At 39.9% G+C, this 121,896-nt stretch overlaps 2 protein-coding genes and 1 pseudogene across 3 annotated transcripts; 1 reads left to right on the forward strand and 2 right to left on the reverse strand.

The window, feature by feature from the left end:
- Positions 1-8,710: 8,710 nt before the first annotated feature.
- Positions 8,711-13,308, forward strand: LOC132434774 (putative speedy protein-like protein 3). Its single transcript, XM_060026354.2, has 5 exons — positions 8,711-9,155; positions 10,661-10,719; positions 11,075-11,160; positions 11,512-11,686; positions 13,102-13,308. The coding sequence occupies exons 1-5, from the start codon at positions 9,056-9,058 to the stop codon at positions 13,306-13,308; spliced, it is 627 nt and encodes a 208-aa protein (XP_059882337.2). The 5' UTR covers positions 8,711-9,055.
- Positions 13,309-19,542: 6,234 nt separating this feature from the next.
- On the reverse strand, positions 19,543-121,526 carry ANAPC1 (anaphase promoting complex subunit 1). 2 transcript variants are annotated; one of them, XM_060027358.1, is made up of 48 exons: positions 121,291-121,526; positions 118,580-118,816; positions 117,419-117,580; positions 115,517-115,568; positions 114,844-114,944; positions 114,181-114,263; positions 113,015-113,088; positions 111,132-111,277; positions 110,694-110,914; positions 109,769-109,978; positions 107,237-107,332; positions 98,882-98,972; positions 98,715-98,780; positions 95,189-95,323; positions 93,713-93,853; positions 93,085-93,145; positions 90,943-91,130; positions 80,239-80,313; positions 77,956-78,224; positions 76,555-76,646; positions 75,598-75,746; positions 72,571-72,649; positions 72,137-72,173; positions 71,985-72,055; positions 69,915-70,093; positions 67,242-67,456; positions 65,701-65,819; positions 63,077-63,348; positions 60,526-60,760; positions 58,296-58,387; positions 56,818-56,952; positions 56,565-56,647; positions 55,601-55,679; positions 54,816-54,890; positions 48,437-48,513; positions 47,799-47,889; positions 47,651-47,704; positions 46,581-46,774; positions 42,441-42,527; positions 39,027-39,144; positions 38,031-38,108; positions 37,601-37,668; positions 36,449-36,587; positions 34,372-34,458; positions 33,035-33,130; positions 31,216-31,414; positions 25,667-25,801; positions 19,543-20,181 (listed from the first exon to the last, which is right to left on the reverse strand). In XM_060027358.1, the coding sequence occupies exons 2-48, from the start codon at positions 118,790-118,792 to the stop codon at positions 20,066-20,068; spliced, it is 5,835 nt and encodes a 1,944-aa protein (XP_059883341.1). In that variant the 5' UTR covers positions 118,793-118,816; positions 121,291-121,526; the 3' UTR covers positions 19,543-20,065. The 2 variants fall into 2 exon arrangements, 1 of the variants encoding a protein (XP_059883341.1); XR_009521505.1 differs by lacking the exons at positions 19,543-20,181; positions 25,667-25,801; positions 31,216-31,414 and having other exon boundaries at positions 36,439-36,587.
- On the reverse strand, positions 40,366-41,984 carry LOC132435345 (proline-rich protein 14 pseudogene; annotated as a pseudogene).
- Positions 121,527-121,896: the final 370 nt, after the last annotated feature.

The following is a 121,896-nucleotide window of genomic DNA, read 5'->3' on the forward strand; positions in this document are numbered from 1 at the left end:
AAGGAAACAAAAAATGGCAGACTTAGCCCTAACATATAAATACTGACATTAAATGTAAATAGTCTAAATACACCTCCTAGGGACTTCCCTGGCGGTCCAGTGGTTAAGGCTCTGTGCTTCCACTGCAGGGGGCACGGGTTCGATCCCCGGTCAGGGAACTAAGATCCTGCATGCCACACAGTGTGGCCAATAAATGAATAAATAAATACACCTATTAAAAGGCAGAGATTGGCAGAGTGCATTGGAAAACTTGACCCAACCATATACCGTCTATGTGAAATTCACTTCAAATATAACAATAGTGGCTTCCCTGGTGGCGCAGTGGTTGAGAGTCCGCCTGACGATGAAGGGAACATGGGTTCGTGCCCCGGTCCGGGAAGATCCCACATGCCGCGGAGTGGCTGGGCCCGTGAGCCATGGCCGCTGAGTCTGTGCGTCCGGAGCCTGTGCTCCGCAATGGGAGAGGCCACAACAGTGAGAGGCCCGCGTACCGCAAAAAAAAAAAAAAAGAGAGAGAACTTACAAATATAACAATAGAGGTAGGTTGAACATAAAAGAATGGAAAAAGATATGCTATGTAAACATGAGTCAAAAGAAAACAGAGTGGCTACATTCATATCAAATAAAGTAAACTTCAGAGCAAAGAAAACTTCTCAGAAGATGTAATAGGAAATGTTATCTAAATGTTCCCAAAATACGCAGAACAATTCCAAGCTCTTTCTCAAAGCCAAATCCATGACACCTCTACTTGGGAACTCTGTGAGTATTTCCTCTAGCTGCCCAGCTGAGAAGATAGTAACTAAGCTACTCCTCTCCCCACAATGGAAGAAGGTGAGCACCCAGTGTACAAAAGGGGCTCTTTGAGAAAAAGGCTCAGAGCAGATTTGCCTCATCAAGAACTCCAGCTAGACCCCAGCTAAGTGAAGAAGCGAGACAAGAGATGCACAGGCCAAAAAGGATTGCTCCACTTGGCTTCCACCCACACTCTGGGGGTCATACATTAACAGCCGTTAGTCCCAGATGCACCAGGAGAGTGGGGACGGGAGAGAGGAGGGGTGATTCAAGATTCTTGAGAAGAAACAGAGGTTTCCCCCAAACCTTTCACAATCCAGGTCAACGCTGCAAGCGCTTCCGTAAGCTCTGGTCATCTGAGGGCAGTGCTCAGGGAGTGCCCGGCACAGCGAGGAGACTGCCAGCTGCGGGGTTTGGGATCATCGTCTGTGGAGTTCTCCTCCTTGACTTCAGTACCATCCGGTGGATCCAACATATCTCCTTTCACAATTTAAAACAGTCTCCAAATCTTGTCAAAGCATCCGGGTTACACCATCCACCCGCTGCAAGAGAGGAATTTACAGTATTGTACTGGGTCCCCGGGCGCATTCCAGAGTGAGCTGTGGTTACTCAGCTCTAAGGCTGAGGACCAGCAATTACCCTCCTAGTCTAAACTGCGGCTTCTATACTTGTTCTACATCTTTGTTCAAAGTCATTAAGTCATTAGTCCCTACTGGGAGAATGGTACATGTACATGCATGGTTGCTGTGTAGTTCACAAAGGTATGTCCATGGTTATTATATTACTGTGCCCTCAGAATCACAGGCATACCTAACTCGTCCAGAGTGACTCAGATTGAATCTAGGACACCTGCCTCTCAGTGTGGGGGCGGCACCAGACCCACACTGGGGAAAACAGCAAGTCCCACGGGATATGTTTCCATTCATCCTCTGCTGTACCTATCTGAGTTCATGGTTTTTCCTCTGCTGCTGACGGTGTAACCCTAACAAAGGCCTCCTCTAATTTCAGTAATCGAATATGACCTGGTCAGCCGAGAGCATGGGGGGGATGCCCTCATAATCCCTAATAGTGCGTCTCAGCAAAGTTGGTTGCCTTCTCAACGTGCAGCTACAGCAGCGACCTCTATCAAACATGAATGTTGGCGTCCGTTCCACAAAAAAACTGTAAAGTCTCTACTGTGTTCTTCAAAAGGCCATGCAAGAATCATCCTCCTGACCCCCTCCTGGACGCACAGTGGCAAACCCGCAGTGGAAAGAACAGCCAACATCCTACCACCAACACCAACACCCACAGAGAAAGCCAGGTGGGTTCACAGCTCACACCCTATCAAGGAAGAGGGAGTGGAGGAAACCCACAGACATCTTCCCAGCATCAGCAGCCAGAGACAGAGCCCAGCTGCACTTCGCTGCTAGCAGTCTCATAAAGACGAGAATACAGAGGCTGGTACCACAAGCATCACCGCCATTACCACCACACGGGAAAAGAAACGAGCTTTGCAGAGCTTCTCATCACAGGAGGGGTGGAAACAGAGGTGAACACTTAACTGGAAGACCAAGATAGCCTCCTCCCCCTCCCCCCTCAAGTTCGGAGAGCTGACACCACCAGGAAGGGAGGCAGGGAGGACACACCTCTCCTCCCCTTGCCTCCAGAATGATCCCAGGAAGCTCCACGGCCATCAGCACCCTACTTAACACCCAAGTCATAGGCAAGTTGAAAGAGGGAATGTTTTAAAGGAAAAGCATAGGGACTTCCCTGGTGGCTCAGTGGTTAAGAGTCCGCCTGCCAGTGCAGGGGACACAGGTTCGAGCCCTGGTCCAGGAAGATCCCACATGCCGTGGAGCAACTGAGCCACAACTACTGAGCCTGCGCTCTAGAGCCCGTGCTCTGCAACAAGAGAAGGCACCGGAATAAGAAGCCCACGCACCGCAACGAAGAGCAGCCCCCGCTTGCCGCAACCAGAGAAAAGCCCGCGCGCAGCAACGAAGACCCAGCGTAGCCAAAAATAAATTAATAATAAACGAAAAGCGTGACCCCTTCGATTTAGTCCTGCATAGACATGGCCTGAGGAAATGAAAGAAGAGAGAGAATACTCTCTGTCAAGCCCCCTATCCCCCCACCCACCCTGGGATCCCCTGCTAGCGGTTCTCAGAGCTAAATCCTGAAGAGCAGAGCCCCTGGCCAGGCTCAGAAGCTGATGCGTCCTTGTGTGCCCTCCACATGGCATTCAAATTTTTTTAATTTGTTGCCATTGCTTAAAATTTGGAAGATTTCACATTAAAAAAATCTAATTTCTGGCTTCTTTTGAAACATCGTAAGACCCAGACTCCCGCGAGTTAAGAGTCCCCTGCCTAAGCCCACATGTGGAACTGGGGTGCGTGACAGCCACTCCCCATGACTGATGCCCTCTGGCACCCTCTAGGCCTCCAGCTCTGGGCTGCCTTCACCGTGGTGCTGCTGACTGGTTCCAGAAGACATCTGTGGTGGAGTCGACGCTAGTGACAATGCCAAACTTGCCTCCCCCCACCCCATGTATGCTGGAGATTTCTAGAACATAAAAATTTCCAGAATACAGAGACTCCATAAAGAAGCTCCTGTTCCCTTTCCCTTCACCACACTCCCCGCTCCCTGCAAAAAAAAAAAAAGAAGAAGAAAAAAAAAATTGCCCTCCAAGAGTCACATCTCATTAGGAGGAAACTTATCTGGTGTGAAATCTGAAGAATGGAGGAAGCAGGAATCTAGCCACCAAGCTGAAGGGCAGCCCTGGCTTCAAGGATAACCCCTCAATGAGCTGGAATTAGGGGTGGAGACCACAGACCCAACCAGAGTCAGGAATAGTGTCTCGGAGGGAGAAGATGCCGCCCCCGTCTCCCTCAGCTCTGGAACCCACAGGGCACTTCTCATGCGGCACCAATCAGAGGGAACCACAGCAGAACCTGCGGTCACTCCACCCCGAAGCTGGGCACCCAGGTTCCCAGTGGGAAGAATGCTCTTCAAGGGATCTGGCCTCTGCCATGTAGTGCTTATGTATGGTCTTGGGCTAGACCCTGGTGCTTTCAGGGCCACTGTTTTCTCATTTGTCAATAAAGAGCTTAAAATGAGTAAATTTCAAACGGCTTTTAGCAATGAAATATTTTTTTCAAACTGATTTCTCTACCAATCCCCAGTAAAAAAAAAAAAAAAAAAAGAACAGACATGCAGTAGTGGTTGCCTAGAGCTGGAGGTGAGAATGGGGAGTGACTGCAAGGAGGGAGGGATCTTTTTGGGGGATGGACATGTTCCAAAATTAGATTGTGGTGAAGATTGTTGAACTCTGTGTAAATACACTAAAATTCATTGAATTGTATGTTTAAAATGAGTGAATATTATGTAACATACATCAATAAAGCAGTTTAAAACAACCCAATCAAAAAATGGGCTGAAGACCTAAATAGAATTTTCTCCAAAGAAGATATACAGATGGCCAATAGGCACACGAAAAGGTGTTCAACATTGCTAATTATCAGAGAAATGCAAATCAAAACTACAATGAGGTATCACCTCACACCAGTCAGAATGGCCATCATTAAAAGGTCTACAAATAGGAATTCCCTGGTGGTCCAGTGGTTAGGACTCAGTGCTTCCACTGCAGAGGGCACTGATCAGGTTTGATCCCTGATCAGGGAACTAAGATCCCAGGTGCCATGCGGCACAGCCCAAAAAACAAAAACAAACAAACAAAGTCTACAAATAACAAATGCTGGAGAGGATGTGGAGAAAAGGGAACCCTCCTGCACTGATGGTGGGAATGTAAACTGATGCAGCCACTATGGAAAACAGTATGGAGTTTCCTCAAAAAACTGAAAATAGAGTTACCATATGATTCAGCAATCCCACTATCCCACTCCTGGGCGTATATCCGAATAACACTGTAATTCAAAAAGATACATGCACCCCTATGTTCACAGCAGCACTATTCACAATAGCTAAGACATGGAAGCAACCTAAATGTCCATCAACAGTTGAATGGATGTGGTACACATATACAATGGAATATTACTCAGCCACAAAAAAGAATGAAATAATGCCGTCTACAGCAACATGGATGGACCTAGAGATTATCATACTAAGCAAAGTATGTCAGAAAGAGACAAATACCATATGATATCACTTATATGTGGAATCTAAAATATGACACAAATGAACTTATCTACGAAACAGAAACAGACTCACAGACGTAGAGAACAGACTTGTGGTTGCCAAGGGGGAAGCGGGGTAGGGAACGGATGGATTGGGAGGTTGAGATTAGCAGATGCAAACTACTATATATAGGATGGATAAACAACAAGGTCCTACTGTATAGTACAGGGAACTATATTCAATGTCCTATGATATACCATAATGGAAAAGAATATGAAAAAGAATATGTATGTATATATATATGTATGTATAATGGAATCACTTTGCTGTACAGAAGTTAACACAACATTGTAAATCAACTATATTTCAATAAAGTTTTAAAAAAACTGATAGAAACAAAGAACAGACGGATGGTTACCAGAGGCAGGGACTGGGGGGCGGGGGGGCGGGTGAAATGGTTGCAGGTGGTCGAAAGGTGTAAACTTCCAATTATAAAAGAAATAAGTCCTGAGGATGTGACGTACAGCATGGTGACTATATAATTAACACTGCTGTATGGTGTACTTGAGAGGTGCTAAGAAAGTAAATCCTAAAAGTTCTTATTACAGGGAAAAAATTTTTCTGTAACTATATGAGGTAATAAATGTTAACTAAACTTACTGTGGTGACCATTTTGCAATATACACATATGTCAAGTAGTTATACTGTACACCTTAAACTTATACAGTGTTGTACCTCAATTACATTTCAATAAAACCAGAAGAAAAAAAATGGTTAAAAAAAAGAGGATGTTAAAAAATACGCTATAGACTGGGAGAAAATATTTGCAAACCATGTATCTTACAAAGGACTTGTATCTGGGATATACATAAAAAGCTCTCAAAACTCAACAGCAAAGAAGTAGTTCAATTAGAAAAAAACATGAACAGAGATTTCACCAAAGAGGATATACAGATGGCAAATAAACACATGGAATCAATATCATTATGGAACATCATTAGGGAAGTGCCAATTAAAACCACAACGAGATGTGGTTAAAATAAAAAGTGATAACCCAAATGCTGACAGTGATGTGGGGAAAGTGGATCACTGATACATTCCTGGTGGGGATGTAAAATGATAGGGCCACTCTAGAAGAGTATGGCAGATTCTTACAAAACTAAATATGCACTTGACCATAGAACCATGGATTCCTACTAAGCAATAAAAAGGGATAAACTATTGATTTATGCAACAAATTAAACAGTTCTCAAGGGAATTATGCAAATTAAAAATAAAAGCCAGATCAGAAGATTATACACTATCTGTTTCCGTTTATGTATTTTTGAAATAACAAAATTATATAGATGAAGAAGAGAATAGTGGTTGCCAGGGGTTGTGGATGGAGATACTATAAAAAAGTAGCATGAAGGATCCTTATAACAGAACTGTTCTGTACCTTGGTGGTGGTGTACATGAGTGTACACATGTGATAAAATTGCATAGAACTAAATACACACATAAGTGATTGCATATAAAACTGGGGAAATCTGAATAAGGTCAATGGGTTGTACCAATGCCAATTTCCTATTGTGATACTGTGCTACAGATATTCAACTTTGTACCACTGAAGGAAATTTGGGGAAAGGTATACAGGATGTGTCATTACTTACAACTGCATTTATAAATCTACAATTATCTCAAAACGAAAAAGTTAATTTTTTAAATCTCAATATAATCATAGTTAAACACAAATCAGAAGGGAGTAAAAATAAACTACATTGGGAAGGAGACGCAAGAGGAAGGAGATATGGGGATATATGTATATGTATAGCTGATTCACTTTGTTATAAAGCAGAAACTAACACAGCATTGTAAAGCAATTATACTCCAATAAAGATGTTTAATAAATAAATATCAAATAAATAAACATTAATAACTTTCCTATGAATATTAACTTTTAATTTTCTCGATTTTTTGATATGTGGATGAATCACTTTCATTTGGAATCATTAATTGGTTAGATGAAACACAAGATGAGATTCAGAGGTAATACTGGGGTAAGAGGAAGTGATCCCAGTGTTCAGGCTGGGACACTAACTCCTTCCTCCTTGAGGCCCACAGTCTTTTCCTTGAGAGGCTTTTATAAACCAAAGAGCAGGTTCTGGTGGAATGGTGTGATGTCATCAGTGACTCATAGTAAGGGCCAGAATCTCGGAAGCCATTTGATCCCGAACACTTGGCTACAGTCAGTGCTCTTCTCACGCCGTTGTGAGCCTGCGTTCTGGGTAACAGTGAGGGCCTAGATCTTGAGGGAGCCTCCAGGTGCTTACTTGGGGTGGGCGTCACTCTTTTCTGTACTAAGGTGAGTCTTGGATCCTGAACTATGTTCCTCCAAGCTGTCGCAGGGGATGTGGAAGGCATCACCTGTGAACCTCCAGATGAGTGACTGGGATGCAGTAGGAATACAAATAGGTCTCAAGTTTGGGGAGAAAAGAGAACAGGAGGGGATGTGGGCAAAAGGAGCACAAAATGAATATGGGGGAAGGAGGAGAGACAGTAAAGCGACTCTACAGAGAACTCGACCTTGAGAGCCCCGGGAGCGTGTGGACACTTTGTCACCCAGGAGGAACACTGTCCTCAGAGGCGGCAGGTGGCACTGGCCTTCTTGAGGTGGAACTGCCTCAGTCAGCTTCCAGGGCCATTTCGGACAGGCCTGGGCTACTCTGGTCAGATTTTTGCCAGGTTGGATTGCTGTAACTTTATAGTGGTTCACAGAGATATTTAGGCAGAGCTGATGACATAAGCGTGTAAGGAGGCCCAGCTCAACCCTAATGGAAATGTGACTGAGGCTCAACTGTGGCTGCCACCAGCCTTCTTCCCCTGAGCACCGCTCAGACACGAGTTCTAATCCCAAGTCCAAAGAGCTCTAGCCACGGTCAAGGAGCAAATCCTAGACAAATTAGGTCAGCACTTCCTCATCTGTAAACAGGCAAATTATACACCTTACCTCACACCTCCTTGTAAGGATTGAATGAGGTAATCCCAATGCACTAATCAATATCTGAAGTTTACTAAGCAATTACTGTTAGCTAATGTCATTGCCATTTTAATTATTATTAGGTCTCAGAAGAAGCAGGTTAAGCGGAAAGAAATGGCCTGGTCAGAATCAAGTTGGTTTCTTTCCATTTTTTTGTACCCAGAAAAGATAGACTATGCCTCTGAGCTCCACATCGGCTGCCTCAGAGACGGCTGCAAGCCCACAGGACCCAGCAAGAAAGGCAGAGGAAAAGCAGCGCGTGGAAGGGAAACCAGGTGTGTGTGGTCATTCACTTATCCCCGCTCTCTGAATGAATGAAGGTGATAGATCATCATGGCTCCAGCAACACTTCTTCTTCCCTGGACTCTCATGGGTGTGGGTCTGCAGGGCAGGGGAAAGGGTGTCCAGGGTGAGACAGGAGGTCACTATCTTGTTCACCTTTGTAGTTATTAAAGACATCGATGACCAGAGAGTTTCACATGTCTCCATAGAGGTGCCCCCCACACAGAAAGATCCATGGAAAGAGGCACAGGAGAGCAGTTTTCCGCTGGCAAAAGAAGGTAAATATTAATTCAGTTCCTACCCTCCTTTATAGACAAAGTGCAAAGGGGGTGATGGTCATTCTTATCACTTCAGATGTCACATGCAACATATTCAAGGTGAGTGAGAAGGGAAGAGCACAGTGTTTCCCAGGTGGGTCCCTCCCCCGATCACACAGGGTCCTTCCTCTCTCCTGGCAGCTGCTCAGGGTGGGAGCCCTCTGGCCTCCAGTTCTGCCCCCCCCCAGAGGCTGTCTCTGAGCAGAGAACCAGGAGGATGCGAGGCCAGAAGAGGAAGAGACTGATGTATGTCAAGGGAGGTGTGGTGTCCTCAGCTTCCTCGCCCCTGAACAGAACATCAGTTACTGCTGAGTAACCACTTGTTGTCTTGTCCTCAGGAGGCAGGGTTCAACCTTCAGGGTGAGCTGCAAGGGAAGACCCAGGACCTCCCAGGTGGGTCAGGTCTGTGCTCACACAGAGCCTTGTTCCTGCAGCCACCCAGGAGAGCAGCCCCCTGGCCTCCAACCCCACCCTCTCGGAAGTGGTCTCCGAGCTGACGTCCTGGAAGAAGAGCAGTCAGAGGAGGAGCATGTGGACTGTCAATCATGTTGAGGGGACGAAACTCAGGATGAGCAAGAGAAGATCCAGTTATCGTCCAGAAGACCAAGAGGCCTTCTACCGGCTTCTGGGTCTGTGCTCTGAGCCAGTGGAGTGTCAGGTCCCCTTTACACCGAGGATTCCAGAGGCTGCGGGGTCATAGCCAAAGCTCCCCCTGGGGCTCAGAGCTGTGAGGTGTCCAGGTGGCACAGAAGCAGATCACTCTGTTTCCACAGTTCTGCTGCGGTGCTGATGGGTTTTCATCTGAGACAAGTTCTTGGAGGGAGAAGGGAAAAAAGGACTCACGGTTGACTGTTCAATTATCAAGACATTTTAGGACAAATCAAGGGAGGAATCCCCTGCCCATATTTATTCCCTCCAGTTAAGATTTTAGAGATCAGTGATGAAAGGACAAACTAGATCTCGCTGCCATTATGCTCAGAGTGGGAGGAGACCAAAAAAAATGACAGAAGTAAGTTGCTCTCAGCCAGTGACAAACACAGAGAAGGAAAAGGCAATGACACCTAGAGATGGGCTGTGAGCAAGAGTCGGAGAGCTTTGTGACAGATACTCAGGGAAGGTCTGCAGAGAAGGTGATGCCAGGACCAGAGGCAGGACCGAGTGTGGCAGGTTGGGGGATGACACGGAGCTGACACTGTCCAATGCAGCACCCACTAGCCACATGCAGTTATTCAAATTTAACTCTACGTGAGTTAAAATAAACTTCTGAAATTCAGTTCCTGGTTCTCACCAGCCACATTTCATAAGCTCAGTAGCCACACATGGCTAATGGCTACCGTACTGGACAGCAAGCTACAGAATATTTTCATCATCACAGAAAGCAATGCCCTTCCGGGAGCCAGGCCGCCTGGACAAGGCTCAGGGAGGGCGAAATGATCCATGACCCCTCCATCCTCCGGTCTGGGTAAATGCCATTGTCCGAGGCAAGGTGTGAAAGACAAGGAGGACCTGGCGTTCTCAGGCCATCGCTGGAAAATGGCACCTCCAAGGACAACTCTACTCCCAGATGAGCCTGCTGGGGCCAGGGGAGGCCAGGTCATTATCAGCAGGAAGTGAAGGGGGTCCAGGAGAAGGACGGTAGAATGCCCAGTGCCCCCCACCCCCGCCCAGGAGGGTATGAACTCTCCACTGCTCACATAGGATGCTCAGTTATCAGGTGGGGCAGGAAAGCGTTGCCCAGTCACAGTATGATGAAGTGACAGGGATGTAGTGCCCAGAGGCCCAAGGCCACACCCAAGCTTTGGCTCGAGGAAAGTTATGTTAAACTTTGAGAACCAGGTCATATCTCTTTATGAAACACACATACCCACCCATGTGTTGAAGATTAAATAACAATAGCAAAATTCCTGCCCCACAGTTGAGACTCGCTCTCCCTGGGTCCATGGAAGGAAGAGCTTTGTCACTGCTAAGGCTCTGAGCCTTCCTGGGGAAAGAGAGCTGCCTCTACTTCCTGAAACAGAGGAACTGGGAGAAGTTTCCAGTTCTCCTCCTCCCTGTGAAATGTCCCACAGCCCCAGGCTCGCTGCTCCTGGAAGGGCTGCTCCGAGGCCCGCATCACGTCTCCCTTCCTTTACAGAGGACCCTGTTATCCAGAGCTTCCTGGAAGCTGATATTTTCCTGAAAGTGTCCGACAAGGTACCCACAGCACTAAAACTATGAGGTACCAAGGGGTCTGCAGTGTCACCACCCCCTGGGGGTGGGGACGGAGGACAAGGTGTCTGCCTGAGCAGAGGCCCTGGAGAGACCCACCCTTGGCGCCAGAAAGGAAGGAAGGACACACTGTCGGTGCCCCGGCCCTTGGGCATCTCCTCCCTGGCCTCCCATCAGCTCATCTCCACATGTCAAAGGGCCATGAGTCCCTTAGCAAGGCCCACCCTGGGTGGTTTTCCCACCTGGCCTCTGGATGGGGGTGGGGCGCATGGCCCGCTCAGGACACTGGCCCTGCCATCGACCCCTGGCCGCCCCTCCCCCGCCCTCTGTCTCCACGCAGTACCTGCTCTCCATGGTGGTGGAGTACTTCGGCCGTGTCGGGCTGCCTGGTCACCTCTACAACAGGATCCACTTCTTCCTGGCCCTGTGAGCAATGCCTGAGGGCCCCCAGTGGTGGTTCAAGGCCCTCAAGGGGTCACATGGTCAGAGCAGGGGAAGGCAAGGAGGAAGGTCCTGGGATAACGAACGTAGCCAGGAAATACCATTTGCTGCCCAGAGACTGAGGGACCCGAGGTAGAAAGTCCCAGGGAAATGGTGACAGCCAGAATCTTGACCTGGGCTGGGCACACCATGGGCCCAGCAGCCTTGGTGCTGAGGACGGTCCTGCCCTCTGTGGACCCGGGTGCTCCTCCAGGGTGACCTCAGCAGCCTCTCTCCACTGTCTCGCCTGAGTCCTTGTGGGGGCCGGGACCAGCTAGCCCTCTTTTCTGATGGCAGCTACATCGCCTCCGACATGGAGGAGGACAACCCCACATCCAAGCGGAGCATCTTCCAGTTCCTGCTGGGCAGGGAGCACTGGCCAGACCTCTACAAGGAGTTCCTCAAGCTGAAGGTGGAATTCTTCCATGCGATGGAGCACCGAGCCTGGGTCACCCCAGATTTGTGTGAGGAGGTCTGTCGGGGATGAGGGCCGGGGAGCGCACCCCCAGAGGTGGAGGGGCTGGGCCCCTCCTCCAGGAGCTCACCCTGCTGTGCTTCCCTTTCAGATCCAGGCCCAGAACCCACATCACTGGGTCTGGAGTCGGGTGCGCCAGGGCGTCCCCTAGGTTCCCAAGGAGTGGAGCAGGGGCTGCAGGTGGTCCAGGTGAGTACTGGGCCTCCTGGTGGGGACAACCCCACCCCGTGCCCTGCAGTCACCTCCAGGGCTGGTGGTCACTTGGAAGTGCCACTGCATCCCTTAACGCACTGTTAGCCTAGTAAGGGCCCTGCGAACTCCCATGGTACAGAAAGTAATTACTGTGTTTATACAAAAACTCTCCAAATGGATTCAACTATGGAATCATTTACCATGCTATACAAGGTCCCAATTTGCATATCAATTTCTTTTTTTTCTTCTTTTTTTTTTTTTAGGAAAACTCTTGGAAATGCTGATCTAAGTAGTGAATGAAAACCTCTGCAGGGTTTTGATCTGAGTTGATTTTTAAATATAAATACATGAAAAACACTGAGGTCATCCTTTCTGGAAAAGGAGCCATTACCATGGTGGCTCTTGGGAAAAAAAAACAATTAACTCCAACATGTCATCAAAGGTTTTGTGTGCTCTGCTCCCACTTGACGCAAGCTGCCCTGAGCTGGGTCCCTGTAGTATGTGTCAGGGTCTAGCCTCACGTGGACGGAAGGAGCTCCTAGGGCTCTCTAGTCTCTGAACAAATAAGCTCGCTGGATAATAAAGGAAACAAGAACACATGCAGAGCTGTGAGGAAGCCCGTGACAAACGACACATGCACAGACCGATCACCTGACGAGCATCACATGCTTTAGCATTTGTTTTCCTTGGCTGAAATTTCGTTTTTATGTGTGGATTTACTTGAAGTGGAGGGAGACCTTCTGTGAAGTGCATAAGGAACCCCCTGCTTGGGCAGACGGCTGTACTAGGACAGTCCTGTGAGCTGAGCCCTCCGCCCTTTGCCTCATTGCAGGGGCCCATTCTGACCCCAGGAGAAAGAAAAGGAGAGAGACAAGCAGGGCAAGTGTGTTCTGAGATAAACCGAATTGGGTATGAAGTTTCATCCATCCCCTAGGTTTTTATTTGAGGACCAAGAATATGTCAGGACTACATATTCCTACTGTATATATCAGGAGTCTCAAAATTCGAAAGAAAATAGTGTTTTTACTACAAGAAGGAAAAGAAAGAAAGAAAAATATCCGCGGCCCCTCTTGGATCTGGTCACGCATAAGAGCAACGAGGGTGACAGCTGATTCTCCCGGACCCCCTGTCCTACACGCACCTTGTGCTGTGGTGCCGACAGCTTCCTCGCTGGGGGGTCTGCCTTCCACTCTGATCTCACTTTCTCTCTCTGCTTGTAGCTCCTGCCCCCTCTCCCTCCCCCACCACAGGGCCTCCAGGCAGCTGTAGAGGGACAGCACTGGGCCTCCAGCTCTCCTCAGGCCCGCAGACCATGGCAGCCTGAACCTGGGGTGTCGAAACCAGCCAGTGGCACGATGGCCCCCCAGCCTTCCAGTGGGTGTCAGCTGACAAAGGCCCTGACCCCTGAGTACTCTGAAAGGGTCTAGCAGTAACATGGAGGGGGGCACCCAAGGGAGACAAGAGACCAGAGCAGGAGCCTCCACAGAGACTGAGGATGGGCAAAGGGAGAAGGGACAGAAAGTCAGGAAGAGGCCTGGACCACCAAGGAGGAGGAACCTGAGAAGAGCCCAAAGAAACAACTAGAAGGTAGTGAGGAAAAGAGGCAGAGACAGGAAGGAGAGAAACACCTGAGGAGAGAGAAGGAAGTCCGCATCTAACCTGCTGGAGAGCAGCCTTACCCAATGGAGAGATGGGAACTGTCAGCCGGAGGACTGAGGGAAGGCATGGAGAACATCAGTGGGCCGACCTAAGACTCACACACAGTGGGAACAGAAGGGGGGAATCGTATGCTATCGTTCACTCTGACATTACAGAAATAACCCAACCTTCACACTCAGAGAAGGGAGAGAGCAGGGGAGGGGCTCATGAATGCTGCCTGGGGGAGAGGTGGGGAGGTGCCAGGGTGCTATCAAAGCTGGAAACGAGAACCGTGGAAGTCGGGTAAGGAAAAGAGGGATTCGAGGAATCCTACGAAGGCATTAGCGCTAAATGCAGTCACAAAAACATGAGCCATCCTAACTGCCGAAGTCACGAATACAGCAAATTTTGAGAGCAGAGAAAACAGACCAAAGATACACAGTAAATGTAAGAAGTGCGGTATAAATACAGAAATATAAAAACTAGACACACCTTATTATTAGTAAATCTGAACTCAACACCAAAAGAAAAAGATCTTCAGACTGAATCACAAAGCAAAACCCAGCTGTGTGGTTTGTAAGAGCTTGTCCTTAAATCATCAGAGGTGCGAGGGCTACACCAACAGACATGCTCAACTGAGAGTAGGAATTGGGATTTTTACACCAGGGGAAGGAAAATTAAGGCTCAAAACCCTTCAGAGAGACCAAGAAGGTCTTTGGGGTCGGGGTGGGGGGCCCCGGGGGCACCTGTCCAGCATTAAAGGCCATCCCAGGGCCTGGGCTGGTCCACTGCAGCTTGATTTGCTCAGGGATGTTCAGGTTTACAGCTCTCTATACGTATAGCCCCCTTTAGGTAGGAAGTTTTATTACTGGGCAGCTGCTACACAGTATTACTGGGTAATCACTGCAATTGCCAGACAGAAACTATCTAGCTCTTCGTCTCTTTTTTTTCCCCTGGAAATGTCTAATTTTGCCAAGAAATTTCTGGTAAGGTTCCCAGGAACCTCACAGTCAAGTCTTGTAAAAAGCCGACTCCTTTCAGGAAGCAATACAGTTGTTCAACGCTCTCTATCCCATGAAGGTTTAGCATTTTCCTCGAGTCCTCAAAACCTCCATCAGCAAACGACCACGGTACTTTTCAGTCTGTGACACCCAGTCTGTGCTGCCCCAGAAGGCCAAGGTGGAAGCAGCTGGGCTAAGGGTTGGTTCTCTCCTCAAGGTGGCCGCTGAGGGGCAAACCCAGAACCAACAGGACTGGGCAATGGGCCACACTATGTCTCCATCCACACACCTGTGACTCCGTCCCAGGAAGCCTGACACAAATGGGGCCAACCCCAAGGCGTTCCAGTTACTCAGCTAAAAGGTCGCCCATTCTTCCTTTAGTCAGAGAGTCCCCTCAGTATGTTAGGGGAAACCCAAGGCCACTCTGGGGGCCACTGCTGCTGCAGCACTGAGGCTGGTGCCATTCGGGGGAGCTGGTGCAAGGATTACACAACTGCAGAGACAGTTGGGGCTTTCAGAGAACAGCTGAGTGTCTGATAATGGAAAAGGCAAGTGAACAGTACTGGGAGCTCAGGGGAGACAACCAAGGGCCTGGAAACTCCATAAGCAAAGCCCAGGGGAGAACAAGCGGTGGGGACTCGGGACGGGCTGTGTTCACATCTGGGTCATTACATCCCACACAGCATCACAGCGTCTGCTCAGGAACTCAAGCAGAAAGGGTGTTGATAAAGGGAAGCAGATGGAGGGGTTTTTGGAGCAGAGGATGAAGAAGCCCCAACAAACCTCCAGAAACTCCAGGGCGGGGCCCCCGGGCAGAGCTGGTATTAACGCCCTGCTGCCAGGTATGCACCATCTGCCCTCGTGTCCGCCTATAACGGCTTCGCCTCCTCTCCCACCTCCCGGCCTTGCCTGGGCATCTCTCGCTGGCATCTCCCAACGGCACACTCTTACCTGGTCCCATACGGGAAACACAGGTGGAGGCTAAGGAGAGAGGAGGAGGTGGTGAAGACGCCGAGTTGACATCCAGGCCCCTCACAGGGCACAGGGGATGACCTACAGGTGAACCAGTGCGACAGAGGGGGTGTGGAGGGAGGTGACCAGACAGCACCTGCGCCCTCCTCTGGGGACCCGCAGAGATTTCATCGCCTGAGGGCTGGGGCTCCTCTCATCTAGATCTTACGGGGCAGGAGACTGCAGCCAGGGATGCTAATTACAGTGGATTTGCTAAGGATTCTTCCCTCAACTCCAGAGTTACACACATTTGCCCAAAATATCTTCTTAATCTCTGAAATGGCACAGTAAGCAGAATTAAAATACTCTTGATAAGTGAAAGATATGCACACAAATAAACACAAATGAAAGAAAAACAAGTGGCACCAACTAGCTTCCAACCACCGTCCCTGTGATGAGTCCCCCAGTAAGGTGACTCCACAGATCAGCACCTGGCATGTCTGGGCTCTGAAAGCACACGGTCCACAGTGTCCCAAGGCCCTGCACCTGCGCATAAGACTCAGGATGGCGCCACTGACTACAGAGGCAAGGCGAGACACTTCACACCTGAGTACTGGAGTAAAAGCAGCGGAAATTAAGAACATGTGCTTATTTACAGATTTTCATTGCTTTTATTGAGCTTAGTATGAAATTAATTCTTTTCCTAAATTTCCTACTTCATGTTTTAATGTACCATGGAAGAAATACTTTCAGCTAAAAGAGAAAATTTTTAATTAAGATAGTTGTTGTAATGACCAAGAAAGCAACACAGGCTAATTCAATTAATCTAATTCCAAGAAACTACACAAAGGCCTTTGTTTTTCCAAAGATGCACAGAGAAAGGAAGAGTCGGTGTGTCTGCTTTTTAAAGGTGTTCATAAACTCTGCCTGGTGCAACGTCCTTGTAACTTACATTTAACCGGCCTCTTCCTGAGGGTCTACTGGACCAGGAAGAAAGGCAGTAATGGACCAGGTTCTCGGGTAGAAACAGCGTGGTCTGGGCGCCCAGGCTGGTCTGGGCTGCGATGGGGAGCGGTGCGGACTTGGGCCAGCCACCCCTCCCTGAGCCTCCGGGTCTCAGCTGTAGAACGAGGGGCAGGACGAGATGCCACCTGAGGGAGCTTCTGGTGCAGCTGCCTGATAGATGGGTTCCCCTCGTCTGGGGCCTGAAAGTCCTGCCCTCTGAGCAGCCCCCACTTTCCATCCTAGCCTCACTTTCACTCAAGAACATAAGATGGAGCAAAGCAAGAGGATGGAGAACAGGCAAGTCTTCCTTATCCACAGGCAAAATCAAGGATGTGGTTTTAGGGGCTCTTCTTTTATCGAAAAAGACTTTTCGGAAGCTTGTGACTGTAATGAGAAGCAACCAGTGTATTTTGGAGTAGGGGGAACCTGGCCTTGGAAGCAGGAAAAGTCACCTGGGAAGCTTCGGAACCAGCGTGGGTATCTGCCGGGCGCAGTAAGTGCTGACGGAGGCCTCCACGTGGAGGGGGTGCTTTTCCGACCTCACCTCTGCTTCCTTCCACTGCTGGTTAAAAATTGCAGACACAGGGGTACAGAGGTGACCAAATCCTGTCCCCTCCCCTATTGCTTAACTGGAGAGATCTTCATACAGTGAGGCATTTTTCCCCAAGATTTGGTCAGTATGAGGATGGGGAACCCAGAAGAGAGGCCCCCAACCCTGTATGAAGGAGGCGACAAAGTCTTCCTGCTTTGGTCTCAGATTGGTCCACGGCCTTCAGTTTCACCCAGTTCCCAACATCCTCTCCCGGCCTGGCCTACTCCGGTCGCTCAGACTGGGCTTTGGCATGTGCTTCCCTTGGAATTGTCACAAGTCCATTCCTCTGACAACTCCTGCCTCGGCTCCCACAGGCTCTGGCTTCCAGTCCAATGCTGGCTCCCATGCTCGGGCCTGTCTACAGCCCAGCAGGCTCACCGGCCTCCCACCAAGCGTGTTTGCACACTGACCACCAGGCTGAGAGATGCGAGCCCCCCTCCTTCCTGCCTCCTGTAGGATGTCAGGAGACCCCCTAAGCTGGGACATGCCCCTCTCCATATGCTGTGAAGTCAGCTGGTTTCTAGACAAAGGGTGAGAAAGTGGCCTTATTCAAGTAAGATTACGCAGCACCAAGGAGAAGTTCTGTGAGGCTTACACCAATGGTGTCCTGCGGCTAAGGCCTGGTGTCTATGCCTCAGAGCTTCCCACAAGTTCGTGCCTTCACTCCTTTGGAAGACACTCGAGCGAGGAGCACAGATGTCAGCATCCGTCGGGGAAACAGTAATAACCTGAGTGTGTGTGTGACTGTATACTGTTTCTTTAATCATGTCCATCTATGGAGGCAATGACATGCATTCCATCTGTGTAAGCAGAGAAGATGGATGGACAAGTGAGGAATCATACTGTGACAGACATTACCAGTACTCACCAGTGTCTAGTTCTCCCCTTTGTGAAAGAACACGTACAAGGTGGAGCAATTTATTTCACGCCAACAGGCTGTAGCCAGAAGTGACATAGGCCACTTCTGGGCCAGAACACTCAACGCTGGATGCGTTTCCCCAGCTCTTTCCTGCCAGGGCTGTGAGGAGGCTAAAACATTCCGGATGGTGAGAGCCATACTCCCAAGATTTTTTGAGAGCCCACAAAGAGCTGGCAGTGACTTCTGCGATGATCCTAACGTGTTTGCTCGGGAGCAGACTGTCCAGAACATCATCTGTGCTCCTCGGGAGGCCCCAAATATAAAGACAATGCTGTTTCCAGACCATCTGCAATCTTCCATCCTGCTCTCTCCCTTAGAAAGCCTGATATTTGCTTTTGTTGACAGCATTCCAATGACTGTTCTCCTTCGTACACGAGAGTTCATACGTGTGCAAATAACTCAAGTCATTCTTCAATCAGAGAAAAGCTTAGAAGTTATAAACAATGGAGAGTGCAGACAGCAACAGCTGCCCAGTGCTGAGTTCTCTATACCCTGATTCAAATGGAATTTCCATAACCTACCATTTTAATTTTTTTCTTTTCTTTTTAATTAGAAGAAAAAACTCTTTAAGTGTGAAAGAAGCACAGTTCACCCTCCCTATCAGCCACCTTGCCTATGCTTCACACACAGGGGCAAGTCCCGGGGCGGGCACACAGGTGGAACAGTGAAGGTCTGAAGAGAACCACTGATGCACGCCTTCCGGACGCAAGCCCCCTCTGCAGGAGCAAACACCACATGGGTTTTTGTCAAACTCTCAATGGAAACATTTCTGTTTGCTTTCATTTTTACTTTTAAAGCTAAACCCCACAATTCAGGGTGTGGAAACGTGAAATCACTGGATGGACCTTGCAGCTTCGACCAGTTTACGGTCCCACCGGCCATTTAGGAGGCAGAGGGCACATCAGTATCTGGACAGCAGGGAGCCGCCTTCTTCCTGGACTGGAAACCTGAAGCTGCAGACCACTTTATACAAATCCCCTTCCTCAGCATCTGGTCCAGAAACTTGATACAGACATATGTTCTCTAAATCCTGGGTGAAAATGAACTTTTTTTAAAAATAAATTTATTTATTTCATTTCATTTATTTTATTTTTGGCTGTGTTGGGTCTTCATTGCTGTGAGCGGGCTTTTCTCTACTTGCGGCGAGCATGGGCTACTCTTCGTCGTGGTGCACGGGCTTCTCATTGCCGTGGCTTCTCTTGTTGTGGAGCACGGGCTCTAGGCGCACGGGCTTCAGTAGTTGTGGCACACGGGCTCAGTAGTTGTAGTTCGCGGGCTCTAGAGCGCAGGCTCAGTAGTTGTGGCACACAGGCTTAGTCGCTCTGCGGCATGTGGGATCTTCCTGGACCAGGGCTCAAACCCGTGTCCCCTGCATTGGCAGGCGGATTCTTAACCACTGCGCCACCAGGGAAACCCCTGCACTTTTATTTTAAAATATAATTTCTGAAGACCTCTCTGTAGTGGAAATTTCTTATTTTTTCTATTTAGAGCAGGCTTCATGTTGGGTAATTCTTCATTAGGGTATAAATCTCCTCCTGTTTAAGATGATCGATCATACTATGAGGATGCCTGGCACTGTCACAGGATGTACGAACTTACTTTAGACAAGACTATGGTGACACCTTAGGAAATGCTAAAAGCCCTTCATTGCTGCAGAAAGTAAAACTATATGACAGAGCTTCTTTAAAAACTTTGCATTTCTGAGCATAAAGTCACTTCACCTGAATCACCTGAAATCTTTTTGAAAGATTTCGAAAACTAATATCCATCTCAGCCCCCACTGCTCTACTCTCTGAAACCCCAAACTAAAGTAATCATCAAGAGTTTTGAAAAGAAACCAAAAAATTTTATTTACAAAAGTAAATTTTCACTCATTTTTATATTCTCATAATGTTAATGCCAACAGCAACAGTCTCTGGGATATTTAAAACCCTTGATTTTAAAATGCATTGAGGTTTGTGCAGCTCATTTCCCCCCCAGTTATATTATAAAACTTATAAAGGTTTCTTTAGCTTTGTTGTTTGGGCACGCTTTTGTGCAGAAGTCACGTTTCAGGGTAGGCTTACCACCAGACATGATCACATAAGCATTGGCTGTGGATTTCCAAGAAGCAAAGGAGCCAATCTCAGCAAAGCTCGCACTGGCATCTTCAGCTGTTTAAATTTGAAGAGGAGTTCTGCGAAACTTGTGTTCCCTAAAGAAATACAATTGGAGGGAAGGGGTCACGTATCTAAATAAATTCAGCGACACATCCTCTTTCAAAGAAGCTTCAGACACATAACCACATTTCAAGCTGGCGTTCTTCCGTTTGAAAACAATTACTGAAAGATAATATTTAAACTATGAAATTCCCTAATGCACTATAGGGTATGATTTGATATAAAATTTTAATTTATCCATTCTGTACTTCAGAAATTGACCTGTAACCATATGTGAAACTATTAATACTGTTTAAATACATATATTACTTAAATATAATTAATAAATGTGCCCATCTATCCTCAATTACCATAATCCATGCACTTAATAATTTACCTAAAAAAAAAGACACAGGCTCAAAATGAGTAACAGAGGAGTTAATCTAAAGCCTCTTCCTCTAACAAGCAATGGTTCCCAACCTTGGTCCAACAGAGTCTGATGTAATTTATGTGGAGTACAGCCTGGGATCTGGAGCTCTGAAAGCTGCCCAGGTGATTCTGATGTGCAGCCAAGGTCAAGAACCACTGCTCTAAGGGGACGCAGTAAGTGTATGACCTGCAAATTCTATTAAGCATCATCTTCCTCTTTGCCTCCATCCTCACCACATGCCACTGTCCACAGTTCCCTTTCTTCAGCCCCAACATATACACATACATGATCCCGATGAGTCTCTAAGCCACAACAAGCATCCTAGTAGACATGCAGACAGCAGAGTGTACAGGTGGGTCATATGATCCCATGAAGATGGACAGAGAAGAGTCTCATGATATGAATCGAGTGGCTTTCTGATAAAAGCATAACTAACACAAGAAAGAGTTGTAATGCTGCACAAAATATGAAGAAAGCAACTATTTCTCTTTAGTATTTCCTTTTATCGACTCTGCCAGTAATCTGTGAATTAAATGTGTTTAATAAACCTCAACAGGAATTAAGAGAGATTTCCTATTTAATTGTTATCCACAGTGTTCCCAAGACCTTGCTAAAACTCAAAGACAGAGAACAAATACATATGAGCTATGGAAAACATCTCCAATGTTCTGATACACTGTGGACTCTAACAGACCATTTAGACTTTTTTTTTTTTGGCCACAGCACGCGGCATGAGGGATCTTAGTTCCCTGACCAAGGATTGAACCCTCACCCCCTGCAGTGGAAGCACAGAGTCCTAACCACTGGACCACCAGGGAAGTCCCCAGACCATTTAGACTTAATGTGACTATCACTATGGTTAGGTTTCAATGTATCATCTTGCCATTTGTTTTCTATTTTCTCTGTCTGTTCTCTGGTTCCCTTTTCCTCTTTTCCTCTCTCTTGGACTGAGTACTTTTTATGATTCCACTATAGCTCCTTTATTGCTTATTGGCTCTCACTCTGTTTTCTTATCTTAGTGGTTGCTTTATGATTCATAGTATCATCTCTATCACAGATTACCTTCAAGTAAGATTATACCTCTTCACAGGTAGTATAAGGGCCTTATGGCTGTAATTCCATTTCTCCCTGCCCAGCCTCTGAGCTATTATTGTCATACATTTTGCTTTTCAGATTTTATAAACCCCATAGTACATTTTTATTATTTTTATAAGTCAATTATCTTTAAAAAGTATTTTTAAAAGAAACAAACCTTATGTATATCTCCATGTAGTTACCATCTCCAATGCTCTTCATTCCTTTGTGTAGATCCATATTTCAATCTGACACTATTTTCCTTCTGCCTCAAGGACTTACTGTAACATTTCCAGTAGTGTGGGTCTGCTGTTGATGAATTGTCCCAGCTTTTGTGTGTCTGAAAAAGGCTTTATTTCATGGTCTTTTTTTTTTTGAAAGATATTTTTGCTGGGTATAAAATTCTAACTAGATAGTGGTTTTCCTTTGAGTCCTTTACAGATGTTACTCCACTAATTTATCACTTGCATTGTTTCCTATGAAAAATATGCTATCACTCTTATTTTTTTCTCTGTAACATGTCTTTTTCCTCTGGCTGCTTTGAAGACTTTTTATCATTAGTTTTAGGCAATTTGGTTATTATGTGCCTTGGTGCAACTTTCTTCATGTTTCTCAGGCTTGGGATTCATTGAACTTCTTGCAACTGTGGACCTCAGTTTTCATTAAACTTGTAAATTTTCCACCCATTATTTCTTCGAGTATTTTTTTCTGTCCCTCTCCCCCATTTTTCTCTTCTTCAGGGACTCCAATCTCATGTAAATTGGGTCCTTTAAGTCCCAGAGCTTACTCCATATTTAATGCTCTGTTGCTTTTTTTTAATTTTTTTCTTTTTGCATTTCATTTTGGATAGTTTCTAATGCTATGTCTTCAAACTCAGTATTTTTTTTTATTCTGCAATGTCTAATCTGCTATTAATCCCATTCAGTGTGTTTTTCTCAGAATTATAGTTTTCACCTCTAAAAGTTCAGTTAGATTCTTTTTATATTTCCATATCTCTTAATGTTCTGAAATATGGAATAATGTTATATGGAATTGAGTTATAATAACTGTCTTAATGTCCTTGTCTGCTAACATCCATGTCAATTCCAGGTCAGTTGTAATTGATTTCTCACCTCCTTCATTATAGGCTGTATTTTCCTGTTTCTTTGTATGCCAGACATCATGAATTTTACCATAGGTGCTGGATATTTTCGTATTTCTGTATTCTTGAGCTTTCAGGATATAGTTATATTAGTTGAAAAGCAGTTTGATCCTTTTGTGTCATGCCTTTAAGATTTTTAAAGTGGGCTAAAATATTTTAGTCTAAGGCTAAATATTTCTGTTTAATCTGTTTAGTCTAGGGCTAAATATTTCCCGTCATGGAGGCAAGACCACACTGAGTACATCCCCTTAAATTGTGAAATTGTGGGAACAGACACTGTTCCTGAACCTGTTCAAACTGGTTCTCTCTAATCCATTAGGACAGTTCTTCCCTCAGCCTTGGGAAACTTCTTCACATGCATGTGCTGATTAGTAAGGACTCTTCTGATATTTGAGGGGGACCCTCTGCAGACATCTGGCGTTCTCTGTGTGCAGCTCTCTCCTCTCTGGCACTCTATCATGTAAATTCTAGCTCCTTTGGCTCCCTGTACTCTCAGCTCCATCACCTCAACTGAAGGAGTCTTCCAGGCTCTTCCTGGGTTCCCTCTCCCTCCTTCACAGTCTGGAAACTCTCAAGGCTGTTAGCTTTTTAGGGCCAATCACAGGGCTTATGTCATTTGTTTCTCATCTCTCAGGGATCACTCTTCTTCATTACCTGATATACGTCTCAAAAGCCATTGTTTCATATGCAGCGTCCAGTTTTCTTTGTTGTTTTTTCAGCTTGTTTATTTTGTGTTGTTTTGTTTTCTTTTTTCAGGCAGGATAGTAAATCAGATCTCTGTTACTCCATCCTGGATGAAAAAGGAAGTCTATGCTTTCAATTTTTTTCTTCTTTTATTTTTAGTACCTTGACTTTTATGCAACTAGGTGTGGTTTTCTTTGTATTTATCTTGCTCAGGGGTCACTGTAGGTTGATGTTCATCATCCATTTTTCAAAATTCTTAGCCTCTGTCTCTTTAAATACGGCTTCTATCTCATGTTCTCTCTCCTCATATTCTGGGATCTCAACTACATGCATGTTTGACTTCTTCACCATGTTCCACATCTCTCTTTTCTGAATTTTCCATTCATTTTTCTCTCTGTGCTTCTATCTGTTTATTTTCTACACACTTGTCTTGCAGTTCATTTATCTGCTGTGTCTAATATGTTAATTAATCTACACACTGAATTCTTTTTTCTTTTTTTTCCTTTTTTTTTTTTTTTTTTTGCTGCACCCACACAGCTTACAGGATCTTAGTTTCCCGACCAGGAGTCAAACCTGGGCCCTGGGCAGTGAAAGCATGGAATCCTAAGAACTGAACTGCCAGGGAATTCCCTATATACTGATTTCTTAATTTTAGTTATATTTTTCAGTTTTAGAATTTCCAATTAACTCTCACTGATTCCAGATTTCTGGTGAAATTCTGTATCTTTTCCTCTATTTTCTTGGAAATATTAGTCAGTTATTAGTCATAGTAACTCCAGATACTGGAGTTATGGAAGTCTGATAACTCCAATATCTGGATCACATACAAGTCTCTTTCTTTTACCTTTTACTCCTATTATGTCTTTTAATTGTGATTCAACACTGATACTATGATTTAAAAACTGTAGAAGTTTAAGACATTTTCTTCTTCCTATACAGGTTAATTTTTCTTCTATCAGGGAGGTAGCATGCAGCAGATCTCCTCAATTCTGCTCTAGGCTAATTTTAGGTCTGCTGTGTTTCAGTGTTACCTTTCCTGCTAGGGCTTGGCCCTGCTACTGTTTCATGTGAATGTCTGGGATTGGCAGGCCTTGAGTACTGCCCTTTGTCTCCTTGGCACTATGCTGTTGTTGGAATCATTGCCCACATTGTTAGCCTCCTGGTTTCTGCTAGATTTCTTGAAGTTTTATCCTGCGCATGTGCAGGTTAAGATTTGGCAAATGCCTCAAGGGAAGAGTGTGTCCAGGTTTTTGAGTTATTATTCCTCTTGTCCCCTCCTATCTGGGACTTTGCTCCTCAAGTTCTAGCCCTGGGCAATCATTAATCCAACCTCTGGCTCCTCTGCCCAGTAGCACTGCTGCTTTTTGCTGGGACTCTACTTCTTGTAATGAATTGACAAATGCCTCTGGGAGAAAGTCAGAGTAAATATGGAGCTCCTCAAATGAGTCCCTTCTCTCAGGAATTCTTGTCTCTCAATCAAGTCTGGTCACTATGGTTGCCACCAATTCCTTTAAACTTTATGTAGTTTGTCCACTTTTATATTTGCTTTTGTAGGAGAGTCAGTCTAATGCGAGCAATTCCACTGTGGCCATAACTGCAACAGAAGTCTCTGAATAGTGCATTTTCATCTGAGGTTTTCAAAGCAGCTATAAATCAGTAATATCATTAAACTTTTAAGTTTAAATGATTAAATGGACAAATTTTGTATCTGATTACGTATTCTGAAAAATACAGTTAGATGCTAAGATTTTAAACTCTCTATTATGAAAACAATCAAATGTCAATACATACAAAATTAGGTACCTGATCATTTCAAAGCTTTATAATATTAGAAATTAATATTATGTGTTTTAAAAAAATCCAAACTGAAAACCCAAAAAATACAGAAAAATAACTTTAATAAAAATCAATTAACAGAGAAAAAGAATACGAACATTTAGTTTATTAGTATATACTTGGTATCTGGGGCCCTGTGAAGAATCCATCTTCTTCTGAATGTAAATAAAGGTTTATGCATGTGTAAAATTCGGATAGTTTGGGGTTTGTTTTTTTTTCCTTCCAGAAAAAATTCTGAAAAATAATACCCAAACATGAATGAAGCCAAAAACCTAACTGGAGAAAATAACTCAGTTTAGAAACACCTCCTAACAAGAAACTAAACCCATCAGCGGGTAATACAGGTACTGAAAAGAGGATGTAGATGTGCAATTACCTTCTAGTCCTATAGACGGCAGGTGCCGCGGGGCTGGCACTGAGTGGTAGACGAGGAAACAGGCCAGCATGCTCAGCTGTGACTCCTCGCAGGGCTGCCCGTTGAGGTAGGCGTGCACACACCCATCACCCCCAGCTGTGAGAGAAGCACACATGGAACAGAACCAATCGATTACAGAGCTGAGAGGCACAAGGAACGCCTTCTTTTTATTATTTTCTCATCAAGAGCTCATTGAGCACTTACCATATACCACACAGGTCCTGTACTGGGCATTAAGGCTACTGTGGTAAACCAGACAGAGTGCCCGTCACTGCGGAGTTTAGAGTGCTGCGGGGGACGGAGATACTACATACCTAACGATGCAAACAAATGCTAATCATAAACTGTGATGAGTGCCATGAGGGTGCAGTGGTCACCATGGTCGTCTCCCCAAACACCCATTCTACCACCCTTCCCTCCACTGTCACGTCTGAGGGGACTGACTGCAGCTCCAGGACTGGATCCTGATTTATCTTGGCCAGAGGTTCTCAAACTTTAACAGGCATCAGAATCACCTAGAGGACTGATTAAAACACAGATGGGTGGGTCCCCACAATTTCTTGGATGGGGCCAGAAAAACTATTTCTAACAGGTTCCCAAGTGATCCCACTGTTGCTGCTCCAGAGACCACACTGTGAGAACCACTTGTCTGGGACAATCACGGCAACCCCACTTCCCTGACACAGTGACTGGTTCAAGGACAGGCAGACCTAAGCCATTCAGAGAGACACTCTACCCCGGGGATTGATCGAGGAATGTGCACGAGTTCCAGTGCAAGCCAGAGACACAAGGAGATGCTTGAGAACATGTTTGCTAGAGGCTTCTGGGAAACAAATTCCTCATTCTTATGGCAAAGCTCCTGGAAGCAACTCTATTCTTCCTCTGAGTTGGAGGCAAGGAACTGTTACAGTCAGTTCATTGCCATCAGAAAGAAGTACTCTGAGGATAAAGTCATGGCACAGAGTGTCACTGATGGAGCCTCAGAGAAATGGAGCTGGAGCCACTGGAGCGACAGCCTGCCGTAACTGTGGACTTCCAATTATATAAGTTTATAGGTGTCCTATTGTTGGAGCCAGACTGAGTCAGGCCTTCTGTTACTTGCAGACAAAGGCATTTTGATACAGAGAAAAAGGTTAAGAGAGAGAAAGAGAGATATAAAGATGGCAGGAAAGCTGCCTGAGGCAGTGTGGTCTTGGAAGGCCTGTGTGGAAGGGGCATGTAAGTGGAGGCTGCAAGAATGAGTATGAATTGGGCAGGCAAAGAATGAGAGGAAAAAGGTTCTTGGGAGGGAAAGCAGCACATTCAACAGTCCCGTGGTGAGAAAGAACTCCATGCTTTCGGGGAACTGGAAGGGACCAGGGTGCCTGAGTGGAGTTTGTGAGGAGCAGGTGGTATAGAAAGAGGCTGTAGAGGGAGACAGAGGCCTTGCTGGTCATGCGGGGCCTGCTGGCCACATGGTACAGATTTTTTTCACAACTGAATCAGCAGCCTTTGCGAGGTTTTAAGCAGAAGTGTTGAATCTGTTTACTCTTTGAAAGACCATTGTCAGTTGACTAGAGACAGTGAGAGGGAGATGAGAATGAAAAACAGGAAGACTTGCAGGAGGCTACAGGTCCAGGCAAGAAATAATCACGGTTTGTTCTAGGATAGAAACAGCAAAATGTGGACAGAGTTAGGAGATATTTAAGAGTTAGGACTGAAAGGATGTGGTAATGGATTGGCTACCGCAGAAGACAGGAGAGGGAGGGAGAGGAAGGGGCAAGGGTGACTCCCAAAAAGGTAACGAAGGAATGACCATGAAACTAAGTGATGAAACTAAGAAAGAATGGTCGGAGGGTTTTTTTTTTAAAAAAAAGAATTGGGAAAGTGTGCCGTCACAAAGGTCAAGGGAGGTCTGTTTCCATAAGAATGAGAGGGAGCGACAGGAAGACTATCAGGGGTCCACTGAACCTGACATGAGGATGTTAGTCTGGTGGGAGTGGGAACATCTGGGGGTGGCAGCAGGAGGGGTGATAAAGGAGGCAAGAGGAGACCCTGCTGTGGCAGCCTGTCAAGAGAGGAAGGAGAGAGCGTGGTCGCTCACAGTTCCTCGTCAACGACTTTCTCAGGCCTACTGGCCTTTTTTTTTTGCGGTACGCGGGCCTCTCACTGTTGTGGCCTCTCCCGTTGCGGAGCAGAGGCTCCGGACGCGCAGGCTCAGCGGCCATGGCTCAAGGGCCCAGCCGCTCCGCGGCATGTGGGATCTTCCCGGACCGGGGCACAAATCCGTGTCCCCTGCATCGGCAGGCGGGCTCTCAGCCACTGCGCCACCAGGGAAGCCCTTGCCTACTGGCTTTTTGTTTCACCGATTTTCTCTACACTTTTTCTGCTTCCAATTTCACTGATTTCAGCTCTTATATCCTTGCTTTGGGTTTATTTTGCTTTTCTTTTTCTAATTTCTCAAAGAACTTAGATTAGTAATTTGAGACTTTCCTACTGTAAGCATTTAGCACTATAAATTTCCCACTTTAGCAGGAAGACTTACACTACAAAATTTCAAAATTTACTCTAAACCTACAGTAGTTAGGGAAGCGTAGTACTGGCATAAAGACAGACATACAGATCAATCGTACAGAATTGAGTCCAGAAACAGACTCACACTTACACAGTCCACTGATTTTTAACAAAGGCTCCAGAGCAATTCAATGAGAAGGAAAAGCCTTTTGCATAAGTGGTCCTGGAACAACTAGATATCCATATTTAAAGCTGAGAAAAAAGAAAACTCCCAGCTCACACCAGGCATAAAGTAGGAGAACATATCTGCAAAACATATCTGACAGAGCTTGCAGCCAGAATATGTTAAAAACCCCTACAACTCAACACTCAAGACAGCCAATTTTAAAAATGGGTAAAGGTTTGAAAAGACACTTTGCAAAGGGTATATGAATAACTAACACATGCAAAAATAATTAACATGATGAGTCATCACGGAAATGCAAATTAAAACTACAATGAGACACCACTACATATTCAGTAGACTGTCTAAAACTACAGACTAACAATGCCAAAATCTGCACTGCATCCCACTGCTGGCAGGAATGTAAAATGGTACAATTTGGAAAATAACTGAGCATGTCAATGGGTGAATGTACAGATGATATAAGAATGGCAGAATGTTGATACTGTTGAAGCTGGGTAATGGGATTTATTATACTATTATGTTTACTTTGCATTATGCTTTAAATTTTCCATAATATAATATAAAAGTAAATAAAACTTTTTAAGTTCTTCAACTTTAAACCCATTTTCTTTGTTCAATTAAAATCCATTTGAGGAGATAAATCACAAAACATGTACACAATATGATCAGTCTGCTCCATTTCCAGACTTCATGGCTATAGTTTGGGTTACTACTGAGCCACCTTAAAAGTCCATATATTCATCTGTGATTTCACTGAGACACAAATATGAATGACAGTTTCCAGTGCTGTCACACGGCCTCTGCATCGTCATTTAATTTATTGTTCTCCGCCCCAAAGCTAATAGTATCTGTGAGGGGAGACCACATACTTAAGAGGCTTTTTTTTTTTTTTTTTTTGCGGTACGCGGGCCTCTCACTGTTGTGGCCTCTCCCGTTGCGGAGCACAGGCTCTGGACGCGCAGGCTCAGCGGCCATGGCTCACGGGCGCAGCCGCTCCGCGGCATGTGGGATCTTCTCGGACCAGGGCACGAACCCGTGTCCCCTGCATCGGCAGGCAGACTCTCAACCACGGCGCCACCAGGGAAGTCCAAGAGTTTTTTTAAAGTGATAGTTCTTTTTAAATAAAAAAATAAATACACATTTTTGGCAATCAGAGTGGCAAGTCAAAGCTGGTGAAGGTTACTTACAACGCTGTAACCCACCACCACCAATGCCCTAAACAGCAGTGAGGAGAAAGCAATTCAGGGCACTGTTTTAGAGAACGCTCTAGTCACTGCCAAAGCTTCATCACATTATATGAAACATGCAAATCAGAGAATCTGCAAAGGTTTGAGGACTTATTTCTTATCAACAGCAAGGGTCTGCTATGGGTGATCAAACACTAAATTGAAGTAAAGAAGAACATCAACACCTATAAAATAACATGTATTTTTCTCCCAAACATGAGAACAAAACGATTATCATATTTTTAGAAATTGTGAAACTGCACGAGCTTTCAAATCCCAAGAAGAAATACCAGAGCACATGCAGGTGTTAAACATAAACACTGGGAGTTTGAAATTGCTGTTTTCCATATATATCACTCACAATCTGGTTTACAGTTAAATCTTTTTGGAATTATTTTTTAAAGAAACAAATAGCGTATTCATATCGGGGGAGAGATGGGTGCAGATGGGAAATAGGGAGGCAAGGGTCCCCCTCATGTTTGCCAAAAACCACTGCCCCACCCGCCTCCACCCTCACCTCCCTCCTCTGGGGAGGGGCCCTGGCAGGCTCCCCGCTTCTAGTGGGTCTCCCTCTTCCTCCTCCCCTGCACCTCCAGTGCCTGGGCAGAGCCCACCCCGGCTCTAAAGCCAGGTGAAGACAGGCTCAAACTAACGTTCTTCCCCCTTCCTCCACCTCCCCCTCACTCCCATCTCTTGTCTAACTAAAATACAGAAAAAGCAAGAGCAGCTGGGACCTGGGAGCATCAGTCACCCGGTGGCTGGGGCAGGGCAGGCAGCGGAGCCTCAGACAGGTGTAGTGGAACACGCAGATAGCTTTAAACATAATTATATTCGAATTCCTGGGTTCTACCAGTTACTAACAACTTTACAGAATTAGGAACTGTTCCTACTGATACCACTAGAGTTAGTATTTACTCAAAGCAAGTTGCTGTCAGATACATACTGGAAGCATTAGAACTGAAAAGAATAAAAAGATCAAGGGGTTAACTATTAAAAATCAATTTCAGGCATATATTACACATCAAACAGCTTTCCATATATCAAAAGGCCCCATCACTCGCCTCCCATGATTACTTCTACACAGTCAGGAGTAATTTCACAGTCTCCCTGCAATCACAAGGCAGTGCTTCCGCTGACAGAAAGCCAGTTACATATGCCCCAGGTCCTCACTGACTGACTCACAGAACTGGTAAAAGAAGCATTCACTCTAAGTCCACATCAAGTTTTCAGTGTACACAAGGTAAAGGCAGAAAAAAGGGCCTCAGGGAGGTGACAGGCCGCACCCCTAAGAAACAGAAGAGAGAGGCACTGGAAAGGAACACGATCTGATGTTAGAAAAAATAAAACAAGTTCCTAAGTGTCAAGTGGTATTTAAAATGCTGTATATATATTCTCCCCGTGGCTTATAAAGCAGAGTTAAATATATTTGTTAAAGAAGTTAAAGTAGATAATCAATGTAATTCATCTAACTGGAAACTACATCTATAGCCATTCGGGATTGTACTCAGACTTATCTTGCTTTCCAATGGAAAAAAAAGGTCAAAACAGAAACACCTGAGTCCCAGTGTAGCTTAAAAACACAAAGGGCGCAATGCTGTTATTACCTTGTAGCCACTGGTCCAGAGTATTATCAATAGTGCATTTGACAACAGGGAGGAATTCCGAGTTCATAAAGAGCCCTCGCTTAGGGTGGTTCTGCAGCCGCTCCTGATGGCTTCTGGAGCTGAAAAACTCTAACACCAACTTTATCTGCCAAAGTTCAGATGTCTCGGACATTTCTCTTCTTCCCAGTCTTCTTACAGCCTTGCAGAGAAAAGAGAAACAGCAATCTACTTAATGAAAGAGTAAAGATGCAACTGTCACTTCCTCAGAGTTGTATACCAGAGTATTTTTTAAATGTGCCTCATAAGATCAATAAAGGGCAGAGGGGAGCCCATTCTGGGTTTTGCTGCAGTCTGCCCCACAGAGGAGCCCCCTACTGGGTTTACATACATGGCCCACTCTCTTCAAAATGAACATGAACAGCTTTCAGGTGAAAAAACAGCAAAGGCAAATGAGCTCATTCTTGGCTCAATGGCTCTGAAAAATGAAGACCAATAGGTCTACAGCCAGTCACCTCTGGGAAACCCAGGTTGGGTACAATGACATGGCCAGGATCAGGCCAGGGATTCCAGGGGTCAGAAGGCAAAAGTATTATTGATAGTGCTGTTCTTGGGACCCATCTGCAAAGTCACCAAGGCTGCAACCAGAAGGGATGTTCTTCTCTAGATACACACCCACAACTGCAAGGGGTGAAGAAGGTTCAGAGTGTAAAAAGAGAACACACTCTCAGCCAGCAACTAAAAAATGCAACTCATTACTTGGCTGTTGTATAGAGAGATACTGTGAGAAGCAGTACCAGTGTGGACATCAGGTATTCATACTTATCAACCAAAAAGGTGGATACCTGACAATAATGGCTTTCTAGGCCTACTCGGTTACAATGGAACTGGCCTTTTAATTAAGATTGTTACTTAACACAGGTTTTGGGGAATTATCTCCTGTGTTTTCCCACTCAGTTTTTCAGTAGAGATTATTTTTCCATTAGAGATTACTTCCTTTGACTTTAGACACTGAGTCCCAAATTCTCATCTGTGAACTCATTATATCACAGTCACTCGAAGGGCTGTTTAAAACTACAGATCCTGGACTTCATCTCAGAAATTCTGATTCAGTAACTATGGAATAGGACTTGAGGATCTGAATTGTTAAGATTTCCCAGATAAATTTTAGCCAAGTTAGAAAACTACTGGCTTAGTTTAACTGCAAATTTGAGTCTGAAAGATATGACACTATTTAAAAAGCCATATTTATTACTAATAACCTAAAGTGAATAAATTAGTCCGATCCTTTAGCAAAGCTGTTGAGCATTATCTTCTGCATTACCCCTTTTAGGCTCTTTTAAAACAACAATAACACGAAAGAAATTTAAAAATGAACTCCAGCTCCCTAAATCCCCACATGCTGATGCTGTAACCTCTGCGAGCTTAATTACGCAGGTGTAACTGTACACTACTGCTATCATCAGGGCACCGTTTGTTCACTTACTGCTCACTTGCGTAATCTTTTCCACGAAGAGGCTTTATCAGGAGGAAGGCAAGAGACATGAGGATGCTAGGGGAGAAAGGAAGGGAACGTGCTCTTCCTCTACTTGTCAGAGGAAGAGGCCAGAAGAGGCGAACCCCTGGAGTAACCCCACTTGTCATCATAAACTCTAAGCTATACAGAGCTTTCAACTTTGATAGGGATTCCTTTTTTAAAATTCTAAAAGCAAATGAGAAACTAAAGAGATGGATATAGAGAGAATCTTACCTCACTGTTCGTATGTTATGTGAAGTACAAGATAAATCTCATCAGAATTGGAATAGGTTTTTTGAACCATACCTGATCCATTGCTATGTATGCAGGTAACATCTCCGGGGTCTCCTGGGTCACACATTCATATAGCACTGAAGAAAAGAGATCCAGAATTTCCTGTTTCTGTGGAAAGTCAGAACCTTTTTGTAGCACATCAATGTATATTCCAAAATCAATTCAAAAAACAACTGTAAAGCAATTACTATGGCCCATTCTTAAGTTCTGCAGTGAATGATATCAAAGGGCAAAACAGCTAGGTCTTTATAAAATCAAAGTGCATGCAATATTAAACACCAATGAAATATAACCAAAATTAAGTCCCATGGGACAGTTAAGGCTGTAAGTGCTGTGGATGAGAGGAGTGAACCACGCTGGGTAAAATGAGCAGGCCGGACATCACAGAGCTATGTCTTGGGTTGGGCTGGCAAGAACAGGATCCAGAAAGGGCGCCCAGGATCCACCACACCAAGGTGCAGTAGAAACACTGAGCAGAACAGGTTAGGGGGAGCCTGCACAGCAAGTCCAGCTGGGGTTAGGGGCAGGCGTGGGCTTTCACCAGAGACCTGTGGTCTTGAGTGCAGGCCCCAGCCCTCACTGGCTGTGTGATCTTGGGCATGTGACATCTCTCAGTGGCAGTATCCCCATCTGTAAACCCACAACAATAAAGTACCTACCCTCTGGGTCAGAATTAAAGGAAAAACTTACAAAGAGTACTGAGCAGAGTGCCCAATATACAGTGAAAATTCAGTAAGTAAGTGGCAGGAAGGTTATATCATTTAACTTTCAAAGCAACAAGGTAAGGTAGGTTCTATTATAACCCCACTTTTAGAAATAAGGAAACTACATCTCAAAGAGGTTGAAAAATTTTCCCAAGGCTATATACACTTGCAGGCAATAGGCCATCAATCCTGGATCATCTAATTCCTACATCCAGTCCTTGCCACCTGAAATGATGGATTAAATCAAAGATCTACCAGCAAGTACCCTTTGAATCCTAAAGAGAATGGTTTTATGACCAACAAAAAGAAGGGTTACAAAACAAATAGAAAACAAAATTAATAAAATTATGTAAAAACAAGAGAAGGGTAGTAAACATTGAAAACATGAATTAGTACAAGAATGGACATAAAGTATCACCTATCAAAACTAATGTCTTAGGAATTATAAGTTGTTTTCTTCTATCAAGGTAGGAAGTTACTGAATTTAATAGGCTTAGACTATGAAAAATCTGTACTTGCCAAGCAAAAATCATCCAATGTGCCTGAGGCATGTTATCAATATCAAAGCTACATATGGATATTTTAGGTTTTTTTGGTGGTCCACAGATAGAAACAACAAAGTCTAGCAAACCACATAATATATACCTGACCCATGTTCACAGTTGGTTTGCAGAAATATTCAGCAAATGACAGAAGTGCTGGATCAGAAGTGAATGCTGAAATCGTTTCGGGCTAAAAAATAAACAAACAAGCATAAGTGAGATAATAAAGACTTTTTTCATTACTACTCAAACTGTAATGCATGCACCTATAACCTACCTTATTTTTTTCTCACAGTGTTCCCAAAACACCCAAGGTAAAACTTGCTAGAGCTTCGTCAACCTGTTCTGCTGAGAAGTTTTAAGAAACTTCTTTTTTTTTTTTTTTTTTTTTTTTTTTTTGCGGTACACGGGCCTTTCACTGTTGTGGCCTCTCCCGTTGCGGAGCACAGGCTCCGGACGTGCAGGCTCAGCGGCCATGGCTCACGGGCCCAGCCGCTCCGCGGCATGTGGGATCTTCCCAGACCGGGGCACGAACCCGTGTCCCCTGCATCGGCAGGCGGACTCTCAACCACGGCACCACCAGGGAAGACCTTAAGAAACTTTTTGCACAAGCTACCGTGAGCTACTGATTTATCAAAACAGGTGCTTCTTACACAACTCACCCAAAAAAGGCTTTCCCTCTCCTTCCTTAACGAACTGAAAGGCAAACTAGAAACTAGAATTGTTACTGAAAAGGTAAGGAAAAAAGATTATCACTCTAATAAGCCACTCAAAAAAAGACAAATGCTGTCATAAGGTCATTAGAGTCATCAAAGCCAGAGAGAGAGAAAGCAGAATGGTGGTTGCCAGGGGCTGGGCAGAGGGCGAATGGGGAGTTAGTGTTAACGGGGACAGAGCTGCAGTTTTGCAAAATGAAATGAGTCATGGAGATGGATGGTGGGAGTGGCAGCACAACATTATGAATGTACTTAGTACCAATGAACTATACACTTAAAAGGTTTAAGCCACTATATTTTTTGTTATGTGTGCTTTACCACAATAAAAAAACTGGAAGGAAGGGTGAGGAGGACTGTCACTCAAATTTCAAGACTGAAAATGGAATATGAAGGTATTACCACTTTCCACCGAGAGTCAGTTTACTTCTGAACTCCCAGCAGGCAGGAAATGGAGGTGTCTTTTAACTTTTATAAATTTGCCCCATTCAAACTCAAGTCTAAACTTATCTGTTTTCTTTATAAATTGAATTAGGATCTTTGAGATGGGCCCTAGTTTATAAATCAAAGCAACAGTGCTAATTCAAGTTAAACTTTGCCCAAAAATCCTTCAAAAGTATTTCACAGGGACTTCCCTGGCAGTCCAGTGGCTAAGACTTCGCCTTCCAATGCAGGGGGTGTGGGTTCAATCCCTGGTGGAGCTAAGATCCCACACGCCTCCTGGCCAAGAAACCAAAACATACAACAGAAGCAATATTGTAACAAATTCAATAAAGACTTAAAAAAATGGTCCACACTAAAATAATCTTTAAAAAAAAAAGTATTTCATAGAGAACGTATTGAATACTGACAAACAAAATTCACTGATGTCAACTGTATCTATTTATTCCCTGGAAACTATTATAAAGGCTCAGTCATAAGAACTAATAAGTGCTACCTTGCAAAAATCTTTTATTTGGGCCATGTCTTAAGTAAATCTTAATGGATTTGAGGATTAATTATTAAGCTAAATTTTTTTTAGTGTTAAGATATATTCTGACTGTCCCTGCCACTAAACGTAAATCATCCTTAGAGTCCTGGCAGATGGCCCATATTTTATAATGGTTGTCACAGAAAACAGCCAACAGGCCCAAGGTCATTCATCCTTTATAATATGCAATGATTAGAGAAAGCAGATCTACCTAAACGGTACCATAAATGTTATCACAGAAGTACATGCTTTGGGTGGACTAGTGGGATTTGAACCTATTCTCTTTCATCATTCAATTTGGGGGGGGGGGGTTTAAATTGAGATATAATTGACATATAACAGTTGATTAGTTTCAGGTGTGCAACATAATGATTCCATATATGTATATATTGAGAAATGATCACCACAATAAATCTAGGTAACATCCATCATCACACAAAGTTATAAATATTCTTTTCTTGAGATGAGAATATCCTTCAGTTTTTACCAATTACTACCTTGAAAGCCCGAGCTTCAGAGTTCCTGTTAGCAACAGTCTGGGCCAACAGACTTTGCCACCCCATTGGATCTTCCTTGTACGAGAGCTGACCCGCTCTGAGCTTAACATATAAAACCCCGTCCTTGGAAAGAATTGACCTGAAAGAAAACAAGAATGAATTTAATATGAGGTATTACTGGCAGTTGTTGGCTGGGAATGCAGTGTTTCCCAACAATAGTATTGGGAAATAAGTGAAGTCTTAAACAAGACTTCGCATGAGGTGAAGTCTTCACCACTTTGCACTAAGATATATGATTATTTACTGTGTCTAAACTCAATCAGTCCCTACAACAAAGTCATAATCAGGTTCTGCTTTTCTCTGCCATCTAGATTCACGGGACCTGGTAAATAAGAAGTCATTCTGACTATTGGCTCAAGTGTGGACTTCAAAGGAGGTATTTTATCTAACATGTCTTCATACTCCCTTAAATATCTACTGATTGGTTTATAGCAAAAAGAAAAGGATGCTGCAAATCTCAGACAGAACAATACAGAAAACAGCTACTATATAGATAGTCTGGGAGAAACAGAAATGAGGACTGTACTTTAAAGATTGTTACAAGCTTGTTAAACTTTCTGGGAATTTAAAGACTTAATTTACACACTAACTGAAGTGTAAAATTATTAACACTCTCTGTTCTTCAAAGTAATTACTTGCATATGACTATTTCCGCCCAAAAGTAATCTACCATAACCTCAATTTTATGAGAGCAATATAACAAGAGAATGGTAAAGAGATGCAACAGAAGATGAGTCTGACAAACACCAACTGTTACAAAGTTCCCTTTGTAGACATATGTAAATCAGCCTCATTTTCTTAAACTAAATCTTTCATTATTGCTCCAAAAGACAATTCCACTACTGTCCCAATTTAAGTCACTTCAAGTTTCTCAATGAATTAATATAAATAGGATTTGACTTCTAAATTAAAAATTTTACTTTCTAATACAAACTGTTTCAAAGATACAGACCACTTTATTCAACACTACATATTGTCCTGGGTGACATTAAAGGGTGACAAGGAGCATTCTACATAACAATCTATAATTTATATCTTCCCATATTTTTCTATTCCCTTCACAGACACATCTGAGAAATTCTATATACTTACTTCAAGTGTTGGGTTCCCTTGCTTAAATCTATGAGCAGTTCCCAGTATCGTGGGCCTTTAACTTTAATCTGCCAAGATAAATGTAAACAGTCAATCCAATGCTGGGAAAGTGCTAGTTTGATAAAATGAAACCCATGCTTCTCAGAGGAAATAAAAATAAAATGGGCTAGAAAGAGATGCTGAGAGGTTAACAAGCCCCATTTCCAGACGGACATGTAAGTGAATCACGTTCTCAGGCCATCTCGGCCATCAGTAAAGAGCCCCCAGTAAAGACCTTCTCTATTCCTCAGGACTATTCCTCCTGCGCTGCTTTCCCATTTCTTATAAAACACTGAGAAAGCAGAGGCTTTTATTTAGCTATCTTTAAATGCTATGCTGTTCCGGCTGAATTCACCCCTTGGATAAATCTCCCTATTCACACCCTGCTTACCTGCTTTAAAAGGTGGAGTTCTGGAAGAAGGGTAGGAGCCATCAATTCTTCTTTGGTTTGTTCATACCACTGAGTGCCCTTTACAAATGTAAAGGAAGAGTCACAGCTCACCATACAGTCAGGGAGAAGTACAAAAAGAACATCGCTCTACACTTCCCCTTCCCTGCAGTTTGTAGGCAGACTGTCAAACGGCACAAAATCCTCTCTGATACCCAAGTCTGGAAGGGCTACTGTCTACAATCCTTTGCAGAGCTAGCACCACTTTCCAGCCCTCCGAGCCCCGCACTTCACCTGCCAGCAGTACTGAAGCTCTGCACTTGCGAGGCCTCTGGGTTTCTGCATGTTGTCTCCTCTGCTGGGAACGTGCCCGGTTTAGCGGGCAAATCTCAGCCCAGACACCGTGTCTACTATGATGGCCTTCCAACCCCTAGAGATGCTGGATGGGAGCACGTCTCCACTCCCCCTGCATCCCACACAAACCTCCAATTATCACAATTTCCTTAAGGAGAATGACTATGTCATTTCAACTTTGTAACCCAGAGCCTAGCACAGTTTTGATATTCGGAAGGTACCTAACAATTTTCTGAAGGAAGGATACGTGACTTGTAATCTGTCTGTACATCTAAATCAAAGATCTCTCATCACATACACAACCCTGGGCTTTAAAGCACTCTGCTAACAAATCTAAGAATCATTCTAATAGAATTCATTTTTTAGAACACTGCTATCAGCTGTGTAAATTAACAAGGACATTTTCAAACTACAAGCTCTAAAGATAAAAGAGCAGTTGATGGTCTCTAAAATATTACACCCATAGACTGCAAATGAGCCTGAATGGACTGGCAGAATGTACAAGAACTTTGGAAGCTTCAATTTTTACATGAGTTCAACTCACTATTGTCATCTTTTAAAGGACACCACTTTCAAAATATTTTGATTTGCAAAGATGGATGAGTGGCAATAAAATTACAAATCAACAACGGGGGAGAGAGTTACCTTATAGGTCACTTCTAAGAGGGCATAGCAGGGCGTGTTTGTGTCCACATCCACAGGCACGAGAAGTCTCGGTTCTGCAGCCAGCACATACAGGTGCCGAAGAGCCTGGAGGTGATACCTGCTCAGAGAAAACACAGAAAGGTGGTAAAAAAAAACAGATGACGGCACATGAGCTCTACAATCTGCTGTGGTCTACGGGTTAAACCAAGTCAGAGCCAAGTGATACCTTCTCAGGACAGCAATCCTAAAGGAAGACGATGAGGTTCAATTAAAAAGTAATGGAGAAAAGATGTTAAAAAAAAAAAGTAATGGAGAAATTCTCTTTAAAAAATTAGACACGTAACTCTTGACCCAAGAATTCTTTGAGTCTTCACAGTTAAGAGGTTTTATAGGGAAGTAAAAATTATCTAAACATGAAAATATTTAGTAATTAATTGATCACTTATAATGTTAGTTTTCAAATCCTTTTCTGCTCAACACAGGCATCTCCTTTTACCTTCTACGGGATCTACTTCTTTCTTTTTTTTTCTTAAGGTTTGGTAGGGAAAAGGGGGAAAGAAAGGATGACAGTTTTCCTCAGACAGCAAAGCTCTTCTACATATACATCCCTGTACACAAATACATACACACACACCCAGAACACAGTACACCAAAAATTAATGGGTGACATTAATGGGTAACATTTTTCTTGCTGTGTGTGTGCTTTTCTGAGTTTTCAAAAAAAGTTTTAACTTTAAAATTTATATTTTAGAATTTAAACACATACAAAGCTATTACATTTTAAGATCCCATAAAAGGATAAAACAAGCCTTCAAATTTACTTTTCTTTTAGTTATATCAATTCCCTCCCTCTTCCCATGCAAATCTACCCACTCCTATAAATCTACCAGAAACAAAATCAATCAAGGCCAGAAAAAATCGATACATATCAGTTACATAAAGGTTCCTGTGCTTATCACCAAATTGCTTTGTTTAAAATAGCTGATACTCTGACCAGCAACATGTGAGGGCAGCCTTGTACCCTAACCAATAGCTGACTTCAACAACTCAAAAAACCCTTCCCTGAACTGACAAATGATAGACCACCTGTCCGAGTTTTATTAACTTAACAACAATATTCTCATGCACCACCTATCACTAAATTATGGACTTCAGATCAGGCTACTTTTATAAACAGCTACCTTTCTGTCATTACTGTCTCTGCCTTACGCTGTAGTTTTACACAATGGCTCACTGCTACAAGGAGTGCTCCCCCTCTTGAACCTTCTCTGGGCAGATCACTGGGGGTGCCTTCAGCTGAGCTCATGGAGCACCTTGGATGTCACTGGGATATAAGGAGCTATTTTCTTCCCTTCCTCCACAGAGATTGGCTAGGCCTGAAACTCATAGGGAAACGGAAGTGTTGGTGGTTCTTTCTGCAAGCCTTTCCCAAGGTCCTGGTCTTGGGGTCTGAAAGCACCTGGTCTTCTGAGGCCCTTGGCTCCTTCCTCTTGAGCTCAACTTGGGTTCTGCAGGTTCAAAGAAGGAAAAAGTGGACGCAGTAGACAAGCAAGATGTGATGAGGGAAGGAGACCTCCACCCACTCCAAGAGGGAAGACCACTTTCCAGAGTCAGGGCCAAGGGGCTGGTGGGGCTCAGGCCATCTCTCCACCACCCACAGTGCGCCGCCGAGGCCGTGGCCGGCTTAGGTGGGGTGGGCCAGGGGGTCCCGACCAGGGCAGGAGTGGCATCGGCCCAGAGAGGGCTTAGGGAGAGGTGCTGGGGGATTCTGGTCTTGAGCCCGCCACTGGCAGATAGGGGGCCGGGGACCGATAGATGCAGTGCCCTCAGCAGCCCCGGACTGCTCAGCCTCTGACATGACAATCTTCAACTACAACTTCATGGTGGGTGATGAGGGCGGGGGGCTTTGCTGGGCGTGAGGACGATGTCAGCAAAGCCCTCCTGCTTGGAATGAACGGAATCGAAGGCGGGGCCAAGCCCCAGGGACTGAGGCGGGGGCGTAAAACGCCGGATGGCGGCGGGGTCGATGAGGGCTCCAGAAGAGGATCTGGGGCTGGTGGTGGGCTCTCCGGAGGGTTTGCAGACAGGGCAGATGGCTGGAATGAGGGTTCCAGGTCCCTTTGGCTTTGGCTGGTGGACCCAGCTCTTCTTGCTGGGACGATGAAGCAGGGAGTCTCACTGGCAAAGCCCTCCGCTGGGGGTCTGGAGCTGGCAATGTCCTCTAGCATCACCGCCCACGTGGGCTGGGGGGCCTGGTCCACCTTTTGTGAAGGGCCCTCCTCTGGGCCAGGCGTTGTCCTTGATCGCCGCCTCAGGGTGGAAGAGGGCCGACGGACACGGCTCAAGGGCTCTCGGCATAAGTGCAGTGGGTCAGAAGGCCTGGCCTGTGGGGACCACGTAGCCTGCCTGCATGGCGAGGCAGGTGGTTGGCTGCGGACAGAATCCTGACGTTTGCTGCGGTGCCGTGGGCTGGAGATCTCCTCTTGGGGCACCAGGGGCACCCTGTGGGCAGCCACGACATCTTCCAGGACCATGGCCAGGACCTGCCGAGAGGCTTTTTCCAAGGGCAAAGGGGCCCCGAGGGGCTGCAGATTCGGCTGTTTTGGGCTCCTGGCTCCCCATAATGCTCGAGCCAGGGGTTGGCGGATAAACAAAATGGGGTCTATCCATATAGTGGGATATTATTTGGCCATAAAGGAAAGAATTATTTTTCTTTTCTTTTTTTTTTGCCATGCTGCGCAGCTTGCTGTATCTTAGTTCCCCAACCAGGGACTGAACCCGAGCCCCAGCAGTGAAAGCACTAAGTCCTAACCACTAGACTGCCAAGGAATCCCCCCTTTTTTTAAACATATCGAAAACTTTAACATATACAGAGCTTTTGTATTATCAGACTGCTTCTACATGTTTGAGGTTCTACTGCTCACTTCCACTTCTAAATTGTCTAATTCTTTGCTGCATTTTGCTTTTCTGTCCCTTCTCTGTCAATTATATAAAACTTCTCAGCATTCATGTAAAAGAGAGAAAAAACAGAATTCATATAGACATTGCCGCTAAATCAGACAAATTCCTCTCTTGGAACTAAACAATTTTGCCAAAACATATTCATCTTCTCTTAGTTGCTCTCTTTTGCATGATGAGTTTTTCCCTAAAGATAACCCTGGCCTACTTCTGGGTTTAGAGCAGTCCTGTTGCCTGGAGAATGGGAGAAGACTGATCAGTCATCAGATGCCCAAAGTTCCCTTCTGGTTTAATATTTTGTGAGAGAAACTTTTTAAAAGATTTACCCAGGGAGATAACTAAGTTGAAGAACAGAATAAAGCTAATTTGGAAACAAATCCATGGAGCCAAAACACAATCAATTTACCCCCTTAGAGAACTTAAGGAAGATCACGTGAGGAAAATCACTAGACTCACCGGTTGTCAGTGCTGTGAGCTGGGAAGTGCGGGTAAAGGGCACAGAGGAGAGCGGCAATGGAAGAGTTTGATGTGCTCAAAGAGTACCTGCAAAACAAATTCGGGAGGGACAGACGCTGTTAATCATACTGTGCAAACTTTCATGGCATTCTCGAGAATCAGGAAATTCGGGTAGTGTGGCAATGCACGCTGATAAAGCTAACCCTTGATCAATACAAATGCGTCAACGCTGTGAACACCTGACTTTACAGTCAGTCCTTGAGGCACTCCAACACCATCTACTATTTAAAGCAGGAGTGACTATTCACAAATATTAAATTGTAAAACTTGAATTAGTGAGCAAAGTTTTAACCTAAAAGAGAACAGTAGTGAGGACCATGAGTGCAATTCTAGAGATTACAGATATTGAAAAAGTCAAGTGTAAAGTACGCTACCTTCTCCAGTTTTATATATACCTATTTATAGAAATATGCACCTTACTTCTAAACATACAAGGTTTCTTTACTGGGTATCTCAAACATTTTTTTCCTTTCTGTAAAGCATAAGCATTTCCTTAGAATGCTAGACTAAATAAAACAGGCAAAAGCTACCACTAAAAATTTACAGTGAATGGATAAACAACTATTCCTTGAAAAACAGTTTTTTTTCTTATCGATATGACAAACTTATTTTACAAAGGCCACATACTCTTAGTAAAGTAAAATCTTTTGAAATTTTCGTCCAATTATTTTACTGTTGCTCGAATTCAGCATGGCCAACGGGCAGATTTGTCTAAAGTTTTAGCTTTTCTTACAAATATTTTGAAATAAATATGGTTCAGAACATCACATAAAACCACTGTTGTCACTATTCTATATACATATATCTTTTATTATACACATACACACATCCCCAAATCTCTTTCCTTATCTTTTTTAATAATTAGGGTATCAAGTAAGAATTTAGCATTTATCATACACACATATATTTAATGAAGAAGAGATTTCAAAATTTAAATATGGAAATATATCTATGTTGACATGTGCATTTCCACTTTACCATTCTGATAAAACCAAAATCCAAAGATAAACATTAGATATTAATGTTAGAAATGTTGAGATTAAGCATAAGGGTGTAACTATGCTACGAGAAATGTAAATGTTGTTACAGAGTACACATAAGCATTCAAAGATTAAAAAAGTCACTAGAAAAGCAGCAGCAGAATGGGAGAAAATCTACTCAGTATGAAAGAAGAACAAGTAGGGTCATGCAATGTGTGATGACAAAAGATGAGATTGAATAAAGATAAAATAAATGCAGGGGCTTACTTTGAAAGGAGATAAATTTTCAAATATCATAAAATAAGAATTTTCATAATATTTTCTTAACCACTCTTAATTTTAAACAATTGAAGAAACCTCTACAAAACCTGTCAAAAGGGAATGAATGCACACCTTTCTAATAATCTTTACTTTCTGTACTTCTGAAAAGGTGAGTTCCAATGTTTTAACTCAGTCTTAAGAGTGTAAAATAAACCTACTGACTTATAGGAAGTATGTCAGTTGTCCAAGGTCACATGCTAAATAAATGAAAGGATACACCATACCCACAGATTGAGAGACTCAATGTTATAACAGATTTCAATTCCTCCAAACCAGTGGATAGACTCAATGCAACTCCAATCAATATTCTATCATGTTATTTAGTGTGGAAAAATCAAAAACAAATTCCATTATTTATATAAAATGCAAAGAGCCAAGAACAGAAAAACACATTTTTGAAGAAGAAATCTCAGTTTGGAGGATTTACTCTAACTGGATATCAAAACTTATTACAAAACTACAATACTTAAGACAAGTGTGGTACTGTGCAAGTACAGAAAAACAGACAATTGAACATAACAGCCCAGAAATAAACATATGTATATGGACAATTAATTTACAACAAAAGTGGTACTACAGAATAGTACAGAAAGGATAAACTTTTTGATACCTGTAAGGTGTCAACTGGGGAAAAAAACACAGAAAAATCAGTTCCAGGTCAACTTTAAATCCAAATGTGAATGGAAAAGCTAAAAAACTACTAGAAGATAAATAAGCAAATATCTTCATTTCTGGTGGATAAGAATATATTTCATCAGAAGGACAAAGAAGTACAAACCATAAAAGAAAAATATTAATAATTCTGTTCGTCAAAAGACAACATTAAGAGAGTTAAAAGGCAAGCCACAGAGTAGAAGATAACTACAACATACAAAACTGACAAAGGTCTTGGGATCATAATGATAAGCTAATATGGAATAGTCATATCAAAAGAAACAGAAAGTAGGGACTTCCCTAGTGGCACAGTGGTTAAGAATCCGCCTGCCAATATAGGGGACACGGGTTCGAGCCCTGGTCTGGGGAGATCCCACATGCCGCGGAGCAACTAAGCTCATGTGCCACAACTACTAAGCCTGCGCTCTAGAGTCCGTGAGCCACAACTAGTGAGCCCACATGCCGCAGCTACTGAAGCCTGTGTGCCTAGAGCCCGTGCTCCACAGCAAGAGAAGCCACCTCAGTGAGAAGCCCGCGCACTGCAACTGAAGAGTAGCCCCCGCTCGCCGCAACTAGAGAAAGCCCGTGTGCGCAGCAACGAAAACCCAACACAGCCAAAAATGAATGAATGAATTAACTTTTTAAAAAAGAAACAGAAAGTAGAACAGTGGTTGCCAGGGGGTGGGGGAAGGGGAAATGAAGTATAGCTGTTTAAAGGGTATAGAGTTTCAGTTTTGAAAAATGAAAAAGTTTTGGAGATTGGTTGCACAACAATGTGAATATATCTAATACTACTGAACTGTACATTTAAAAATGGTTAAGATGGGAAATTTTATGTTATGTGTATTATACCACAAATAAAAATTTTTAAATGAATAAACCAATATGAAAATGGGTAGCAAGAGATTTGGACATCACAAGAGGAGACTTTTCAGTTGGCCATTAAAGATATAAAAAGGTGCCAAATACCATTATTCAGGAAAATGGAAATTAAAACCTCAATGAGATACTACTACGTGCCGGCTAAAATTAGGAAGGCTAACAATAACAAGTGTTGACAGGATGGGGAGCAACTGGAACTTCATATGATGCTGATGAGTATATAAAATGGTAAAACCACTCTGGCGTACTGATGGCATTATTTACTGAAATAGAACATACATATATACCCTATGACCCAGTTCTACTCATAGATCTATACATAACAAAATCAAAAACATGTACAAGAACATTCGTAACAGTCCCAAACTAGAAAACAAACATATCCATCACTAACAGAATAAATTAATAACTGTGGTATAACCATACAGTTCAATTCAACAGCACTGAAACATGAATAAACCAATGCTACACGCAACATGGATGAATCTCAAACATAATGTTGAGCAAAAGAAATAAAGCACAAAAGGATACATAGTATATGATTTCATCTGAATTTCAAAAACAGGCAAAACCAGTCAAAGGTGTTAGAAAGCTACGTAGCGGTTATCTTTGGGCAGAAGTAAAGTAACAGTGAATTGGGAGGGACAGAGCAGGGTTGGAGATGGGTTGTCTCGGTTACATCTTGATCTACATAATATCAAACAGATTTTCATACTGTAGGTAGTTCATTGAGTCATGCTCCTATGATTTGCACACTTTTCTGTGTATGGATTTTTATTCAAAACAGATCATTAAAAGCCAAAGAAGTCTTATAAAGGGATGAGGTGGTCAGGAATGATAGATGCTGGAAAGAGAGCAAGAAAGTTGAAAACTAAGGCAATCTCATAGGATTTGGTGACTGAAAGTGTTCATGACCATTATGAGAAAGCAATTTAGTAGAAGAGTAAAGTCATTAATGAGTGGGAACAAGAGGTGATGCAATGAAGTACTGAGTACAGACTCTTCTGAGAAATGCAATGATGCCAAGTGTGTTAGAGAGAGGATGGTAACTCTACTAAGTGGGGCATAAATTGGTGGTTAAACTATGAAAAAGCCCTTTTTAAGTGTAATAATGCCCTGAGATACGCTAATAGCTAGTCAGAATTGAAAATTTTCATGCATCTTCAAAATCAAAATAAGTCACTCTTTGAGATCTTGCTCATGAGATCTTTTCACTGAGGAAAAAATATATATATTCATTTACCTTCCTCCTCCCAAAAACAGAAGTCCAAGGGCCATGTGATGGGCTAAGTGGAAACCATAGTTCATTTCACCACCTGTTTTCATGTGCAAGAAGCGACAAAGCTGCAAAACCTTCAGGTTCCCCGAGCCAGCCATCACCATGGCGAGAGACAGCAGCACCACACTCAGGCAAGTCTCCAGGTTGTAAGGACCTGTCTGGAGACGCAGAAGATGACATACTATAACCGCTGTGCTACCTTTTCTTTATTATCAAAACTAAAGCAGCCAGCATTAGACTACAAATGTTCACAACTTTAAAAAATCTGAAAAAAACAAATATTTTCCCTGATTATGAAATTTAAGTTCCATGTTGAAAATTCAGAAAATAAAGTATCAAAAGGAAATAACAATCACTTGGAATACTAACAGCTGTAAACATTTTGGCTTTCTTTTTCTCCAAATCTTTCCCTGTATCTATGTTGCATTTAATGAAACTGAGATATTACTATACACAGTATTTTTAAGCTTTTTAATCTATTTTATTATGAGCAATCTTCACTCATAAAAAATTCTTACAGAACATGATTTTGATAGCTCCTCTATATAACAGTGTAGATACACCACAGTCCATTTTTTGACTGGTTTTAGATATTTTGATGTTTCCAATTTTCTAATATAAATAATGTTGATTAAATGTGTTGCTGCTTTTTTAACCAAGAAATAAAATCTTGCAGTCTTACTATCATCAGAGCAGCAATCCTCAAAACAACTGCATTTTTACTAAGTACTAATTTTTTCAAAAAGCAGTTACCATGATTCAGTACTGAGCATGGCACAAGGTATGACAATCCATGAAGGTTATGGCTTTTCTTATTTATTTTCTTGTCACAAGAATTAGATACCTTCAAGCATAGTCACGTTCTCACCTAATATCCCAGAACTAAAATACAAAGATAAGCCAAAGCTTCAAATCTCCCGTTCTAAATTCAAAAACTGTGCATATATTTGGCAACATATAAGTAATCGAATTATCAGTGAATTTTCTTCAAGTTTCATTTTATTCCCAAGGAAAATCATCATAAAAAGACTTACTACAGAAGCATTAGGTGCGGACAAATAAGTCATAAAATCTTTTGCAAATTTATGCTGGAAAAACAAAAGAAAAAAATTAAGGTTAAAAGAAGCATACTAAGACTCTGTAAAAAAGAAAACAGAACAAGTAAACGAAGATACTTCTTACCAAACAGTTAAATGCTGATAAGTTTTCTGAGCCAGCAAATCGAAAACCCAGAGACAAACAAGCTCCTGCAATTATGTAGACATGTGCCTGCCTGAAAACAGATCACAAGAAATTTAAATACTGTCCTTGTCTTGCTTTAAAATTCATTATTACTATTATTTGGGGATACAAATAATAAATATTCCTGTTCTCTAAATTATCAATAGTTTATATTCTTCTGGGAATGCTCAACTGTGCCTCTACTCAATCAACTGGACAGATTTCCGTCCGGTTTTCTTCAGTGGAAGCACCATGCGGCTCTTGCTGATAAAGTCGGCCTCTTGCCTGCACTGTTTCATATGCAGCAAAAGAAGGTAATTTTTAACAATCACTGCCAATTTTTTTTAATGGAAAGGATAAAAGAGGAATATGTACAAGTTAAAACTCAGACACCGTTTTTTGAGGGTAAGAACTCTATACTGCAGAGAGCCAAACGAAAAACAAACTTGTGAACATCTGGTAAATAATGGTTAGAAACATGGGGGATTCAGAATAATTACTCAAATCAAGGACAGTATTACTCCTACACAGTATATTCCAATTCATTTATCTGACAGATGCTAGAGTAGCTGATTTGTACTACATGTTTTAGGACTTACGACAAAGTTTCCAAATTCAAATCCTCTGAACACGGCAATTCGATTTCACTGAGAGAGATACTATTTTCTCTTATAATCTGTCAAGACAGAAGGCAAGAATACTTGGACATTAACATTCAAGTTACAAGTATTTAATAATTTGAAGAGTAACATATTGCTTATGGCTATATTTATATAAAATAAGCTTTACCAAACCATCTCATTCAAAGGCATATATTTTAATCACATTGAATGCAATCCAATTTCAAATCTAAGATGGGCCAAATAACTGAATAGGACTGAACGAATATAAACTGGAGGACTTAAGTATATTCTGAATCAATAACAGAGTAATAATGTTTCGTGCAAGTGAACTGAAATGCAAAGATGATGGCCACAGAGCAGAGCTGGGGCAGGAGTGAGGGGAAGCAGCAAGGAAAGTGGAAAAAAGCAGTTGCAGAGAACTCTAACCAGAGACATATATTTCTTACTCATGAACATTTCTAGTATTAAGCCTACCTACCTACCAAAGGTGAGGTTAGTCACCAGATTAATTACCCAAGCTAAACTAAACTGTCAATATGTGAATCTGTAACTATTGTTTAGAAACACATCCCTTTCCTTTTAGTATAAGTGTGAACAAGAATTTATTTTTTAAAAAATATAGACAATATCTAACTTTAACAACCAAGAACTGATTTGATTCTCTTCACTTAAATACAAATAAAAAAGATAAAGCTATATATTCTCTAAACTTATGAATGCAAGTACATAGATGTAAAACTCTGAAGATTTATTCCTATAATTCTTCTTAGAAGACTGTTCAGGGGAGTAATATTTCAGGATGCTTTCCATAATAAATCAATAAGTATTCAGAAGTCGCTTATGATACAATCTTCCTATATACTGAATATCACCAGATCAAAAAACTTGAAATACCTTGTCTCTTTGATAATCTCAGTGAGGTAAGCAACTATGTTGGCTGTGTAATATAGGCTGATAACTACTTCCATTTTTCTTCCTTCCTCTTGTCTTTATTTTCAATTTTGGATGTATTTACTCAGAAATTGAACGACATTCTGAAAAACTGATATAACTCCAAAGTGAGTAATTAATATATTCATGGATAACCTGATTATAACATTCATATAAATAAGCAATATCATACAGGAATGGAATATTTCTATTTTGACAGCAGACATTTACAAGCTCCTTTTTGTCTTCAGAAGAGCATATAGCCTGGAGCTTGAAGGCCTAAGTTCTAATCCCAGCAGGGCCACACACTAGCCCTAGGACCACATCCGTAAAAATGAGCAAAAATAGACCTCCTACCTTCTAGGTGTCTCTGAGAATTAGAGGACTTAACTGACTCAAAGCTCTTAAAATTAATGCTTGGCACATATGCTTTGCAAGTGTTAGCTCCATTATTATCACTATTATAGATCTGCACCATTGCTATCACAAGACCACACTTGATCATAACCACTTTAAAACATCACTAAAAACTTGGGTTATAAATAACTGTGGGGGGACTTCCCTGGTGGCAGAGTGGTTAAGAATCCGCCTGCCAATGCAGGGGACACGGGTTCGAGCCCTGGTCCGGGAAGATCCCACATGCCGCGGAGCAACTAAGCCCATGCGCCACAACTACTGAGCCTGCGTGCCACAACTACTGAAGCCTGTGAGCCTAGACCCGTGCTCCACCACAAGAGAAGCCACAGCAATGAGAAGCCTGCGCACTGCAACGAGAAGGGGCGGGTAGGGAGGGTGGGAGGGAGACACAAGAGGGAGGAGATATGGGGATGTATGTATATGTATAGCTGATTCACTTTGTTACACGGCAGAAACTAACACACCATTGTAAAGCAATTCTACTCCAATAAAGATGTTAAAAAAAAAAAAATGAGCTCCCCACTTGCTGCAACTAGAGAAAGCCCATGCGCAGCAATGAAGACCCAATGCAGCCAAAAAACTTTTTTTAATAAATAAATAAATTTATATATAAAAGAAGAAAGCATGCAGTCCAATTATGTCATAAAATAGTCCTGTTTTAAATAAATACACAGCTGTGGGGGTGGGGAGCACACTTCAACCCAGTCCCTGTAACCTTTTCCATGGTCTCCTAAAGTTTAAAAAATAGCAAGAAATATAAGGAGTAATCAAAGGGAAACATGTAATCACTTAAAGGCAGGTTGAGGCACACAGGAAACGAACAAGAAAAGACCACCAAACTGCCCTGTCTTGTACAGAGTCTTATACAGAAACCTCAAGTTCTGAAGTCCTAACAGCTAGTTTCAGTTTTGCCCCACCTCTTACTAGCTGGATGGTTTTGGACCAGTCTGTCCTCCTTCAATGTAACAGTGATATACTGAACTCTAGCTACTGTGCGCGAGTCGCTAGGAATGAAAGATGGAAAAGACACGGTAGCTGGCCTTGAGAAGTTCATGGTCTAATAGATACACAAACAGATAATCAAAAGTAGTACATCGTTCCTACCCATACAATGGGGGCAATACTTGAACAATTTATAGCACAACACCGCAGAAAAGAAAAACATTAGGCTGTAGAGGAAAGCTTTTTATGAAGGAAAACGTGCTATGAAGATGCTAGTTATTGTATTTGACACATGCCTTAAATTCAAACAAATAAGCAGTTTACAAAGTGACCTTTTTAATCCCACCTTTGATGCTAAGTTGCTCCCTACAAGGGACCCTGCTACAGAATCAATGAGATGAGTGGGCGAGAACTAGGAGAAAGTGGAGAGTGACAGGCAATATCAACCAACAGAACTGTGAACTTATTATATGTCCTACTGTGTATCCCTGATGTAATAAAGACCAAATTTAAAATTATTAAGTCTGAAGTAAAATAAGTATCAGAGAGATAACTTTGTATTAAAAGTCCAAGAGACTTCCCTGGTGGTCCAGTGGTTAAGACTCCATGCTCCCAATGCAGGGGGCCCGGGGTTCAATCCCTGGTCAGGTAACTAGATCCCGCATGTCGCAACTAAGAGCCCACATGCCACAACTAAGTGCCCGCGTGCCGCAAGTAAGAGACCGCATGCCACAACTAAAGATTCCACATGCTGCAACAAAGATCCCACATTCCACAACTAAGACCCAGCACAGCCAAATAAATAAATAAATATTTTTTTTAAAAGTCCAAAGACTACATTTCCACAAAAGTTTAAAGAAAGAACTGACATGAATTTTCACCTTCCATTTGAGAATACAGTTACTTGTGTACATGTTTAACTTCACTTTGTAAACAAAATTTAGTAAAATAAAGTTTTCTCGAAGGCAGTCTACATGTCAGATGCATCTTAAATGCAGCATAGAATTTAATATGGTGTCTTGCATTTGCAAAGGTTCAACAAACATATGCTGAATGAAGAAAAAGTATGTTTTCATCCTACAGTGTACATTTACTTTCCAAAAGGAACTGATACCTCTGACATCTAAATGTGCTGGGAGTTAAATGTCTTCCTGACCCGTGAACCATGTGTGATCAGGGCAGACTCAGCCTCCAGAGGATAAAAGAACTGAACTAAAATTAGAACCGGCAGACAAGAGACAGGGTTTGACATTTGATTACAAGTAAATTAACTGCCTGCTTTAAAACAAAATGTATTTGTGTGTGTACACAAATACACACACAGAGATATGTATGTATGTACATATGTATCAACACTCTTTAGAGGAATACAACAGAAACTAGAGTCTTCAAAGACAACATGCACAATGTCCCAGATACAAATCAAAATTACTTAACATAAGAACAAGAAATGCAACATATTCTCAGAAGAAAAGACCATGGAAAACAATCCTGAAATGACCACACTGTTGGCATTATAAGGGAAGGATTTTAAAGCAGTTCTAACTAGAAGGACAGTATGCCCATAATGAGTGAAAATCTCATCAAAAAAAGTAGAAATTATTTTTAAAAAAAGGAAAAACTAAAAGGTACAGTAAATGTAATTTTAAAATTCACTTCATGTACTTAATAGGAAAATAAAATGCCTGAAGAGTGAATGAACAGAAAGATAAATCAATAGAAACTTGCAATCTGTAGAAAAGACAGAAAAAGAATAAAAGACCAGTCACCTCATATATACACTACCAAATGTAAAACAGATAGCTAGTGGGAAGCAGCACATAGCACAGGGAGATCAGCTCGGTGCTTTGTGACCACCTAGAGGGGTGGGATAGGGAGGGTGGGAGGGAGACGCAAGAGGGAAGAGATATGGAGATATATGTATATGTATAACTGATTCACTTTGTTATAAAGCAGAAACTAACACACCATTGTAAAGCAGTTATACTCCAATAAAGATGTTAAAAAAAAAAAAAAAAAAAAAGACCAGTCATCTAATTTTTGACAAAGGAGGCACAGGAATACAATAAGGAGAAGGTGTTTTTAGAAACAGTGTTGGCACAACTAAATGTCTATATTTTTTTAAATGAAAACCTTAACCCTTATCCTTGTACCATAAACAAAATTACTTTGAGATGAATTACGTAATTATACATAAAAGCTAAAACATCAGGGCCTTTAGAAAAAAATAAATCTTCAGGCTAGGCAAATATTTTTTCCATAGGACACAAAAAACAACCACAAAATTGAAAGTTGATAAATTAGACATTATCACATTTTTTTAAATTTTCTACTCATCAAAAATAGTACTAAGAAAATGAATGGGCAAGTCAGATTAAGAGGGATATTTGCAAAACATTTATCTGACAAAGGATAGCTTTCCAGAATATATAAAAAATTCTAGCATCTCAGTAATAAAAAGATAAACAATACAAAAATTTTTTTAATGGGCAGAAGATATAAATAGACATTTCATTTAAAAAAGATATATGAAGAAGCAATAAGCAAATGAAAACGTTCTCAACATGCAAACTGAAACTACAATAAGGTATCATTACATATTGACCAGCAGAGCTAAAATTAAAAAGACTAACACCACCAAATACTGGCAAGATGTGCAGCAGCCGCAGGACATGCAACAGCCAGCATTCTCATATACTGTTGGTCCAAGAGTAAAATGGTGCAACGTCTTTGGAAAAACGTTTACCGGTCCTTATAAAACTAAACATACTGCTACTCTATGCCTCAGTAATTCCAATACTAAGTATTTACTCAAGAGACACTAAAACATAAATCCACACGTATATCTGCATAAGAATACTTATGGTACCAAAACCTGGAACGAGCCCAGGCATCCAACAAAAGAGAATGAAAAAAGAAACTGTGGTATATTCATACAATGGGATACTACTTAACAATAAAAAGGTTGAACTACTCATATACTCAATGGTGTCTCAAAATCATGCTGAGTGAAAGAAGTCTTATACAAAAGGGTATACATTGTGATTCCATTAATATTAAGTTCTGTATCGGGCAAAGTAATATATTTTGGGGAAAAAAATCAGAAAATTGGTTGTCTTGGGGATGGGGAGTAAGTGCACAGACTGAGTGGGAAGGGAACTTCTGGCCATTTTGATAAAGGTTTGTTTCCATGAATTTATACATTAGTTGAATCCTATCAAATAGTATAATTAAAGTTTGTGCAGTACATTATATACAAATTTTACCTTAAAAGGAAAAGAAAAGAGGTAAATATTGAATAACACACATGCTGAAGTACTTAGGGAAAAGTGTATGATTATCTGTAACTAACTTTGAAATTGATCAAAAAATAATGGGTTGGATAGAGGAAGAGATAAATGGATAGATATGTGATTAAACAAGTTTATACAGTAAAATATTAATTGTAGAATCTAATTGGTTGTATGGGTGTTTGTATAAAGTTCTTTCAGCCTTTATTTTGAAATTTTCTCATTAAAACATTGGAGGGAGCACTCTAGCATTCTGAAGGATAAACAGATTTATTTTCTAAATAAAAAGGTACTGAGGACATGGACAATTAAAGGGCAATATTTAGTTACAATACTTACAATATTTGATTTGGAGTTTTTACAGAAGAGTCTGTTTATTTTTAACTATTTGGCTTATTGCGTAAACATGCCATAAAGTAATTAAAACAACTTCTTACATACAAGGTAAAAAATTGTCACAAAGTATAACAGTACTTTAGATAAATGTATCCTTATTTAGGATAAAAATGTCAAAAATACTTTTATAGAGTTCTTTGATACATTTAATTTTTAAAAATCAGCATTTCTAGTGCTCTGTAACCGAAAAAGGAAGGCTGTGGTCTGTGCTCAGCATACAACCTTAAAATGACAGTTCCTACGTTTTCAAGAAATACAGTAATCATAACCATCACTATTGCCTTCAAAAGAAAAAGTATTTTATAGGTTTTAGAAAATCCCATAGGAAATCATAATTTTATGTGATTAAAGATATAATAATATTTATTATACATACGTACTTGAGGAACGTTGCTATCAACCCACTTGGAATTTGGTAAAATATCATCCCACAAAATCAGGCATCGAGCAAGCGTCTTAAAAAATGCAATACAGAACAATTAATTACAGCAGGCAAAGTTCACAGATTTTGTAACAATGATAATACTGTTAATAGAACAATTTAAGAATTAGTTCCCAACTGATGAAAATTTTGAAAAACAAAGTATATAGTATCAACCTAAGCCACTCATTAAAATAAACAGAAGATTTACATTTATCTCAAAAAATCTCAAATTGACTTGATCATCACTGAAGTTTGGAGGAGTTGGAGAGAAGTTTTTAAAACTTGCTCCATAGAAGAAAAATCATAAAGAAAAGAATCATACATACATCTGTCTACATAATTTAAAGCCTTTCATATGCTAAAAGCATAAACATTGTAGAAAATGGAAAATCTGAATCAAATTTATGTCAAACAGTTACTGTAACTAATTATACCCTTAATAGTATTATTGCATTCTTAATAATAATGAAAGAATGTAAAATAAAGTAGTAATGAAGCCCCAGTGTCTTGTTACTTATTAGGAAGTTTTGAATAATAATGTGAAACGTTAAAATGTCACTCCAAGTATTATATATCAAGGTGGTTGTCTTTCCTGGCAATTCCTACAGTTATATTTGGGAAATTTCAAAAGAACACTACCAATTATATATACACATGATGGATTAACAGTAAAGCTCCCTCGTGGAGACATTTTATAGACTCCTCATGTTAACAGAAATTAAAAATTGCCAAGTACCATACCCTAAGTAAGAGAAATTCTGGCTTCACAAAGTCCAGCAAATACATGGTGTCGGGAGCTCGGAGCCAATCTGCAATGGATCTGTTGGTGGTGGATACCAATAAGCGTTATTGCTCAAGAAGAGAATAAGAGCATCAAGACCACAAGACAGATTTCAAGAATTTTCTTTCCACTCCAACCACTGTCCTATTTTTTCCCATAGTACTTCACGTCCTCCAACGTAATACTTAGTATGTATGTATTTCTTACTATAAGTTTCCTAAGGGCAGATATTTTTAGCTCTCTTTTGTTAAATGAAACATCTCCAGTGCCAAGAAAGCAATGTCATATACTTTCATCCAAAAAGTAGATGAATAAACCTGTTTTTAACCACTTTGTTAATTTTGCAAACATTCACTTTGTCTAAAAAAAGAATTTACAACATTGAAAACTTTCTTTAATCTTAGAATGTTTTTTAAATTAAAAGACTTAAAATGCAACTTAACTTACTCTTCTATACAAAATGTAAAAGAATAAACACCAAACATCTACTTTCAAGTGTCAGCACTAATTACAGGGCTTGAGGAGGCAGACGGAATAGCTGTTAGGAAAGCTCCTGAACTAAGCAGAAACCATTTTTATGAATGGTAACCAGGAATATAATAATGCTAAGTATTTCTGATCTACCCAGGCCTCATAACAACAAGCAAAATTAATGAAAAGGAATTTAGACATTGTCTGTCAGTGACATCAACTATAAAATAAAAGTGAATAGAAACTGGCAACTGTATTATCAAATATCATTAAAATAACCAAATGTATTATTTCTAGATAAAACTCTATATAACTTGTAGTACCTGAGAGCACTAAAATCAGGCTGATCTAGCACAGGAGAGGTAAACACAGTAAAATAATTTAGTTTTACTACTGAGGTCAGAAAGGAAGTCACATGGTCATGGCAAAGGATGGGGTGAGGAGGTGCGGTACCTGTTATTGGTTTTTAAGTAGATCATGGCCAAAGCGAGAGTGGCACCTGGACAAGTTACATCCACATTTATGGTATCTCCTTCCTATCAAAAGAAAAGTTTGTATAAAAGAGCTCTGAATTATTATAAAATTCTTCTGAATACTAACCTATGCTTAAAATTAACATAGTTACACATGTTGGTATGAAAACTACTATTTTCAAATTAACTTCTTAGCTTCCAGAAGTTTGATCTGTTGCTTGATTTGGACTTACTTTGATTTGATAACTTGGAGATTTATGTTTCTCCCTGTGCATCCCTGCTTGAAAGCGCCTGTGGCCTCCAACCATGTACTGATAAAGCTGCTCGGGCACATTGAGATCAGACATACCTATCAAATTACTGCCGTGCTGTAAACGAAGTAACAGACAAGGGAAAGGAAATTTTACAGAGTAAGATCCATAACACATACCCATAACAAAGAAAACAATAAACTAACTTCAAAGCCAGTCTTCTGGGTTTTTTATCAATTAAAATCTCATGAGTTAATACTCAGTCTGTTAATAATTCACATTAAAAATTATACAGGCAAGTTAATACTTTCATTTCATAAAATACATAAAGGCTTCAAAATACAGCTTCAAAATACAGTTAACTGCATTAACAGTTAAAGAAAATATTAGGCAGGTAAATGAACCCTGAACTATGAACACCTGAATCCTTTCATTATCGTGCCTGTGAACTAGTCCAGCAATAATAACCATAATAATAACTTAGTGAACGCTTAACGCTCTTCCAGGCATGATTCTGTATGTTTAACATGGATTAACTTACTTAATAAGACAATTCGATCAAATAGCTACTATTTTACAGGTGAGGAAAGGGAGGCACAAAGAGATTACGCCCAAGGTTACATAGTTAGTAAGGAGCAGCAGTGGATATAAAACAAGGCAGTCTGGTTCCACAGTCCGTCGAGCTGCTTAACTACTAGAAAATACTGTAGTTAACCGATGTCAGGACTCACTGGTCAGGACCAGAATTCACGTCCCAATTCCCAGTATGATGCTTTTCCATTGTTTTATCTGCCTCTTTAGTTCATGTGTCAAATGTGAAGAGTCAAAAGCCTAAACGACAGTCGACTTTCTTTATATAATTCGGTTTCAGTATAACACTGTATTGGTGGTTCTTCAAAGGACCCACATTCCAGCTGACGTAGTCATTTAATGTTTTTCTGGTAACCCTACACTACGTCTACTGGATGGGGTTAAAGATGGGGAGTCAGAATGATACTGCATTCTGTCACAAAGCAGCTGCTATTGTGGCAACGTTCTGGGATACCTAGTGAACACCAGGGCACCGAAAGAGAGTTCTGGTTTATCTCTAGTCCTACAGACTCTTAAGGCTCCCCATCATACACCCATTTTCACTTTTTTCTGTTTTCTTACTGAGTGAACTGTCGTTTCTTCATCTTATGTCTTGAACTCTTTTCGAAAAACTTCATTCCCTTAGTTCATTCATGAACACTTATATCTAAGCCGGGGGGAAGAAACCTTAAAGCCCCATTCTTCACTACAATTTCTCTCCATTTCCAAATCTGGCACTTTGAAAAATATCCAGAAAGAAGAAAGAGCTGAGAATCACAGTAAGTTAAGTCACAGTACGGCAGAGTGGTATTCAGAGTAAAGTGTCAAGGCTACTCCCTCAACAAGCAGAATTTGTAACTGAAGCAACTGCAGGCACAGACTCTGCTTACCCCCAAGCAAACCATGCCCAGAGCCAAGCCAGCAGCCAAAGAGTAAGACTCTCTGTCCGTGCAGTATTCCATTTCAGGACCAGGGGGCCGTCCTATAAAACAAAAAGTAACACAATTCAAACTGGCCTCTTAAAACCCTAACTCGTAAAAGTTTTAGAGTTAACTTTCTAGTAAGTTGCATAAGAACTATGGATTCAATATAACCCCACTAAGAAAGATCTGACGTTATCACAAATGGTGTCCACAACTAACAGTTTACCACAAAATAAACCCCAAACATGGTTCTTCTAATTTGCCAATCTGAAAGCAATCACTTTAAAATACTGTCAAACCTTGAGTTTTATAAAAAAAAAAAAAAAAAAATTACCAAAAAAGGGGAAAAAATTTTTTAAAGGGAGGGATGCTCAAAAAAGCTTCAATTTGTAATTTCTTTCCTTTTGTTTTTGTTTTGTTAGCTTCAAATCTATTCAGATGTGGTAAAAAAATGTTCAAATACTGATAAGGAACAGGAAGGACACTCCCTTTAAGTTTTTAAGAATGTTAAATATTATGCATCCAGACACTTATTTTGAATCTATATAATACTGAGCCTTACTATCATAGAATTTCTCTGTATCGATGCTCTAAGTTTGACTGGATGCAAAATTCATACTTTAAAAAGTACCCCCTAATTCTAACTCCACCCCTTTTAGGGCAGCAAAATGTATTATATATAAAGACCCCTTCCACCAAAGAAAAAGTTCCCATTCCTGGAATTTCATCCCCAGGAAAAAGATTTTTTTAAAAAGAAAGAAAAATTATACACAAGTAATCAGTGTAATGTTTACTGCTTAATTAGCAAAGAATTAAAAACCACCTAAAAGTCCTGAAAATAAGACAATGATTAGGCAATTTATAGAAAACCAACTCAATGAGCTATCCCACAATATAAAATTAATTTTAAAAGCCATTTATGACAATGATATATGAAAAGAGCAGTACAAAAACAGTACGTACAGTCTGACTGTAATTATACAAAAGAGCATACGCATATGAATCCAGATGAAATCTTCTGTATACAATGTGAAAGAGGTGTACTATGGCTGTGAGATATGTATAATGTTGGCACCATTAGATATCATTATGATATAGCCAAAGAATGTTAATTACCTTGCAGATGAACAAGCTTTAAAAGCCAGTCCTGAGTATCTTCTGAATAAGTGTTTCTCAGACCAATCACTTATGCTATTACATATTTTGCTGACAGGAAAATTTTAGTTTTGTGAATATTTCATCACTGTAGTTGACTACACTGTTGATTCCAATTCTTCAGTGCCCTACAGCGCCAGTTATAAATACATCCACACTCCTGACAGAGTTTCCTCTGTACCTGAACGTGTGACTGGCTTTGAACTAGGATCCTGGCTGGCACAAGGTAAGCAAAGGCCTAAAATGCGCTTCCATTATTTGGTTCTCCCTCTTGCCCTTCTGACATCACCATAAAAGAAGCCTGGGTCCCAGAATAAGGCATTTGGAGCAGAGTCTAAGCAGCAGACCCATAGATCTACAGCCTGAAGCAGAGATGCCCAGGAAAATTTTGTGGCTATCCTGAAATATATGTAGAAAGATCCTGAACAGGATAGAACAAGACATGCAAGTATGTATCTAAATTACTGAGCGTACCAATAATACTAATAGCATTTCCATTTCTCAGAAGAAGATGATAACACGTAAGACACGTTTCCAAAGAATGCAGACTTACGATAAAACATAAAAAATGCCTTTTATCATGAACATATCCACCAGCATATAGAGGAAAGCCGGAATCAATCACTTCCATTCTGTTAGAAGTGTTGTTGTCCAACAGAATAAACATTGTGCTTTTAGGGATCAAAACAATCAACTTTGAACTTTAAGTGTAGACCATTGCCAGACACTGCCTGGCAAAGACAGAGCAGGATAAGCAGCATGCTCACATGTGATTAAGACCCTAGGCTACCTCGTTAAATGGGGCCACTGGAGCTCAATAATGGGCTGGCCAAGGAAGTATGCAGACCAATAACCTGCATAGTAACATCAGCCTTGGAAAACATTACTTTGTAGTTGTTTTCTTTATTAGTATAGCTCATTCTATGCTCACAAAAGCTACTATTTTTTCCTTAATTTTTATAATCTTACTATCATTTTTACTTTGGTTCCTGTGGAATGGTAAGAATACACTTAGGAAACCGCAGCACTATTAATGCCATACCTATTTCAGCCAACAAGACTTCCGCGGTATGCCTGTGAGCTGTCCCTTGATAAACAAGGCCGACGCCGACCACTGCAGCCACTTGGACGTTGTGAGGAACATCAAGCTCTGTGGACGTTGGGGGCAGGAGAGCAGGAATGTGGATGCTAAGAAGCCGTGTAATCGACATATCCATGGTGCCTAGTTTAGCAGCAGAAACACCAAGGAGCAGCCCAATGCTTGTCATCTCATGACCCTAAGACAGAAAAAAGAATGAGACTTAAGTCACTACCAAAACAAATAGGTAGTTTTAAATAAGATACTGCCTGCCAGTACTGTGACAGGCAGTGAGAAGCTCCAAGAATACACAAGCAAACTAAACAGACAGGTCCTTGTTCTGATGAAGTCAGTGCCCTTGGGGAAGGGAAAGTGTTAAACTAAAAAATACATATTATTGAAAACTCATCAAATGAAAAAGTATAAAGATTATGAAAGAGTATTTTAACAGAGCCTACTTTAGATTAGAAGGGACTGGAGAATTATTAAGAATCTCTAGAAAGTAAAATTTACAATAGAATGAGTACAAATTAGCCAGGCAAAGTGGCAAGAAGGGAAGGCACTCAAATTTACAAAGTGAGAGAGAATGATGACAGGTGAGGGAAAAACATGTAAATGATGCTGAGATGATTAAAAAAAAAACCCTCACATTGATATTCAATTGACTACAAGGTGCCAAGACAATTCAATGGGAAAAGAAGAGTTTTTACAAAAAACGATGCTGTGATACCTATACAGCCACTTGCAAAAGAATGAAATTGAACCCCTTCCTGACATCATACATAAAAATTAACTTCAACTAAGATGTAACTAAAAGTAAAAAAAAAAAAAAAACTCTTAGAAGAAAACTTATGCTATTACATATTTTGCTGACAGGAAAATTTTAGTTTTGTGAATATTTCATCACTGTAGTTGACTACATTGTTGATTCCAATTCTTCACTGCCCTACAGTGCCAGTTATAAATAGGTGTATATATAGGTGTAAATCTATGTAATAGATACTAGATACAAAAGAGCATACGCATATGAATCCAGATGAAATCTTCTGTATACAATGTGAAAGAGGTGTAACAGATATAAATCCAAGTGATCTTGTGCTAGGCAGTAACTTCTTAGATACGACATCAAATGCACAGTAACCAAAGAAAAAGTAGATGAACTGGACTTCATCAAAATTTAAAACTTTTGCGCTTCAAAGACACCATCAGAAAGTCAAAAGACAACACAAGGGCAGAAAATTTTTGCAAATCATGTATCTGTTAATGGACTGGTATTCAGATTACATAAGGAACTCTTACGACTCAACAACAAAGACAGCCAATTAGAAAATAAGCAAAGGATTTGAATAGACATTTCTCCAAAGATGACATACAAATGACCAATAAGCACATGTAAAGATGTTCAATATCATTAGCCATCAGGGAAATAAATGCAAATCAAAACCACACTGAGATATTACTTCACACCTACTAGGATGACTATAATTAAAAAGACAGATAATAACAAGTGTTGGCAAGAGTGCAGAGAAATTGGAACCCTTATGTATTGCTGGTGGGATTACAAAATGGTGCAGCCACTCTGGAAAACAATTTGGTAGTTCTTCAAACTTTAAAACAAAGGGATACCATATGATGCAGCAATTCCACTCCTAGGAGTATACCCAAGAGAAATGAAAACATTCATCCACACAAAAATGTGTATATAAATGTTCATAGTAGCATTATTCATAATAGTCAAAAAGTAGTAATAACTCACGTATCCATCAACTGATGAATGGAAAAATAAAATACGGTATATCCATACAATGAATATGTATTCAGCAATAAAAAGGAATGAAGTGCTAATACATGGTACAACATAGACAAACCTTGAAAACATTACGGTAAGCAAAAGAAGCCAGTCATAAAAGACCATATATTGTTTGGTTCCACTTATATGAAATGTCCACAGTAGGCAAATCCATAGAGACAGCAAGTACATTAGCAGTTTGCCAGGGGCCGGAGGGAAAGGGGAACGGAGAGTGACTGCTACTAGGTAGGGGTTCCTTCATGGGGTGATGAAGATGTTCTAAAATTAACAGTGGTAATGGATGCACAACTCTGTGAATATAGTAAAAACCACTGAATTGTGTACTTCATATGGGTGAACTTTTATGGCAGAGAAGTGGAAAAGTTTACGCCAAGAGAGTTTGGTCGGCCAAGGAGCTAATACAAGCAGTCTCTATGGCTGGAGCATAGGGAGCAAGGAAAAGAGAAGCACAAAGTAAGGCTGGGGAAGTGAGTAGGATCACACAGGCTCCTAGAATGTACATTAAGAGCAATGGAAGATCACTGAACAGTTTGACCAGGGAAGTGATATATTCTAACTTACACTTTAGAAAGATTTTTCTGCCTGCTGTGAGAAGAATGCACTTAGAGGTACAAGATTGAAGAAGAGCAAACAGAACAACTAGGAGCTACTGTAATAGCCCAGGGGAGAGGCACAATGCCAGGAGCTGGCAGCACAAGCTCTCACCTTGGTCAGGTAGTCATGGATATTGAGAGTAGCCAGCTTGGTAAGGTGCCCGTTCAGACCCAGGGCCATGAGAAAGCCAGCATACTCATTGGCTAACTCGGCGTGCTTGGGCTTATTGTAGACAATCCAGGCTGAGTCGATCTGGGAGGCAGGGGCTATCTTCAGGCCGGCAGCCACACCATTATGGAAGCTGGCCCAGCTGGTCATGTTGGGAGGCACATCGATGTTGCCACTGTTCAGGTCTACTGTTGTGTTCCGAGGGGGTGCCCGCCCTATTCAGGCAAACAAAATTTAAAATTGAGAGAACAAAAATTCAGAAACCAAAATTGTTACATTTAGATTCTTTGAGAACAGAGATCACTTTTCTACATTCAAAACCCTTAACCCCATAATACCTGTAATGATGTTAGGTTACTATGCATACTTAAAGTTTTATACATGTGAGTCAAACTTGATGCAAGGTAGAAAAACCTTAACTGTATAAAATAATTCACTGTCCTTTCTGCTAAAATATATGGGACTATAATAAGATAACTGATACCAATTTAACTGTGTACAGATCTGATTAGGATACCCATTGCTTTGAAATCTGTCTTTCAAACAGCAGGAAGCTCACCGAAAAATAAAATGAAAATTAACATCACAAACTACATGAATAATAATTCCAACATGTGACTGACAACAATGTTAATTTCAAATGTGCCATCCCATCTTTTTCTCTGGACGTTACGGAAAAATGATTGTTTTTAAAAAAGACAAGGAGCTTTATAAATTTGCTCTATCTCTTATCTATACATCTCTCTATATGATATAGAAATCTAACTACACACTATTGGTAAAAATGCCAAATTGCATTCAAAGATACCTATATAAAAAACATTTTATACACCTGAGTTACCCAGTGAACCATAAAAGAGTATTCACTAAATTTAAATTTGTGGTCAACTTATTTAAGAACAGTATAAATTAAATGTTCATGATGCTATGTTCTCTTTGAATGCCTTTTCTTGAGTGTTTTGACTACACTGCATACCCGCCAATACTGAATTATCTCTATATTTTTAATATTCTGTATTAGCTCAAGTCATGGATGACTGTTTAAAATAAATATTCTAAATACAGTAAGTCCCTTACATACGAACTTTCAAATTGCTAACTTTCAAAGATGCAAATGTGCGTTCACGTGTCCAATCTCGTAAGTTAGTTCACATGTCTGGTGTATGCTGTCACGTGTGTGCATCCTCTACAAGTGGTTGTGCTTTTGTGTACTTTACTGTACAGTACTGTATAGAGTACAATAGTACAGTATCTTTATTTCAAGCCCAGGATGTCCAGAAGCAAGCGTAAAAGCAGCAGTGATGTAGCTGGTACAGTGTAGCCAATTGTGTTAGTTGGGTATCTAGGCTAACTTTGTTGGACTTACGAACAAATTGGACTGATGAACGTGCTCTCGGAACTGAACTCGTTCATATGTAGGGGACTTACTGTATTGCATACAGTTATACAGTTCGCTAGAGGTTTGAAAATATGGTTTTAAAGGCGTTCTGAAAGTTATGTAAATTTTAATTAGATGCATAGTGTCTTGTTTGTAGTCTATATACACATACACACACATACACAGACACAAGCATAAAATAAGATATATTTGTATTTACCATTTGCTTTTTGTACCTAAGAGCTAACTCAAATGCTGGTCTGTGATAGCACCACACTGGTGACAAGTTCATGAGTTATACTTTTACTTTCTCAAAAAGGGCAGAGAGATTAATATGAAAAAGCAAGTAAAATTTCTAAAACAACAATTCAACATATGTATAAGACATAATTTTTATACACAAGAGAAAATAAAAGGCAAAGGGTAAAGCAAATTTTCTTCGATAAGAATAATTACATACAAAAGCACAATAGGCCAAACCAGTGTCAGTTAAGGAACTAAAGTGAACGTTTTTTTCCTAAATGAATTTATTATTAAAACAAGATCATCTTTTGGCGGGGGGCAGTGCTGGTCTGGGAGGATGCTCACTCACTATATAGTAAATTTTTAAAAACAATTTCTAAAACAGGTTTAAATTTTCTGATAAACAAATATAAAATTATAAAATGGAGAAATAAAATTGGGAAACAAATAAACCAAAGTGTTATTTAACATTAGTGAACTCTAACAAGTTGGGACTACTATGAGTGGCCATTTTTTCTTTTTGCGTAGTATATTTTCTTGTTTTTGTACAAGCATCATCTATTCATACTAAGACATAACAAGACATTTTAAGACTAAATATTTTTACATATTGACTTTAAGATTATTTAAAGTTTAACAATCTCACCATTCAATAGTATCTTTCTAAACTTCCCCAAGTGCCTTTTTATATCTTGAAATGGTCTCATTAAAAACAAAATTTAGTAATGGGCTATATTCTGCTTCCCTCAATGTTTAATTTGATTTGCTATTTGAGCTTTGATAACCACTACAGTAGCTATTAACAATAATCACTACAGTAGCTATTAACAATATTTAAAATCACGGGGGATAGAGCATTTCTTTGGTTTTAACTACAATGATTCAAAACAACTCCACTAAACATATACCCATTTTCCTTTCTCACTGAGCCCAGAATTTAACATACCAGTCAAATTCAACTTAGGAATAGGCAATGGCTCCGTTGGAACAGGATGGTATGAAAACAAGGTAAACATTCCCCGTCCTACCGGAAGAGCCATAGTTCGCTGACACAACTGGAGCAATCTATAATTAAAATTAAAACCAACATGTGAAAAAATTTTAAACAAAAAAAACCAGAATGTAATCTGTAGGCAAGTATTTCAAAAGCAGCAGTGCTGTGTAAGATGAAGCCACATCGAAGTAAATCCATACAAAGTCTTGAGTGAGTCACCTAAACACGGTTGTTCTCATTCTGATACTCTTACTCCCATCAGAAACTCTAAAGGGGAGACACATTTCTTTCTTCTGTTTCATATTTGCTTTGAATTAAAACCAGCTGTTCTATAAACCAAGCCAACTCTCCCTAAGTATTCAAAAAGCAAAACCTATAATTCCACTCTAAACGATGCTAACCCTCTCAGAGGAAAATATCGTATTAGTTGGGTTTCCTCATTGTGCTGTTATCAGTTTAGCTGGGAGCCTCCTCTCATCCTTTTTGTGAATATAGCCCAAGCGCCACCTCCATGGGTGCACACAAGGTTAAAAAGGAAGTCCCTATTTTGGAGGTCAGCGGATTTCATGGTGTCTCCAGCAAACACAGGAGCTTCATTTACTTGATGGTAAGGACTTCTAGGACTAAAAGCACTATATGTCAACTATGTTCAAGGTTAAAATGGCTTCTACAGGCTATACTTTGAAACTAATAAACTACTTTTTAAGTTGTTTCTATGTTAAAATAAATGGCATCAAACAGAAATTGTGGAAGCAGGGGCATTCATAACCAGGAAACACTTAACACAAGTTATACCTGAAGACAGAGAAACAGCCCTCCTCCTTCTGAGGCTAACCAGAGGCTGAAATCCTCTGCAGACAAAGTTATTCACAAGCACCCTCTCTCCCTAACTGTAAATATATATAGCTGCTTTTCTAGTCCATTGGTGAGGAAAATTTTGCTGTCCTAAGATTCTTTGGGAACACTGTTCCACATTAATTTAAAATCAGGGAAATTTAGAATCAGGCCAGCAGACTACATTCTATAACATGTTTAGCAGAAACATTATACATAATCTACAAAATTATAATAGTGAAAACAAAAACAGTATATCCCCCCTTCCATTTAAGACGCTATTGATTTTAAGATGCAGCACTATTTCATGAGGTACTAAAAAAGAAAAAACACTGCCATTTAAACCATAACACCTACAAACACCTACAGATTGAAAGACATAATCTGATTTCAGAAATAGTAAAACGTACAAAAAAAAATCAGCATCATACAATCAATGAAATCTGATAATAATCGCTGACTGCATCGAGCTTTACTATACTATGTACTGGGCAGTGTTCTAAGCACCGTGTAGAAATGACCCACTTGATTCCCAGAGAAACTCTGTGAGGTGTGAATGCTACAGTCATGCCTATTCTTACAGTTGAACAAAATGAGGCAGTACTTAATGTTTTATTTAAATTTTTACTTAAATTACAGCAGTTAATGTTTTCCTTTACCTGTTCTCTTTTTCCTCAATGAACTCGTGGTCACTGAGCTCTGGGTACTGCACCACATTGACGCGGACAGGATGTGCACTCTGAAGAAGCCTTCGCACATCCTGCACCCTTAAGTCTTCACTCCATATTAGTGACATCACCTCCTGATTCATGTCATTCATGCCATCATCTTCCTCCTCAGTTTCTGTTCCTGAAGGAACATCTGATGAGAGCACCTGAGTAACAGACTAGGTTGTAATACTAATTTAAAAACCAGCCAACACACACTTATTGAACATGAGGATACACAGGATGAGGTACCAAGTCTACATCAGTGCAGAGAAAAAATATATTCCAAAGCAGGGCTGGCTTGGGTTCCCAATACATACTGGGACTCTAACCTAAAAATCTTTTTTTTTTAAGTATAATTATATTGCCCACTTGGAAACATTCTTTACTGAGCCAAGCGGAAAGCTTTCAACTTACAACGATAGTCAGGAGGCTGATTCCATCGAAAGATATATTCTAAATAAACTGTAAAACTCTAACTATATCCTAAATATTCCAAAAAGGACACAAATTACTGCAAATGGAATATTAACCCCACGCACTAAAGAACTAACACCAATTTAAATACTGTCTTTAATTAATAGAAGCAGAAGAAAACAACCTGGAAGGATATAAACCAAGGGCTGGAGGAGGTCAGACAACACTTTCTCACTTCTGTGCTTTAAGTAGAATAAATCATGGTTGGTTTTCACTTTTTTTTTTTCCTAAGTATGTTCCAACTATATTTCTTAAAAGGAAAGGGATTAAATGAAGCAAAACAAGTGAGGAGAGTTAATTCCTTGCTTAGCATTCTGTCCTCATAAGCTCAGCATGTACTTTACTATGAGCCTTCCCAGTCCAAATAATTCAGTCAGACTTTAAGATAGATGTTAATAGCAGAAATCTCATTTTCTCTCAGAGTTTTAACTCCTTTCACAAAAGATTAACTCCTAGGTGAAATGCTAAAGTTTTGCAACATTTAATGTGGAAGCAACATTAGCCTTAAAAAAGAATAAAGGTAGATATGACTAGATAATCAGTCTGACTTTAGCTGATAAAAATTTATTATAATTCCTATGGAATATCTAATCTTAAAAGAAGCTACATTCTAATAGGTGAGTTAGCAATAAGATACAGACCCAAATAGCTGATAAATTGGAGACGAGTTATAAAATGTAACCTCAAATAACTGAACAAATTTAATTTAGCCAGAATTACTTAAAATGACATATAAATGAATAATTATCAATACCATTTGGCTTTAGTGCTAATGATGTTCTCATTCACAGTAATAAAAGAGGTCTATAAATGCTAAAGACTTCTCTTGGTCAAGGTAAAGATAACCATATTATTAGCAAAAAAATTGGTTTTCTGTTTAAAACAAGCCAAATGCTAATTCAACTAAGAGTTGTTATTTCAGTGCAGATTAAAAGACAGATGTGCTGGTACAACCCTGCTGGAGATGGGATCCCCCATGGAAACTGCTTCTGTCACAGATCCATTATACAACTCTGATGTTGGGAATAAATTTTGATAACAGTCTCTGAAGAAGCGTTAATAGCCTAAGATCTAATGTGGATTATGAACAGTTATTGATTATTATGTGTTGGTTCAAAGGTTAATAAGAGATGAGCCAAATCTGCACTGTTTTCTCAGAGACATAAAGTACCAAAGTCACCAGGGGTGGAATAACCATCCCTGAATCCTCCTTGATCCTTAGAGTAAATGCAGTGCTACCATTTTTTTTTTTTTTTTTTTTTTTTTTTTGCGGTACGCGGGCCTCTCACTGTTGTGGCCTCTCCCGTTGCGGAGCACAGGCTCCAGATGCGCAGGCCCAGTGGCCATGGCTCACGGGCCCAGCCGCTCCGCGGCATGTGGGATCTTCCCGGACCGGGGCACGAACCCTTGTCCCCTGCATTGGCAGGCAGACTCTACCATTTTTTTTTAAGTTAACTGGAGTTCTAGAAGAAGTTTTCAAAGTTCCATTTTTAAGTTTTAAAAGAGGCTGATTTTAAAAAGAAAGGAGGATAACGATATATTTCACTTTCTATTTGTAGGGTCTTAGAACCCATTCTTAAAAAAACAGATTTGAACATTAATGAAGGGCACTGTTTGAGGAGGGATAACATTAAGACAGCTTCTAAACAACTTTAGTGCCCCCCTGCAAAAAAACCTTTTTCCTGGGGCTTCAGTTTTATGTGATTAAAGATATATTTACACCTATGTAAAAGGTTAAATTTAAGAAATGTAACACATCAAAAAAGTATGAAGGAGAAAATAGTTATAATTTATTCAAATTCAGGACATTATGTGCTCTCCCTATTTCCACATAATAATTACAAAGTAGTTAATTACTAACATGGTCCAAGCAGGGAATCAGTCGTGGTAGCTGCTCTACTGACTCGGCACTTGTCCTGACTCAAGGCACAGAAAGGTCCAGGCAAAACAGAGCATTCACAAAATCTGTTCCCATGTTCGACTTACAATTAATAAGATTTGTCCAATTTTAAACCGTATCTAGCATATAATATAAAGGATAATCTGATATACACACTTGCAAAAAGACTTAAAGGAAAATGGAGAACATTTCTACTGTGATTTTATTGAGGCTAAATCTGAATATGGACTTTCCATATTGATACTCACAGATTTCCCTTTGGGCAAGTTTCCTTCACAGGCCTGCTTGGAAAGATCCTGACGCCCAATCAAGAGGCAAACAGCTTCTGGCCAGTCTGAAGCAGGCTGCTCCCGACAGTGATAAATCGCATCTCTGATGGGAAGAGCAATTCCAAAGGGAAGGGTTTCCAAGTCTCTTAAAGCGAAACCTTGTGGTGAAAGGAAGGGAGAAAATTTTTCACTACGACTTACCACTGTCCCAATTATTCTCTGAGTGAAGTTAGTAAACTCTATCCTAACAAATAAGCAAGAAATTGATTTTATTCATCTTACTACCAAACCAGTGTCTTGACCTCAGGGATGAGTATAAAATTTGTTTTAAACAAAAAATTCCTAAAAACTTTAAGAAAAAGACAAACAATCCAATAGGAAAAACACAAAGGACTAAAAGACATTTCCCTAAGAGGAAACACAAATGGTCAATAAACATATGAAAAGATGCTCTATCCAATGAGTGATCAGGGAAATGTAAATTAAAACCACTAGAAAATAAAAGTTCACACTCATTTGACAGGCACATATTAAAGTCAATCGATACCAAGTGTTGGTAACTATGTAGAGCAACAGTAATTCTCTTCCACAGCCAGTGGTGGTGTATACGGGTCCAACCACTTTGGAAAACATTCAGCACGTAGAGTTAGGTCCACCCCTACGGTCCATCAACAGACATACAGAAAGTTGTGTACATGGCACCGGGACATAAGCATTAAATTATTCATTAGTAATGTTTCATTATGGCAAAAAAGGGAAGGGAAGTAAGAGCCCAACTGCTATCATCAATAGAAGGGATAAATAAGTTGTGATATATTCAAGCAGTAGATCATACAGCAGTGAAAATGAATGATCTTCTGCTACATGAGTCAACATGGATGAATCTTTAAATAATAATATTCAGTGAAGAAAATAAGATAGTAAAAAAAATGTTTATATTTATATCTATTTACATAAAGTTAAAAAACATACAACACTAAGCAATATATGAAGTGATAAAACTCAAAAAGAAAAAAACTCAAAAAAAAATGACAGAAGGTAATACAAAATTTAGGTAGGGTACGGTACAGGTACTTTACCTCTAGCGATGGGTGTATGAGAAAGGGAGGCCATGCAGGAGTAGATCCACAGGGCTTTCTACTACACTGGCAATGTTTTATTTCTAATGGTGGGTCACCAGGACATCAATGCTCATTTTATTATTATTCTCTAAATACATTTTATACACTCTTATATGTACACCATATTTCATTTAAAAAAACTTCAAATCCTCAGGTTAATTAATTTCTTCGGTGATAATTTTCTAAATTTTGTAATATTATACGTTATTTATTAATATAGAAAGTTGATCAATTATTGAGGTTAAATGCTATGTACTATACAAATGAACAGAACTCATATTTTCAGCATAAGTGTCTCATCTGTAATACTATATGACAATTATTGCAATTGTCAAGGAAGCATACACAAAAGTACAGGGAAAAACTAAGTCATTGAGAACATTCCCTAATTAAGAATTCAGAAACATCCTGTAATATTCATTAAAGCATTACCTTCTAACATACTACTCTATAACATTCTCCTTTTCTACATTTTCATATCAGTAATATTTTTAAAAATTTTTATAGGAAATTTTAGTATTTTACTCAGCTTAAAACCTAAAGGCACAGGCTTAGGAAGAGAGAATAAACCCTTTTCCTTCCTTTCCCTTTTCCCAGGTGAATCTGCCTCTTGGTGCATAAAATCCCTGGCCTGTATCATTCAAAAGCATACCCTGAAATATTTACACATTACTTTTAGATTTTGCCAGAAATACTCATTTCTGATAGCCCAGATATTAGTATAGGGAAGCTGTGAGACTGTCAGGGAAAGGAAGGGTGGCTTGATGGGCCATCATCTCCATCCTGTGGGATCCTTCTGTAGAGCGAGAGGCCCTCCCTTCTCACGCCTTCCAGCTCTAGTGAGCTCTGAGGACGCAGGGCCTACTTAGGAAGGAGAGCCAGGGAAAGGATTTCAAAGACACATGAAAAGTAACAAAGACCACCTTACCTACATTAGTCATCCAGACGACTAATTTCTCAGCTAGACTAGAAAGTGATGTAGAATGCCTGAAACTAAACCTATAAGAGAACAAACATGAAGTTATTAAACATGAAGTTATCAAAGAGACTGTGTAAAAGCACAATCTGAATAAAAGTCACCTGTTCTCCTCTTGCTCTGCTTGTGACTTCTGTGGGGCTAAAACAAAACGAAACTTTATTTTGATAGTTATCCTGGTAAAGGAAACACATAACATGTAGAAAACATTTGCAAATAAAAATTCATTAATAAACAAATGCTAAAAAATAATAAGCAGTACTCTGGCAGGCTGGAAAGTATAATCATTTCCCTGGGGCTAAAACAGTCCTTTTTAGGCACACTGAAAATGTAAAATTTGTCAGATTTTAAGCAACCTTGGTCTCTAAAAGTCAGATGTGGACTCCAGACTAAAGCGGTGCAATTATGTCACCTCTAAAATGAAGCAAGACATGGCCTCTGAAGTACACTTGGAAAATTTTTAATTTTTTTAATTTCAACTCTGATATCAACATCTATAAAAATCTGTTTGGGGAAGCTTAACATTAGACTGACTTACCTATACTTATTCTGGATAAATACTGTGAAGATTCATCAGAAACAGAACTTTCATCACCAAGTATGTAGAGTGCAATACTCTGCATAAGGAGAAAGTTAACATTTTTTAAACTATTGGGGCATAATTACATACAGGAAAATTCACCCACTTTAAATGTACAGCTCTGTGTTTTGACAAATGTTACACAATCATATAACCACTACCACAGTCACGATACAGAATGCCTGCATCACACCAGAAAGTTCCCTGTGCCCCTTGGAGTCAATCCGCTCCCTCCCCTACGCCAAGCAGTGGAAACAACGCATCTTTTTGCTCTCCCTAAATTTTGCCTACTCTACAATGTCATGCAAATGGAGTCATAGAACACGTAGTCTTCTGTGCCCTACTTCTTTAACTCAGCATTCCTTTGAGATTCATCCACGTTACTGCATGTATCAGTAGTTTGTTTCTTTTTACTGCTGACGAGTATTCCATTATACAGGTGTACCAACCTTTGTTTATCTACTTATAAACTGATTGACATTTGGGTCATTTTTGGTGAGGTACACCCTAACTCTCTACCCCTCTAGGCCTAACCCTTCTCTGCTTCAGCCTTCAAAGTTCTCGTTTGAATACTTGCTACTACCACTAAGATCTACGTCTGCAGCTTTTTTTTTTTTTTCCTGAAAGAAAGTAGCAGTATGAGCTTATTAAAATTTCAGCACAATGCTGGAGGATCTTCAAGTCCTACATTCTAACCCACTGCAAATGATATATTCCTAAAGCTAGCTGACATCATATCTAACAAAGATATAATATGAATATCTACAAATTGACTACTATTATTTAAGTTGGAGGCTGAACAACTCTGGCTTATTCATATTTCTCTAGCTCCCTTTTGGGTAGATATAACACTGAGTCTAACCCATTCAGCAGAGTTGGACAGGACCAATATATCTGGTGACTGCACCTGAATGTTTCCACACAAGCAGCAAGGAATGAAAAAGTTCTAGGATTAAGCTGCTCTTAATACACTGTGAATGTATTTAACATCACTGAATTGTACACTTAAAATAGTTAAAATAATAAATATTATGTTATGTATAGTTTATCAGCATTTTTTTTTAAAAGCAGATTACCATTCTGCGTGTCAATTTCAGAGCCACAGGGGGTTCTGAAGCCTTTCTCAACATGAAGCAAAGCAGAATGCAGAGTAAAGGAAAAGATGGGTGGGGAGCAAGGACATTCATATACTCCAGTGACATCTGGGAGAGGAGACAAAAGATCTGGTTCTCTTCTAAGTCTGGGAAGGCTCCATCTCCAGAAAGGTCCACAAAAGACCTGTAGGCAGGCTACTCCAGTAGAGGGACCAAGAGAAAGGAGTGTGAAGGAACTCACCTTTGCCCACACCCTCTGGTTCTATTTGAGGGTCTGATCTTGGATTACCTATGTATTAACAAAATGAATTAATTTTTAAAAATAAAAATTGGGGCTTCCCTGGTGGCACAGTGGTTGAGAGTCTGCCTGCCAATGCAGGGGACACGGGTTCGTGCCCCGGTCTGGGAAGATCCCACATGCCGCGGAGCGGCTGGGCCCGTGAGCCATGGCCGCTGAGCCTGCGCATCCGGAGCCTGTGCTCCGTAACGGGAGAGGCCACAACAGTGAGAGGCCCGCGTACCGCAAATAAATAAATAAATAAATAAATAAAAATAAAAATTATTTTATTTTTAAAAATGCAAGTAGGATTTTTTGTAGCTATGGACAGGCTGATTATAAGGTTTAAATGAAAAGGCAAAGGAATTTAAATAGCTAAAACAATTTTGAAAAAGAAAAGTAATGGAAGGAAAAGTCATACTAACCAATTTTAAAACTTACTATAAAGCTACAGTAATCAAGAGTGTGTGGACCACAACACAGATCAATGGACCAGAATAAAAAGTCTAGAAACAGACCCACAAGAATGTGGTCAACTGATTCTTAATAAAAGTGCAAAAGAGAAAGAATAGTGTTTTCAACAGATGCTGTTAAAAGAATTGACCATCCAAATGGAATAAAAATCTCAACATAATCCTCACATCTTATAAAAATTAACAAAATGGATCACAGATCTAAATGTAAAACATAAAACTGTAAAACTTCTAGAAGAAAAGTGGAGAAAATCCTTGTGACCTAAACAATGAATTTATAGACATGACACCAAAAGCACAATCCATAAAAGAAAAAAAACTGGATAAACTGGCTTCATCAAAATTAAGCATTTTTGCTTCACAAAGGAAACATTAAGAGAACAATGGAACATGACAAACTACAGGAAAGAATACTTGAAATCCATAGATCTGACAAAACCTCATATCTAGAATACTCAAAATATCACTAGCCATTAAGAAAACGCAAATTAAAACCACAATGAGATATCACTACACATCTATCAGAATGACAAAAATTACAAATCATGACAATACCAAACACTGACCAGGATGCAGGGAAATTGGAACTCTCACACATTGATGGTAGAAATGTAAAATGGTACATATACTCTGAAAAACACTTTACAGTTTCTTAAATATACATATATCAATCTTAAATATATACTTACTATATGGCCATCAATCACACCTCTGGGTATCTACCCTAGAGAAATGAAAACTTTTGTTCACACAAAAAACCTGGACATGAATGTTTACAGCAACTGTATTCATAATTGCTAACAACTGGAGTCAACCCAAATATCTTCAATGGATGAATGGATAAACCAATGTGATGTATCCACACAATGTATAGCTGGCACTCAGCAATTAAGTGTAACGAACTGCTGATACAGCAACACTTGGATGAATCCCAAAAGCATGAGGGAATTTTCTGAGGCGGGTGATGGAACTGTTCTGAATCCTAATTATGGTGGTGATTACATGAACTCTACATTTGTTGAAATCCTCAGAGCTATATACAAAATGAAAAAAAAAGTTAATTTAACTATATGATAATTTAAAAAATTATACTGAAAGAGAAAAAGAAAAGAACAAGTTTGGCAACACTTTGAATACATACCAAGACTACAAGTCTGCTTCTTTCACAGATGACAGGGAGGTAAGGATAGGGTGGCATTCCTTCACCCTTCAGACAAGAACTCACCCACTGATAAATACTTGGTGGCTCAGAAGTAAAAAATGATGGATGATGCATAAATCCTGTTTGTCCTTTAAAATTAGACAAATGTTTATAAAGATACATTAATACAATACTGTTTTATTCTAAAGGAAAAATAATCAACAATATCTATCATTTGAAAACTATCAGAATAACATTTTTCCATAGTCTCCAAAATGCTCCATGTTTTCTGCCACAGTAAGTAACTGACCATATTATAATATGTGGAATTTAATTGACTAATATTTTATCCAATCCTGGAAGGAAATTTAGAAAATTCTTGTGTTCAAGGCATATAAAGAATCTAACCAAAAATTTCTGCCCTAACCCTAAAGATGAGAAAACAGACAAGACACCCAGGATTGTGCTCTGTTTTAACAACTGGGCCCCAATCCTGAGTCGCTTTAACTCGGGGTCTAAGACAGTACAGTGGTTATGGAAATGTTCTGTATCTGTACTGTCCAATATGGCAACCACTAGCCCCATGTGGCTACCGAGCACTTGAAACACGGCCAGTGCAACTGAGGAACTGAATTTTTAATATAATTAACTTAGATAGCACATGGCAGGTGGCTACTAACTGCGCAGCACAGGACAGCAAAGCACCCTTGGCACTGGAAGCTCTAAGCTTTTGCAAGGCAGAAACTTAGGGATGAGTAACATTTTCCCCCTACACTGAAGAGATTATGGCTTACTACAAGTCAGAGATCGAACACTACAAACTAAAATCTGCCTGGTGGAAAGACACTGCCCCTGATTTAGAGGCCAATGGTAAGAAATATATCCTCTGCTATTCACCAAGAAAAATACAAGCAAATGTCACTACATTGTTCAGAAAACCTTTAACAGCACACTTACCTTGATCAATTGTACACACTTGTCCAGTAGTTCTGACAAGTGCTGGGTAATCTCTATAGTAATGATCTACATAAGCCTCCAATTTTAAGTCCCTAAAACAATAAGAACACATAAAAAAGAAATAACAAGGAAGGTATTATAGCACTTTCCTCCCAAAGAGTTAGAAGGACTCATCAGTTGAACTTTTCAATTAAAAAAATTTACTTATGAGAAAGAAGACAACCAGATCTAGAGCCTCTGTATTCTATTTCTGGACTTTAAAGTGCCCAGTATGACAAATGGAACCCAAACTCCTTTTGCCAGATGAATTTTGTGGATAAAACTACTGTGAAAACACTGTGGTCCATTTTCTCCTCTTTTAATTTATTAGCTGTGTGACTGTCAGCAAGTCAACTCTATGAATCTCAGTATTTTTTCTTCTAGAAAATGGAGAAACACCAGTTAACTCACTCTCAAGTTTTTAAGATTAAATAAGATAATATGTGTGAGAAATACTTTACAAAATGTAAAACATTTTACAAATGTTACCTGTTTCAGAGAGCCATGATTAGGGTTTGAAAATCATTTCATTACAAAAGTATTTTCATCATAGTAATGATTCGTCATTAAGAGAAACTGACCATCAATTAAAACTGCCATGTCCCAGAAAAGAATTTCAGTATCTCAAGGAAGATAACAGAAATTAGAAAACATACTACAACCTTAACACAGAGGTTGGCATTTTAATTCAAAGTTAACTTTCTTTATCACCAAGGGTCACAAAGGCTCAAATAACACCTAAGTATGACCTTCCCAGTTCAGTGTCAAACACAAGGTCCTAGAAAGGCTTTTAAAAATATTATCAGAACAATCTTATTATGGATCCACTACGAGAGCCTGAAAGACGGGGAAGACCACAGACTGAGACAACAAAGGAACAGCAAAGACAGCCCATGACTAGCAAACGACACCTGTTCTTAGAAACAAACTTGAGCAAGTTTCCTCATCGCTGAAACAGGGATTGTAATACCTACTTTGACAATTCCTACATGTAAATTACAATTTTGTTCGCTGTAAACACTATCTGATCATAGGTATTACTATGAAAACAGCAGGTGTCATTACAGACCTTTCACCACAGTCATCGTGTCAAAATGAAAGCTGAGCAGGTCATTCTCACCGTGTAACACACTCCGGTGTCTTCCCACTCATCTTAGGACAAAGACCAGCAACCCCAGCATGACCCACAGGCCCTTACGTAGTGGATACCTTCAAACAATTCTGTGGTTTATAGAAAATGCTGTGGTTTGTTGAGACGGTAGATTTCAGAAATTTATTTACAACCTTCCTATATGATATTCATGTCTAAGATCAAGTCAGCTAACGACCTCTTGAAGTTTCTAATCTACAAACAACATTTACCTTGCCAACTGAACGAGAAGTTCAACAAGTGAACGAATTCCTTCTCCCATTAGAGTGTTCAACTTAAGCTCCTCATAGACCAGGTGAAGAACAAAAAAAATTGCAGGTATGTGAGTGAAAAGAAGTGTAGAAGAGTCCAAACTGAGATTCTGTGACAAATCCTCATCCTTCATCTGTGAAACTTCCAAAGGACTCAAACATAAAGATCTATTCAAAAGATGAGACTCAACATTCTGGTGGTAGTCTGAATTTAGTAAATATTCCCAGTCCTGAGAAGAATAAAAAGGATATTAACTTTTTAAATAATCCCTCCTTGTAATGTCATCATTAAAAAAGAACATCAAATTCACTTAAAACAATTCAAGTTCCATTTTCACATTAAGTTGTTAATAATATGAAAAATCACAATGCTGAAAAATTAGAACCAACACTTCAAATAGCTAAGCAGTTTCCAGGTGCCAGCAATAAATATTAAGACAAGACACCTTTAAAAACCACTTGAAAAAATGTAGTCACGCCCTTTTAGGGAAGAGACTTTGGAAGAAAAATCCTACTACCTAGGTAGAGATTGAGAGAGAAAAATTTAAGATTATCTTAGGCAATGTCTTATGAGCCAAAAGTAAAGAAGGAAAGGTGGGAAGTGTAGACAGGCAGGTATAAGGACCACTACGTTGATTTGGGTTTTAGTAAGAGGAGAGGTCTACTTGTATCCAGCTGGTATATGTATCTTTCAGTGTTTATAAGATGATGACGCTAGTAATGTGCCCAATAGTCAACTGAATTTTATATTCAAACTGTGCTATACTTTGCAAGTATTAAGTGTGTTTTAGCTTCTACTTGCGATTTATTGTATTGAGAGAATGTGGTCTATGGTTTTGTCACAACTTGGAATTTATTGGTGCTTTTGTCAGGCTTAATACAGTGTGTTATTCTAACTTAAAAACTCTTGGAACAGATATAGAACCAACCATGAAAGTAAAAAATTTATAAGTTAGACAACCAAAATAAAAAATTCTGCTCGCCAAAAGACACTGTTAAGCCACATACTGGGAGAAAATATTCCCAAAATACACATATGACAAAGAATGTCATATCTAAAATATATAAAGAACTTCTACAGCTTAATAAATATTTTTTTAAATCCAATTTAAAAATAGGTAAAACACCTGAACAGAAACTTCACACAAACATATGTAAGTAGCTAATAAGCACATGAAACAGTGCCTAACATCATTAGTCATTAGGGAAAGGCAAATTAAAACCTCTTAGAGAAACTGCTTTCCACATATCCAAATGGTTAAAAGGAAAAAGACTGACAGCAAATATTGGCCAACTCATATATTACTCGTCAGTGTTAACATGGTATAACCAGTCTGAGAACCAGCAAAGACCCAACAAGTTCATTGCTAGGTATTTAGCCAAGAGAAATGAAAATATATGTCCACAAAGACTTATTACTGAATGTTGGCAGCAGCTTTACACATAACAGTCAAATAACGGAAATGGGCTAGATATCCATCAGCGGAAGAATGAATAAACAAACTATGGTATATTCATACTACCCACCAATAAAAAGGCACAAACTACTGATATCTGCAACAACATGGATGAATCTCAAACGCATTATGCTGAATGAAAGAAACCTTATGCCAAAGATTACATACTATATTCCTTCATTTATATCAAGTTCTAGAGCTGGCAACGCTAACATATGACAGAATTCAAATCAGTGGACGCTTTGAGAAGAAAAAAATGATTTAAAATGGCACAAGAGCTTTATGGAATGATGGAAATGTTTTGTTCTTGAGAGAAGTGTGGGTCACACGAGTGTGCATTTGTCAAAATTGATCAAACTGCATACTTAAGATCTGAGCATTTCATTTATGTAAATTAAACCTCAATTTTAAAAGAATGTTTTCAAACAACAAGAATACACCCATGAAATCTGATACGTTTGAAAACCTAAATTAAAGAAACACTGCTTAAAAAGGCAAATGCTGTCACTTTAGGTGATCAATTGGCAGTAAAACATCTATAAACCCAAATTTAAATCACACAGCATTATGTATGTTTAGTAATTTTTAGATGATCATTAAAGACAAAAGTGAATAAATAGCCACAGAAAATGTAACAGGTCCTGTCCTTCAACATAGCTGTCATTCAGTATTAAAATAAGTAAAAGGTGTTAGAAATACATGCAAATCAACAGGAACACTACAAATGTGGGGGACCAGTAAAATACTCACAGATTAATTTTTATTAGCAAGAAAAAACAATGCTTACATCATCAGATCCTGTCTCAGAAGGTCTTGCTTTTTTGGGTGCAATGACTGGGGAAAGTGATCCTTCAAAGTCGAACTGGAAGATAACCCCAAAAGAGAAGACAAAATCATGTAAATTTATCACTGACAACTGATCAACTTAAATGATTCTGAAATCAGTTCTACCAATTATGGAAACTGAGGAATGTCACCAAAACTCATTTTCTCATCTGGAAAAACATGGTACGAAAACCTTTCTTCTAGGATCATTGTGAAGATTAAATGAAATCATCTATGTAAAGCACCTAGTCCAGTGCCTGGGCTCACAGGTACTGCAATGGTAGCTTCCTTTCCTCCCCTACTTCTCTGATGACACAGATCTTCACTCCACTGGTAGAAAGAACAGGACCATTAGCTATACCCAAAATATGCCAAGTCTCAAAGAATCAACCCAGTGTCAGCCAAATGTCAGAACTTAGCAGACATTTATTTAGAGTCTGTCTACAGTGACAGTCGAACAATTCTATGGCAGAGATGGGTAGCTACTCTCCAAAATCTGTGTTCTCCTCTTTCTCCTGGACCCACAGCCAGGCTATGTATCCCTGCCCCCTCACAGTTAGCCGTGGCCCTCTGACAGTGTGATTATGAATGAAAGCAGATGGCACCACTGCCAGGCCCAGTTCCTGAAAACCTCCCATTCATGCTCCCCTAGGCTCTTTCCCTTGCATCTAGCATCAACTCTAAGGCTATCTTTGAAGCCTCACGTTGAAGACAGATGCTCCATCAGCCTGGGTCCCTAATAACCACGAGGCCTGTTTACCTGCTAAATACTGTTATATGAACAAGATACACATTTTTATTGTGTGTGAGCCATTATATCTTTTGAGAGCTTTCTGTTATAATAGTTAGCCTATCCTAATGCAGTTACATAAAAGCAATTTTCTAAAAGTTCAGTCTTATTCAATTCCCTCTGGCATAACCTTTGCCACCTGCTACTTTACACAGGCACTGAACTACCAACTAATCAACCATAACCCTATAAATAGCAATAGCTGTTTTCCTACGCTATAAAAACTTACATATTTATCAATTAATCTCATTCATCTGAAAGTTTATTTCTATATAAAAACTAAACATAGATAGCAATAATTTTTAAAACTGAATGTTTAAATATAAAACTGCATAAAGTACTTTTTTAAACTGAATAAAGTAATTTAAAAAACTGATCAAGAGAACAGGTTTTCTTGTGAAGCATTTAAATAAAACACAGCCCAACTTACATACAATATTATCAAAAAACAAAAATAACAAGAGCAAAATCAAAGCAACAGATGAAATGATAGCTATCTTACCTAAAACTTCAACCAAATATAGCGTACATGTGTGCACGTGCGCACACACATAGTCTTAAGTCCCACAGTCAGAAAGAATGTCCCAGCTATGGTTATCAGGTTCATTAAGACCTGGAGTTATGGGAAAGGACAGTGGAGATTGTCTGATACAGATACCTCTTTGTGACATATATGGATCTGTCTTATTTTCATTATTTTAATATGTCACAGGTTAGCCAATCCTGTTATACAATTCTGTTGATCCCTGACCTTGATCTATCACAACCTGGATATAAAATATTCATTTATCTGCCTTCCCCTAGGACAGTCAATTCCATGAGAGGAACTATCTGTCTTCTCTAATGCGTATCTGAAAAGCCTGGCTTCATGCCTGGCGCACATCAGGGACTCAATATCTATCTAATGAAAATATGAGCATCCCAAACGACAGAAGAGTTAACCCTAGATGCAACCACTCACAGAATGTAAGAACCAAAAAGAAATGTCTGGCCCAGTCCTCTCATTTAACTAATTAGTAAATTAAGGAAGGCCCAAAGAAATGCCAAAATCACAGAGCTAGTCATTGGCAGAAATTCGGTACTCTACCCTCCACTCTATTACTTAAATGAAAACAAAAAAGAGATATATCTGGACAAAGCAAAATAAAAACCATTTGCCACTGAGGACCATTTCATCCTGAGCTTTGACGGCGAGGACAAAAGACAGCAGGGTTTAACTATGCAGTCCTACAAATAAATGTCAGAGCTGATTTCCTCGTTCCTTCCTTTAGGGCTATCATGCAATAAGTAAATCAAAGAATCATGTTCTTCTTTACAAAAGAAAAAAACTGTGGGTGCTCAGTCCTAACCACAACATGGAAACACGAGGGGGCACTGGCTCTCTGCTAGAGAATGGGGCACAGTGATCTGTATTCCTCAACAAGTTCCACAGGACAGTAACATACAAAAACTACAAGAAGCTGAAGTGGACTTATTCATATTGTAGAAATCCTCGGTTTCTGTAAGGCACAATTTTTCCATATTTAATAAAGAATGGAAAAATCTGGAATGAAGTAGCATTCATGCAATTGTTTGGAATAAGAAAATTGTCCCTATTTTCCCAGGAAAATTTTTCCCAAGGAAATTGCAGAGGGCGATTCTTTCACATGATGCAACAGACACAAAATGTTAAAATATTTCATTCAGGTGGAAAAGGGCATTCATTCAACAAATGTTCACTAAACAGCCACCTATGCCAGGCACTACTGTAGGTCCTAGAGTAGTGAACAAAACCAAACAAAAATCCCTGCCCACACAGAATTTTCCTGTGGGACGAGAAGAGACACACAAACAAAATAAATAAAATATACAGCATATTATATATAATTAGTGCTAAGAGAAAAAAAAGGTAAAGGGGATCATAAGGGGGGCATGGTGTGTAGGTACAATTCTACACAGAATGGACAGGGCAGGCTGCACTGAGGTGACATCTGGAAAAGGCCTCAGCTTGTCTTGTCTGAGGGAAGTCATTTTCTCCAGGGGTAACAGCAAGTGCAAAGACCCTGAGGCAGGAACATGCTTGGTGTATTCAGGGAAAACAATGGAAACCAGCGTGGTGGGGACAATGCGAGCAAGGCAGGGATGAGTAAGCAGTAAAACCAGACGTAAGAGAAGCTGGGTCACATGGTGTCTTGCAGGCCTTTGGCTTTTACTGAGTAGGATGGCAAGGCACTGGAGGGTTCTGAGCAGAGGAGTGACTTGATCTGACTTTATTGGACAGGGTTACTTTGGTTGCTAGGTGGAGAGGAGAATGAAACAGGTAAGCCATGAAATGCAAGTCAAAAAATAAAAACTATAGGGGGCTTCCCTGGTGGCGCAGTGGTTGAGAGTCTGCCTGCCGATGCAGGGGACATGGGTTCGTGCCCCGGTCCGGGAGGATCCCACATGCCGCGGAGCGGCTGGGCCCATGAGCCATGGCCGCTGAGCCTGCGCGTCTGGAGCCTGTGCTCCACAACGGGAGAGGCCACAACAGTGAGAGGCCTGCGTACCGCAAAAATAAATAAATAATAAAAACTATAAATGACCAATGAGAATTTTAAAAAGCCATTCCCATTTACTTATACAGAAATAACATAATAGTTCTGAGTTGGCAAAGGTTCACCCCACTCAAATAATCAATGTGGTGAAATGGGCACCTTTAAATGATGCTGGTGAAAATGTTGATTACACAAGCCTTTTTGAACATTACTTGACCTAGTAATCCCTCTTTTAGGGTTCAATTCTTGGGAAATGACTAGAGATGTACAGATTTACATACAAAAGAATGTTTGCAAATTACTCATAAGAAAAAAACTGGTTCAGCAATGTTCAGTTATTAGCCATTAATCATGATAAAACCACATGGTAGCCTATAAAATGAAGGGGGCTTTTTGAAGAATTTTTAATGATATAGGAAATTTTCACTGATATCATGTTTATCTATAAAGCAAAAGCAAAACGTTTAGAGTGGCTGTCTCTGAGTAGCAGTATTTTCCTCTTAGTTCCTCCATTTTCCAAACTCTCCTCAGTAAGCATGTATACTTCCATAATAAAAAAAAACAAATGATTTTTTTAAATGGATTTGCTGGTATGAAACTAAAATGTATAGACAAGTACAGCTGAGTTACCTGGAGAAAGGTAAGTGTGTTCTACAGTGATTTCTTCAGAGTGACCCAGGCAAGGTTGTCCTGGGAGTGATCTCCAGAGGCAAAAGGAAATCACCAATACTGAAGACGCTACCCTGATTTTGTAAATAACCTATTAAGGACCTGGAAGAAAGTTTCTAGGGAGGGAGATGAGGAATGCAGCTTTGTATCATTAGCAGACTACATACTTAGGCTAAAGCACTTTAAATCTCCATCAAATCAAACCTTCCTCCTCACAGACCAAGCAATTGTGTGTGAAAACACAGTCTGGGCTTCAGAAAAGAACATTAAGCCATGAGTCAGAAGATACAATGAAGGCCCAGTTTTGAGCAAATCTCTAGGCGATGATTTCTTCATGATTCAGTTTCTTCATCAATAAAATCAAGACTACTACTACTAATCCGAGCATGACTTATAGCCATTTTACAAAGATGAAATGAGAAATAGTAGCCAAAGTGCTTTACCATATTATGAAAATGCAATAATTCTAATTACTAGTAAAATGTTATTAAATAGTAATGATACTTGACTTAAAATGTATAGACACAATAAGCCTTAACATATTCCATTTTGTTGAATGAAGTATGCCCGTTAGTAAACTGATATGTTATATACTCTGAATGCTGCAAAACCAATTATGCAAACATCACTGGTGGATTTGTTTTTTGGTTTGCTTGCTCTCTTCTTTCTTTCTTTCTTTTTTATTACATTTTTTAATTTTTTTTAATAATTATTTTTTATTTTAATAACTTTATTTTATTTTCCTCTTTCTTTCTTTCTTTTTTTTCTCCCTTTCATTCTGAGCCATGTGGATGACAGGCTCTTGGTGATCCAGCCAGGCATCAGGGTTGTGCCTCTGAGGCGGGAGAGCCAAGTTCAGGACACTGGCCCACAAGAGACCTCCCAGCTCCACATAATATCAAACGGCGAAAATCTTCCAGACATCCCATCTCAATGCCAAGACCCAGCTCCACTCAACGACGAGCAAGCTACAGTGCTGGACACCCTATGCCAAACAACTCGCAAGACAGGAACACAACCTCACCCATTAGCAGAGAGGCTGCCTAAATCACAATAAGGTCACAGACACCCCCAAACACACCACTGGATGCGGTCCTGCCCACCAGAAAGACAAGATCCAGCTTCACCCACCAGAACACAGGCACAACTCCCCTCCACCAGGAAGCCTAAACAACCCACTGAACCAACCTTAGCCACTGGGGGCAGACACCAAAAACAACAGGAACTACGAACCTGCAGCCTGTGAAAAGGAGACCCCAAACACAGTAAGTTAACCAAAATGAGAAGACAGAGAAACACACAGCAGATGAAGAAGCAAGGTAAAAACCCACCAGATGTAACAAATGAAGAGGAAATAGGCAGTCTACCTGAAAAAGAATTCAGAATAATGATAGTAAAGATGATCCAAAATCTTGGAAATAGAATGGAGAAAATACAAGAAATGTTTTACAAGGAGCTAGAAGAACTAAAGAGCAAACAAACAGTGATGAACAACACAATAAATGAAATTAAAAATTCTCTAGAGGGGATCAACAGCAGAATAACTGAGGCAGAAGAACGGATAAGTGACCTGGAAGATAAAATAGTGGAAATAACTACAGCAGAGCAAATAAAGAAAAAAAAAAGAATTGAGGACAGGCTCAGAGACCTCTGGGAGAACATTAAATGTACCAACATTCAAATTATAGGGGTCCCAGAAGAAGAAAAGAAAAAGAAAGGGACTGAGAAAATATTTGAAGAGATTATAGTAGAAAACTTCCCTAATATGGGAAAGGAAATAATCAATCAAGCCCAGGAAGCACAGAGAGTCCCATACAGGATAAATCCAAGGAGAAACACGCCAAGACACATATTAATCAAACTATCAAAAACTAAATACAAAGAAAAAAATATTAAAAGCATCAAGGGAAAAACAACAAATAACATACAAGGGAATGCCCATAAGGTTAACACTTGATCTTTCAGCAGAAACTCTGCAAGCCAGAAGGGAGTGGCAGGACATATTTAAAGTGATGAAGGGGAAAAACCTACAACCAAGATTACTCTACCCAGCAAGGATCTCATTCAGATTCGATGGAGAAATTAAAACCTTTACAGACAAGCAAAAGCTAAGAGAATTCAGCACCACCAAACCAGCTTTACAACAAATGCTAAAGGAACTTCTCTAGGCAGGAAACACAAGAGAAGGAAAAGACCTACAATAACAAATGCAAAACAATTAAGAAAATGGTAATGGGAACATAGCTATCGATAATTACCTTAAATGTAAATGGATTAAATGCTCCAACCAAAAGACACAGACCGGCTGAATGGATACACAAACAAGACCCATACATATGCTGTCTACAAGAGACCCACTTCAGACCTAGGGACACGTACAGACTGAAAGTGAGGGGATGGAAAGAGATATTCCATTCAAATGGAAATCAAAAGAAAGCTGGAGTAGCAATTTTCATATCAGACAAAAATAGACTTTAAAACAAAGACTATTACAAGAGACAAAGAAGGACACTAATAATGATCAAGGAATCAATCCAAGAAGAAGATACAACTGTAAATATTTATGCACCCAACACAGGAGCACCTCAATATATAAGGCAAATGCTAACAGCCATAAAAGGGGAAATGACAGTAACACAAACATAGTAGGGGACTTTAATACCCCACTTTCACCAATGGATAGATCATCCAAAATGAAAATAAATAAGAAAACACAAACTTTAAATGATACATAAAACAAGATGGACTTAATTGATATGTATAGGACATTCCATCTAAAAACAAAAGAATACATTTCCTTCTCAAGTGCTCATGGAACACTCTCCAGGACAGATCATATCTTGGATCACAAATCAAGCCTTGGTAACTTCAAGAAAATTAAAATCGTATCAAGTATCTTTTCCGACCACAATGCTATGAGACTAGATATCAATTACAGGAAAAAATCTGTAAAAAATACAAACACATGGAGGCTAAACAATGCACTACTTAATAACCAAGAGATCACTGAGGAAATCAAAGAGGAAATTAAAAAATACCTAGATGTAAATGACAATGAACACACGATGACCCAAAACCTATGAGATGCAGCAAAAGCAGTTGTAAGAGGGAGGTTTACAGCAATACAATCCTACCTTAAGAAACAAGAAACATCTCAAACAACCTAACCTTACACCTAAAGCAATCAGAGAAAGAAGAACAAAATAACCCCAAAGTTAGCAGAAGGAAAGAAATCATAAAGATCAGATCAGAAATAAATCAAAAAAAAAGATAAAGGAAACGATAGCAAAGATGAATAAAACTAAAAGCTGTTTCTATGAGAAGATAAACAAAATTGATAAACCATTAGCCAGACTCATCAAGAAAAAAAGGGAGAAGACTCAAATCAATAGAATTAGAAATGAAAAAGGAGAAGTAACAACTGACACTGCAGAAATACAAAGGATCATGAGAGATTACTACAAGCAACTATATGCCAATAAAATGGACACCCTGGAAGAAATATACAAATTCTTAGAAATGCACAACCTTTCGAGACTGAACCAGGAAGAAATAGAAAATATGAACAGACCAATCACAAGCACTGAAATTGAAACTGTGATTAAAAATCTTCCAACAAACAAAAGCCCAGGACCAGATGGCTTCACAGGTGAATTCTATCAAACATTTAGAGAAGAGCTAACACCTATCCTTCTCAAACTCTTCCAAAATATAGCAGCAGGAGGAACACTCCCAAACTCATTCTACGAGGCCACCGTCACACTGATACCAAAACCAGACAAAGGGGGCTTCCCTGGTGGCACAGTGGTTGAGAGTCTGCCTGCCGATTCAGGGGACATGGGTTCATGCCCCGGTCCAGGAAGATCCCACACGCCGCGGAGCAGCTGGGCCCGTGAGCCATGGCCGCAGAGTCTGCGCATCCGGAGCCTGTGCTCCGCAATGGGAGAGGCCACAGCAGTGAGAGGCCTGTGTACCACAAGGAAAAAAAAAAAAACAAAGATGTCACAAAGAAAGAAAAATACAGGCCAATATCACTGATGAACATAGATGCAAAAATTCTCAACAAGATACTAGTAAACAGAATCCAACAGCACATTAAGAGGATCATACACCATGATCAAGTGGGGTTTATCCCAGGAATGCAAGGATTCTTCAATATACGCAAATCAATCAATGTGATACACCATATTAACAAATTGAAGGTGAAAAACCATATGATCATCTCAACAGATGCAGAGAAAGCTTTAGACAAAATTCAACACCCATTTATGACAAAATCCCCCCAGAAACGAGGCATAGAGGGAACTTATCTCAACATAATAAAGGCCATATTTGACAAACCCACAGCCAACATCGTTCTCAATGGTGAAAAACTGAAACCATTTCCACTAAGATCAGGAACAAGACAAGGCTGCCCACCTTCACCACTATTATTCAACATAGTTTTGGAAGTTTTAGACATGGCAAGCAGAGAAGGAAAAGAAATAAAAGGATTCCAACTCAGAAAAAAAGAAGTAAAGCTGTCACTGTTTGCAGATGACATGATACTCTACATAGAGAATCCTAAAGATGCTACCAGAAAACTACTAGAGCTAATCAATGAATTTGGTAAAGTATCAGGATACCAAATAAATGCACAGAGATCTCTTGCATTCCTATACACTAATGATGAAAAATCTGAAAGTGAAATTAAGAAAACACTCCCCTTTACCACTGCAACAAAAAGAATAAAATATCAAGAAATAAACCTACCTAAGGAGACAAAAGACCTGTATGCAGAAAATTATAAGACACTGATGAAAGAAATTAAAGATGATACAAATAGATGGAGAGATATGAGATATATACCATGTTCTTGGATTAGATCAATATTGTGAAAATGACTCTACTACCCAAAGCAATCTACAGATTCAGTGCAATCCCTATCAAACTACCAATGGCATTTTTCACAGAACTAGAACCAAAAACCTCACAATTTGTATGGAAATACAAAAGACCCCGAACAGCCAAAGGAATCCTGAGAAAGAAAAACAGAGCTGGAGGAATCAGGCTTCCTGACTTCAGACTATACTACAATGCTACAGTAATCAAGACAGTATGGTACTGGCACAAAAACATAAATATAGATCAATGGAACAGGATAGAAAGCCCAGAGATAAACCCACACACATGTGGTCACCTTATCTTTGATAAAGGAGGCAAGAATATACAGTGGAGACAAGACAGCCTCTTCAATAAGTGGTGCTGGGAAAACTGGACAGCTACATGGAAAAGAATGAAATTAGAACACTCCCTAACACCATACACAAAAATAAACTCAAAATGGATTAAAGACCTAAATGTAAGGCCAGACACTATCAAACTCTTTGAGGAAAACATAAGCAGAACACTCCATGACATAAATCACAGCAAGATCCTTTTTGACCCACCTCCTAGAGAAATGGAAATAAAAACAAAAATAAACAAATGGGACCTAATGAAACTTCAAAGCTTTTGCACAGCAAAGGAAACCATAAATAAGACGAAAAGACAACCCTCAGAATGGGAGAAAATATTTGCTAGTGAAGAAACTGACAGAGGATTACTCTCCAAAATTTACAAGCAGCTCATGCAGCTCAATATCAAAAAAACAAACAACCCAATCCCAAAATGGGCAGAAGACCTAAACAGACATTTCTCCAAAGAAAATATACAGATTGCCAACAAACACATGAAAGAATGCTCAACATCATTAATCATTAAAGAAATGCAAATCAAAACTACAATGAGATATCATCTCACACTGGTCAGAATGGCCATCACCAAAAAATCTACAAACAATAAATGCTGGAGAGGGTGTGGAGAAAAGGGAACCCTCTTGCACTGTTGGTGGCAATGTAAATTGATACAGCCATTATGGAGAACAGTACGGAGGTTCCTTAAAAAACTGAAAATAGAACGACCATACGACCCAGCAATTCCACTACTGGGCATATACCCTGAGAAAACCATAATTCAACAAGAGTCACATACCACAATGTTCATTGCAGCTCTGTTTACAATAGCCAGGACTTGGAAGCAACCTAAGTGTCCATCAACAGATGAATGTATAAAGAAGATGTGGCACATATATACAATGGAATATTACCCAGCCATAAAAAGAAACGAAATTGAGTTATTTGTAGTGAGGTGGATGGACCTCAAGTCTGTCATACAGAGTGAAGTAAGTCAGAAAGAGAAAGACAAATACCGTATGCTAACACATATATATGGAATCTAAAAAAAGAAAATGATCATGAAGAACATAGGGGCAAGACGGGAATAAAGACACAGACCTACTAGAGAATGGACTTGAGGATATGGGGAGGGGGAAGGGTAAGCTGGGACAAAGTGAAAGAGTGGCATGGACATATGTACACTACCAAACGTAAAACAGAATAGCTAGTGGGAAGCAGCCGCATAACACAGGGAGATTAGCTCGGTGCTTTGTGACCACCCAGAGGCGTGGGATAGGGGGGGTGGGAGGGAGGGAGACGCAAGAGGGAAGTGATATGGGGATATATGTATAACTGATTCACTTTGTTAAAAAGCAGAAACTAACACACCACTGTAAATCAATTATACTCCAATGAAGATGTTAAAAAAAATTATGCAAACATTACACTGATAACAACAGAATATCTCAGGAGGAAAAACAATTATCTGTACTTACATTCCTTGTCCATGCTAAGCGGTCTGTGTTATAACCCATCATGTTCATGAGACAAGTCACAAATAAGTTCCACTCTGAGTGATAACTGGGTCCTCCTGGAGCACTGTGGACACTGTACCACTTGACAAGCATCTGAACAGCTACTTCTTTTGGCAGGATAAATTTAATTGCTTGCAAACAAGTTTGTACTATTAAAAGCAAAGATTAATTTTAGTATGCTTCCTATGCATGCATTTCTTTTCCCCTTTTACTAGGAACATTTTTTAATTACTACTATATAAAGGCCAAGTACTATGAAAAAAGAACTGCCATTAAAGAGCCAATGGGATGCAAATCTGACCTAGCCAATCAACTGACACTGAATTTAACAGGGCTTGCAAGAGGTCTCAGGGCAGCTTTGTAATCATTAATTTTGGATCAGAAATAGAGTAACCAAAGAGCTGAGATTACCTAAGACAGAGGTGATTGACATCCATGGCCCTGACAGTTATTAATAGCTCCCCATTTCACTCTCAAAAATGTCCTAGTTTGGACAATAAATTAAAGGCCATTCTAACAAAAAACATACAATTTCTACATTAATAAATTCATATAAAATATTGCTTCAATACTTCAGTAAATATGTAATAATCAATATATACCTCCTCAAATAGCAATGCTTACTTAGCATTAAAATACGTGCTGAATGATTGAACATTCTGGTTAACCAAAGCTTTATAACTTTTCATTATTTCTGACAGCATTGTTTCTAAAATGTTTTACATGCTCTCTGATCAATCAATACCATGTAAACTATAACTTTCTTAATGACTCAATATCATTAGTATGGCTATCACTTAACAGTGCTACACTGTCATACAGCGACCCCCTCAGGGCGGTAAGGGCTACTGCTGTAAAGAGGCCTGGGTCTGCTTTTAGTAGGAAATGGCCCCAAACTGCAATGCTTTCGTATCCTCCCATAATCTCTTTAGAGGATTCTTTTCTTCCCTGCCCACTGGCACTGTCACCGGGGCCCATCCTCAGCAGCATATGCTTTTTCTCATCAATTTGCTATGTGTGTGCATACACAGCAAAGGTTGGAATCAAATGAAACCAATGTTAGAAAACCTAATAATCAAGTTTGTCATGACTGAATCCAAATTAAGTGTAAACCAGATACTGCCTGAGGGGCTGAGGAAAGCTTTATAAGTAAAGTACAAAAACTTACGTGCATGAACTATGTGACTTCTATTTGCTCGTGAGAGAGTAAGATTTTTTTTTTTAATTAACCTGTTATTTGTTTTTATGTACTTTGGTTAGGCTTATACTTCTTGAGATCACTGGCTAAATACCTTTCAGAAAAGCAAGGCATCTCCACACAAACTCAGAATATCATTTACTACACCAGTGAAAGATACTTCCTAAAACACAAGTCATTCTAGCCCACTTAGCAAATTGCAGAATTCACACAATCTGCCAACGCTCTGCTCTGGCAGTTAGACTTTGAAACTAATAGATGTCCTGAATTTTCTTATATCATACAAGCATTCTTTTCTTAATTTACATTTGTTGGCAAATCTTTTCAATTCCAGTTTTCTTTAGTATTCTATGTTCAGAAATATTTTTCACCTAGTACTTTCCAAATTGCATTTCAATGATAATTCAAGCAGACTCCAATTTTATCAAAATACTCCTGAGTGTATTTTTACTATAATGTTAAGTTTTATTCAGTTAAAGGCAATTATGTTAATTTTCAATGTATCTAACAATTGAGAGATATATTTTTGGATTAAAAACCATCAATATGCCAAAAACTATTTTAGTTGCTTGGGCTTCCTTGTTTTTGAGATTTTCTTGCAAGAGGCGTGTCCATACACTGTAATCTCACTGCATGGCTTCTTTTTCATAAGAAATCCCACAGAAGCAGAACTAGCACACACTTCACGGGTTCCCCCAGCCTTAGAGCACACATGGAGCGGGCAGCGCAAAGTGCCCCGCAGCTCTTTTTTATAGCTTCTCAGCACAGTAAAAAACTCCATCTCATGGCTTCAAAAACAGCAAAAATTTTTTAAACCCCAATTATTCATGTAAATCAGCAATTACTCCAAATCTTTTAAATCAAACTAAGAACACACAAAAGTGAGGTTTGATTCTTAATCATACCTAATTCAGAGGTGGCAATTTCAGGAATAGTGATCCTAACCATGGAGCCATTACTCAGTTCCTAGGGAAAAGAATGGAAACAAATAAGAGCGAGTAAATAGAATCTGTGCACTCTAAGTCTCTGAATGTCTTAAAAATAGCTGATGCTTCACAAGACTGTCTGTCAAACAAAAATGCAATAAAATAAATGAAAAACAAGCAATATTTTTCAAACAGAATTGAATACTTCGAAGTTTTAGAAACAATAAATGTACTTATTTGTAAAACATTTACAAAAATTCTTGTCTTTAACAAAGTGTCTAATTTTCATATAGACTCTTGAGTCACCATCACCAGAAGTAAGAGGCTCACTTTTAATAGAAAGACAAAAACCGTGCCCATATAAAATTCAACTGATTCAACAGCTTTGTTTTCAATAAATTTTTTAAGAATACATGAACTTCAGAAAAGTTGGCCAGAACTACTTTAAAGTAAAATAGGGCAAAAAAATGACGCATTACAAGAGATTTTAAAAATCACAAGAAACGTTTCCATTTATCACAAAATTCTGCGTTCTGACAAACTTTAAATAACAGCCACAATTCTTGGAAAGTTGCCTAACCTTTTAAAAATAAATATGCATACTTACTAGCGTTACCCTGTTATGGACAGGGTCTCTTATAGAATGAATGTAAGTTCCAAGCTGTTGGAAAGTACAATCCTCATTATAGAGAGAATCATGAAGCTTTGAAGAATCCCTTAGTTCTGGAACTGGGGACAATAGAACAGCCTGTAAAAAGGCATAAATACAACACATGTGAAGCATGTTTTGAGAAATTAAGGTTAAAGAAACTATATATCTTTTTTGCATATGGTCTAGCAATTGTACATAATGATTTAAAACCATTCTGCTCTAATCATGACTAAGTACCTTGTAGCAGACCAAGGTCCTCACCAAAGCAACTAGAAAAAGTCGATAAAAATAGCACATCTGATGCACGGCACTACAAAGCTGTGGAGACTACCTGGACTTGAGGGACCAAGATCAGGAGAGAAAGAAAGGAATCGGAAGGAGGTGGCCCCAGAGTCTTACAGCACTTGGGATCTAATTGGTCTATCTGCAATCCCAAGATAAAACTATCTAAAACACAAATCCTAACATTCTTAACTCCATGCTCAGAAACCTATAATGCCCTGGAGACTGCATTCGGAATAAAAACCTTTTCATCCTTTCTTTTTCAAGAGCATGTTAGGAAGACAGTGTAAATCCTAGCTCTACCATTTATTAGCTGTATGTCGTTAGACCAGTAACCTCCTTGTACCTCTCTACGTGCCCATTTGTAAAACAAGGATTAATATTTTCCTAATAAAGCTGTTTTAAGGGATTAAATGAGTTAATACATATATAACACTCAGAACAGTGCCTAGTACACAGATAACACTAGAAAACAGGTTATTATTATCCTACCCCCTGCCCTACCTCACCCAAGGGACTACGTGTACTTTTATAAGCGTTCATTCATTCCACAGACTTCTTGAGTCTTCACTTGTATGCTGGGAGATGGAGATACAACTATGTGTTAAAATGTTCTGCACTGTCCTGCCTCCACGCCCACACCCATGCAATTCCGCATACCCCAAAGGCCCCTTCCATCTACAGACATCCTACTTACCCTCCAGGTCCAAACCAAGGTAGACCAAGGTCTCTAGAAGAGGAGCCTTTGATTCCACCACATCATCCCATCAGAATGTATCTTCCTATCAGTGAATCTCCTATGGTACTTTCTGTTCCTCTTAAGTCTTAATAGTCTACCTATCTTAAATTATAATCTCTTAAAACAGACAGTACATCTGTTCCACCCAATTAAGATCCCAAGATGAAAAAGAATGCATCACTTTCCTCACTGCAGCACCTTCAAAAAGTACCTTACACATCAGAAGGGAAGTCAATGTATGCTTACTGAATCATTTGTGTTTGAAAATATACACATTCTACAAGCATTAGCCAAACTTCCAATTCTGTCATCATTAAAACAGAAAAAAGTTAACCATGGAAAGAACTAATATTTGACCAAACTTCTTTAAAACACTATTAATTTTTGACAACACCCACTCCCTGTCTTACCTCATCCAGGGATCCAAGCAGCTTACTCAGAGGGTTAGGAGTACTAACGCTGTCAAGTGGGGTGCTGGGCCGAGGCATCGTGTTCGACATTGTCAGGGAGGGAGCTGGCAGCCCAGGAATAAAAACCTTTCCCACCTTTAAGCAGTAAAAAAATGTGGAAAAAAATTAGCTTTAACTTTTTGTTGTTGTTGTTGTTGTTTTGGCCACACCACACAGCTTATAGGATCTTAGTTCCCCAACCAGGGATTGAACCCTGCAGTGGAGGCTCAGAGTCCTAACTACTGGACCACCAGGGAATTTCCTACTGTATCATGTTCTTAAATGAAACATTAGGCATGTAAGCATATATTTCTTTAAATATTTCAAAGTCTATGATCACCAAACACAACTAAAAAAGAGAATTAAAATTTTAATAATGTATCAAATTCTACCAACCAACTATGAGTACCTTGGCATAAATTCTTAATCTGATTCCTTCTTTTCATAACTAAGGACTTCTCTGGGGGCAGGAAACGGGGAATGTTAATATAGTCAAGACACTATACAAAATTCAAGTATACTATGCATTTTTCTACCTCACTGGTGGTAAAGGCAGCAGAGACACTAAGCTTTCAGAGACTATAAGCATCAGTCTTGTTAAGTATTTTCCTGGCAGAGAGAAAGACACCAATTACTTCTTGGGAGCCAAAAAATTTAGGCTGAAGCGATACTCAAGAAATTAAATCCAACCTAATTCAAACCGTGCTCTCTAGCTCACAATCTGTCTTCTGTCCTAAACTTTCAAATACTTCTTCCTCAAAAAAAATTTACATTAACTCTTCATTGACCTTAAAAGAATGAGCCAGCAACCCATGCTACCCACTCCTTCCTTTTAGCTACCCACTCCTTCCTTTTAGCTACCCACTCCTTCCTTTTAGCTACCCACAGGGTTCTCAAGAAAAACACAACAGAAATTCACACCCACACAGGCTGAAAACTCTTGATAAGACTAAAAGGAGATACTCAGAACTAAAGTGGAATTTTGACAATATATATATTTATGTCAATATACTACCCGAAAGCTAACAGAATTACAGAAGTTGCCCAAATAAAATCCTTAGGATTAAAAAACAAAAATGACAGGAGAACTAGTATATATAAAGTTTTTAAAAAGCCATCAGAGACCACCCCCCCTCCAGTTCATAAAAATATGCAATAAGCACATTCCCTGCTATTCCTCCCACGAATTACCACCACAACAAAATCTGCACGAAATGTATGATGCAACTAGCAGAAGACTCTAAAAGGTGAGGAAAGAAGACTGACTGGCTAGGGGCCTGAGAACCAGGAATGAACTATGAATTCCCTAGCTTTTGTTTTTGTTTCTCCAACTCCCTACGTAACCAGGCCTTGGGCTCTCGAGAGGCCCACAACTCAGAAATGTCCACAAGCACACACCAAAAGAGAGCCCATGAAAACCTTGCTCTTTTGGCCAAAACTTGGTCAGGAAGAGAGACTAAGCAGGGCAGAAACACTTTCGCCCCACCTGCCCCACTTCAGGCAAACACACGGAAGAAGCCACAGCCCTCAGTGCCCGCCCCATCAGGAGCTGTGCTTGGAGACTACGGGCAGGGTCCTGTCATCCCACCTGCAAGGACTAGGTGGCGCCCTGCCCCAGCACAGAGGCGAGGCCTATCTTACAGCCCAGCCATGCAGTAACAAGGTGGCATCGCCTCCCCTCATCAGGCACTGCAGCTGCAGGCACTGCAGACAAAGCCCTGCTCTCGTTGCCACAAGGCAGCCCCTCTCCACCGCCCCACCGTGTGCAGCAACTGTCAAGGGGGAAGAGCCTGGCTTTCATCCTCCCTCTATAATAAAAAGCAGCCTACCTCTCCCCTCCTTGTTCCAGAGACTGTGGGTGGAACACTCTATTCCATCCCTACCCTGCAATAACAAAGCAGCAACCCCTCACTGTCCCAACTAGGGAGTGAGGGGAGGAATGGAGAGGGAGGAAATAGAGAAAAGGACTTTCTAAATACATGTATGAAATCGTGGTGTGTTTTTTAGGATTAAAAAACAAAAATGACAGAAGAACTAGTATATATAAAGTTTTTGTGAAACTGACCAACAATGAGTGACCCATGTGTGAAACTGACCAACAATGACACAGTAAAAGATCTGAGAACTAAACACTGATGTATAACACCATTCGGTTCTCAAACTGGCCTCTAGGTAACGTGGAAATTGAGGCAGACCACAGTCTCATTACAGGAGCAGACAGGAAAAAAGACCCAATCAGTAAAGGAATAGCTAGAAAACTTTTAGACAATGACCAACCTACTCCAGACAAACACGATAGGAAAATACTGCACCCCACCCCTCGGCCCTGTGAGCAAAGGCCAGGAGGGAGCCTGGACTTCCATTATCACCTGGCTGTAATGAGGCACCCATCTGGGAAAAACAAAAACAAAAAGCTAACAGTACTTTGGGTTAGCAAGAATGTAAAGAAACTTCGAGAGCTCTCATACACTGTTGGAGGCAAGGAGCACAACCTTGCAACCTTGATGCAACCTACACTTTGGAAAACAATGTGGCACCATGCGGCTAAGTTGAACATGCATATATTCTAAAGGCTAGGAGATATATATTTTTTAAAAACTTTTTAAGCATTGTTTATTAGAGGAAACAGCAAAACAACCCTAGTGGCTGGTAAAGTTCTGGTATAATCATACAACAGAAAACTAGGTAACAGTGCATGAGTCAACAGCTACACGTTAACACAAATAAATCTAAAAATAATATAATGTTGAGCAAAATAAGTCAGAGAAGAGTATGTGGTATGTTTTCTTTATATGAAAATCCAAAAACAAGGAAAACTAAACAATTTACTCGTCAGTGATACATACATAACTGCAAAAACTAGTAATAAAAACAAGGGACTGATTTATTCCAAGTAAGGATCTCTGGGGGATGAGGATACAATGAGGAAAGAAAATCCAAGAGACTGTAAATATATGGCAACATCCTACTTCTTAACCTGGGTAGTGGTTATATGAATGTTTGCTTCATTATCCTTCAAACTGTATTTAAATTTCATAATTTAAATTTGTAAAATTTACATTATTCCATATGTAAAGTTCACAACTGTTTAAAAAGACACAGACAACATATATATTATACATTTAATACAATGAAACTTTAATAAAACTTTGAGACTTAAGAAAGCTACCCATACATCAATTTCAAAACTATATTCTTTATAAAACTTTAATTAACTTTTTTCTTTTTTTAAAATTATCTATATTCATTAAAGTTTCCCCAACTGCCCTGTTTTCATACTGCCAACCCATCTAATGACAGTAGTCCTAGACCTCCAAATACGGCCCAAGCTAAATTGAAGACTTCATTGTCAACTCTTACAAGAATCTTCTGCCAAATTCTATAGACAGGAGGTAAAAAATTTTAAATATCAAACTAAACTAACATTAAAAAATAATTATTAAGGAATTAGTCCTACTAGAAGCATGAAATGCTATTTATTACTTACCCGAACCACTCCTGTGTACAGCACCAGGTTTCCACTGCCTTCCAGGACCAGCATAGTGTCTATCTTCTAAAAAAAAAAAAAAAAAAGGCAAAAATTTTATTTTCCAATCTGTACAAATTATAAAGCACAACGACTTTCAACTTCTCAAGAAATGTGCCTGCATTTACCTCCACTGGAGCTGCATCCTTTGCCTGTATGTTGGTGACGGAGCCAAAGATGAGCTGGGTTTTATCATTACTCTCTTGAAACTTTACACATCTAAATATTCAAATTAAAAGAGAAATACACTATTGATATATGCAACAGCCTCTACTGATCTCAAGGGTATTATACTAACTGTAAAAAGCCAATTTCAAAAAGTTACTTACTGTATGATTCCATTTATAAAACATTTTCAAATGACAAAATTATAGAGATGGAGAACAGATTAGTGGCTGCCAGGGACTGGGGACTGCGGTAGATGGGTGTGGTATATGTGACTCTCAAGTGGGTAGCATGAGGAAGATCTGTGAGGTGATAAAGAAGTTCTGAATCTTGATTGGGGTGTTTTCACAAATCTACACGTGATAAAATTTCATGGAATCAGATACACACACAAATGAGTACATGTAAAACTGAAGAAGTTTGAATGAGGCCCGTGATTGTACTGATGTCAATTTCCTTGTTTTAACAATGCACTATAGATATGTAAGATGTTACCTCTGGGGGAAAAAGTGCAGGCTCCACAGGACCTCTACTACTTTACAACATCCTGTGATCTATAATAATTTCAAAATTAAAGGTCAATAAATTGGTAAATATATAAATACACATTTTACCTAAGAAGATAAATGAATGGCTAATAAGCGCATGAGAAGATGCTCAACATCATAAGTCATTAGGGAAATGCAAATTAAAACCACTTCAGGGGCTTCCCTGGTGGGACAGTGGTTAAGAACCCGCCTGCCAGTGCAGAGGACATGGGTTTGAGCCCTGGTCCAGGAAGATCCCACATGCCCCGAAGCAACTAAGCCCGTGCGCCACAACAGCTAAGTCTGCACTCTAGAGCCCGCGTGCCACAACTACTGAAGCCCAACTGCCTAGAGCCTGTGCCCTGCAACAAGAGAGCCAAGCCACCACAATGAGAAGCCCGTGCACCGCAAGAAGAGTAGTCCCCCCACTTGCCACAACTAGAGAAAGCCCACACACAGCAACGAACACCCAATGCAGCCAAAAAATATAAATAAAATTTTTAAAACACACTTCAGGGCTTCCCTGGTGGCGCAGTGGTTGAGAATCTGCCTGCTAATGCAGGAGACACGGGTTCGAGCCCTGGTCTGGGAGGATCCCACATGCCGTGGAGCAACTGGGCCCGTGAGCCACAACTGCTGAGCCTGCGAGTCTGGAGCCTGTGCTCCGCAACAAGACAGGCCACAATGGTGAGAGGTCCGCGCACCGCGATGAAGAGTGGCCCCTGTTTGCCACAACTAGAGAAAGCCCTCGCACAGAAACAAAGACCCAACACAGCCAAAAGTTAATTAATTAAATTTTTTTAAAAAAAGTAACTGTACCATTTAATTAAATAAAAATAAAAACACTTCACACCCACCAGAAAGGCTATAATCAAAGAAAATGACAATATCAAATCTTGTCAAAAGGAACCAAGATGGTGGAGTAGAAGTAGAAGGGAGTGCTCTCACTCCCTCTTGTGAGAACACCAGAATCACATATAGCAGCTGGACAATCATCGACAGGAAGACACTGGAACTCACCAAAAAAGATACCCCACATCCAAAGACAAAGGAGAAGCCACAATGAGATGGTAGGAGGGGCGCAATCAGTAAAAATCAAAGCCCATAACTGCTGGGTGGGTGACTCACAAACTGGAGAACGCTTATACCACAGAAGTCCACCCACTGGAGTGAAGGTTCGCAGCCCCACATCAGGCTTCCCAACCTGGGGGTCTGGCAACGGGAGGAGGAATTCCTAGAGAATCAAACTTTGAAGCCTAGTGGGATTTGATTGCAGGACTTCGACAGGACTGAGAGAAACAGAGACTCCACTCTTGGAGGGCGCACACAAAGTAGTGTGTGCATCGGGACCCGGGGAAGGAGCAGTGACCCCAGGGGAGACTGAACCAGACCTACCTGCTAGTGTTGGAGGGTCTCCTGCAGATGCAGGGGGTGGCTGGGGCTCACCGTGGGGACAAGGACACTGGCGGCAGAAGTTCTGGGAAGTACTCATTGGCATAAGCCCTTCCAGGGTCTACCATTAGGCCCACCAAAGATCCCAGATAGGCTCCAGTGCTGGGTTGCCTCAGGCCAAACAACCAACAGGGAGGGAACCCAGCCCCACCCATCAGCAGTCAAGTGGATTAAAGTTTTACAGAGCTCTGCCCACCAGAGCAACAGTCAGCTCCACCCACCACCAGTCCCTCCCATCAGGAAACTTACACAAGCCTCTTAGATAGCCTCATCAACCAGAGGGCAGACAGCAGAAGCAAGAAGAACTACAATCCTGCAGCCTGTGGAACAAAAACCACATTCAAAGAAAGACAGACAAGATGAATAGGCAGAGGGCTATGTACTGGATGAAGGAACAAGATAAAACCCCAGAAAAACAACTAAATGAACTGGAGATAGGCAACCTTCCAGAAAAAGAATTCAGAATAATGATAGTGAAAATGATCCAGGACCTCGGAAAAAGAATGGAGGCAAAGATCGAGAAGATGCAAGAAATGTTTAACAAAGACCTAGAAGAATTAAAGAACAAACAAACAGAGATGAACAATACAATAACTGAAATAAAACTACACTAGAAGGAATCAATAGCAGAATAACTGAGGCAGAAGAACGGATAAGTGACCTGGAAGACGGAATGGTGGAATTCACGGCTGCAGAACAGACTAAAGAAAAAAGAATGAAAAGAAATGAAGACAGGGCTTCCCTGGTGGCGCAGTGGTTGAGAGTCCGCCTGCCGATGCAGGGGACACGGGTTCGTGCCCCGGTCTGGGAAGATCCCACATGCCGCAGAGCGGCTGGGCCCATGAGCCATGGCTGCTGAGCCTGCGTGTCCAGAGCCTGTGCTCCGCAACGGGAGAGGCCACAACAGTGAGAGGCCCGCGTACCACCAAAAGAAAAAAAAACAGAAATGAAGACAGCCTAAGAGACCTCTGGGACAACACTATACGCAACAACATTCACATTATAGGGGTCCCAGAAGGAGAAGAGAGAGAGAAAGGACAAGAGAAAATATTTGAAGAGATTATAGTCGAAAACTTCCCTAACATGGGGAAGGAAGTAGCCACCCAAGTCCAGGAAGGGCAGCGAGTCCCATAGAGGATAAACCCAAGGAGAAACACACCGACACACACAGTAATCAAATTGGCAAAAATTAAAGATAAAGAAAAATTACTGAAAGCAGCAAGGGAAAAACGACAAATAACATACAAGGGAACTCCCATAAGGTTAACACCTGATTTCTCAGCACAAACTCTACAAGCCGGAAGGGAGTGGCATGGTATATTGAAAGAGAAGAAATGGAAGAACCTACAACCAAGACTACTCTACCCAGCAAGGATCTCATTCAGATTCTATGGAGAAATCAAAAGTTTTACAGACAAGCAAAAGCTAAGAGAATTCAGCACCACCAAACCAGCTCTACAACAAATGCTAAAGGAACTTCTCTAAGGGGGAAACACAAGAGAAGAAAAGGACCTACAAAAACAAACCCCAAACAATTAAGAAAATGGTCATAGGAACATATATATCGATAATTACCTTAAACATGAATGGATTAAATGCTCCAACCAAAAGATACAGGCTTGCTAAATGGATACAAAAACAAGACCCACATATATGCTGTATACAAGAGACCCACTTCAGACCTAGGGACACATACAGACTGAAAGTGAGGGGATGGAAAAAGATATTCCATGCAAATGGAAATCAAAAGAAAGCTGGAGTAGCAATACTCATATCAGATAAGACAGACTATAAAATAAAGAATGTTACAAGAAACAAGGAAGGACACTACATAATGATCAAGGGATCAATCCAAAAAGAAGATATAACAATTATAAATATATATGCCCCCAACATAGGAGCACCTCAATACATAAGGCATCTGCTAACAGCTATAAAAGAGGAAACCGACAGTAACACAATAATAGTGGGGGACTTTAACACCTCACTTACACCAATGGACAAATCATCCAAAATGAAAATAAATAAGTAAACAGAAGCTTTAAATGACACAACAGACCAGATAGATTTAATTGATATTTATAGGACATTCCATCCCAAAACAGCAGATTACACTTTCTTCTCAAGTGCGCACGGAACATTCTCCAGGATACATCACATCTTGGGTCACAAATCAAGCCTCAGTAAATTTAAGAAAATTGAAATCATATCAAGCATCTTTTCTGACCACAAAGCTATGAGATTAGAAATCAATTACAGGGAAAAAAACGTAAAAAACACAAACACATGGAGGATAAACAATACGTTACTAAATAACCAAGAGATCACTGAAGAAATCAAAGAGGAAATCAAAAAATAACTAGAGACAAATGACAATGAAAACACGACGATCCAAAACCTATGGGATGCAGCAAAAGCAGTTCTAAGAAGGAAGTTTATAGCTATACAAACCTCAAGAAAACAAGAGAAATCTCAAATAAACAAACTCACCTTACGCCTAAAGGAACTAGAGAAAGAACTAAAAGAACAAACAAAACCCAAGGTTAGCAGAAGGAAAGAAATCATAAAGGTCAGAGCAGAAATAAATGAAATAGAAACAAAGAAAACAATAGCAAAGATCAATAAAACTAAAAGCTGGTTCTTTGAGAAGATAAACAAAATTGATAAACCATTAGCCAGACTCATCAAGAAAAAGAGGGGAAAGACTCAAATCAATAAAATTAGAAATGAAAAAGGAGAAGTTACAACAGACACTGCAAAAACACAAAGCATCCTAAGAGACTACTACAAGCAACTCTATGCCAATAAAATGGACAACCTGGAAGAAATGAACAAATCCTTAGAAAGATATAAGCTTCCAAGACTGAAACAGGAAGAAACGGAACATATGAACAGACCAATCACAAGTAATGAAATTAAAACTGTGATTAAAAATCTTCCAACAAACAAAAGCCCAGGACCAGATGGCTTCACAGGTGATTCTATCAAACACTTACAGAAGAGCTAACATGATCCTTCTCAAACTCTTCTAAAAAATTGCAGAGGAAGGAACACTCCCAAACTCATTCTATGAGTCCAGCATCACACTGATACCAAAACCAGACAAAGATACTACAAAAAAAGAAAATTACAGACCAATATCACTGATGAATATAGATGCAAAAATCCTCAACAAAATACTAGCAAACAGAATCCAACAACACATTAAAAGGATCATACACCATGATCAGGTGGGATTTATCCCAGGGATGCAAGGATTCTTCACTATACGCAAATCAATCAATGTGATACACCATATTGACAAATTGAAGCATAAAAACCATATGATCATCTCAATAGATGCAGAAAAAGCTTTTGACAAAATTCAACACCGATTTATGATAAAAACTCTCCAGAAAGTGGGCATAGAGGGGACCTACCTCAACATAATAAAGGCCATATATGACAAACCCACAGCAAACATCATTCTCAATGCTGAAAAACTGAAAACATTTCCTCTAAGATCAAGAACAAGACAATGTTGCCCACTCTCACCACTATTATTCAACACAGTTTTGGAAGTTTTAGCAACAGCAATCAGAGAAGAAAAATAAATAAAAGGAATCCAAATCGGAAAAGAAGTAAAACTGTCACTGCTTGCAGATGACATGATACTATACATAGAGAATCCTAAAGATGCTACCAGAAAACTGCTAGAGTTAATCAATGAATTTGGTAAAGTAGCAGGATACAAAATTAATGCACAGAAATCTCTTGCATTCCTATACACTTATGATGAAATATCTGAAAGAGAAAGTAAGGAAACCCTCCCATTTACCACTGCAACAAAAACAATAAAATACCTAGGAATAAACCTACCTAGGGAGACAAAAGACCTGTATGCAGAAAACTATAAGACACTGATGAAAGAAATTAAAGATGATACCAACAGATGGAGAAATATACCATGTTCTTGGATTGGAAGGATCAATATTGTGAAAATGATTATACTACCCAAAGCAATCTACAGGTTCAATGCAATCCCTATCATATTACCAACAGCATTTTTTACAGAACTAGAACAAAAAAATCTTAGAATTTGTATGGAGACACAAAAAACCCTGAATAGCCAAAGCAGTCTTGAGGGAAAAAAACAGAGCGGGAGAAATCAGACTCCCTGACTTCAGACTATACTACAAAGCTACAATAATCAAGACAATATGGTACTGGCACAAAAAGAGAAACATAGATCAATGGAACAAGATAGAAAGCCCAGAGATAAACCCACAAACCTATATGGTCAACTAATCTATGACGAAGGAGGCAAGGATATACAATGGAGAAAAGACAGTCTCTTCAATAAGTGTTGCTGGGAAAACTGGACAGCTACATGTAAAAGAATGAAATTAGAACACTCCCTAACACCATACACAAAAATAAACTCAAAATGTATTCGAGACCTAAGTGTAAGACCAGACACTATAAAACTCTTAGAGGAAAACATAGGAAGAACACTCTTTGACATAAATCACAGCAAGATCTTTTCTGATCCACCTCCTAGAGAAATAGAAGTAAAAACAAAAGTAAACAAATGGGACCTAATGAAACTTCAAAGCTTTTGCACAGCAAAGGAAACCATAAATAAGATGAAAAGACAACCCTCAGAATGGGAGAAAATATTTGCAAACGAATCAACAAAGGATTAATCTTCAAAATATATAAACAGCTCATGCAGCTCAATATTAAAGAAACAAACAACCCAATCCAAAAATGGGCAGAAGACCTAAATAGGCATTTCTCCAAAGAAGACATACAGATGGCCAAGAGGCACATGAAAAGCTGCTCAACATCACTAATTATTAGAGAAATGCAAATCAAAACTACAATGAGGTATCACCTCACACCAGTCAGAATGGGCATCATCAGAAAATCTACAAACAACAAATGCTGGAGAGGGTGTGGAGAAAAGGGAACCCTCTTGCACTGTTGGTGGGAATGTAAATTGATACAGCCACTATGGAGAACAGTACAGAGGTTCCTTAAAAAACTAAAAATAGAATTACCATATGATCCAGCAATCCCACTACTGGGCATATACCCAGAGAAAACCATAATTCAAAAAGACACATGCACCCCAATGTTCACTGCAGCACTATTTACAGTAGCCAGGTCATGGAAGCGACCTAATGCCCATCAACAGACGAATGAATAAAGAAGTTGTGGTACATATATACAATGGAATATTACTCAGCCATAAAAAGTAACGAAATTGGGTCATTTGTTGAGACGCGGATGGATCTAGAGACTGTCATACAGAGTGAAGTAAGTCAGAAAGAGAAAAACAAATATCGTATATTAACACATGTATGTGGAACCTAGAAAAATGATACAGATGTACCAGTTTGCAGGGCAGAAGTTGAGACACAGATGCAGAGAACCAATGTATGGACACCAAGAGGGAAAGCCGCAGGGGGTTGGGGATGGTCATGTGATGAATTGGGTGATTGGGATTGACATGTATACACTGATGTGTAAAAAATTGATGACTAATAATAACCTGCTGTATAAAAAAATAAATAATATTCAAAAATTTAAAAAAGAAATCTTGTCAAGGATGAAGAAACTGGAACACTCAAACATTACTGGTGGGAATGTAAAATGGTACAGCTTATTTGGAAGACAAATTTAGCAATTTCTTTAAAAGTTTACAATGAATTTATCATTTGATCCACTCCTAGTTATCTACCTATCTATCTACATGAAATCATGTATGTCCACACAAAGGCTTTGGCTCCAATGTTCATAGTGCCATAATTCACAATGGTCAAAAAAGTGTAAACAAACCAAATGCCCATCAACTAATGACTAGATAGACAAAATGTGGTATATTTATACAATACTACAAAGCAAGAGGAATAAAATATTTATACATGTTATACATGGTAGGCCCTAAGAAACATGCTAAGTGGAAGAAGGTGGACACACAAAAAATTATATATTGTACGATTCTATTTACATAAAATATCCAGAAAAGGCAAATCTGCAGAGGCAGAAAGCCTATATACTGGTTGCCTGAGGTTGGGAATGGGAACAGAGACTGAATGCAAGTCAAGCACAAGAGATCTTTTTAAAGTGATAGAAATTTTTAAAACTGGATTGTGGTGATGCTGCATAACTGTAAACTTACTAAAAATCATTAAACTGTACACTTAAAACATGTTAATTTTATGGTATGTAAATTATTTCAATAAAGCTACTTAAGTCAAAAAAAAGAGAGAGAGAGAGAGAGAGAAAAAGAAAAAGAAAAAACAGTCCTAAGTTTATTTATACCAAATAAATGAGATACATAAACGCACTTACCGTAACTGGAGCTGGGACTCTACTAAAAAGCACAAGAACTTCTGCCCACATAGATCAGATGTAATAAAGACTTTTGAGGCCTGTGAATTTTTCTCCCTGTAATAGATAATATTAATAAAGAAACTGTTGGCACTCACTTAAAAATCTACCATAGTAATTATTAGAAGTCTTTGAAAATATTCTACAGGAAATACTACTTGGGCCAAGCAATAACCTTGAAAACACAAAAGCAGTTCTAAGAATTGAACTTCATGATCTCTAAGATTCCTTTCAGCTCTTTGACTCTGAGTCCACTACACAGCTTTTTTGGGGAAAAATTACAATAAATGTAATCATTACCAACAGACTTTTTAATTCCACATTATGCAAGCTGCCTACTGCTAAAGTAATGCAAACTTGAAGAGATCTTAAACCTCTTACAGGGTCTAAGGGGTCAGACATTTTATAACATGACCTCTCCAATCTATCCTCTCTCTCAGATTAGGCTCCACTTCATCCCTTTTTTTTAACCCATACTCAAAAATTCTCTATTCTCAAAAATTTCTTTGTAACTCTGTACAATAAGGATCTGCAATATATCCAACTTAGCAATAAGGTATTTAAAGACAAATGATTTTTAAATACAGGGAATTTTTATTCTATATATAAGGAATTTTTATTTTATAAGAAATTTTTATTTTATATATATAAAAATAGAACATACTTCAACACTGTACTCACATCTTTCCTTTCCTCCAACTGCCTATCCCTGACCTGCCAGCCTAAGAACATGCGCTTGTCTTTCTACTCGGATGTGGAGAGCTTAAGGCCGTACAGCCAGCTGTATTTTCAGTGCTTTCCCTGCTCTGGGTATATAGTCTTTTCGTAGCCTACTCTCTCATATTAAAATGAGTCTTTAAATACAGAGATGGACTAAATATTAGATTATATAAAGGACTTACTGTTAATTTGGCTGGGTGTAAAAATGGTAGCATGGTTAGGTAAGAAAATGTCCTTACTTTTTAGAGAAACACACTTAGGTATTTAAGGGCAAAAATGAAGACTAATTTTCTCTAACATAGTTCAGGAAAAACAAAACTCTCCCTTGACCCTGAGATTCCCTCAGCTAGTTTTGTATCCTCATTCCCATTCAAAGGCAAACTCCCTGGACAGTCTGTATACCTATGTTCACCTCCTCGGTCCCCATTTACTTTTTCCACCCCATTCCACTCCACCCTAGACCCCTACCCCCAGGTGCTCTGGCCAAGGTCACCAGTGACCTTGCCATCCAGGTACTGCCTCTCTGAGCTCACCTAAGAGTGCCACACTTCACCAGCACCTGGCAACATTGGCATCTTCTTCTCAAAAGCCACTTTTCTTGTGTTCCATGACATGTCCTGCTGCTTCCCCCACCTGACCTCTCTTGCTCTGTCTCTCTGCAGCAGCTTTATCTCTTTTCACCCCTCCCAAATCTTAAGCTTCCAAGACTTTAGTCACTAGCCCTCTTCTGATTCTACACAGCCTGGTTTTAACTATTCGGAGGCCACAGACTCTGAGAATCTAATGAATGTTAAACCCTCCGCTAAAGAAAAGGCCTATACACCACACATCCCCATGATTACTATCTTTGATTCCTGAGGGTTACCAGAACCCCTGCAACTGCAAGCTCATCCACAGGCCCTCCTCGAACCCAACCTCTACACACTCCATAAACTCCAATCCACCTGTCTTGCCTCAATCACCACTGATAAGTGACTGCTCTGACCCCTGAGTTTATGACCCACATATAAAGCACCTTCTTACAGCTCTCATCAAACAGAACAGCCCAAAAGGCCATCTGTCTCCACCTCCTCTTTCGCAGCCCTTTCCCCTCCTCCTGCACAAACAAATGGAGAGTATTTTTAATTCCCTGAACAAACCACACATTCACACTTTTGCACTTTTCTTCTGATCCCCTCTAACTACTGTGTACTGCCTCGCTTACCCACCCAGGGAATACCTAGTCATCTTTCCAAAGCCCTACCAGCAGATGAGCAGTGCCACCATCCTCCAGCTGTCTCTTTCTGAGGACAGGGACAGCAACTTATTTGCTGATAAACCACAGCCACCAGTACACACACTGGCATTGACTGAATGACTGATTAAAGAGAACATAAAAGGAGGAAGGTCACATGGAACAGAGGTCTGAGTTGTGTTTCCCAGAAAAACAGCTGATACTCAACTAACATAAAGACAAAACTTAAGAAAAATGTTATAAATTCCCAAGTTTCCTAATCTACAGAAATTAGTTGTCTCTCCCTAAAACATCAAACACCTCAAATCTGAGAGATTACTAAGGAAGAAATAGCAAATGACAAAAGAATATTTTTATGATCACCTTAATATCACTAACACCCTCTACTGAAACTGAGGTAGCCTTTAATATATATCTCTATGTATTTTAGAAATATTCATAACTGCTTATACTCAAAGGAAGCTTTACACAAAATGCCAAGTATTTTCTAAAACTTTTAGTATCATTTTTCTTTGAATATAAAAATATATACTCCAAACCTTATATTAGTAATCGTTTCTGTCCATAAATGGTCCATACAAAGTTCAGGAACAATTGGCTCTGTTTCTGGTGCAAGAAAGGAGCCGTTAGAATTACTATTTGGAGAATGAGAAATACTGTGTCTCTTTGGAGATTGATTATGGCTTGAAAGGTTGAACCTTTGCACCCCTGAAAAAGAGTGCACTCCTAAGGCTGGAGAATGAGCACGACTGCAAAATAAAGAGAAAAGAGTGCACCACAATTAATAACACAGGCTGATATAACACACTTTCTAATAAAGCTTTCCAAATTCTATGTATGGAGAGTATTCATAACATAAACCCAGTCAGAAATACAATTTTTTTAAAAAGGAGTAGCTACTTAAACGGTTTGTCAACATGCTTTATTATATTCTAAGGATTTAGAATTCCTGTTAGAATTCTTTTTCTTTAACTGAAGATCAGTTCATTTTCTGCCTCAGAAAATCAATTATTTATACCAATATTATTCAAAAAAGTTTAAACTATGTTCCTATACATTCAAACATATACACACCAACAAAACTATGTCCCTATTGTACCAGACAGATATTAACAAAAACAAAAGAAAAGCTAATGCAAATTAAGACAAAAGAAAACAGTACCAAAAAATTTCTGTAATTAATATTCACCAAACTGCTGCCACTTAGTGGTAAAAATGAGGCACTCTTACAACAAGCACTGGCAGTCTCTAAATATAACTCAGTGAAAAAGTAACACAGTAGGCCTGGAAGTCTTAGTAAAAATAGCACAACTGGAATAATGCTGTTTTCTCTAAAAGATACTCAGGATCTGTCAACAGAAATTTTAAATCCTTCAAATCACAAGAGAAAGTTTTAAAAGAAGGTATCTTTTTCTTGGGATGTCTTGTTTAAAGCAAGGAAATGCTTCCACACTTAATTCCCACCTGAGAGCTGCCATGTTGGAAATGGAAGGTGAGCGGGAATGTAGGCTGGGCGAGGAGGCTGAGCGACTCTGGCTGTGGATGGAGGAGTAGTTCTGGAAGGGGGAAGCCACGGGGGAGTCTCCCCTGGAGAGGCTTCTGAGGTGTGCTGTGAGCGAGCTGCTGGTGGCCACATTCTGTGGGGTGCCCCCCTGTTCAGAGAACTTTAAAACAACATTCTCTTCCTTAAGTCAAAATGAAAAGGGGGAGGGGGCAGAAAATAATTAGATTAAAAGGGCAATTTCCTTGTGAGAATGCAGGGTAGTTGCCAGTTATTAAAGATATAATATCTTTTTACCTAAAGCATTCAACCTATTTCACAAGTGATTCTTCTAAAAACCTGCAAAGTTTTTAGTATTAACTATCCTTTTCTATTAAGAAGTGATCTGCCTTCACCCTTACCTCTGTTTTGACTCTCCGGAGAGCCCACACAGAATGCAAACCTTGAACGGTGTCATAGGTCATTACAACGGAGGGATCAGTGTTGAGAAAAACAATTTTCATTGCATGATCTACAACATATTGTACCCGTGATGAACCAAAAAGACCTTAAAGACAGAACAGAAATGATCAGGTATAGCACAATGGACTTTTACAAGACTGTTGTTTATGAAGTGACTTCTTGCAATTCCTAAAGATAAAGAGAAATCAAGGCAATTAAGGCACAAAAATCTATTAATATATTACATAATTAACCCTCAATTTTTAATAAATTTATTTGGGCATCAATTCCTTTAAAATATATTAAAGATGAGAATCTTACGAGTTTTGATTTCACACACATGCAACTAAATGTTGAAGGTTTGTGCTGACTAAACCATTAAATTCATCAGCCACAGGTAAAAGGTCCATGACTCCTTTAATAACTGACTTATTCTTAAATTACACTCAACCATTCGACCAAGTTTGACTTCCTTACAGGTTCTTTTCTTCTCTAAGAAATCTGTTCTCTACTATAACTATTCAAACAGTGCTGAACAGTACACTACTGTTTCTGCTTTACTGGATACACATGCAAAATAAGTTTTTTCCTAGTGAGTCCAGCTTTTACATCTACAGTACCATAAACTGGTTTCTACATCCTTATTTGACTGTCTCCTAAATGTTGCCCTCTCAGTTAAAATACTGAAAAATTTTAAAAGAATTATTTTATAAAAGGAGTACTTTATAAAGAAAGAAATAAAAATCATTCATAATTCCACTCAAAACAACCTCTACTAATATATTTTGGGAGCACTCGTCTGAGTTTTTTTTTTTTCCTATACAGACATATTTTTTATGTTCTTACAAAATTAGGATGATATTGCAGTTAGTTTTGTACCTTACTTAACATTATGAATAAGCAATTCCTGAGGTCATTAAATATTATTCAAAAACATGATCAATAATGGCTGCATACCATTCAATCACACACTCTGACATGTTTTTTTAGGTTGTTTGTAGTTGTTAGCAGTATAATATAGAATTATCAATAAACTTTTTCTGTAAAAGGCCAAAGAGTAAATAGTTTAGGCTTTGCAGACATACTGACTCTGTAGCATAATTTTTTTTGTTTTCTACAACCTTTTAAAAGGGTAAAAACCACTCTTGGCTCTTAAGTCTTAGAAAAATAAACTGGATTTAGCCCCCAGGCTGTAGTTTGCCAAGCCCTGATATAGAAGATAAAAACCTCAGTGGTATTTCAGAATATATACTTGGGATAAAGTCCTTAAAGTAAAATTGGTCAAAGAATATAAATATTTTTTTTTAGCCTTCAAGTCCTCATTATTCATAATAGCCTATGTTTGGTCACATTTAAAATTTTAAAACAAGCATCTAGAAATACCTCTAGGAACTATTAAAAGTCTGAGTCCCAGCAAATTATGTTATTATGAGCAGGGAAAATGAAATATTAAAAATTTCCAAAGTAAAGGTCTAAGGCCCTACATTTCTTTATTCCAAAAAAAGGAAACGATTTTAGTTTATCTAAGTATTGTTCATTTACTTACTAATTACTAAGGAACAAAGTCCAGAGTCATCTACAGGTAAGTTAGAAAATATATCAGTATTTCTGGTTGATGTATAGGCTCTATTTTTACTAAAAGAATAGCTGTTAAAACAATTAATACCAGGGTATTCAATGAATTAATTAATATGAATTATTTTCATAATAAGAGTTATTTTTAAATGCTTAAATTATATTATTTTTATAAAAGAAATCTAATTTTCATAAGCTCCTTTATTTCCTCCCCAGCCCCAAACTTAAAAGAGAGCCTACGTAAAAGAATTTATAAATATACACTTACTTCCAGATTTACAAACAAGAGGTGTGATTTCATCTAGTGGATGCAGCATGCTGAACAGAGTGGGTAAAGGTTCTCTAGTAAAGAACAAATAAATAATCACCAACGTAAGATGACTCCATTTGTGCACAAATTTTGTACTTTCCTTGCAAAGAAATGTCTTCTGCAGATTACACTAACAACTAGAAACCTACCATCTCAAAAAGCAACCCTCTAAAAACTTTTGACCTACTGTTTTTCACAGTATCTTCTATTTTATTCCTAGAAATCTTTCCTCTTATGCAGGGTAAATTTGCGCGCGCACACACACACACGCACACGCACACACACACGGAACTCAGTGTAGCCCAGGTAGTATCTGAGCAGCAGTCAACACCTTTCAGAACAAGCAGAGTAATGGGCATAAGGCAGTCATTTTTTTTTAAAAACCTCTCTTAGTGGCAGTGTCTCTAACAACTAGGAAAGAAATTTCGTCTTCTAGACCTATTGACAAAAGAGAGTATTTAAAAATAAAAAGAAGAAACACTTCAAGTAAATGAAATGGCTGCATTTTCTTAAGGAGTGACTGAAAAAAGAGGAAAAAACAGACCTTCTATCTAAACACAGAGAGAGATTAAAATCTATAAGCAGTTTTCTTAAAACTCAGTGTCTACTACTTGCACCACACTGTGACAGGTACTGTATGTTCCTGCCCGTCAACGAACTCACAGCTGATTAGGGAGACAAAGTAAACACACTATAATTTATTACGCACCTAAGACATAAGAAGCGCTATGTCAAGAGATTATATACATTAGCTTGTTAAATTACTGCATAAATCCTAAGAAATAAATGACAGTATTCTTCCTGTAACAGATAAGGAAACTAAAGCCAAAGCTAATGATTTGCCCAAAGTAACATGATGGAAAAAATGGCAGAGCTAAGAGTTGAGTTTTGTTATCTTTAAGCCAAGTGTTTGCTCAATTTTACTACTTGGGGAAAAAAGCTGTAGATAATTAAGAGCCAAGTGAGAAGTAGAACTCATAAGGGTACAATGCTGAGATGAGAGAAAAAGGCATCTATCTGTGCTGACAGCATGGAAATTATCATCATCCCAAACTTTTGGGTAAACAATTTTACCTTAGAACCAACCAAAAAAAGCCCAAGGAATCATATTCTGACCTGCATACCTGGGTGGGCCTGGAGGAACCTCATGTGAAGAGCTGCTTCGTTCAAACAACAAGCCATACTTCGTGGGCCAAACATTTGCAACCTATTGGGTAAAAGGGTGAGGAAAAAAACAGAAGTAAAAGAAACTATTCTTTATAACATGTTTTTACGAAACATTACAGAACATTAGATTTCCTTCCAATTTAATAAGAGTTTTGCAAAGTAACAATCATTAACTATAATTTTTTTAAGTAATTCTAACAAGTAAGTCTAAGACAAAATCAAATCTAAGGAAGAGAAGTTCGACCTGAAATTCCTGCCAGTAGCTAATATCAGTACCAAAGTGACAGTGTGATTAAAGTGTAACAACAGCATTAGGGCATGAAAAAGATAATGAGAAACAGGAGAAAGACTAATATTGCTCAAGTGCTTGAATAAAACCAAAATGATTTCTTCTATGTCACTTAAACTGAAAAAAAACCTCTCAGAAAAGACTTCATAATTCACTTCACTAAATAATTTATTTTTAAGACAAAGGATGGAAATGGTAAGCCACTACAAGTTTATTTCAGTAAAAATAACATTTTTGATTACAAGACATGAGAGTAGCAATACTTCTGAAACCAATTAATTCAAGAATATTCTCCAGTAAAACACAAAAACACTGAAACACTCAAGTTTACCTGAAAAGGTAAAGAAGCTATGTAATCCTTTCCTTCTATGCTATGCATGTTAATACATGAGCTTTGCAATATACATATGCATTTTTCTACTTCATCACTACCTGAAAAGAGAGAGTACAACAAGATATATGCATTGTTTTCAAAACAAAAATCCCAATAATCATAAATTGCAATTCCCGGGACTTCCCTGGTGGCACAGTGGTTAAGAATCTGCCTGCCAATGCAGGGGACACGGGTTCCAGCCCTAGTCCAGGAAGATCTCACATGCTGCGGAGCAACTAAGCCTGTGCAGCACAACTACTGAGCCTACGCTCTAGAGCTCGAGAGCCACAACTACAAGCCCAAGCGTCTAGAGCCCGTGCTCTGCAACAACAGAAGCCACCGCAATGAGAAGCCCGCACACTGCAACAAAGAATAGCCCCTGCTCACCGCAACTAGAGAAAGCCCGCATGCAACAATGGAGACCCAACACAGCCATAAATAAATAAATAAATAAATAGTTTTAAAAATAAATGAATTGCAATTCCCAACAACACAAATTCTTTAATGCACAATATAAAAATGCTTGCGCTAACCCACCATTATTAGTGGCTTACTTATTTTGAATGAAAAAAAATGAGATAAACATTTGGAATCATCATAAGATCAAATAAAATTTCAAAAAGGAACTTACTGTAGTCCTTTTCAGACTTATCCTGTGATATAATGAAGTCACACCACAATGCCTAAAATCAAAACAAAATGCTTACCTAGGAAAATGACATCTAAATAATAACCTATTAACTAATGGTATCTAAATAATAGTGTCACCTACATAACGGTCCCTCCTCATCAGCTCAACACATATACCATGGGAACAAAGAAAAATAAGATAAAATTAGACTAATTAATGATAACTATCTTAAGGAAAGATAAACTATGCTTGCAAATAAAAAGAAAAGGGAAAACAAAATCAAGAAACGTACTAGATAGCTTTGCAGCAAAAGTGAATTCAAATAGTGGTTCAACCTGTAGTAAACCCTATATCCTATACAAAGCTAAGATTATCAGAAGAGTTGAAAATTGCCAAGCTATTTTATAATCTCCAGACTTACCTAATCTTGTCATTCTCTGACTCGCCAGAAAGAATGTTTAGAAAAACATTTCCCTTTCTTAAGGGCCCATCTTAAAAATATATATACAAACTAGGAAAAGCCGTTAAACTTCAACTGACAATCACTTATTGAAATTTTTAATGGCATTTTTATGTGTCTTTTTAATTGTGGTAAAATATACATAACATAAAATTTACCATCTTAACCATTTTTCAGTGGTATTAAATACATTCACAATGTTACATGAGGGGGAAATCATCAGCAAAAAGAGCACTGGCTTTGACACTCCTGGATGGAAATGCTTTCACACATGCTCTCAAATTTGGGAATAATTCAGTTGACCCTTCCTAATAAATTGTTAGAAGAGTACAACACTCATCAGGAAATAGTTCATGGAAAAAAAAAAAAGCAGTGTCGAGGTACGATTTCAGTGTCTACAAATGGGGAACTTCACATGAGTAAAAAGCTTCTAAAAACCTCCTGTCAGTAGCCTAACAATTAATGCAACCAACAAAAATGTTTTCACTTCTCCCCCAACTTGATATTCTAAAAACTTTCAGTAAGAAAAGATGAAACAGTACAGTGAACATCTGTCTCACCTGAGTTCTGCCGTACCTGTTTAAGGGCATTTGAGTACACGTGGAATTGCAGGGGGCAGGGGCTATTTGAAAATTGCACACATCATGACACTTTACCCCTAATCACTTCATCGTGCATTTCCTAAAACTAAAGATGTACTCCTATATAACCACAAAACCGTCATCCCACCTGAGGAAAAATAATGTAATTTTCTTCTAGCACCTGATGTCCAGTCCATTTTAGCAAGTAATTCATAGGGTAATACCTTGGTGCCATGGTAATATCCTTTCACCCAAGAGTGTTAATATCCATTAACAATCCTTTTCTGAATCCATTATTACACTGGAGGTTACAAAGTGGTGATTTTTTAACTCTACCCTTCTTTCTATATTAGCTGGCATTCGTCCATAAAAAAGGGTGTTCCTTCATTAACTCAAGATGAACTGCACGTCTTCCTAGAAAGGCAGGGCAAATGCTTAATTCCTTCCCTTTACCGATTTTCATAATAGAGTTAGGTGTAATAGCCAACTGCAATGATAACAAGTTAGGTTTTTTCTTTCTCTTTCTGATTATCACTAGGAACCAGATTTTTATTTATTGAATACTCTGTAATCAATTATAATCATCATGTGTTACAGTATTCTTTGTACCCTCAATGTCTTAGAAATTTTTACTGAGAATAACAAATTGAATTACTCAAGAACAGTGTTTAAAGACTATCATTAAATTGACAAAAGATGATGTAAAAAAAGTGATGATACAGAAAACAAATGAAATTTTTTAAATGGACACCCAGCTGCTGGGACCATTACACTGTTTTTATTGTTTCTGTTAAATTTTAGGACAAAAACTTTTTTAAGTGTTAAGCAGTCAATCAAACGCTAAAATTCAAATCAACTCACCTGTTGAACAGGACTGTCAACTGTAAACGCTTTATAAACAGCCAATGCCTGGCTTTTACTTCCTTTGCTCCAGATAACCATATTTCCAGCCACATAGAGTTCCTCATCGTAATCTACTTCTTCTCCAATTTCACTTACGCCTTTCCTTAACTGCCAGCTCTCCTTAAAAATTAACACATGTAGGACATGTTCAAGCACTTTTTTCCAAAGTATGGAGCAGGATTTATTAATTAAATCAAATAATCATTCAGAGACAAGTTTCCTACTCTCTCTTTGCCTGGGGAGTAAGACTCAATCTAAGCCCAATTCTTAGAAGCTTAGTGCCACTGATTAACAAAGTGGGGTGTGTGCATATGTGTATTATATACCTTACAGGATGTTTTATATTACACTACTATATTATTTGCCCCAAATATAAACAAACAAAAATTATACCATATCTATAGATCAAAAAATGAAACCAACATGCTAGGGAAACTAAAATGGTATATTAGGTGCATGGGGAAGTGATGGAGAGGGGGCAGGAAGGTGCACATGGGAATCACTGGGGGAGTTTATTCACAGGGTAGATTTCCCTGCTTCACAACTAAATATACATTCACCTTCCTTCCCTTGTCCCACTCATCAAAATAAATGGGAGAGAGAAAGGTTCAGATTTCTAACTACATAGACTTCCTCTCCCTGAGATTTTGGTATCCCAAAAGGAATGAAAGTGGAATAAGGTGGGAAAGACTGATTTCCTGACACACGCTAACATCTCATTCTCCTATTTAAGAACTAGTACTCTATCTACTTATGTGGCATTTTCTTTGTCCTCAAGAAACATGTAAGTCTTTTTGCAGCAGGGACCATTTCTAACTCTACCATCTAATAATCAAACAACATGAAATCTGGTCCCCACATACTAAGGGAAGAGAAAGAGGTTTAGAATGGACCATAATCATAGCACTTATTATAAAACCATGAGTTATATGCCTAAATAAACGGTTATGACACCATAATACAATGAAGTCATTATTTTAGTCTTGACTGAAATTACCAAATCTTAACCACTACCCTAGAAGTAGCATTATACTCATTTCTCAGTTGCAGGTAGCCTTAAATTACAAGTAGATCACAACATTCTATATTTCAAAAATACAATGGGAAACTTAACGGAACCTTCTGTTTCTCGTGGATCGTAACCTCCTGAAGGGATCCCACCAAGCCAGCGGCACCATCAGAAGACCATAACTCCGACGCTGGCTGCAGCTGGCGAAGCTGAAGGTTCAAAGCATTAGGGTGGTGCTTGCAGTGGTCTCGACCAAAAGGAACAAATTCCTGCAAATCCCCGGCTGCAATCATTGTTGCCCCTTCTTCATAGAAGTTCGACATGGGTTCCAAATATCAACATTATTTCTGTATGAATTCAAACACACTCTGGTCAGCTTCTAGAGTTAAAACCAGAATAAAATATCATAAAAGTTTACAGAAGAGTCATTAATCCTTAGATGAGTGTCAATCCTATTACACTGGAGGTGTACAAGTAATTAAAACATCAAAGGTCATTCCAGATCTGACTCTCAGGTGATTACAGTTATTGCCACATTTTAGTTGGAGACTGACCAATAGACGGTTACCACCAAAGGAAACCGCTGGGTTGAGACAAGCACTTACATCCCACAACACCTGTCCTATTCTCCTACTACTATATGCTAGTTTTTCCACACTTCACATATGAAGTATTTAGACAAGTTGTACTTTACAGTCCCATGACTGCCCGGCTTCTCAACATTTAAGGTCATTTCTGTTCAGCTGTTGGAAACTCATTTGAAAAGCACACCTCAAGGACCACTGGCATATTGGAATGAAACAAACAAACAAAAAAACACCAAAAAACACATATTACTTCTAATTCGTCACAAGTTGAACTACTCGTTTCAGCTGACCAATCCACAAAAGACCTAATAAACTGTCAAATGTCACCAGTAGTTTTGACACCCCAATCCACCTAAACATATGACTACAATCAATTCCAATTTGGGGTCCAAACACAGGAAACCAAGGCATGAAGAACTCTGGCCATGGGACAGCCACACTTGCAGCAAATTTATGAGTCCTAGCTTTTAATTAACACAACCTATTACAGTACAGCTTCTCACTATAAAGATGTGGCTGAGCTGTGGGTGGAACCATGCCCCTTTACTTCCAAAACATTTCTACATACAGCAGTTGACAGCTAGTAAAATTCACTGTATAATGTGGTATATAAGGTGGATGCCAGTTCTCTCTCTAAGAAAACACCTACATTAAAAATGGATTCTGTGGCATCACATTTAAGCTACGATCCTCAAACAGATCAAAACCAACGTTTGACCACAGCACCACAGACAACTTTAAAGGGTTTGAAATGGCACTCACAATTAAAAGTTTAACTAGGGCTTCCCTGGTGGCGCAGTGGTTGAGAGTCCGCCTGCCGATGCAGGGGACACGGGTTCGTGCCCCGGTCCGGGAAGATCCCACATGCCACGGAGCGGCTGGGCCCGTGAGCCATGGCCGTTGAGCCTGCACGTCCGGAGCCTGTGCTCCGCAACGGGAGAGGCCACAACAGTGAGAGGCCCGCGTACGGCAAAAAAAAAAAAAAAATAAAGTTTAACTAAATTTGACTTATATTTCTCATCTGAGGTCTTTTTGGCATCAGTAGGGTTTTTTTCCCGCAATATCTCAAAGCCCCTGTAGTTCCTATGCAGCTCCTCTAGGGTCAAAGTTATTTTGCTATGAATTAAATGCTATTCCTGACATAACCATATGCCACAATCAAAACACTTTTATTTTCCTCCCGCTAAAATTCAGAATTGAGAAGACCTGAACTTGGGATATAACTAAAACAGTACCTTATAAAACTTACAAGAAAAAAATAAAATTCAGCTGGCCTTCTTATATTCTAGTCAACAGGATAACCAACATTAAAAATCTTGCGAGTTCATCCGACTTCAGTTGTACAATTTTGAAACGTTATCCTATTAAAACTTTGAGAGGGGCTTCCCTGGTGGCGCAGTGGTTGAGAGTCTGCCTGCCGATGAAGGGGACACGGGTTCGTGCCCCGGTCCGGGAAGATCCCACATGCCGCGGAGCGGCTGGGCCCGTGAGCCATGGCCGCTGAGCCTGCGCGTCCGGAGCCTGTGCTCCGCCACGGGAGAGGCCACAACAGGGAGAGGCCCGCGTACCGCAAAAAAAAAAAAACAAAAAAACGTTGAGAGAAAATTACAAAAATATTAATTATGGTTATTTTCATAGTACAATATCTTTTTGTACTAATTAAGGCGACACATTTAATACTTTTGCAATACCCCAAATTTTTATGTTTTTACTTATTAGGGGACAACATAAAGAACTACAGATGAAAGTACTGTATTAAATTGATATGCTATAAAACAAGATATCAGCATTGCTTACTAGGAACAAAAACTACCCCGCCAGAGGTAACCACACAGTTGCTTCAAGAGTAAACCCAAATGCACACAGAAGACACCTTGAGTTGAGACTCCGCAAAAAGGCAGAGCTTCCCCGGCCTCTTTAGGGTCAGGTGAAACAGTCTAAGAGCCTGGGTCTCAGAACATCGTATCACAGCGGCAAGGGGCTGAACTAGAAGCTAAGGCCCACACGGGACACCGCGTTTAGCTCAGGAAGGAAGCCGGCGCAGAGTGGAGCAGGAAGGTGCACCCCGTAAAGCCCAGCCCGCAAGCTGGGATCCTCTTGGCTCTGGCGCCCGCTCAGGGCCCGCCCCGGGCTCCCAGCCCTCCGGGTCACCGCGCGCGGGTAGGCCTCGGGTCGGGTGAGAGAGCTACCGGACAGGCAATGAACCACCAGGCGCTGCGGGCCTGGGCCCTTACCTGTGTGACTCGGGACGCGTCAGGCGCGGCGAGCCCCGGCTGCTCCCCGGAGGCGCGGGGGCCGAGGGGGCCCGAGGGTGGCGGCGGGGACGGTCACGGTGACTCCTCGGCCGCTGCAGCTTCTCATTCCCTCTCCCTCCCCTATTCCGGAGGAAGACTGGGCAGCAGCTGCGAACACGACTGCTAATGACAGGCAGGCGTGCAGGAGAACCACTCAGGCGAGCTGTTCAAATGGACGCGTCCATGTTGAATTTCCCGTCCTGCTTCGCGCCGAGGCGGGGCTTCGCCGGGAGCGAGCGGCGTTCCCGCGGTCCTAGCGCCTCCGCAGTTGCACGAAGGAAGAGCGAGGAGGAATTTGCTGGGTATTTATTTGTACCTTCAGCCTGTACTGGGATAGGATCTTCCTGGCATCCAGATCTTCCCCAGGTCATGTCAGTACGAGCCTGAACTGCGTCATAACTATGAATTAGAAGGTTTTCTGGCCAACTTCGCTCTCGCCTCCTGACCCCCAAATTGGAGATATATGCCTGCAGGCTTGGGGGACGGTGGGGACTCTACTGATTTTCTCTCTTTACCAGTGCACTTTAACCTTTTGGGGGTCCGGAC

Source organism: Delphinus delphis, chromosome 12 (genome assembly GCF_949987515.2).
Source record: "Delphinus delphis chromosome 12, mDelDel1.2, whole genome shotgun sequence".
NCBI lineage: Eukaryota > Metazoa > Chordata > Mammalia > Artiodactyla > Delphinidae > Delphinus > Delphinus delphis.

What these genes read in the sequence shown, in the direction of transcription:
- LOC132434774 (XM_060026354.2), top strand. Translation starts at nt 9,056, where the DNA reads ATGTGGACTGTCAATCATGTTGAGGGGACGAAACTCAGGATGAGCAAG. An exon ending in ATCCACTTCTTCCTGGCCCT is followed by an intron (nt 11,161 to 11,511) that starts GTGAGCAATGCC and finishes TTCTGATGGCAG; the next exon opens with CTACATCGCCTCCGACATGG. An exon ending in CCCCAGATTTGTGTGAGGAG is followed by an intron (nt 11,687 to 13,101) that starts GTCTGTCGGGGA and finishes CTCTGCTTGTAG; the next exon opens with CTCCTGCCCCCTCTCCCTCC.
- ANAPC1 (XM_060027358.1), bottom strand. Translation starts at nt 118,792, where the DNA reads ATGTCGAACTTCTATGAAGAAGGGGCAACAATGATTGCAGCCGGGGAT. An exon ending in TCCAACATGGCAGCTCTCAG is followed by an intron (nt 109,979 to 110,693) that starts GTGGGAATTAAG and finishes TTTATTTTGCAG; the next exon opens with TCGTGCTCATTCTCCAGCCT. An exon ending in GAAACGATTACTAATATAAG is followed by an intron (nt 107,333 to 109,768) that starts GTTTGGAGTATA and finishes TATCTATTACAG; the next exon opens with GGAGAAAAATTCACAGGCCT.